General features: G+C 52.5%; 6 protein-coding genes and 1 long non-coding RNA gene across 11 annotated transcripts; 4 read left to right on the top strand and 3 right to left on the bottom strand.

The window, feature by feature from the left end:
* Nucleotides 1-48,995: 48,995 nt before the first annotated feature.
* Neurod2 (neuronal differentiation 2) lies at nucleotides 48,996-53,115 on the bottom strand. Of its 3 annotated transcripts, none has more exons than XM_075990846.1 (2): nucleotides 52,922-53,115; nucleotides 48,996-51,829 (listed from the first exon to the last, which is right to left on the bottom strand). In XM_075990846.1, the coding sequence occupies exon 2, from the start codon at nucleotides 51,822-51,824 to the stop codon at nucleotides 50,676-50,678; it is 1,149 nt and encodes a 382-aa protein (XP_075846961.1). In that variant the 5' UTR covers nucleotides 51,825-51,829; nucleotides 52,922-53,115; the 3' UTR covers nucleotides 48,996-50,675. The 3 variants fall into 3 exon arrangements, with proteins under 3 accessions (XP_075846961.1, XP_075846959.1, XP_075846960.1); XM_075990844.1 differs by lacking the exon at nucleotides 52,922-53,115 and adding an exon at nucleotides 51,963-52,888; XM_075990845.1 differs by lacking the exon at nucleotides 52,922-53,115 and adding an exon at nucleotides 52,302-52,888.
* Nucleotides 53,116-71,072: 17,957 nt separating this feature from the next.
* Ppp1r1b (protein phosphatase 1 regulatory inhibitor subunit 1B) lies at nucleotides 71,073-80,607 on the top strand. Of its 2 annotated transcripts, none has more exons than XM_075990843.1 (7): nucleotides 71,073-71,606; nucleotides 72,896-72,956; nucleotides 73,205-73,227; nucleotides 73,532-73,607; nucleotides 77,850-78,038; nucleotides 79,626-79,748; nucleotides 79,829-80,607. In XM_075990843.1, the coding sequence occupies exons 1-7, from the start codon at nucleotides 71,526-71,528 to the stop codon at nucleotides 79,876-79,878; spliced, it is 603 nt and encodes a 200-aa protein (XP_075846958.1). In that variant the 5' UTR covers nucleotides 71,073-71,525; the 3' UTR covers nucleotides 79,879-80,607. The 2 variants fall into 2 exon arrangements, with proteins under 2 accessions (XP_075846958.1, XP_075846956.1); XM_075990841.1 differs by having other exon boundaries at nucleotides 71,075-71,606; nucleotides 77,850-78,053.
* LOC142860091 (uncharacterized) lies at nucleotides 74,452-74,936 on the bottom strand. The gene is made up of 2 exons (XR_012912290.1): nucleotides 74,849-74,936; nucleotides 74,452-74,643 (listed from the first exon to the last, which is right to left on the bottom strand). It is a non-coding gene; the product is annotated as an uncharacterized LOC142860091 (long non-coding RNA).
* A 572-nt stretch (nucleotides 80,608-81,179) lies between the features above and the next one.
* Nucleotides 81,180-104,098, top strand: Stard3 (StAR related lipid transfer domain containing 3). Of its 2 annotated transcripts, none has more exons than XM_075990839.1 (15): nucleotides 81,180-81,315; nucleotides 95,118-95,390; nucleotides 97,917-97,994; nucleotides 98,294-98,371; nucleotides 98,493-98,546; nucleotides 99,424-99,541; nucleotides 99,722-99,820; nucleotides 100,019-100,074; nucleotides 100,443-100,535; nucleotides 101,277-101,339; nucleotides 101,449-101,544; nucleotides 101,846-101,925; nucleotides 102,007-102,111; nucleotides 102,973-103,066; nucleotides 103,473-104,098. In XM_075990839.1, the coding sequence occupies exons 2-15, from the start codon at nucleotides 95,169-95,171 to the stop codon at nucleotides 103,575-103,577; spliced, it is 1,341 nt and encodes a 446-aa protein (XP_075846954.1). In that variant the 5' UTR covers nucleotides 81,180-81,315; nucleotides 95,118-95,168; the 3' UTR covers nucleotides 103,578-104,098. The 2 variants fall into 2 exon arrangements, with proteins under 2 accessions (XP_075846954.1, XP_075846955.1); XM_075990840.1 differs by having other exon boundaries at nucleotides 81,261-81,350.
* Nucleotides 104,099-106,125: 2,027 nt separating this feature from the next.
* Tcap (titin-cap) lies at nucleotides 106,126-107,295 on the top strand. The gene is made up of 2 exons (XM_075990838.1): nucleotides 106,126-106,275; nucleotides 106,469-107,295. Exons 1-2 carry the CDS (start codon nucleotides 106,166-106,168, stop codon nucleotides 106,860-106,862), a joined length of 504 nt encoding a protein of 167 aa, XP_075846953.1. The 5' UTR covers nucleotides 106,126-106,165; the 3' UTR covers nucleotides 106,863-107,295.
* A 1,472-nt stretch (nucleotides 107,296-108,767) lies between these two features.
* Pnmt (phenylethanolamine N-methyltransferase) lies at nucleotides 108,768-110,495 on the top strand. Its single transcript, XM_075941789.1, has 3 exons — nucleotides 108,768-109,153; nucleotides 109,751-109,958; nucleotides 110,051-110,495. The coding sequence occupies exons 1-3, from the start codon at nucleotides 108,949-108,951 to the stop codon at nucleotides 110,493-110,495; spliced, it is 858 nt and encodes a 285-aa protein (XP_075797904.1). The 5' UTR covers nucleotides 108,768-108,948.
* A 726-nt stretch (nucleotides 110,496-111,221) lies between these two features.
* Nucleotides 111,222-122,454, bottom strand: Pgap3 (post-GPI attachment to proteins phospholipase 3). The gene is made up of 8 exons (XM_075990837.1): nucleotides 122,197-122,454; nucleotides 120,829-120,926; nucleotides 119,801-119,953; nucleotides 114,262-114,324; nucleotides 113,672-113,733; nucleotides 113,253-113,389; nucleotides 112,867-113,071; nucleotides 111,222-112,702 (listed from the first exon to the last, which is right to left on the bottom strand). Exons 1-8 carry the CDS (start codon nucleotides 122,375-122,377, stop codon nucleotides 112,639-112,641), a joined length of 963 nt encoding a protein of 320 aa, XP_075846952.1. The 5' UTR covers nucleotides 122,378-122,454; the 3' UTR covers nucleotides 111,222-112,638.
* Nucleotides 122,455-125,325: the final 2,871 nt, after the last annotated feature.

The following is a 125,325-nucleotide window of genomic DNA, read 5'->3' as shown; positions in this document are numbered from 1 at the left end:
TCTTCTCCCTGCAACATGTATGTATGTACACTAAGTGTGTGCCAGATCCCCCTAGACACCAGAAGAGGTCGTTGGACCTCCTAGAACTGGAGTATTACAGGTGATTGTAAGCAGCCACTTGGATTCTGGAAACTGAACCTAGGTCTTTTTTAAGAGCAGTAAGTGTTGTTAGCTGCTAAACAGTCTCTCCAACCCACATGGTCTTTTTTTTTTTCATTAGCTGTAGATCAAAGCAGGACCTTGCAAAGCATAGCTCTCTTCTACTGAGTTACATGCCTAGCACTATGCAAGTTTTGAGAGTATCTCGTGTAGTTCTGACTGGCCTTGAACTCTGTAGCTGAAGGTGACCTTGAACTTTTTTGGGTGTCGGGTTGGGACATGCACATGCTTGGTACATGTGGAGATTAGAAGACAACTTGAGAGGCTAGGTTCTCTTCTTCCACCATGTGGGTTTTGGACTGAACCAGGGTCTTGGGCTTGGCAACAAGCACCTTTACTGGATGAATCATCTTTTAGTATCTCCCTCCCCTTTTTTGACACAGGGTTTCAAGCATCCTGGGCTGGCTTCAAAACTCATTGTAGCCCATGAAGACCCTAAACTGGTGATCCTCCTGCTTCTGCTTGCTGACTGTTGTTGGGCTTACAGGTGTGAGCATTTTTTTATTTATATGCTTGCACATGTACACACCACTGAATGCATATGGAGATTTGGGGGGAATTCTCTCTTTCTGGGAATTGAACTCAGGTTATCAGGCTTTGGAGGTGCTTTTACTCACTGATCATCTCACCAACTCACCTTATATGTTTTTAGATTTTTTTGTGTTTGAGAGAGAGTTGGCCCAGACCCAGAAGAAAGAATTAGATCCGCAAGAGCTAGAATTACAGGTAGTTAGCCGGGCAGTGGTGATGCACACCTTTAATCTCAGCACTTGGGAGACGAAAGCTAGTGGATCTCTGTGAGTTCAAGGCCAGTCTGGTCTAAAAGAGCTAGTTCCAGGGCTGGAGAGATGGCTCAGAGATTAAGAGCATTGCCTCTCTTCCTAGAGGTCCTGAGTTCAATTCCCAGCAACCACATGGTGGCTCACAACCATCTGTAATGGGGTCTGGTGCCCTCTTCTGGCCTGCAGGCATACACACAGACAGACTATTGTATATATAATAAATAAATAAATAAATATTAAAAAAAATAGCTACATCCAGCACAAGCTCCAAAGCTACAGAGAAACCCTGTCTCAGCAAACAAACAAAAACAAAACCAAAAAATTACAGGTAGTTGGAGATACCCAACGTGGATGTCATCAGCTGAACTCAGATTCTCTAGAAGAGCAGCAAACAAACCACTGAGCTATCTTTCAACTCTTTATTATTTTCTTTTATTATTTTATGTATACTGGTGGTTTGCTTGAATGTATATATGTGCACTATTTGTGTGCTTGGTGCCTCTGAAGGCCAGTACAGGGCAATGGATTTCCTGGACCTGGAATTACAGATAATTGTGATTTGCCAAGTGGGTTCTGGGAATCCAACCCTGGTCCTCTGGAAAAGCAACAAGTTCTCTCAACCATTGAGCCATTTCTACAGTCCCCTGTTTATTTTTATAATTATGTGTATACATCTCTGTCTGATTGTAAGTATATGTGCACATAAGTACAATTGCCTTGAGAGGTCCAAAGAGAGCACTGAATACCCTGAAGCTGGGTACCTGGCATGGGTGCTAGGAACCAAACTCAGATCTGCAGCAAGAACAAGTGCTCTTAACCGTTGCACCATCTTGTCAGCTCCACCCTGTGCATTTTTAATAGTAGAGTTACTGGGCCAATGGATACAAATATCTACTCCCCAATGGTTATAACTATTTTACTGATGTACTTTAATGAGAATAATACTTATTACTAATCTTCCTTTTTTTCTATTGAGAATATTTTGTACTCTTTGTATCTGTGTGTATGTGTATGTTATGAGACAAGGTCTGTGTGTGAGTCCTTGTTGCCCTGGAACTTTGTATATAGGCTGGCCTTAAGCTCACAGAGTTCCTCCTGCCTCTGCTTCCCAAGTGTTGGAATTAAAAATGTGCACCACTATGCCTGGTCTTAATCTTCCTCTTTTGAATTCTACAACGGAGGCATGTAGTGATATGAAGATAGGCCGCTTGTTGGTTCCCGGCCACTTAGCCCTGAAATAACCACACACAGAAACTATATTATTTAAAACACTGCTTGGCCAATTACTTAAGTGTATTGCTAGCTAGCTCTTACATCTAGAATTAACCCATCTCCATTATTATATATTTTACCACAATGCTCGTGGCCTACCAGCAAGGTTCCTGCATATGTCTCCAGCAGGGCTACATGGCTTCTCTTCCCACCTTCCTTCTCCTAGCATTCAGTTTAGTTTTCCCTGCCTACCTAACTTCTGCCCTATCAACAGGCCAAGTCCCTAAATTCTGCCCTATCCAGTTTCTTTATTCATTAACAGTAATCACAACATACAGAGGGAAATCTCACATTAGAGACACAAGAGTGAGTCACTATATATATATATATATATATATATATATATATATATATATATATATGATAGTTTGCTTGCATCTTTCCTTTTTTTAAATATATGTGTTTTTTTTTCTGAGATGGGGTTTGTAGTAGTCCTGTGTAGTTCTGGCTGTCCTGTAAACTGTAGTAAATGGGGCACCGGGGCTGCCTCCCCAACACCCCAGCCGCCTGCTAGCTTATGCCCGAAATAACAACACACAAACTGTATTCATTTAAACACTGCTTGGCCCATTTCTATCTAGCCTCTTCTAGGCTAACTCTTGCACCTGGACTAGCCCATTTCTAATATTCTATGTAGCACAGCTAGGCGCGCTTACCGGGAAGATTCTAGCCTACGTCCATCCTGGGTCGGAGCTTCATCGCATGTGTCTGCCCAGGAGCCGGGAGCATGGCATCTCTCTGAGGTGTCTGCTCCCGAGAGGAGAGCTGTCGAGTCTGAGCTCATTTCCTCTTCCTCCCAGCATTCTGTTCTGTTTACTCCTCCCACCTATGTTTTAACCTATGAGGGCCAGCCAAGCAGTTTCTTTATTGCTTAACCAATGAAATCAACAGATTGATATATGACACTCCCACATCAGTAGACCAGGTTGGCCTTGAACTCAGAGATCCACCTGACTCTGCTTCCCAAGTTTTTTTTTTGTTTGTTTGTTGAGACAGGTTCTCCTGTAGCCCTGGCTACCTCAAACTTGTTGTGTAGTTGAAGATGACATTAACTTCTGATCCTCCTGCCTCTGCCTCCCAAGTACTGAAGTTAGAGGTGTGTTTCACCACATTTTGTATTTATAGATTTTTTTAAATGAAATAATTTTAGATAGACATCCAGTTTAAGGAATAATACCAAGTTGGGCAGTGGTAGCACATTCCTTTAATCCCAGCACTTGGGAGGCAGAGGCAAGTGGATTTCTGTGAGTTCAAGGTCAGCCTGGACTACAGTGGTAGTTCCAGGACAGGCTCCAAAGATACAGCTATATTCCGCCTCAAAATCCAAAAAAAAAAAAAAGAATAAGAAGAAGAAGAAGAGGAGGAGGAGGAGGAGGAGGAGAAGAAGAAGAGAAAAAAGAAGAAGAAGAAGAAGAAGAAGAAGAAGAAGAAGAAGAAGAAGAAGAAGAAGAAGAAGAAGAAGAAGAAGAAGAAGAAGAAGAAAAGAAATAATACCCAAATCTGAGTATAGTGGTTGGTACCTGTAATCCCAGCACTCAAGAGGCTGAAGCAGGAGAATAGCTTAAATTTGAAACCAACTTGGCCTACAGAATGAATTTCAGATCAGCCAAGGTTAAAGTGAGACTGTGCCATTATGAGAAACAAAACGGACTAGGTTTGATGGTCTACCCCTTTAATCACAGCGCTCAGGAGGATTTTGTGAGTTTGAGGTCAGTCTGATGTGCATAGTTCTAGGTTAGTCATAACCACATACTAAGACTCTGTCCAGAGGGGAAAAAAGTTGGGAAGATGGTTCATTGAGTAAATATGTCTGCCACATAAGCATGAGGGCCTGAGTTCAGATCCCCCACAAACACATTTGTAACCCAGTATTGGGGTAGGGTGGAAACAGGTGGGTCTTCAGAGTTTACTGACCAGCCATCCTGACCAGTTGGTGACTCTGGTTCAGTGAGAGATCCTGCGTCCAAAAAATAAGGTGAAGAGTGATAGAGGAAGATGCCTCAACCTCTAGGATCTGCATGCATAATCTCGCATGTACCCACACATAAATATATTACACATATACACACAAAAACAGGAGGCTCCTGAATGGTATCACTTCGCAAAACTAATAAAATGTATCGATAATATTGGCACAGTCCATTAATCTTGTAAAGATTTTGTGTTTTCAATTATCTGTGTGTGTCTTGGGGGTGGCGTATGCATCATGCATATGGAGGTCAGAGAACTACCTATGGAAGTTGATTTTTCTTCTACCATGTGGGTCCTGGTGATGGAACTCAGGTTGTCAGACTTGGTGACAAGGAGACTTGACTTGCTGATCTATCTCACTGGCCCCAAGATAGTTGTAGTTTTACTAAGCATATGCATGTGAGTGAATAAGTGCTATACAGTTTTATATGTTCCATTTATATATCCACCTCTACAGTGAAACTGCTGAGCAGAGGAGCTGGAGTGTAGCTTGGTGGTAGAGGCCCTTCCCCAGCTTGCCTAGATTTCCCAAGGCTCTGAGTTCAGTCTCCAGTACCCACAGAAAAGAAGGGAAAGAAAGAGTGAGAAAGAATGATTTGTAGTTACATCACAGAATCCCATGTGTTTAAGATCACACCCATTCCCACCCCCATTGTGTGTACATAATATGGAGTCAATTCTCTCATTTCCAGGGTTCGACCCTAGATTGTAAATTTACATAGTCAGCAAGAACCTTTATCTACTGAATCATCAGGCCAGCCATCTACCCATGTCTTAATTCTTGGTGCCGTTAACCTTCCCTCTTCTAAAACTTTACCACTTCAAAGGTGCAATCAATCTGTAACATTTAGGATTGGCTTTTTTCATGCAGTATAATTCCTGGAGATCCATCCAAATTTTTGTATATAACAGTGCTTTATTCTTTTTTTTTTTTTAGTCCATGGTATAGATAGATCACCACCACTTTATTATGTTCTAGCCTAACCTATTCTGTTTTTGAGACAGGGTCTTATATATCCCATACTGGCCTTGAACTTCCTATATAGCCAGGGATGATGCTGGACTTCTTAGTTCTGGGATTACAAGTGTGCACCTCCACACATAGTTTATACCATTAATTTAGCCATTCATCTGTTGATGGACAACTGAGCTAATTCTACTTTTTGGGCTACAAATAAGTTCCTTGAACATTGTCTCCAGGTTTTTCTGTGAACATAATTATTTTTAGGATATGTTTATTGCTTTATTATGACACATTTATCTATTTTATTTTTTAATTTTATTGATTTTTATTAAGCTCTACATTTTCTCTACTCCCCTCCCTGTCTCTTCCATCCCCTTCAACCCTCTTCCAAGGTCCCCATGCTCCCAGTTTACTCAGGAGATCTTGTCTTTTTCCCATGTAGATTAGATCTATGTATGTCTCAGGGGCCTCATTGTTGTCTAGGTTCTCTGGGATTGTGATTTGTAAGCTGGTTTTCTTTGCTTTATGTTTTAAAACCATTTGTGAGTGAGTACATGTGATAATTGTCTTTCTAGGTGTGGGTTACTCACTCAAAATAATGTTTTCTAGCTCCATCCATTTGTCTTTAAAATTCAAGATGTTATTTTTCTCTGCTGTGTAGTACTCCATTGTGTAAATTTACCACATTTTCCTTATCCATTCTTCAGTCAAGGGGCATTTAGGTTGTTTCCATGTTCTGGCTATGACAAACAATACTGCTATGAACATAGTTGAGCACATGTCCTTGTGGCACGATTGAGCATCCTTTGTATATATACCCAAAAGTGGTATTACTGGGTCTTGAGGAAGGTTGTTTCTTTCTTTTTTTTTTTTTTTGGTTTTTTTTTTTTTTTTTTTTGGTTTTTCGAGACAGGGTTTCTCTGTGGTTTTGGAGCCTGTCTTGGAACTAGCTCTTGTAGACCAGGCTGGTCTCGAACTCACAGAGATCTGCCTGCCTCTGCCTCCCGAGTGCTGGGATTAAAGTCATGCGCCACTACCGCCCGGCGGAAGGTTGTTTCCTAAATTTCTGAGAAATCGACACACTGGCATCCAAAGGGGCTGTACCAGCTTGCGCTCCTACCAGCAATGCAGGAGTGTTCCCTTTATTCCACAACCTCTCCAGCATAAGTTGTCATCAGTGTTTTTGATCTTGTTCATTCTTACAGGTGTAAGATGGAATCTCAGAGTTGTTTGGATTTGCATTTTTCTGTTGACTAAGGATGTTGAGCATTTCCTAAAGTATATCTCAGCCATTTTAAATTTCTCTGTTGAACGTTGTCTGTTTAGGTCTGTACTCCATTTTTTTTATTGGATTATTTGTTCTTTTGGTGTCCAAGTTTTTGAGTTCTTTGTATATTTTGGAGATCAGCCCTCTGTCTAATGTGGGGTTGGTGAAGATCTTTTCCCATTCTGTAGGCTGTTGTTTTGTCTTGTTGACTGTGTCCTTTGCTTTACAGAAGCTTTTCAGTTTCAGATGGTCCCATTTATTAATTGTTTCTCTCAGTGTCTCTGCTGCTGGGGTTCTATTTAGGAAGTGGTCTCCTATGCAAATGTGTTCAAGTGTACTTCCCACTTTCTCTTCTATGAGGTTCAGTGTGGCTGGCTTTTTGTTGAGGTCTTTGATCCATTTGGACTTGAGTTTTGTGCATGGTGATAAATATGGATCTAGAACATAATTATTTTTTTTCTTTTGAGACAGGGTCTCACTCACTGTGTTGATTTGGCTGGCCTGGAACTTGCTATGTAGAACAGGCTGGCTCATGGCTGCCACTGCTTCCCTATTACTGGAATCAAAGGTATACACCACTGTGCTCAGTAAACATAAACATTTTTAACATTACAAAGTTTTGCTGATCAATAAAGTTTTCTCATTTTGTATTCACTAGCAATGAGTGAAATAGCCCATTTCTCTTGGTTAAATGTTTTATAGTCACAATTATTAAACTTCTTGACCCTTTGGGCATGGCATTATTATCTCCATTTTGTAAATGAGGATATTTGAAGCTCATAGTAAGTCATTTTCCCAAGATCACATGCTGTTAAGTGGCAAAGAAGAACTTGGATTCCAAGATAACTGAGCCCTTTCTACCACATCAGACATTGTCAGACTGGAGGCCTCTACATTTAGCTAAGGTTTCTGGGAAGAGTATAGGCAGTACTGGCAGAGAGAGATGCTGGAGGCGAGGATATTTTTGGAGTAACCTGGGTCTAATTGGGACAACATTGGTTCATAGACTCAGAACAGCTGTACTGAAAAGTGAAGATGCTATGGTGTATACCCCTGATGTGATTTCCTCTTTAGCAGAGGCTGATATGAATGTAGCCCTTGAGCAATGTCCTTACTGACCTGACACCTGAAATGGGAAAGGAGGATCTGGCTTTTGAATGCATATCAAAGATCCTCCTTGGAAATGGAGTTGAATGTATCTCAGGTCAGAGGAGCTGGAGGTCCATAGCGAGTGAGCTCTATTCCAGAGGGGTAAAGCACGTCGTTGGTGCTTTTTTTGTTGTGTTGTTTTGTTTTGCGAGATAGGGTTTCTCAGTGTAGCCTTGGCTGTCCTGGAACTCGCTCTGTAGACCAGGCTACCCTCGAACTCACTGAGATTCTCCTGGCTCTGCCTCCCGAGTGCTGACATTAAAGGCGTGTGCCACTACTGCCCCACTTGTTGCTTTTAATGACAAGGGGACTACAGTTCCTTTAGACACACACACACATACTCTTTCCGTGAGTACCGTGGAGAGAGACTGCCAGTCCATTTCATAGTCTTAACTTTACCCCTGTGCTTTTTTCCCAATATCACGGATATCTAGGTCCAGAGAAACAGGAAAAATCATCTGTCCCTCAGCCGTAGACACAGGTTGAAGATAAGTGGAAATCTGTGATAGACAGTAAAGATGCCAACTTGCAACCTAGCAGGGGTAGCGCATTTCTTTAGTCCCAGCGCTTAGGAGGCAGAAGCAGGCAGTTAGAGGCCAGTTTGGTCTACAGAGCAAGATTCAGGACAGCCAGGGCTACACCAACAAACCCTAAAAACCAAACAAAAAGATGCCAGCTTACAAGAGAGGAAGTTTTGCTCCTCAGAGCCTCCATCTACTTCAAGGCTACCACCTTCCACTTCCTGCTGGTGTTGTTGGCTCTTGTGTGAATGATTTTGCCATTGTTCCCTTGACCTTTTCCAGTAGCTGTGAACCCATAACATCCCCACCCCACCCCCAATTACTTACAGTTTCAGAACCAAAGTGATATTCTCTCTCTCCTCTCCCCTCTCTTCTTTCGCTTATCTGGAATAGCATATTTCCCAGTGACACCCTATGCCCACCCAATATTTCGGGCATGAAAGACAAACATTGAAGTCAAAACCAGGGATTCTAAGGGGTATGCAGGGCCCACATAAACCAGGGAGCATAAGGGATATGTAGGACCCTTGTTGCATTGTTGGAATGACTAGAGCTATCCATCCTAAGATTTTTGTCTTGTGATTAGAAGTTCTTAACAAAAAGCAGATTAGCTCCCACACCCTTACTGAGGTTTCCTGACTCAGACATCCTGAATGACGCTGAGAAGTCTTCCATGGAGTCTGGATGTTGCCTGACTGGGCTATCTCAAAATCCTGCTTGTTCCCTCTCTTTGGATCCTCTAGTCCAGGTCCCTCCTCTCCTTGGCACCTCTCCCTTCCCATTCCTCCTTTCTCCTCTCTCTCTCAGCAAGTTTTTTATGTGATTACAGGCACTGCATGGTAATTAGTGCTAAACTCATTTGCACAACTACAGTTAATTGGCTACAACAATTAATTAATGTGTTGGAAATTTGGCACTGGAAAAAAAAAGTTTGTCATCAAAAAAAAAAAAGGACAAAAAATTGTAGAGTGAGATACCCATAAAAATCGAGGGCAGGCTTCAAAAGCCCAGCTGGGCCTTCAACTTCAGGCCAGCTTAGATGCCTTCCCTCTCAACTTCAACGAATTTTCCTCTTTCATTTTGATCTCCTTTTTCCTTTTTCTTTTCTTTTCTTTTCTCTCTTTTTCCTTTTTTTTTTCTTTACAACTTAAGCAAACTCATTTCCCTGATAAAATATAGCATGACTAATGGCTAGAGCATGTAAAAATCATTGGGAAAATGTCCTTGGAAGACGAATGCATTTTCAGCAGAATAATTAACTTAATTAACAAATTCACATGCATATTCATCAGGCTATTAATGTCTTCTCGGCTCAGCTTGATGAACATTGCGGTAATAACCATCTCATTTACATACTGCATTCTACTGCGATCCAAAACAGATACAACATACAGGCATACACACACACACACACACAGGAATACACACAACATGCCTAGGCTGCTCTTCTAGGTTGACTAGGAGCGTGTGTGTGTGTGTGTGTGTGTGTGTGTGTGTGTGTGTGTGTGTGTGTACTCCAACTGGTCTGTGTGTTCTACTGAGGGTCATGACTCAGGTGACTAGGCTTACACACATGTGGATGTCTGAGAGAAGTTCATATTCTCTCTGCCTCTTTTTTTCTTGTTTCCTTTTCTCTGTGTCATTTTCTCTCTTCTCTCAACCCCCCCCCCCCACACACACACCTCTCTAGGGAAAAACTTGGTATCCGTGCCAACTTTTCCCCCTCCTCTCCTCCCTCTCTTCTCCTTTCCCTCTCCCAACTGCTGCCAGCCGGCATCAGCGCCGAATTGCCATCTCCTTGAGCTCTCTGTGGAGCAATCTCAGAGAGCAGTAAGGTGTGACGCGGGGCTCTGCCGGCTCCGCAGCACCGCCTGCGGAAAGAGCGCAGGATGGCGGAGGAAGATTAAGAGAAATCGCGAGCAGGGCTCGGCTGCCATTGGTGTGTGCAAACGCTGAGGAGGAAGGGAGAGGGAGAGTGAGGGGGGGGAGAGAAAGGGGGAAAAACCAGCAGCTGTCGGCCTAATTCTTCTAACACTCTGCTTGTGGTCATATTAGAAAAACAGATTATGCCCCTCGGTGCCACTCACTTATACTTGACATACGTTAATGTTCTATATCTCCATTCTCCGGTCTTCACAATGATGGACTTGGGTCTAGGAGGATGGGCCAGTGTGGCCAAGAGGCACAAAAGAGCCTGTCCTCTCATTCTTTCCTGACCTCCAACCCCAGTCTCATCTGACCCTTTAGAAACAAGCGTAGGCCAGGCATGATGGCGCAGCCTTTATTCCCAGCGCTATGGAGGCAGAGACAGGTGGATCTCTGTGAGTTTGAGGCCAGCCTGGTCTATGGGGAGAGGGGAGAAGAAAAGCTCAGTTTGCAGCTAACATACCATTTAGCCCTGCTTATTACAGCCATTTAGAAGGTGCAGAGATCAGGATACCCAGAAGTCCTTTCCCCTAAGGGTCTCAGTCAGGGGTGCTCCCTCTCTCCTCTCCTGTCCTCTCCTGTCCTCTCCTGTCCTGTCCTCTCCTCTCCTCTCCTCTCTTCTCTCTCTCTCTCTCCTCTTCCTCTACACACACACACCCTTTAGAGTCTTTTTTTTTTTATTGTTGTTTTTCAAAACACAGTTTCTCTGTGTAGCTTTGGCAGTCCTGGAACTCACTCTGTAGACCAGGCTGGCCTCCAATTCACAGAGATCCGCCTGCCTCTGCCTCCTGAGCACAAGGTTTAAAGGCAGGACTGTCGCCACCACGCAGTTCCTTTAGTGTTTTTTTTTTTTTTTTTTTTTTGGTTTTTCGAGACAGGGTTTCTCTGTGGCTTTGGAGCCTCCTTTAGTGTTTTAATAAAGATCTCTTTAAGGCCAAGAGAGACTGTGTGGCAGTTTCTCCTCTAACCTTTGTGTGAGGCTGCCCCCACAATCAGAAGTTGGGGGAGGGCAGAGAAAGGGTGCTTTAAGAGGGCCTTTACTGAGAAACCATAAGTAAAAACAAAAACAAAACAAAAAAAGAGGCCAGAATTGTTTCTAAGTTGCTATAGAAACCAGGTTTCCTCTTCCTGGTAGGAAGGGAGGAGTGCCTGAGTCCTCTATCCTTCCACCAATCATGAAGGTTGTACAGGCGGAGCTTGCCAAGGCCTGAGGAAGGGCTCATCTTGGAGGACAAGTCAACCATTCCCCTCAACTGGCCCACCAATTCAGAGTCCTTTGACCCCCCACTTTCCCTACCTTCCCACCCCAATATTCAGTCAAAAGCTTTTTTTTCCTCTGGTGCCTTGTCCTCTGTGGGGACCTGTTGCTTAGCAACCACTACTGCCTTCTTCCTAATAACTCACAGGGACTGAGATATATAATATCTGTCTCTATATTCAGTTCCTCTCCCCTGTCTATTTATATTTAATAAGTGAAGCACTGTCTTGGGTTCCCTTGGCACCTGTTTTAGAGGGCTTTTAGAAGGATCAGGCCTGTGGAAGGTTACACCTGAGGAAGAACAGGGAAGAGTAGGAAAAAGAAGGAAGCTGTGGGCCGCGTTCTCCTACAGTATGGTTGGAGAGAGGTAAAGAGTTAGCCAGTGCTGTGGGAAGGACGCATCTGATCTTAGGGTCGCTGCTAAGACCTACAGCGCATCCTGGCAGGCAGCGCCCCGAGGCTGGCGCCTTCTCACTTTCCACCCTGACCCTCACTGTTGGCTCCTGACCATTTCCAGTCCGTGTCTCTCACATTTCTTCCTTTGTTGTTTTTGTTTTCAAGACAGGGTTTCTCTGTGCAGCCCTGACCGTCCTGGAACGCGCTCCATAGACCAGGCTGGCCTTGAACTCAGAGATTCACCTGCTTCTGTCAACCACGTGCAGGGATTAAAGGCCCGTGCCGCTCACCCAGCGGTGTCTCTAAATCTGAGAGACTCTAGTGTCTGGATGTTGGTGTGTCGGAGGTATCATACTGCAGGAAATCCTTCGAGGGCTCTGGGTATCACCCAAAGGTTTCTGTTTCCCAGGAAAGAGTTCTGAGCTCTTTACCAGAAACCCCCAACTGTTGTGTCAGTGGAAGCTATACAGTATCACCGAAAATGAGGCTCAAGGTAGGCTTACATTAGAAATCAGACCTGGGCATGCTGGTGCACACCCCTAATCCTAGCACTCAAGAGGCTGAGGCAGGTAGGCCGCTGTGAGGGCTAGGCTATCTGGACGGTGAAATGAATACCAAGCCAGTCAGACTTACATAGCAAAACCCTGTCTCCAAAAGGAGTTAAGAGGCCAAGGTTTGAGTTCACCTATTCTTACTTTCCTATGTTCTGGGTTATTCTACTTAACCGTTTAAGCCTATTATTGCTAAATCTGTACACCACTTACGGTCACAGAATTTCCCTTGTTAGACCTTAGCAGAACCAGTTAAAGCAATACGTGAAAGGGAACACCCTGAAAGGGAACAAATTTAACTTAAGTATTATTATTTTTTTATTGAAAAAATTTCTGCCTCCTCCCCGCCTCCCATTTCCCCCCCTCCCACCATTACTCTCCCTCCCTCCATTCCTCTCCCCCTCCCCCCATTCCTTTCCCCCTCCCTCTCCAGTCCAAAGAGCAGTCAGGGTGTCAGGGTTCCCTGCCCTGTGGGAAGTCCAAGGTCCTCCCCCCTCCATCCAGGTCTAGGAAGGTGAACATCCAAACAGGCTAGGTTCCCACAAAGCCAGTTCATGCAGTAGGATCAAAACCCAGTGCCATTGTCTTTGGCTTCTCATCAGCCCTCGTTGTCTGCCATGTTCAGAGAGTCCGGTTTTATCCCATGCTTTTTCAGTCCCAGTCCAGCTGGCCCAACTTAAGTATTACTTTAAGGTAGGAAAAGTATCTGATTTCTGGGAAGAGGGTGGTATGTTGAATTGATCCCAGATCTGGGCTTAGGAAAAGCCCTTTCCACAGCTTTCCAAACTGCCCATCTTCCATTCTTTTGTTGACAGTAAGGGTACAACTCTGCCTTCTGATCAGTGGCAGTGGGAATAATAAATCCAAATCAAACACAGGGGTCTTGAGAGAATCATGTGGTATCCTTTTTATCTTCCTCACCTCCCAGTCCTAACCTCGGATCTCTAGTTCAAGGTTTTGCCTAAGTGACCATTCGTAGTGGTACCCCCCCCCCCCACATTCGGCCCTCTACTCCTTTCCCTGGCCAGCACATTCCTTGCCATCATACTAGCTCACAGACATACAATTCTGCCCACCATACCCCCCTTCACCAAACCTCTTCCAACCGGAGCCTTCTGTGGGAGACAGATGGGGTGTCTGCAATGGAAAAGGCTCTGGGCTCCACGCCGCCTTGGGTGGGCAGCCCCTCATCTCCCCACCTAAGACACTCAGATTCACCCTGGAAAGCCCTGGTTGTTGCTGAGGATTCCTTCTCAGGTCCAGTCTCAGCTAAGACAGCATTTTCCTCTGGAGACCTCACCCCCGTGCAAGTACAGTGCAAAGGAGGAAGCCAGCCTCCGTGTGGTGGGGCTACGGCCTTTCATTGAGAACTAGATGGCTAGGGTTTAGGACCTGCGTTGACAGAGGCAGCTAAGACTGTACAGCATCTTTGTTCTAGAAACCTGGAGTCCCTGGAGGGAAGCTCAGCTTGGGGAAGGGAAGGAGAACGAACATTACAGAGCACCAACTGTGAGCCAGGCACAGTGCCAGAGCATTTCCATACCTGCACTGAACCAGGAAGGGAGGAGTCAGAGTATTTGTCTCGGGAGCCCTCAGCATCATGGCCCAGTTGACCACCTACCCTTTGATTCTGTGATAGCACCATCAGTTTTCTGTCCCCTAGGCTGGTCCTTTCTTCTGTCTCCTCTGTAGGTTTGCTTTACTCCTTGGTCTCCACCAGGTCACGCCCCGCCCCCATCATGCTTTTCCATGCTGCTATTTGTCCCGTTTTCTGAAGTCTTCGCATAGTTTCACACTTGCTTATGTGGCCATTTGGAATTTTTTAAAAAATATGTGTATGTGTGTGGGTTTGTGCACATGAGTGCAGGTACCCACAGAAGCCAGAAGAAGGCATCAGGTCCCCCGGGAACTGGAGTTAACTGATCAGCTGTGAGCCACCTGATGTGGGTGCTGAGAACGGAATTCAAGTCCACTGCATAGGCAGTGTGCCATTCAGCCACTGAGCCACCTCCCCAGTCCTTTGTGCGGGCGTTTGAATGACAGCCTTTGTTCGCTTTAGTGCTAAGTTCCAGACGAGCAGTTCGTGCTCACCCTTGTGCTCCCAGTCCCCAGCACAGTGCCTAGCGTAAAACGATTGTATGGCAATGATTTGTTGAACGAGTGATAAAGAGATACATCTCTGGCCCAAACTTAGCTTGTTAGCGATTCACCCCGGAGCTGAGGCATCCGAGTGTGTGAACCAAGAAGTGGGGTGCCTGGGGAGACGGACCACCTCGTTCATCCTAGAAATACCATCAGGACAAGACTAACGTCAGTCCCTTCCTGTCATCCAGAGCACAGCCACACCTTCCTGCTCTCTGCCTTCTCAGTGCCAAGACAGCCCAAAGGCCTGATCATTTATTTCCCCCCATGGAGAGACCTGGAATCAGGTCATGTGAGCTTGGGGGGAAGGTTCATCAGGATAGGGTGTCCTAAGAAAATTCCCCTTTCCTACCTCAGCCAAGACTACAGAGACCATCTGGTGCCACCCCTCTGTTTGCTTCTGTCCTCTTTCTCTGGCTTCGGGGGAAACGCTTAAGCTAAGTAGGAAGAACAGACAATTTAGTAGAAAAGGGAGCTGTTTGCTCCTTGAAATGCCTGGGAGCTGAGTGCAGAGCCTCATCCTGGTGATTGGAGCATGGGAAGAGCAGGTCCTATGCTGCTGCTCTTTCCAGACCTCAGGAAGCAGGCAGACCTCTAGGCGGTATCCTGCCCCCAGCCGCAGGCTTATCTGAAGCTGTTGCTGCCTCTCACCTCAGACTTCATCCCCCTGTCTGTGGGAAGTTAGAGTCAGCTAAGCCTCGGAGTTCCTTGCTCTGCCTAGCCATTCCATATTCCCAGCCTTGTACAAGCACACAGTTAGCAATCATCCAGGCTCTAGCACTCTGAGCCAGCCGAGTTCCAATACCCAGCCCTCAGAGCAGCTTCTCAGCCAGGTTCCCGATGGCACCCCCTCAGTGCCCAGGGTATCTGGGGTCACGATTCTGGAAGTCGTTTTGGGAAGTGTTGCTCTTCCTGACCCTACTTGTTCTCTGGGTCTCTAATAAAACAGGACAACTCAGGCTGCAGGCCAAGTCCTTGTGTCCTCATCAAAGGCAGCATCTGTCCCCCTCCAAAAAGATAACCCTGCGGGGAGGAGGTGGGACAGGCTCATGGGAGAACCCCCCCCCCATCTTGCCTGGGTTCTTACGCCAGATTCCATAGCAGGCACTGATTGTGAGTGAGGACGCAGACAGACACAGAGGCCTCCACAAGCCCTCCCAGGGCTGCATGCCTCTGAGCCCCTGCACACGAAAGCCCCTCCTGGGCTTACCCAACTACCTGGGCTGCTGCTGTTGCCAGGCGGCCTTCTTTTATTCATGCGTTGTTTTATTGCTGGCAAATGCTGCTGCTTGCTGCTGTTGGAGGCATTCCTGCCAAATCCATCCCAACATCTTGGCCTGGCGTCAGGGCGGCATGCTAATGTGGAAATTTAAAGAGCCGCTCGGCTTTAAAGCGGAATTTTAAATGAACAGCAGTGCTCCAAGGGGACCTCGGCAGAATCGAACAGTATCTGATCTACCCCTTCTCCTCCCATCCCCACAGCATCACCTCAAGTTCCTCCTTCCTTTGATATGGACACTGGAAGAGGCAGTGCCATGAGACACATGCCAGGGGAAGAGGGAGGAACTGGGCACCCCCCACTTAGAACCAAGGAGGCATTCACTGCTTAGTCCTGTGGGCAAATGGAGGCAGGCACTCTTTTCTCAAAGATCAGGCTTGGAGTTGGTGAAACTGCTCTACGGGGAGGAGAGAAACGGGAGTGGATCCCGTGAAGGTGGGAACACGCACTAGTGCACCCTAAGATGTGTGCGCATTGCTGCGTGTGCAAGTTAGTTAGGGTGCTTGCTGAGGCCAACACAGCAAAAATCCACACATTCACCATCCCCCGTGTGTGGAGGGGAACCACCCATACTTAGAGTACCAATCTTTCTTCACACGCCTGTCACCATCCTAATGCAGAGCCCCAGGTTCTTCCCTACATCCCACTTTCCCAGCCCCTGGCAGCTGCCTCAAGTCAGCCATGCTGATGGAGCCCCGTAGCTTCTCTGCCAGGAGGGGATGGGAGGCATCAAAGGTCATCCTGTGTACCTGTCTGAGCCACAGAACGGTGCATTCTCTGATGACTGCCAGAGATGACAGGTTCAGGTATATCATGTGGGAAGGGTGTTGGCTCCATCTTTAGGAGAGATCACATCTATGGAGATGACATTGGCAGAACCTATGGCTCTCTGATTTCCTCTTCTTACAGGTATCCCTTGGTTACCAGGAAACGTTGAGTAGATGGCCTCAAGACACCATGCTATGGTAGCAGAAGGCTTCATGGCTTCCGAGGTCACTAGGTCCTCAGGAATCTGATATGTTCCATCCACCAGACGTTCTGTCGTAACTCACTTGGTGGCCTCAATCTGGCCCTAGGCCGCCAAGCTAAGAGATGCTCCCAGACCTCCTCCAAGATTCCTCTTCCCTGGAAGAGAATCCGGTTCCTCCAAGAGTTAGTGTGGCTGCCAGCCAAGGTGCTTGGGGCAGGCCTGGGGCATGCAGCTGGCACCTGCCCATCAGATCCCTGAGGAACACCCTCCTCCACTCTCATGGTCCCACTTAGATGGCTCCTGGGCTGTAAGGAAACAGGAGAAAACTTTGAACTGGAAAGCCTCTCATCTTCCATTCTATTGGAAGTTACTCCATCAAGCCTAGACACACTAAAGACCACCAGGCAACCTAATGTAGCAGGAGTTGAGCTGGGGTGACATAAGGGAACTTGGGAAGTGAGACTGGGGCTGGAGTTATTAAGGTCAAGAAATGTATGAAGAACAACTCCACGTTGAGTTGGGATGTGAATGGGGGAGCTGAATGAATCCACCCCTCTCATCTAATTAGCAACATGCAAATAATATGCAAATAGCACACTCTTTGTTTCGAGGCTACCTGGCCTGTGCTTTTTGAAATGGTTTGTAAAGGAACCTCCAGGCAGTACCTGAAAATCCCAAGACATGGGAACATTCAGATACAGTATGACTATGCAGGTCTAACTTATCTAGTTCTTTTTTAAAATATTTATTTATTTACTTATTATGTATACAATATTCTGTTTGTGTGTATGCCTGCAGGCCAGAAGAGAGCACCAGACCTCATTACAGATGGTTGTGAGCCACCATGTGGTTGCTGGGAATTGAACTCAGGACCCTTGGAAGAGCAGGCAATGCTCTTAGCCACTGAGCCATCTCTCCAGCCCTAACTTATCTGGTTCTATGTGGGCTCAATCTCCTCTCTGTGGACCTCAGTTTCCCTGTGTGTGAGATGGCAAGATTATACTGGATGGTGTCTGAGGCTTCTCTCTAGGGCTGACCGCCCGGGGTTCCCTGATCTGGGGCATGGTGCCAGTGAAAGGTGGAAATGCTGATGCCATGATGGGGTGGAAGCCAGGGCTCTTGGCTTTCTTTTCCCTGCCCCCACCTCAGTTCTATCATGCCATCCCCACTCCTGCCATCCCCAAGTGGACACGTTGTTTCTGATGATGGTTTGGGGTCCCACCTGGTGCCTTTATCCACACAGTTTCCTTTACCTGGAATGTTCTCTCTGTTTCAGTCTTCCACATGACCACACTCCAGCTCCAAAGCTTTGCTTTTCCTCTCCTCTCCAAGGTTATGGGAAGATGCTCTGCTTCCGGCTGCCTCTAAGCACTGTCTAAGCTGCTGTCCTTTCCCAGTCTTGGAGAGACGACTTGGTGACTAAGAGAGCACACTGCTTTTGCAGGGACCTGGGTTTGGTTCCCAGCATCTATATCAGGCAACTCACAACTGCTCATAACTCCAGCATCAGGAGAACCCAACACCTCTGTTTTCCATGAGCACCCACACACAGATGCATCCACATGATTAAAAATAATTTTTTAAAATTTATTTACTTAACGTGCATTGGTGTTTTGCCTGCATGCATGTGTGAGGATGTCAGATTTCCTGGCACTGGAGTCACAGACAGTTGTGAACTGCCATGTGGGTGCTGGGAATTGAACCCGGATCTTCTGGAAGAGAAGTCGGTGCTCTTAACCTGAGTCATCTCTCCAGTGCCAGAGATAAATATTTTAATAAGCATTGTGTTAATGTTTTAACAAAAACGAGACTGACTCCTGTCTAAGTGTATGAGCTCCTCGGAGCCACTCTGACAAAGCAGCAGCTCTGGAGGCTTACAGCAACAAAAATTTATTTTCTCACATTTCTGGCACCAGGAGGATCAACATCAGTTCCCTGGGCCAAAATCAAGGTGCCACCAGCATCAAGCTCTCTCTGGAGGCTGTAGAAAGTAATCTTCTTCCAGCTTCCAGTCTAGATGCTCCCTCCATCCCTCCATCTCATCCCCTTCCCCACACATGACCTGACTCCAGTCCTGGGACTGGACCCAGGCTCAGGATCTCCTGCAAGGGCTAGACACTGAACTCCATCCCCCCCAGGCTCAGGATCTCCTGCAGGGCTAGACACTGAACTACATCCCCAGTCTTTTAAATTTTTTTATTTTGAGACAGGGTCTCTCTGAGTTGCCCAGGTTGGTCACACATTTGAGATAATCTAGCCTTGGCCTCTCTAGTAACAGTACTTACAGGCACGTCTTTCTCTTATAAAGACACGTGTGGTGCCGTCTGAAGCCCACCCACCCACGTGACCCAGAATAGCCCCCTGCCTTAAGATTTCTAATGCAATCACATCTATGAAGACTTTTTTTTTTCCAGATAAGGTAATATTCACGGGTTCTCGGGATTAAAACACGGGCATATCTTTAGGAGTATAATTGGTCTAGTTCTCACCCTAGTTAAGCCCTGCAATAACCCTGAAACATAGGAGGTACTGAGGCTTGGGAAGACTGAGCCACCTACCAAAGGTCAGCATGGATGTTAGATGGCAGAGCTAGAAGCCAGATGAACTTGATTCCAGAGCCAGCCTGCTTCTAGTGTCACCGGTAGCCTCTGCTTGTACCCCAGGTCCTGGCCCAGATTCTTACTGGCATGGATATGCAGAAAGAGAAAGATGGGTGGGCAGGGGAAGGACAGGTGAGTCCCACCCAGCCTTGCCATCCTGGAAGCACTGTCTTGATTTGCCAAGTCACCTCACTGCCTCTCTAACCCTCCGCCGCCAACCCTGACCTTTTTTCACATGTCTGGAATCCCCCCAGTTGCAGCCCCCTGCCAGCAACTCCTGCCCAGAATAGTGGCACAGTGCCTAGACTTCAGGCAGGAAATATCAAATCACAGAACCAGAGGGACATCTGGAGGTCACCTCATCCAGCCTTGTGCCCACAGCCATTCCAGCTCACAAAGACAGAGACAGACAGGACCAGGCTGCGAGGTAGCAGAAAGGTGGGACACCCTCCTCTCTCCTCAGCTCTCCTCTTCTTCCTCACCGGGTGTCCTTAGTTGTAACCTTCCGGACCAGCATAATAGAATCCTCCTATCTATCGAAGTCTCCAAAAGGCAAGGCAGGGTTTCTGGCTAACGTCCTTTCTGGACCTCTCTAAGTGGTCTGTCTACATAGCCCTGGCTGGCTGTCCTGAAACTCACTTTGTAGACAAGCTTGGCCTTGAACTCACAGAAATCCACCCGCCTCTGTCTCCCAAGTGCTGAGATTAAAGGTGTTCACCACTATATCCGGCTTAAATTCGTCATCTTTAAAATGGACTGGATAATGGGGACGACGGGAATGCCCATCTCACAGGACTATGACAGAGATAATAACGCAGCCCAAGGAAAAGAAAATCTAATCACTATCTGGAGCAGGACAGGTACTGCGGAAGTATTTTGTCAAACCTCTTCAGGCCTCCAGCCAAAACCCATTCCTCCTGGTTAACCCGGACTCCTGCTCACCTCAGCCAGTCTGGTCTGCCTTGTGCGCTAGACTGTGAACTCCTCTAGGCAGAATGTTGTTCATTTTTCAATCTCCTGCCGTTCCCTCCCCAGTGTCTAAGACTGTACTTGGGCATGCAGGCTCCATACATTTGATAAATAAGCAAGTGAGTGTATGAGTCACACCCCCAGGTCCTGACATCCACCACCAATCCGCCTCGGTAGGACTCTTTCGGCGGACTCCAGGCTGCCAACGCAGCGGCTGGGAAAGCGACGCTGCAGCTTTAAGATTCTCCCGGGCGTCCTGGGTTGCCAAGGCGCGGTTGCCAGGGGCCTGCGCGGAGCGGCGTCCGGCCTTTAACGCGCGGGCGCTGGGTTTCCGCCGCAGCCGCTGCCGCCGCCGCCGGGCCGCGTCGGGCTCGGCTCCTCCGAACCGTCTGGCGGACTTGGCACCGGCCCCCGCTCCTCAGTGCCCCCGCGGTGCGTGGCAGGCTGTGGCTTCATTATCCTGATTGATTCCTCCTGCTCCCCGACACCGTGGGGGCCCCGGCCAAGGAAGGGGGAGGGAAGCGGCATCATCTGCAGGGCCCATTCCCGGTTCTTGACCCAGCCGCTCCTCGGGCTGCCCGGCTACCGGGCCTCGGTGCCCTGCGGCCGGTCATGGGCGGGGTGGGATCATACCAGGGAAGAACAGAGCCTCCCTCACCTGGCTCAGTGCTGCCGCCCTAGGAACAGAAAGAGGTCTGGGTGGGGAAGGAGATTGTGCTGGACTGAGAACTCAGATGAAGAGCAAAATGGGAAGGTGACATCGGTCTCCTGGCCAAGGCAGAGGAACACGTATTTAACACCGCCCTCCTTGGTCTCCCAAGTATGCTTCTGTGGTGAAGAAGCCTTGGTAAGGTCTGCCCGGACAACTGCAGGACTCCTGGGCAAGAAGACCCCTCCTCAGAATCGGGTACCTACACCCCAACCAAGGACTGAAACCTTGGTGGAAAGAAAGCACCTGGGGGCCAGGCCTGAAGGTGGAGTGTCTTCGTTCTGCCACTTGGCCAGTGACCTGGGCAAGTAACTTCCTTTCTCAGCCATGATAAATATCTCCCAAGATCAGTGGTTACATAATTTGCAACGTGTTGGTGCCAGCAGCCTACCTAAGTTCACCAGAAAGAAGGAAGAATGCTGGGGAGGGGGCTGGCCTCCATCCCTGTGTTATTTGGGGTAGATCACTTGAGGGAGGTGAGTGTCCTCCACGGTTTAACTCCCTTAACTGAGATGACCTTGAACCTTCCAGCCAACCTTGCCCGCCCCCCCCCCTGCACCCCATTGTCAGAGCAGAAAGACAGAACCTGCCCCCTCACCTCTGTGTACATGTGTGTCTTTGGCGTGGAACTGTATGACAGAGATTGAACATCTCCGTTCACTTCAGGCTCTCTCACCATGCCCATCCCTGAGGCCTGGCCACCAGCCCTGACAGTCTCCCCCTAGTGTCTCAGCTCTGTCCTCTCCAAGGGCCTGGTGAATCTCTGCAGGACTCTTGTGAGTACCTCATTACCACACCCGAGGCTCTGGGAAAGAGAGAGCTGGTGGAGCATTTAAGGCCATTTGCTCCGGAGCTGTGACAGTTTTCATGGGCGAACACAATTGAGGTCATCCCACAACTTGGTGCCTAAGTCTAGGCCTGTCTTTTCTGTGAATTCATTCATTTATTCCTCCAATTCACATTTCCCGGGTGACCACACCGGGCCAGCAGCCGAGAGTGTGAGAACAGGCACCCACCCATAGGGTAGGGTAGCAAACGTGCCATTCTGAATCTCTGGCCTGCTACAGGCCAGCCAAATGCACAACCCTCCCTCTAGTACAGGGGCATCAGCCGTAGCAGGACCTCCCAGATTCTGGAACAATCTACTTGGTCATGATGCCTTTCCCTCCCTCCTGAACATGCTCTTGACCTGGATTTACTGGGGACCAGGGGCAAGATCATAAAATTTGAGTCTGGGGCTCTTGTTCTCTCTGTTTTTATTGGGATTACCAGTTTTTGCAATAATCATGTATTTTCAAGAGAAAAATGCGATAAAAACATGACCATTTTTGTGGGGAGGGACCAAGGAGGGGTTCCCTCACATATACCCTGGTATCTAGCTAGCCTGCCAACCTGCACTGGAACCTTGATCAGTGTGGCCCCATAAGCAGCTGCCTCGGTCTCCTCTACTGGCCGGGCTGGTCTGCTCCGTTCTTAGTGCCTCCGGACGTCTGCACTACTTCCTATTAATACAAACTCAATGTGGAGTCTCCAGGCAGAAGAGGAAGCCACAGCCGCCTAGTGGCTGCCAGGGAGACTGGCAGGAAGGGGCTTCACCAACCATCTCCTGGGAAACAGTGAGCTCTCCACAGAAGGGCCATTTGGAAATAAAATCGCTGCCTTAGTGTGTGTGTGTGTGTGTGTGTGTGTGTGTGTGTGTGTGTGTGTGTGTGTCGGTGTTGAGGGAGACGGGGAGTGAAGCTCCCCCAGTGCCCTCTGCTCTTCTCTCTCCACAGGGAAAGTCTCTCATTGGCTCTTTCACTGCCTCCCCAAATCCAATTCCTCTTGCATGCTCTTCTGGGACTTGAAAGTACCTAGAAAAATGTCTCTAGATCCCTGAGGCAAGCAGAGGAGAAGAGCCCTGGGGTGAGGGTCAGAAACCCAGGTTCTCGTCCTTTCTGCCTTGCCTGTGGCCCTGACCTGTTTTAGCCACTTGCCAAGTCTTGGTTTCCAACTTTTTGAAAAGGGAGCCAGAGAAGATTTCCCATCCTTATGAGTCCCTGCCTTGTGGCTCCTTCCAAGGCACTCGAATAGCAGCTGGGTTTTCTAAGCCATCTTCTCTGCCCTTGGGACAGATAGCCATAGGTGCAACCAGTTGCTTAACGCAGCCTGGTCCTGGGTCTGCATATGCATTCCTGTGGGCAATAGATACTTTTTGGGAGTGACGTGTACACCGAGAAGGTCCAGAGGTAACTGAATTCCTGTCAGAGAGGCACCAGGCACCACCTCACCTGCTTCCCCTTTACCCCCCCCCCCCTGCACCTTTCTCTGTTGGGGTGAAATCTAGGCTCTTGCAGGGCTATTCAAGCACTCCCCAGACCTTGCCTTTGCTCTTGAGGGATCCAATCCATTCCTGCTAGACTGGGGACAGCAACCTTGGAATCCACAGATCAAAAGTGCCTAAGTAAAAGCAAGTGGCTCTGTTACAAACAGAGAGTCCCTTCCTGCTGGGCTCACCTTCCTTGTGACCTCACATCCTCTTCTCAGCTCAGTAGGAGGTGCTGAGGGAGCCCCTCATGCTGGAGAAACCCCAAGGGAGCAGCTCTGGGAAAGAAGAGGACCTGGGTCCCAGCCTCCTTTAGATAACACAACTTAGGAGGAGCAACCGGCCAGCCCTCCTGGCCGGCCTGCCTGACCTCATAGCTCCTGACCTTGATCTGCCCTTGGCAGTGGCAGAGAGATGGAGGAGCTATGTGTTGGAGCTGAGAGGGTTGAGCAGACAATCAGGAATAAAGAAGAACAGGGGAGCTGTAGAAGCAGGGGAGGGGCAGAGATCTGGCTCCTCCCTTGTCACCTATAAGTCACCTACTGTCCACCAGGTGAGGGGCACTGTCCCCCAGTCCCATCCCAGCCTGGTGCTCAGGTGTTGCCATTCTCCAGTCTGCCCTGACAGAGAAGGAAACCGAGACTCAGAGCCTTATATAATCCACCCAAGGTCACACAGCTTGTCAGAAGAGCAGCCAGGTTCCCAGCCCAGGCCTGGCGGGCCCCAGTGGCTTCCCCTTGCTGCCAGAAAGTCCTCCTCCTGGAAAAACAGGTCTGGGGTTGGGGCTTTCAGTCGGAGCTCACCAGGATCCCCAGAGGTAATTCTATTGTCATCTGCCCTATCCTCCTTACCCATCTGCCAGGCAAGTCGCAGGTGAGCCCCCTGCCATGGCCCTTGCCCCAGCCGCAGGTGCAAGTTCATCTTTGCCTGGCTCCCCACCACTCCCTGGTGAACCCAAGGTGGCTCTGAGGTCAACCCTATCCCTGTGCCTTTAATTCTGCGTTTCTGCATCTCAGAGTACCTGGGGGAAAGCAGGGCCAGCGAGGAGGTTACTTGAAGGTTGAAATTGGGGCCCTTTAGGGGCAAAGGATTTGGGGGGGGCTGGTTATCTCCCTCAATTCGAAGGAACCCTCCCCCAGCCTCCACCCCTCACCCTAGAGACAGCCGGAGCTTTGCTTAGTTAATGAAATACAAAAGAAGGAATCAGAGGTGGGGGTGGCTCCCGAGCCCTGGAAAGCAGGGAGAGGAGAAGTTGGGTCTCTTCCAAAGAGTTAATGTTCCACACTATGATCGATTAGGTGTCAGATGTAATTTCAAACCAATACAAGATGAATGGCATAATTTTCCCTCTCTCATTTTAGACAGAATTAAGAATCCATTAGCTAACACAAATTTTTGGCAAGTTTAATAGGAGCTCAAATCTACATTCGGAGGAAACGCTCCCCAAAGCCTGTTTCAAGCTTTTACTTCTCAGGCCCCCTGCCTCCAGCTCCTTCCAACTCTCACCAGCCGGCTGCTGTGTGCCCCCCCACAAGCAGCCCCCCACTCCTTCCCTAGCCCCCAAATGCCCCTCCCCAACCCAGCCCAAGATTAACTGGCCTGACCCCTCTCACAAAGGCCCGGCCAGCCCACCATTGTCTTGCAGTGGGTGGTTGGAGGAAGGGGTGGAGGGGCTGGCAGTGGGCCCAGGAAAAGGGAAGGTTTTCTAAATTGGCCCCAGGCTTTAGAAGAACCCTAGGGAGAGAGGTGAATTGGGACCCTGGCCCTTGGAATCTCAACCCCTCAAACTGCACTCCCAAGAAATATCTATCTGAAACAAAACCTTATTCCCCTCCCAAGGGGGGGACACAAACCCCCATTCTTTTCCTGGCAGTCACGTTACTCCATGGAGTGATTGTCATCCCATTTCCCACGTGAAGCAACTGAGCCTGAAAGGTTGACGGAAGCCAGCTGCACACAGGGTGGACCCCGGCTCTGCTACTCATCGCTTACAAGGGCCCTTAGACAGCTCAGAGCCTCAGTTTCCCCCTGCGGAAAATGAAGAAGACAGCCTGAAATGGTGGCTCCCATCAGGGCTTAGCACAGAGCCTAGTGCTCTGAGACTTTCATGGCAGGGAGCATGTCTGGCTGTGCAGGCTAGAGCCAAGAGAGCTAGCTCAGCCCTGGCCCAGGAAGCTCACAGCCTGTGCGGACAGAGCAGAATGAGGCCTTTCCCTCTGTCAAATGTCAGAACAAATTCTTCACACATAACAGCTCATTTATTCCTCACAACCCATTTTCCAGGTCCAGAAACTGAGGCTTAGGTGAAATAACTTCATGGTGGTCATTCAACTAGGAAGTGGGAGAGCTGGATTCCCATTCAGAATGCCTGTCACCAGCAGACGGAGTGCAAAGAGGCTGGAATTAGGTCTTTCACCCTCCTTAATTTGCTTCATGTAGCCTAGGTGGACCTCAACCTTGCTATATACCTGGTGACTTGGAGCCCCAGGGATGGCCGGCATGGTATGAAACACACCCTTCAAACACAAGCCCTCTCCTCCCTCTCTTGAGACAGGATGTCACACTGTAACCCAGACTGGCCTTAAACTTACAGCTATCCCTCTGCCTCATCTCTCAAGTGCTATAACCCCACCCCTGTCCTGGATTAGGTGTGAGTGAGTAGGAGCTGTCAGGAGGGGAAGGAGCAAGAGAAAGTTCTAGGCAGAGCAAGGACTAGAATCTGTGTAAACAGCAGACAACAGGGGCCTGTCCAATAAACTGGCCCTGTATTCATTCCTACAGCTTTGCTGTAAAAGTTGGGCAGACCTTCCTATTGTCCGACCCCCATAGACAACTCCACTCCCCACGCCTGCTTAGCAACTCCGACTTTGCCCTGTGGTCTAAGAATAATCTAGCTTGTATCCCCACATGCCAAAGGCTTTCTTTAACTGCCTTTTATACATTACAGTAACCACAGGATGCAGGTCCTGTTGTCCCATTGTTTGAACGAGTCACCCGAGGTTCCATAAAATTAAGCAATTTGGCCCAAGAGACAAGTTTCAAAAGCGAACCTGACCCCGGAACCCAAGCCCTGAGCTCTTAGCCAGCATGCTTGTTGCATCCTGGGAAGGGATGGTGAGCTGTGGAGAACTTTTCAGCAGTGGAGTGAGTTTTAGAGGTGAAAAGTTCTGGCAGGGCAGAGGATGCTCTCCTGTGATCTCAGTATTGGGGAGATGGAGACAGGAAAGTCAGAAGTTGAAGACCAGCCTCGGCTATGTAGCAAATCGGGGGTCAACCTGGGATACTCAAGACCCTGTCTCAAGAAAAAAAATTGTGGCAGGGATTAGGGTTTGGGTTCAAGCAGGGTGAGATGGGCAGGTCCAGCCAGAAGGGATGGTGAGGAACTTCCTACCAGCCATCCCTACCCTGCACCATGCAGCAGATCAGTTATCAATAGACCCACTTAACAGACGAGGAGACTGAGGTTCAGAGATGTCAGTAACCTCTCTGGACTACTCAGCTCTTCTAGGGCAGAGCCAGGACTGCTGGAGCCCCAACCTCTCCTTCCTGCCCACCCCACAAGGGAAGACCAACCAGCTTTTGTCTCCTGCGTCACCCCCACCAGTGTCTGAGAGACGCGTTGAGTTGGAGGAGACAGGGAGGATTGAAGGGTGGGTGGAAGGGGGCGGTGTCCAGAGCTCTGGGAACCTTTTGCTGACTGTCCTGGGAGATATGCTGAAAGGGGCCTGGTATCAATGAAAGGCTCCTTATTAAGTTTTGTGAAGAGCTGGGGTTAGGAAAGCTGAAACAGACAAAATAACTTTTTAGGGGAAGAAACCCAGCTTTGGCCTGTTAGCATCGAAGAGGAACAAGCTGCCTGAGCAGGTTCTTTCCAAGCCTGTGCATGGCGGGTAAGTGTTCCCCGTTGAGTCTGATCTAGTGACATGGTAGTGACATGGTTATTCTCGGGCATGCTCTCATGTGTACTGTTTGAGGCTTGAGACACTACAGAGAGCCTTGCCTTCAGGGAGTTTTATTCTGGCTGGGGAGACAGATATAAGGCATTAGATCATTTGCCTCCCTAAGGTCATGGAGGTCAGAAGTGGTCTAGGACTGGAAGGTGGCTTTGGAGCGCCAGTGTCCGGCTATGGAGCTGTGCAGATGTGGAGAAGGACGAGTGGACTGGACAGCAGCGGGCATGGGGGCAGCAGCCTTGAGGATGGGTGGGTGGAGGCAGACTTCCAGGACGAGGAATGGAGGGCTCGGGCCAGATTCTGAGCACAGGAGCCATGCCAAAATGACTTTGCAAAAGATCACCACAGCTCCTGCAGGGAGACTAACCAGGGGAGAGGGAAGCAGGCAGGGGACAGGCAAGGAGGAATTTTCTATCAACTATAAAAAATATGTAGGATTCAAGGGACCCACGGGATCAGTAAAAGAGTTTGCCACACCAACCCGAAGACTTGAGTTCGATCCCAGCAATAAAGGTGGAAGGAGAGACCTGAGTGCACAGGTTGTTCTCTGCCTCCGTGTTCTTGGTGTGGAAAGCATGTACCCACTCACACACACCTTACACACACCATACACCATACACCATACACACATGCACCACACACACACTGCACACACCACACACACCATACACACACATACACCACACGCACACTGCATACAACACAAACATACACACACACACACACCACACACCCAAAACACACACACATAATTAAAAAAAAAAAAACAGAAATTTAGAGGGATTCAGTCAAGGGCCCAAGGTATATCCTTGCTTTCAACAGAAGATTCAATGAAGCTTGTGAGTTTTTTTTAATATTTATTTATTTGTTATGTATACAATATTCTGTCTGTGTGTATGCCTGCAGGCCAGAAGAGGGCACCAGACCCCATTACAGATGGTTGTGAGCCACCATGTGGTTGTTGGGAATTGAACTCAGGACCTTTGAAAGAGCAGGCAATGCTCTTAACCTCTGAGCCATTTCTCCAGCCCCTTTTTTTAAAATTTCTTTATTACGTATACAGTGTTCTGGGCACCAGATCTCATTATAGATGGGTGGGAGTCATCATGTGGTTGGTAGGAATTGAACTCAGGACCTCTGGAACAGCAGTCCGTTCTCTTAACCTCTGAGCCATCTCTCCAGCTTGTGAGGTTTTTTTAAAGACGAGTTCTCCTATAGGCCAGGATGACCTTCAAATGTAGCTGAGAATGACCTTGAATTCCATCCACTTTCCAAGTGCTGAAGTTATAGGCCTGTGCTACTATACACCTGGCTCAAAAGTGTTACTACATTGAGAGATGACTTGCTAAGCTAAGAGTACTTGCTATTCTTGTGGATGGCCCATGTTGGGCAGCTCGTTACTGCCTGAAACGTTGGCTTCAGGGCACCTGATGCTTCTGGCGCTGAGAGCACACACACAAGGCAGGCTCTCAGATGTGAACGTACAGAAAAAGTGGTCTTTTTTCTTTTCCTTTTTGCTTTTTAGTATGTAAGGGGGCTAAAGAGATGGCTCAACAGTGGTTAAGAGCACATACTGCTCTTACAGAGGACTCAAGTTTGATTCCCACCACACATTATGTATAACTCCAGCTTCAGGGGGATTTGACACATACACTCACACACACCACAACACACACACTACGCCTCCCCCTACACACACATACACACCACACACATACACCACACACTACACCTCCTCTACACACACATACACACCACACCACACACACCACACACCACACCTCCCCCGCCACACCACACCACACCACACACACATACACACACACAAAATTAAAAAATGTTTTTAAAGTGAGTGAAGGTGTGGTGCTCATTTTTTTAATTCCAGCACTCAGGGGATGAAGGCAGGTAGATTTCTGTGATTTCAAGACCAACAGTTAGTTCCAGGTCAGCCAGTACTGCACAGTGAGACCCCGTCTCAACTCCCAATTCCCCTCAAAAGTAAATGAGCCAGGCACAGTGCTACACTCATGCAATCCCAGCATTTAAGAGGTAGACGAAGAGCCTGGTGGTGGTGTCGCACGCCTTTAATCCCAGCACTCTGGAGGCAGAGGAGGCGGATCTCTGTGAGTCGAAGGCCAGCCTGGTCTACAAAGCGTGTAGGACAGCCAGGGCTACACAGAGCACACTGTCCCGAGAAACCAGAGAGAGACACACACAGACAGAAGTGGTGGCACACTTCTACAATCCCAGAACTCAGGAGGTGGAGGATGGAGAGTTCAAGGTCATTCTCTACACTGAGCTGGAGGCCAGCCTGGGCTGCAAAAGACCTTGTCTCAAAAACAAATGAAAAAAAAAATTAGCCCTGGTTGCCTAGTACTGGGGTTGTTCAGCAAACAATGGATTTGGATTTGAGGGGACAATGTTTAAAGTGTTTAAAAGAGATTTTTAGAAACAGCTTTTAATTCTTTGTTTTTATTATTTTTAATTATTTATGTTTGTATGTGGGGTGTGTGTGTGTGTGTGTGTGAGTGCAGGCTCTCATCGGGACCAGAAGCCTCAGAGTGCCTGAAGCTGGCGTTCCAGCTGGTTGTGACCAAAGTGCTGAGACCTGGACTTGGGTCCTCTCGGAAACCAGCAAGTGCTACTGAGTCCCTTAAAATTGTAATTTTATTTGTGTTTATTTGTTGTGTGCGTATATGTATGCATGGACCATAAAGTACATGTGTTGAGGCCAGAAGACACCCTTTGGGAGTTGGTCTCTCCTCATGTGGTTCCCAGGGATTGAACTTGGGTCAGCAGGCTTGATGTCAAACACTGTCACCCACTGGTCCTCCTGGTCCCAAAAGTAATTATGAAGATTTCATAGGAATCTATGACTATACTAAAAGTCATTGTTTTTAAACTTTATATGAATGCATATCTGAATAAAGCTACATTTTATTTATTTATTTGGTTTTTCTAAAAAGGGGTTTATCTGTATAGCCCTGACTATCCTGGAACTTGCTCTGTAGATCAGGCTGGCCTTGAACTCAGCGATCTTCCTGCCTCTGCTTCCCGAATGCTGGGATTAAAGGTATGCGCCAATACACCTGTATTGTTGTTGTTATTAATTGTCCTGGTTGAAGCATCAAAAATGGATAGAGTCACCCCCAACCAAGAACAGTAGCAGAGACTGTTCGGAAGAGAGAGATGACGAGCTGGCCTGCCCCGGGAGGGGGCAATGCAGTGGGGCCAGACATATCAGACATATTCACTGACTGATGAATCGGGTCTGGGATATGAAAGAAAGAACCTGACTAGGGTAACCCAGAGGTCAGGCCTGAGAGACCAGGGAGCTGAGGAACTAGACAGGACCTGAGGGTACTGACTACTACAGGCTACCCTGGGAACTTAGGTTCTTAAGACCCTGAGAATTTGGTGGAGTTCGTTGTTTGTTTTTGTTTTGTTTTGGGACTGGTCTTTACAGTGTAGCTCCCCTCATGCCTCAGCCTTCCCGGTGGTCCTGGAATTACAGGCTCATGCCACCAAGTCCTGCTGCTGCCCCTTGCTTTTCAATGAGTTCTACCCCAGCCTTCGGAGCCTCTTAGTATTCAGACAGCTGCACGGCTTGCTGGAGCAGGCCTGGCTCATGTCAGGTGCCTGCAGTGCATATGCCCCCTTCCTCTCCCTTCTTTCTGACCTTCCAGCTGAGACTGCTCCCAGCCAAGAGTCCTGGAGAGGATGAAATAGACCCTAGATCCTAGAGGGAGCGCTGGGCTGGGGGCAGGGTGCTGTTCTGGCTGTTTCATTCTGCGGCCAGGGAAGGAGGAAAGAAAGGAGCCTGAGTGTGTGGCTCCTTCGTAGGCGCCCTTTCTCAGGGATGCGGGGCTGGCCTACACATTCGAGGCTGGTGGCAAATGATCCGGGAGTCAGGCCTTCTTCAGACTAGTGAGAGATTCTCGGGAGCTAATTACCACTTTCAAGCGGATGCTAGGTTAATGCGATGATTCGGAAGGTGTATTATTCAATTACATTTAACAAAAAGATTTATAGTCAAGTAAAATATAATTAGGAGGCTGCCAGGAGACAGGCCTCCTGAGAGGAAGGGAGAGAGGGGAGGCTAGTCCCTAATGAAGCAGGTTTAAGCCATGGCGGCAGGACTGACTCAGGCTTCCACATCCCTCTTCAAGGCCCATGAAGCATTAATGAAGTCTGCCTTTCAACACACTTCACAAGAGCTGTGTATGGAGAAAAATAGAACAGATATGGGGGTCCCGGTCCTCAAGGAGCCTCCATCTCTCCAGTTCTTCTTCTACATTTAATTACATGTATGTTTGTGGGTATGTGGGCATGAATGCAGCTGTCTGCAGAAGTCAAAGGTTATTCTTCTGGGACTGGAGTTACAGGAGGTGGTGAACCACCCGATGTGGGTACTAGGAATCAAACTTGGGTTCTCTGCAAGGGAAGTATTCATCCTGACCACTGAACCACCTCCCTAGCACCCCAGTTTGTGTTTGTGTTTTTATTTATTTGATTATTTTTGCTTTTCAAGACAGAGTTTCCTTGTCTTGTGTAGCCCTGGCTGTCCTAGAACTCCCTCTGTAGACGGGGCTGGCCCTGAACTCACAGAGATCCACCTGCCTCTTCCTCCCAAGTGCTGGGAGTAAAGGCGTGGGCCACCACACCCAGACTCAGTTTGGGTTTTTAAAAGGATTACCCTAAACCGGGCAGTGGTGGTGCAGGCCTTTAATCCCAGCACTGGGGAGGCAGAGGCAGGTGGATCTCTGTGAGTTCGAGACCAGCCTGGTCTACGGAGCTAGTTCCAGGACAGGAACCAAAGCCACAGAGAAACCCTGTCTCGAAAAACCAAAAAAAAAAAAAAAAGGATTACTCTAGGTCAGGCATGGTGGCTCATGCCTGTAATCCCAGCCCTTGGGAGGCTGAGGCAGGTGGATTCCCATGACCTCATGTCAGCCTGGCCTACAGCTTGAGACTTTGTCTTTCAACAAAGGTGGGGAGGCATGGAGCCATGAAAAGGAGATGGCTCAGCAAGGGGAACCCCCAGTCACCCAAGCCTAGGGACCCAGGGATTGAACCTGGAGTTCAATCCCTGGAGCTCAGAGAAAATGCTAGACATTGTGGCCCAAATCTGTAATCCTAAAGCAAGATGGGAGGTAAAGACCTGAGAATCATCCGAAAGCTGGGAGACCAGCTAGCCTGGAGTAGGTGGCACAGCAGAAACATCAAGAGAGACTCTGTCTCAGCAAGGTACAAGATGGATCCACAAAGTGGTGCTCTGATCTCCACACCCACCCTGGCATTTGTACACACACACACGCACACGCACGCACACACACACACACACACACCAGCTAGTTAAATGGGACAAGACTAGAGCAGAGGCCAAAGGGAGAAGTAGCTTTTATTCTGCTATATAAGAAAGTGCCGAGGGAAGAGGGAAGAACCTGGAATTGGGGTACATTTTGAAATAAACAACAGTGCCCCTGTAAGAATCCATGTAGAGAGTAGGGTTAAGGAGAACTCAAGGATGACTCCCAGATTCTGCCTTATGCAACCAATTGGGTGGGTAAGTGTTGCCATTATTGAAGTGAGGAAGTCAAGAGAAGAACTAGAAACAGACTTGAGGAAAGAGCTCAGATCTGGGGTGAGAGATCCTTGCAAGGCTTTCCAGCCCTGGGTGATGAGGTGCAGAAGGCCCAGCCCAAGGGCGTCTCCTCCCACCTCTGGACTCAGTTGCTGCCCAGCTAGCCCTTTGCTCCGCATAGCTCTCATTTTCTCCTGCTGCACTGGGGAGCCTGTGCCTCTAGCTGGAAGAGAGCATCGCCATCCTTGTCCCTTCCAATTTCTGACATTGCCGAGGTTCCCATGCTCGATTCACACTGGTTTGGATTCACTGAGGACTCGTCATTGTTCACACTCTGAAGCAGAGTCTTTGACCATACAGTCAGTCAATCTCGCCAACCTCTCTTTCCACAGTACTAATAATAAAATAATTGGGCCTGGTCTTAGATGACTAAGTGGCCAAGAGCACTTGTTGCTCTTGTGAAAGCCCAGGGTTTGGTTCCCAGAACCCACGCGGTGGTTCACAACCATCCACAACACCAGGCACACATTGTGACATACATACCCACATGTAGGCAAAACACTCATACACAGAAAATAAGTCTTTACATCTTTTTATTTTTTTCGTTTTTCAAGCCAGGGTTTCTCTGTAGCTTTGGAGCTTGTCCTGGCTGACCTCAAATTCACAGAGATCCGCCTGCCTCTGCCTCCTGAATGCTAGGATTAAAGGCATGCACCACTACTGCCTGACCAAGTCTTTAAATTTTAAAAATAAAAACATATAAAAAAATTTTCTTTTAAAATTTGTTCTAGAGGGGCTGGAGAGATGGCTCAGAGATTAAGAGCACTGACTGTTCTTCCAGAGGACCTGGGTTTAATTCCCAGCACCCACATGGCAGCTCGCAACTGTCTGTAACTTTAGTTCCAGGGGATCTGACGCCCTCACACCAATGCACATAAGATAAAGTTTTAAAAAGAAATTGTGCTGGAGCTGTGGCATCGGCTCTGTGGTCAAGAGCACTGCTGCTCCCGCAGAGGACCTGGGTTCGATCCCAGCACTGACAAAGTGATTCACAACCCTCTGATCCAGGGGATCTGATGCTCTCTTCTGACCTCCATGGTACCAGGCACACATGTGGTGCACATTCATACATGTAGGCAAAACACTCATACATGTAAAATAAAATAAGTCTATAATTTTTTTAAAAAATTTGTGCTAGCTAATTTTGATGTCAACTTGACACAGTGTTGTCTGTGGAGGAGCCTGCGTTGAGGAAATGTCTCTGTGGGCGTGTCCTGTAGGCAGCTCTATGGGGCATTTTCTTCACTGGCGATTGATATGGTAGGGTACAGTTCACAGTAGGTGCTACAACCCCTGGACTGGTGGTCCTGGTCGCTATAGAAAGCAGGCCAAGACTGGGCAGTGGTGGCGCATGCCTTCAATCCTAGCACTAAGGAAGCAGAGGCAGGTGGATTTCTGTAAGTTGGAGGCCATCCAGGTCTATAGAGTAAGTTCCAAGATAGCCAGAACTACATAATAGAGAGAACTGGTCTCAAAAAACGAAGGAAAGAAAGAATGAAAGAAGAAAAGAAAACAGGATGCACAAGCCACGATGAGCAAGCCAGGAAGCAGTATTCTTCCTTGGCCTCTGCACCAGCTCCTGCCTCAAGGTTCCTGCCCTCACTTCCCTCAGTGATGACTGTTACCTGGAACAAACCCTTTCTTCCTCAGGTTTCTTTCCATTGTGGTGTTTTATCACAGCAACAGAGACCCTAACCAAGACAAAAGCAATACAGCGAGGAGGAAACAAATTCAGCGATGACCTAAGGACACCTGGCTTGAGCCACACCCTCTAGTCGAATGTTCTTCCCTCCCTCCCTCCTCCTTCTCTCCCCAAAAGTTGATTATAATGTACCAAAGAGTCCGAGAAATCCAGGTGTTTAAGTAGGGAAGGCATCAGGGACAACCATCTTAGCCACAAGAAACAGCTGGTTTAGTCTGGCTCTTTTAGTCTTTCCTGTGATCAAACGCCCTTCCTACAGCTTTCGCTTTGGGCCCCTCGAGTTTCTCTCTCTCCTTATTGTGTCTTAATCTTTTCACCATCCCCTTGGACTGTTTCGGGGGCTTCTTTTTGTCACCCCCAGGATCTGACCTGGTGCCCTTTCCCCAGACTCCCATCCTAAGCTAAAAGCCTTGAAAGGTCATTTTTATTTTAAATTTTTCCATTTATTTACTGTGTGTTTGTTTGTCTGTGTGCCTGTGTGCGTCATACATGGAAAGGTCAGAAGACAACTGGCTGGGTCTGTTTTCTTCTTCCCCCTTGTGAGCCCTAGAATTTGAATTCAGGATGTCAGCCTTGGCAGCAAGGACCTTTACCACTGATCCCTCTCGCCAGCCCTCACTTTTTACTTGAGTGTGTGTGTGTGCGTGCGTGCATGTTGTTACACGTGTATGCAATTGCACATGCGAATGTGAGCACACGGATATGGAGGCCGAAGGTTGGTGTGGACTCTGAGGAGTTAGATACCTCTTTTTGCCTTTATGTGAATTATGGAGATTGAGCTTCAGGCTTATATGGCAAGTGTCTTCACAGCTGAGCCAGTTCACCAACCCTCCACTCTATTTCCTTGAGATTGGGTCTCTCTCCCTGAACCTGGAGCTTGTTAACTCCAATGGAAAGGTTAACCAGCAAGCTCCAGGGATCTTCCTGTCTCCACCTCCCCAGCGCTGGGATTGAGGTGCATACCATCACGCCTGGTTTGTTTTCTGAGTCCTGGGGAGTCCGAACTCGCATTGCTCATGCTTGTGCAGAAGGCTCTTTATCAGTTTACCCGTCTCCCATCACTTGGGTGATCAGTTTAAAATTTCACAGTGGCTGGGGTGTGGTAGGGCACGGCACACATTTAGTCTCAACACTGGGGGAAGTAGAGGCAAGGGGATCTTCCATAGTTTCAGGACAGCCAGAGCTATACAGTAAGACCCTGTTTCTTTTTCTTCTTCTTCTTTTTCCTTTTTCCTTTTTCCTTTTTTTTTTTCAAGACAGGGTTTCACTGTGTAACAGCCCTAGCTGTCCTGGAAGTAGCTGTGTAGACCAGGTTGGCCTGGAACTCACAGAGTTCTGCTTGCCTCTGCCTCCAGAGTGCTGGAATTAAAGGCGTGCACCACCATTGCCCGGCTTGACCCTGCTTCTAGTAATAATATTAACAACAACAAAAGAATAAAACCTCTCTGTGAAACAATGTGTGTGAGGGTCTATAGCCGCTTTGAACAGAGCTAAGAAAGTATAACATTGTTGCTAGTACACCAGTCTGTGGGCAGAGAGGAGGAGCCATTTTTGTGACCCCCTTCCCCCATTCTTCCTCAAGAGAAGCACCTGGGTAGTTCTCCTGCACTGGCCCGAATGGAGGACAGACACCTGTGACCCTCCTGACATAGAGAGGGTCTGCACTGTGCTGGGGAACTATGTTCCTTTCTTGGAGAGGACACATCTCTCCTTGAAACTACCAGATCTGTAGTGTGGTTCTTTGGGTTCACAGTAGGAGGAGCCCACACTTTTGAGGTGCAAGATCTTACTCTATGATACAAGAGAGGGCTCCTGTATCTTCCACCCTCTGAGGGCTTGTGGATGCCTGCATATTCATTCAGGCTCTGATGTGGAAGGGTCGGGTAATCTGCACACACTTACTGAAAGCCAGAAGAGCCCAGTCTCCTGTGTCCCCCAGTATATTTGTGTGGAAGACTGATTATCAGCTTGTGAGGGTCCTTACGAAGGTGGGAGGTGACCTGGACTCTTCACACTTGTTCCTGTGGTCCAGTCTTAGGAATAAAGACAGCTCAGCTCCCCTCTTCCTGCTCCCTGCCTCCTCTATCTACCTCCTCTCAAGTTGGGCAGACTGCCCTTAGCCTGTGCCTGCTGGCACACATGACACATGGTGCTTGGCGTACGTCTGGGCAAGGATGACGCCCCCAGGACCGGCTGGGATACCAAGCCACTCGCTGCCTCCCCCACCTTCAGAACGGAGCGTCCCCATCTTGTCCCCTTTCCCAGCCAGAGACACGGGGAGCAGGCGGGGACACAGCTCAGACAGATACAAACACGCAGATGCACCCAGAGACGCCCACGGGCGTGTGCCCCAGAGTGGCACAGACACAGGCGTTCACACAGACTCGGGTACGCACTCACCCGCACCCCCCACCCCCGCCCCAAGGAAACGCGAAAGAAGTCTGCACTTGCGCAGAACTGAGTAGAAGTCTCAGGCCTTTGGGGTCTCTGTCCGTGGTGCTGAAACTAGAACGGTTAACCACTTCTTTACAGAAGGATGAGACAGAAAAACCTGGACAGAAAGAGAGCTGGAAATGGGGGAAGGGTAAGAAAAAACAGAGAAGTGAGAGATAAACTGGTGGATAAAGGAAAAACGGGTCTAAGAAGATATCAGGGCAACTAAGAGACACCTGACCTGAGTCAGGGGGAAGGGGGGTGAGCAGCAAGGTGACCTCAGCCTCCAGACCCTGCTAAGGACAGTTTCAGGCTCATGGATCTGTCCCTCTCTACCTTCAGGACTCTGCGGGGGAGATACATGGATTGGGGGGGGGGGTTGTGACCTTCTGTTGTCCCTTTCATGTGCCACCTATAGTACCCCTGAGATAGTCCTCTACTAGCCCTGAGATAGTCCTATAGTAGCCCTGAGATAGTCCTATACTAGCCCTGAGATAGTCCTATACTGGCCATGAGATAGTCCTATACTAGCCCTGAGATAGTCCTGTACTAGTCCTGAGATAGTCCTCTACTAGCCCTGAGATAGTCCTATACTAGCCCTGAGATAGTCCTATACTGGCCCTGAGATAGTCCTATACTAGCCCTGAGATAGTCCTGTACTAGTCCTGAGATAGTCCCGTACTAGTCCTGAGATAGTCCTGTACTAGCCCTGAGATAGTCCTATAGTAGCCCTGAGATAGTCCTATACTAGCCCTGAGATAGTCCTATACTAGCCCTGAGATAGTCCTATACTAGCCCTGAGATAGTCCTATACTAGCCCTGAGATAGTCCTATACTAGCCCTGAGATAGTCCTGTACTGGCCCTGAGATAGTCCTGTACTGGCCCTGAGATAGTCCTGTACTAGTCCTGAGATAGTCCTGTACTAGTCCTGAGATAGTCCTGTACTAGCCCTGAGATAGTCCTATACTAGCCCTGAGATAGTCCTATACTGGCCCTGAGATAGTCCTATACTAGTCCTGAGATAGTCCTATACTAGCCCTGAGATAGTCCTGTACTAGCCCTGAGATAGTCCTATACTAGCCCTGAGATAGTCCTATACTAGCCCTGAGATAGTCCTATACTAGCCCTGAGATAGTCCTATACTAGCCCTGAGATAGTCCTGTACTAGTCCTGAGATAGTCCTGCACTAGCCCTGAGATAGTCCTATACTAGCCCTGAGATAGTCCTATACTAGCCCTGAGATAGTCCTATACTAGCCCTGAGATAGTCCTATACTAGCCCTGAGATAGTCCTGTACTAGCCCTGAAATAGTCCTGTACTAGCCCTGAGATAGTCCTGTACTAGCCCTGAGATAGTCCTGTACTAGCCCTGAGATAGTCCTGTACTAGCCCTGAGATAGTCCTGTACTAGCCCTGAGACAGTCCTATACTAGCCCTGAGATAGTCCTGTACTAGCCCTGAGATAGTCCTGTACTAGCCCTGAGATAATCTTCCCCTCACTTGTTTATTTTTTTATTTTATTTACTCAATGTACTGTTAACGATTGAAACTAGGGTCTCACACATGCTCAGCAAGCTGAGCTACATCATCTGTTTTCATTTTTATTAAGCATTACATAACAAACCCTTGCTATATAATATACTTGGTAGCCTTCTATCAGGAGTAGATGACTATGGCTGAGTTCTTTTCCTTTTTGGTTGCCCCCCCCCCCATCAGTCAGGAAAGTGCTCCCTTAATCAATGTTATCCAAAACCCTGGACACATAGTAGCCATTGACCTCAGAACCATGCCTATATCAATCCATCAAAGCCCATGATAAGGAAGTTAGATCATTCATTTTTCCCGTGAGCCTGAGAAATACACAGTGGCCACTTCAGAGATGACCGAGCCCCTGCCTATGCCATCAAGGCCAGGGAGAATCTCAGACCACTTCTCCTCATAGGTTAAATAAACTCCAAACCCCATTCATCTTCTCAGGTGGCCTGGCTTCACCCCTCTTCCCAGGGAGCCCCCTACTTAGCCTTTTTTCTAAAACTTTTTTCTTTTGAGACAAAGTCTTGTTAAGTCGAATAGGCTGACCCTGAACTTGCTCTGTAGCCCAGGCAAGATCTTTCTCCCCCAACTTCCCCAGTAACAAGGAGTACAGCCTGCTCCCAGGACCACCTTGTTGATATTTTTCCTTGTTTCTTATGTTTTAGATAGGGTCTCCTGCAGCCTAGCCTTACCGAGACTCGCTGTGTAGCTGAGGCTGGCTTTGACCTCTGTGGATTCCTTACCTTCTGCATGCAGACCTCCCAAATGCAGGGATTCCAGATGTGCACCATCTCATCAGAACCACCTCACTTCTTAACCCCAAACAGACAACAGTGTTGGTCTGGATTTGCTGTGAGGGTGGCAAAGATTTAGTGGCTGCTTAATGCTTATTCCTCAGATTGGATTATAGGTTCCTTTCTTCCTCTCCAGTGAAACTGCGTGCTGGGGAGACTTCTCCCACCAGCAACCCTTTAATTGTGGAGCTTATGGAACATAAAACTGCCCGTTATCCAATAGAGAGATATTCTAGAGGCTGCAGACTTACCATAAAAGGATCGTATAAAGTAAGAAATGGTGAGAGGACACAAAAGAGAGAGAGAAGAGGGAAGGAGAACAATGTGTGAAAGTGTATAAAAATTAGCTGTGAAAAGTGGCTGGAGAGATAGCTTAGCAGTTAGGAACACTGGCTGCTTTTCCAGAGGGCTCAGGTTCAATTCCCAGCACCCACATGGCAGCTCACAACTGTCTGTGACTCCAGCTCCAGGTGATCCAACACCTTCACACAAACACACATGTATGAAAAACATCAATGCACATAAAATAAATAAATATTAAAAGAGAATGTTAAAACATATGAAAAAAATGAAGGATCCATGAAAGACACTGTGAAACAAAAGAGGGGGTGGAGATACAAATGGCAGGACCAGAAGAAGCCATGAGAGACCCAGACACATCCTGTGTCTGGAGAGAAGATGTGTGTCAGGTGGAGCTCCCTCCTCAACCTTTCCAGGGCTCAAGGGAGGCAAGGACCTTTGTAGCCAAGCACATGTGTATGGCATCCTCACAAGGGGGCCTGGGAGTGCAGGTGCCTTCCTGAGAGTGTTTCTTCTCAAATATGGGCAGTGGCAGGAGACAGAAACCACATGTGTGGGCATTCAGTGGAGATTGGTACTGTGATGATTAAGGACGGAAAACTGGCAAGGGAGGAGGTAAGGGAAAAGATGCTGGGTTGCCTTTGGAAGAGTTTCGGATCTCCTGGTCTTCCCTTTTCTTCCTACAAAGGAGAGCCAGGCTTCTGTGCCTCAGCACTCAGCACCCTGTGTGTCCTGTGGGTAGACCCGGCCTTACAGGCTTGTTGAAATGAATGGTGCTCATGTGTGGTGCTTGAGCAAGCTGTGTGCACATAACAACTGTAAAAGCTTCTGCTTCAGCGCTGCTTACTTTCTATGACTCGGTGGGGGAAATCCTCCCTTGTGCTCAGCTGGACTTCCTTGCGTCTTTCTTATGTCCAACTCTCAGGTCTTGCTTTGGACACCAATAAAGACTGGGTTTTCCCAGGTGTCTTCCAAAGTACTCCTGGAGGAGAGAGAGAGAGAGAGAGAGAGAGAGAGAGAGAGAGAGAGAGAGAGGACATTTACTAGGCTCCAGAGGGGGGAAATGACATGAAAAGAAGAGTAACAAGATCCTTGGGCAAAGGGCAGAGTTCTTTTCACCTGAGGTTCTCAAAGACATTTTCCTGTGGTCCAAAAGAAACCAGACTTTGCACCTGCGTTAGTGATGCCCAACTTGGACCTTCATCTGTGTTCTAGTTGGTTTCCCTGGCCCCTACCTCATCCAAGGTTATGTGGGCAGGGTTTGTTTTTTCTCCCAGTAGTCTCTTTCAACCCCCCCCCCACGCTCCTTTTCTGCACACCTCCTTTCTCTTCCCTTCCTTTCCTCTCGGGGAATCTATTTGGAGGGAAAGGAATTCCCTCACTGCTTAGAGGGGTGGGATTCCCCCAGCCTGCCGCAGCACAATGAATGGTCTCACTCTGGAGGTCAAGGAAGCATGTGGGGGTTGGCACGGGAGAGGGGTAAGGGGTGGCAGGGCAGCCCCCCATTCCCCCTAGCTCCGCTCTCGTCACTGTCACCGTTCAATCATGGCAGATGGGCTGCAGCTGTGAGCGCCAGCCCGGCACACAGGCTGGTCCGTGCCACTTGGGAGAGAAGGAAAAGAAAGGGAGGGAGGGAGGGACGGAGGGAGGAAAGGGGGAGGGAGGGAAAGAGGGAAGGGAGGAAGAGGAGGAGGAAAAGGAAGATAGTAGGAGAAAGAGGTTTGGGGAGAAGGAGGACTCCAGGCTTTGTGCCTCTCTCTTCCCAACAGGAGAGCAGAGGCCAGGGCTGGGCTCACAAGCTGGGCAGTGCCAGGCGAGATGGGCATATGCCCTTGATTACTACCAGGACCGCAGGCCAAGCCTCCGCAGCCGCAGCGGCCTCATAAATCAGTTTTTAAGTAGCAACCACATGGACATTTCCCAGCTGAGAGGCTTGGCCTCTGTCGGCCCAACTAGGGCAGCCCTGGCAGAGGGCAGGTGCCAAGCCAGGGCACTGAAGACAGGGGTGGTCATTGAGACTTAGTGGCAAGTGGTATTGGAGCCTGTTCAGGCACAGCTTGGGGACACAGTGGCTCCTGCCAATAGGGAGCAGGTAAGAATGTGGCTGGCTGTGGGGCCAGGACTCCCTGCTGGGACCCCCAGACAGAAAGAACATTCCCTCTGGCTCCCAGAAAGAAGACTGTGTCTGGTCTGAGTTAGTGCTGGGCAGTCGCCCTGTCCCAAGGGTTCTCACGAATGGGCAGCTCGGGGCAGGAAGGTGTCCCTGTGATTTCCAGTCCAGGCCCAGGATAGACCAAGCACTCAATAAAGCTGTTTGAGCAGATACATCATTGAGTGTGTGAGAAGCCAGTTATGTAGACTTGTGTGTTCACGGAAGTGAGAAGCTTAATGTCTAAGTAGAGTTGTGTGTGTGTATGTGTGTGTGTGCGCGCGCGCGAAGGGTCTGTGGGTACCAGAGGCCAGAGGGCCTCTTCCAGCCACTTCACTCTCTTCAAATCCCCCCTTTCAGGATTTCTGCCCTGTACAGCAACCCCCACAGCCCTATTCAGCACCACCCCCATCTCAAACTTGGCACCCAGCCCCCTCATTCTCTGCAGGTCTGCTTTGGTGGACTGGGATGGGTTGGAGTGAGGGTTCCTCCCTGGCACAAATGGCTACAGAGCGGGTGAGGCAAGGGTGCCCTGTCTTCTTGAGCGCGGTGTCTCCTCCTTGGTTGAACAGATGTCTTGGAATTTTAGATGTACTCTCCGCCCCTCCTCGCAATACCCCACCCCCAGCTGGCACCGGCTGTGACAGTGGCGCTCTTCTCTCCCCTTCCCCCACCCCACAGCAGAACCAGTGGATGGACTCAGAGCGCAGCCTGCTCAGCAGAGTGGCCGGCAAGGTGGTGGCTCGCGCAGAGAGAATCAGCTAGCCTCACCTCGCTTCTAGCCTCCTCCCCTCGTCCTCTTTTTCTTCTGTCTCTCCTTAGCTCCACCTCTCCACCGTTTCTCTGCCCCTCTGCAGCTCTGCCCCGCTCCACAGGCCAGCCAAACAGCCCCGTCTACTGCGCAAACCCTCTGCCCAGACCCTCACACTCTGTGAGAGAAACTCCTCCTGGCAACTTTAGCGGAATTCTTCCCTCTAGAGACCCCTTTTCCTGCATTCCATGAGCCCCTTCCCCAACAACTGGCCGCCTGCCCTTAGTAGAAACCCAGAGTTAATCTAGGAAGTGGGGGAGGGCAAGATGGGAGAGGTGATGGGGGGGGTTCTAGAAGCAGAGGAGAAGGGGTCACCAGGCTGAGAGACACCCACATTTTCTAATTACTGCTAATTAATAAATAATCCAATTTCATGGACCCCCAACTCAGGGAAGGGGGCGAGACCCGCAGCGGGTAGGAGGGGGTCTTGGCAGAGCTTGGCAGCGGGGTGGTGCCAGGCGCCCTCCTCCCTTTCCCCCCACCCGCCAGCATTCCGAGGTAACAGGCATTTGTTACCCAGCTCGTGCCAGGAGCGATTGGCAGGTTCGAGTAGGCACAGTCATTCGGCACACAGATGTCCCTGCCTTCGCTCTTCTGATAGGAATTCTGTCAGCTCCGAATCTGAGAGAGACAAGCAGACAGCTCCGCAGACAGAGTCACAGACAGACAGAGACACACAGAGAGCGATTGTCTAGAGGACACAGAACTCTGCACATATTTACTTTTCTGCCCTGAAAATAATTTTTAAGGAAAGAAAGAAAAATGAGAATGGCTCCCAGTACTTTAGGGGACACTTTCAGAACCCTTCTGAGTGGCCCCACCTCTCCTCCTGGTGTGGTCTGCACCTGTCCAGCCTTCTCCAGGAGCCCCATGGGCCCCAAAATATCATGCCACAGCTTCAAAGTCAGAATACAGAACTCCTGAAGTTTAGACCACCTTCCCCTGGCACAGGGCTCTTTTGGAATTCTAGAGATTTGATAACCATGCAAATTCTATAACATCCCACCCAGGTGCAGGGTCCAGCATCCTAGAGTCTGTGAAATTTGAAATTCCGGAACTTCCACAAGTTGAATATCGCCCAGGATGCCCTGTTCTTGCTTTAGACTCTCCACTGGCAATGGGGAAATGGGTGCTGCCCCCCCCCCGGTGTCCCTGAGCAGACGGCTCCATATACCTGGTCTTCCTCTAGATCTTTGGCTTGGTGACCAGCCAGACGTATGACAGCACAAGGAAAAGTCAAGCTGCGCTCCAGACCAGACACAACTCCTGTCCCCATGCTGAACCCTTGGAGTCTGAACTGACTGCCCGGCCCCTGGGAGAGCAAGGGCTTGGTCCCTGGCTGGGTATCTGTGTTTAGCTGGCCGTGGAGAGCAGCAGAGGCTGGAGTCTCTCAGGCCCACCAGAAGAAAAGATGGGTAAAGCCAACAGGCAAAGGACGGGGACACAGAGAGGTCTGAGGTGTGGTCTGTTAGGTTGTGTTTTTAATCTTTCTTTTTTTAAAAAAAGAAAAAGCCCCCATCCTGTGTCATCATTTTTATGGGATCTGCAATTCTGGCAAAAATCTGTCTTTAATTTAGCTGTCCATATAAAAATCCTCACTGTATAATAATGAACAGATGCCATGGAATTTAAGCTGGAGCCTCGGCTCCTCCCCGCCTTCCCCCCGCGCCTGGCACCGGGCACCGGGCACCGGCTGAGTGGCACGGACTGGCACAAACATGCAAGCGAAGGGTGGGCAAGGGGCGACCTGGGCTCAGCGCCAGGGCTCTGGGGTGGTGGAGGTGCATCGGGCTCAGGGCTTGGGCAGGCGGGAGCTTTTTTGCGGTGACACCAGAGGGAAAGCGTCTGAGGAATTTTTCTGTCATTTTCTACAAAATGATCAGTAGTTAAGGATTTGGGTTTGGTTAGTTTAGGGGCTTTTGTGGTTCTTCTTGTCTCTCTCTCTCTCTCTCTCTCTCTCTCTCTCTCTCTCTCTCTCTCTCTCTCTCTCTCTCTCTCTCAGTACCGCCCAGTCTTCCATATAAAGGCAAATATTTCAGATATTTTAATTGAGTTGTTTTTAGCCTTCCCTCTGTGCGGAGTCCCAGCCTCGGCCTGGGAACCCAGTTCGCAGCAAGCGGGTTCAGCTCGGCGTCGGGCCGGCAGCAGCCTCCGCTGAATTGCCGGCATCAGCGCCTTCAGGGGCTCCCCAGCGGCCAGAGAGAGGCTGAAGTGTCTTACCGCCCTGCCTGAGGGAAGCCCCTTGTGACATCTGAGGGGGAAGTGGGTGAGACTAAGGAAAGAGAGAATGCCCCACCAGACCTCACCCCAAATTTCGCTCTGTTCCCAAGAGAGAAGAAAAACAAGCCCAAATGCGTCCCGGGTCCTCTCCTGCCTCTGGTTGTGGTGGAGAAGGCCGGCATGCACAGACCTGGGTTTTGAGGGGTTGTTTCTGAGCCCCCTACCCCCACTACTCGCTTTTAATGCGACTCTGGCTAGAACAGATGTCCCAAGCCGGGCGGACTGCCCAGACCCCGCCCAGCTGTGCCCTTGGCAAAGTCTTGGCTGAGGATAGGAACCGGCATGCGGGTCCCCAAAGGGTTTGTGAACTCTTGAGACCCCAGTGGGACCTGACCTCTCAGTCTTGGCCTCCTGGTCAGCTCAACCTGAGGCAGGAGGCGGGGAAACCCCAGAAAGACCAGTTCCTAATTCAATTAATTCCAAAAAGAGGAACAAGGACAGAGATACAAACAGGGCTTGAGAGGCGAAGAGACTGAGGAACGTTGGAATCATGAAACACCAGACACATACTCTGGGTGTGGAAGTGAAGTGTGCACCCCCAGTTTGCCTCGGAGAAGCTGGGCTCCCGCGTGGGAGCGAACAGAACTGGTAGCACCAGAGACATATCCAGGGGCACAGCTGGAAGATGTGCCCCATCTCTCTTGGCACTGCTAGTGCTTAAAAGTGGAACCTCATCCTCTTCCTCCAGCGCTCCCTAGTTTCCCCTCTCCGTTTGGGACTAGGAAAGAGCAACACTGACCCCTCCCTGCACGTATTCTGTACCCTCCCCCAGGTGAGCCCTACCCAGTGATGGCCCTTCTCCACTCTGTGCGAGGCCTGCCACCCTGAACCCTGGGTTTCAGGATAAAGTTCCAACAGCAAGATAGTCTTCCTGAGGCAGGAGCACCCTGCTCACCTCGGGAAACTTTGTGGAAAAATTTTGAAGGCTTAGGTGCAGATAAATAAATAAATATCAAGATGCAGAACCAGGGCAGAGCAGGGTTTCCAGGTCTCTCAGAGGCCAGGTGTCACCTTCACTCTAGGCCAGTGGCCAATACCTAGTTACCCAATCTCAGAAAAAAAAAAAAAGAAAACAGCTAGCATCTTGGACTGGACAGTCCCCACAGTCCCCACAGTCCCCACAGTGCAGGCTTGGTCTCCACTCAGTTTTCCCCTTTGAACTGTTTGAACTGTCCATATTGGTCAGAATGGAGCCTTGGGCTGCTCTGGCCCTCTGTTGTCCTGTGGTCCATGCTTGGGAGTGGAGGTTAAGACTGAGGCTGTCTTTCACCCCTTCTACCTGGAAAACTAATCTGTGTGATCTAGAGTCATGTCTAGTACTGCAGTCCATGGAAAATCCATGGAAGCTTCTGGAACAAGTGACTTCCTGTTAAAGGTTCCAGGAAGAGGAGGAGATCAAGGTTGGGCAAAAGAGAACGAAATCTCTGACCTCTGTCCCCAGATTCTGAATCTGGTGGCTCTGAATTTATGGAGGGAAGACAAGCTGGTACACTGTTGAGGAGTGAGCTGGAGTGGAGGGCTTCCCAGTACTGGTCCAGGTAGGACTCAGCTTTCTTGCCTTCCCCAGTGGTTTATCCTGTTATTACCCTAGGTGATAAAATCAGAGCTGGAGTTTCACTGGTGGACAGTGACTCACCATCCAGATGGTGGTTAGGGTGGAATTAAATGGTGAGGGGAGAAGTAGCTACACATTCCTTTGCTATCACAACCAGATAAGTATCTCTGCTTCTCTGCCATTTTCAAATGCTAGGCATGGGATGGGGGCTGGAAAATGCAAAGAGAAATCAGCCTGCAGATTGGATCTGGCTACAGCTACGGGGTTGGGCAGTCCAGGGGTGGTTGTGAGCAGGGTGTGGACTGCTAGGAGAGCCTGCTGCTTAGGCTAGGGAAAGAAAAGAATCCTCTCTACACTTTCTGCTCCTGCCCACCACCCTGCCCCAAGCCATGGCAGCGCCCTTTCACCTCCCCCCTCCTTCTGTTCCTGGAGCTTCTCTGGATGTGTGTGCAGGCAAGCCAAGCGAGAGAAAGAGATCTGTGAGGGGGCGTCTGGGGCCGAGTGTCCATGCACATCTTCTTCTCCTGCTCATCTTCCCTTCTCACCAGGGCAGCTAAGTGTTGTGTTGGGGAGGAGGGTGGTGGTGGGAGGCAGGAGTCAGCCAGAGTGCAGGGAGCATGGGGGAAGGTCAGGAATTGGAGTTGGCTGCTGGAGGCATTCACTAGAAGCAGGGGATCCAGTGTTCCTGCCCCCCAAAGAGTCCTTGCATCCCCACATGGCCTGACCCAAAGATGCAAGGGCCCCAGAGTCAACATCATCTTTCAAAGGAGGCTGGAATCTGGCTTCGGAATAGAATAAAGCAGTGTGAGGTAGCTGGAAGATCTATGTAGAGGAGTCTGTATTCTAAGCCAGAGGAGCCACATGGAGGGGTCCTTTACATCCGGCCCCAAGCCACCTGGATGCTGCCCAGCTTGGAGTTCAGAGCAAGTTCTGGGAAACCAGCTGAGTGGGAGAGAAGCCCAATTAACCTTGTTCCCAGGGCAAGACAAGGATCACACCCTGGTATGAAACTGAATTCCTTTTCTTCCAAATGCCCCTGCCAAGCCTTGCCTGAAGGAGCACAGACCAGCTCCTTCAGGTTAGGGTTAGAATGTGCATCTTGCAAGCTCTCATTCTCCACCAAAGTGGAGGACAGAGAAGATGGACCAAAATCTTTTTCTAAAGAATAAAAGTGATTCAGAGATCTGTTAGATCTCATTAGCCACCCACAGGGAAGAATCCCGTGACAAAGGGCTCACTCTCACTCTAGAGAGGTGGTCCTGAGAGATACCCAGAGAATGTGGTGAACGTTTTAAAAGAATTAACAATGAAAGTCTCCTAGGAAGTCTCCCTGCAGGAGAATTCCAATGGGCTCTGCTCTGCTGTTTCGGGCTCTGGCCTCCTGAGGCAGCAAGAAGGGAAAAATGTTAGAGACCAGTCAGCACCGTGGAGTGGACAGCTCCGGAATTGGAATTGTCCCTCTGCGTAGAGGCAAAGGGGGAGGGGGCATTGCTTTTATTCAGAAGACTAAAGATTAAGTGTGGGCATTTAGTGGCATCACTGAGCACACTTAGAGCTTCCTCTGAGCCCCTTGGCATCTAGATTTCCTCCTCTCTCTTCCTCCTTCTTCTCTCCCTCGGAGCCCTTAGCTTAGTGTGTCTGACCTCAACCCTGAACAATACTGCATTCAACCTCACTTCAATCCTAAAATGAGTGATGGTGTTTTGAGGGGCGGGGAAAGCACCAAGGGTGGCTTCTTTAGGGAATTCCTAACTAAGTCTCCTTGGGTTTTAGGATTTGAGTTTTAAAATATTTGAATTTCAAATATTTCATAAGGAGAAGGCATCTTTTGGGGGGAAAGTCTACTCCGAGCTAGCTGCCTCTGCGTCCAGGGCCTAGAGGGGGAGAAAGAGGGGTCTGAGCAAAAGAGGGTCTTCCTACGCATTTTCCACTGAGCCTCTTTTCTCTTCTCCTGAAGCAGGGAAGGAGGATGCGCAGGCATTAATTGGTGCTGTTTCCTTTTGCTCATGGTTAGGTCTTGTCCTTAACCAGGGTCCCTCTCCAGATTCAGCCACCTCATAGACTTATCCATAATAAAAAAATCAATATCCCTGACACCAGAAAAATTCGTTCCTTTAAGCCCACTGAAACACAAATTTAAGGTAGAAAGGAGATTTCTCCATTGATATTTTATCCTCATGATCTTATTTTTTTAATTCAAGAAAATCCATGTCTGCCTCCTCAGCGTCCTCATTATTTGCACTTACTTGTCTTTGTGTGTGTGTGTGTGTGTGTGTGTGACAGTAAGCCAGGGGTTGTGAGATGGTGGATGGTCCCATTTTGATAATTTTTTTTCATTGTTGAAAAATGTTTTGTTTTCAAAGAAGATCCTTGAGTGTGTTTGGGAGCTGAATGAAAGCAAGCAGACCACAGGGTTGCTTCGTGCTGGGTACAATGTAAATCTGGGTGGGGCCTAGAAGGGGCAGCAAGTGTGATTGTTTATCAGCCCATTGGGTGTGTGCGAAGGCCTTGCAGTTTGGAAGCCCCACCCAGGAATGTCCACAGTCATTCTCTCAGGCTTCTGAACAGTCGCTTGACATAGCCTCCATCACTTCAGTCCCAGATCAATCCCTGTCCCCACCCGTAAAAGGAGGCCACTGTGAGAAACCGGGTCTGCTTTGCATCTCATTTACATAAATATTTATTAATCGTCATTAAACTCAACAGAAACACGCAATGCACTTCGGGTGTCCGACGGGAGTTTCATCTTCGCTACAAGAGGAAGGTAAAATTGCGTGTGTGTGGGGTGTGTCGCCTGTGGGTTTGCGTTTTTTGCATCGAGTGTTTGGGTGCCTGATTCCCTGCCTCTGGAGCGGAGAGGTTCACCTGTTGCCTCTTTTGCCGGAAATCTCCAAAAGGGGCCCTCAGTTCTCCCAGCTCACTGGATGACAAAAGTCAGGAGGAGCCTAGAACCAAAACACAAAACAAAACAAAAAACAAAAGCAACAACAACAACAAAAATTCCCCCCAACAACGACAATTACAAAACAAAACAAAACAAAAAAACACCTCTCCAGCCACCAGAAGTCACCAGGAGCTTGGCGCCCACAGAGGCACAGTCTGGGCAGGGGTAGGGCTGCCCCCAGGTCTGGGCTCCTCCACCTTCACCTAAGAGGGACCGGAGTGCCTGTAGAGAAGAGGAGCCAGGAGACTCACTTCCATCTGTCCCCGGACGCCCGTGTCGGGCCTGCGTGTGCGTGCGGTGTGGTGTGCGTGTGTGTCTCTCATGCAAACCCTCCCTCCCCAAGCCGAACCCCCAACAGTTTGCCATTCCATACAAATTTGGAAACGGTTTTTTAGAAAACAGTATGACGCACAACGGGACAGGGTGGGGGAGGGCAGTGGCACTGGGGCTCCAAATCTCCGAGTCATTGATTGTAAGAACCTGGGGGGAGGGGCGGCGCAGGCCCCCACTTCACCAAAGTGCACTGATCCGCGCTTGGGCGGTGCAGCCAGCGGACCCAAGGGGCATCCCGGGCCGGGCTGCTAGGCTCAGTCAGAACCTTCTTGCATAGATATTTGTGTCTCTTTAAAAATTATTATTGGTAGTATTTATTATTAATATTATTATTATTTTGCCTTTTATTGCTTCTAAAAGTTCTTACTGCGTTTTCTCTCCGATCCGGACTCTGAGTTCGGCCTCTGTCGCCTCTTAGCTTTTTTTTTTCTTTTGTATATTTGTTTTTTTTAAAAAGGGAAAAGGAAACATGATTCTAGTTACAAATTGGCTTGGCCTCTCTCTTTTCTCTCAATCCACATCCCCTCCCACCAAAATAAAAATTAAAAAAACGCGGAGATTCGGGTTGGGGTGAAGGCGTTTGAACGCCCTGGCTTTTGCCCTCTTCGAGAAGGAAGAGATACCAACTCCTTTCGGCCTGGGCAGCTCAGTGTCTTTTTTAAAAGTTTCCTAAGCGGAGACACTATCCCGAAACTCAGCTGCCCCTTACCAAAGCCTTATGGCCTACTGGGAGGTGGGGAGAGAAAACCCAAGTTTGGGAATGCGGAAGGAGTCTCCAGGGAGAGCCAGGAGGGAGGTCCCCAGAGAAGCACTCCACTGGAGAAGGGAAGAGGAAGCCCGTTGGGAGAGAGAAGGCGAGTCCCCAGGGAGAAGCGAGGCCCCTGGGACGGGCCACCCACAGGTAAGAGACCGCGCCAGCCCTAGAGAGCCGCAGAACCGGCGGCCCACGCCCCGCGCGCCTGGCGCTGGAGTCGGTGGGAGCCCCCGAGCTCGCGGGGCTGGGATTAGGGGCCGGGCAAAGGCAAAGAAAAAGAAAGAGGGTCGGCGCGAGGTCTCAGTTATGGAAAAACGCGTTGAGCTCCTCGTACATGGGGCCCCGGTCGTGGTGAAGGTGCATATCGTAAGACAAGAGATTCTCGGAGTGGACGCCCCCGCGCACGGCCGACGAGCCAAAGACCAGCCCGTGGCCCGCGGGCCGCGAGCCGGGCAGCGCCGAGTAGTGCATAGAGTAGTGGTAGCTCTTCTCGTGATCGGGAGACGAGTCCTGCTTGAGGGAGAAGTTGCCGTTGAGACAGAGCGGGGGACTGAGCGGACCCTCGTACTCGGAGCTGTTGTAGTCCGGGCTGGCACCGCCGCCACCCGCCGCCGCGTACAGCGTCTCGTAGGCGGCGCAGTAGCCGTGGGTCCGCAGGGCGTGCGCTGCGCCTCCGCCCAGGCCGCCGGCCGCCTGGCACTGTGCTCCTGCCAGGCGAGAGCACGGGTACGGGTACGGGTGCATGGCGAACGGACCACCCGAGCCGTGAAAGCGGCCGGCGCCATCCGCGCCCTGCTCTGTAAGGAAGTTACGAGAGTTGAGCTGCAGGCAGCCAGCCACCAGATTTGTGGTGGGTTGCGACAGCCCCTTGCACAGAGTCTGCACATAGGACACCAGATCCGGTCGCTTTCCGGAGCGCAAGATCTCCGAGAGAGCCCAGATGTAGTTCTTGGCCAGGCGCAGCGTCTCGATCTTGGACAGCTTCTGCGTCTTGGAGTAGCAGGGCACCACCTTGCGCAGGTTGTCCAGCGCTGCGTTCAAGTCGTGCATGCGGTTGCGCTCCCGCGCGTTGGCCTTCTGTCGCCGCAGCTTGGAGCGCTCCAGACGCGCCTTGGTCATTTTGCGTTTCTTAGGCCCGCGCTTCTTGGGCCGCTCACCTTCAGCCTCGTCCAGCCCTTCCTCTTCCTCCTCTTCCTCCTCCTCCTCACCACCTAGCTCGCCTTCCTCCTTGACCTCGGCCAACGTGGCTTCGGGGACGTCTTCTCCACGAAGGGACACTGGCTTGGCGGCCCGGGCGGGTCCTGGAGCCCCCGACCCGGGAGCAGGCGGAGGCTGCGGTGGCGCGTCGCCCTTGTCGCTTCTCGGCTCGTCGTCGTCGCCGTCGCCCCAGCTGGCGAACTTGGGCACGTCCGAGAGGAGGCCGGGCTCGCTGAACAGGCGGGTCAGCATGGTGCCTGAGGGCGCCCCGGGGGCGGGGAGACAGACAACACAGAGTGAGGGGCGCGCCAGGGTCACCACGGCCCCCCAACCCGCCACCACCACCGAGTCTCAGCGCGCGCTCCAGCCCAAGGGGCCCCCGATGCCCACCACGTCCCGCTGCCCCGCCCAGAGCCAGCCCAGCCCTGCCCGGCTGCCGGCGGGGTTCCGCGGCCCAGGCCCTCGCCCCAGAGCCGGGCCCCGGCTCCGCCCCTGGCCGCAAAGGAGGCCGCTCCAGGCCGGTGTCGGGGTCCCAGAGAGCGTGGACCGGGTGGGGTGCTAAAGGGCCAGGTTCCTCTGCCCGAGGAGGCGGTGCTCTCGCCCGAAAGACTGCTCTCTCCGGGTGATGGAGAGAAGCTGGGCGGCCGCCGTGGAGACAGCTGCCCGGTTCCTTGGCTCCGCGGCCCGGGCCCCTAGGCCCAGCTCCCCCTGCCCTCCGGTGCCTCTCACCCCCACGCTCCCTAATCCAATTTGCAAGTTGGCCGCGCGCCGCCCCCGGCCCGGCCCCCACCCCCGCAGCCCCAATTCCAGACGCCCGGAGCACCGTCTCCTCTAGCTGCTGCGCCTGGGTCTCCCGGAGCCGGCTCCGGGTGGCGAGGACTGAAGAAGCCGGGCGTGGGGAGGAGACCCAGAAGCGAACCCTGTTCGTCTCCCCTACGGTCAGGGACCCCCTTCCCCCCTTCGAACTGCCTCCCTCCCACACGTCTCTACAGATCTCGTTGTATTTTGGGATCCATGGGGGAAAATCCAAATTTGTTTGTTTGCTTATCTTTTTCGGTGACAGGGAAAGGTTGCAGGTTCCTCCTTTGGGACAGTCATGGGGCGGGGGTCCCCATCTTCGCCTCTTCGTGCACCTCATGACCCTGCCCCCCAGACTACCCTAGGCATAAGGTTTCCCAACGCAGCCCCTTGAGCTGCGACCCCAATGGGAGAGAGAACCCAGGGCGCCCATGCCCACCCAGTGAGGGGGTAGAGTCCCAGGAATGGGGAATCTGGGGGACTTTCTTGTCCGAAGCAGCGCCCCCCTCCCAATGGGCAGGTCAGATCTAGCTCCCTCTCGGACAACTTACCTCAGAGAGGAGTCAAGGGGAGAGGGGAGGGGAGGGGGGAGGGGGCAAGAGAGAGAGGGGGGAGAAGAGGAATCTTCTCGCTTATTTCATTGTTCCCCCATCTTCAGGGAGCGGGGGCAGCGGTTCCTCAAGGCGGCGGGCGCCGGCGTCTTCAGAGCGCCATGCGAGCCGCGGAGCGAGTGTGGCATCTCTACCAGGCGGGGTACCAGCCTCTATGCCAGGCCATATGGGCTTGGCACGTCACGGGCAGCAGCTATCACATGAGAGACGGTGATTGGCATGCGTCTGCATTGGGGGAGAGCCGGCTCCCCCGGGACCCGCCGCCATCTGTCACTCTCTACTCCAAAAAAAAAAAAATTAAATAAATAAAGGAAATAAATAAATATCTCTGCCGCCCTCCCCTCCCCGCCAAACGCAAGGAAAGCAGGGATTGAGAGGGAGGTGGGAGGATTTGCCCCCCTCAGATATAGAGCCCCCCATATGGGAACAATGGGGTAGCAAGTCTGGGAATTGGAGGTTTGTGGTGGCGGCCAATTCTAGACTCTCTCCGGGGTCTTGATCTGTCCATTTCCCTGTTTCCTGGTCCCTAAGGTGGGTCAGAACCAGACTCTGGAGTATGGAGAAGGGACCTCAGTGCTTACTCCCACTCCCCAAGAGAGTCCCCTCCACCACAAAGGGACAGCTGAGGCCTCCTTCCAGGGTGGGTGTGGGGGGCATCCCTGACCCAAGCCCCATAGGTAGATGCTGGCATTATGCCATTCCTCATCCCTGTCTGCCCCTCCCCCACCCACCCTCATGCACACACAACATATGTGGCTGAACGAAATTCAAACCAAGGGAAAGACAGAGAAAGGGAAAAAGATTTGCCTGCCTGGGTGTCTCTCTCTCTGCATGGGCATGTGTGTGTCTGTGGGGACATGTGTGTCTATCTGCGGAGTCATTACATAGGAGATGCTTCCTTGGATGTCAAGGGCATATGTATGCTGGGATGGGGAGGAACTTGGAGATGAACCATGTGTCCCCCATCTGGGACTAGGCACAGATCTGAATTCCTAACCCACAAACCTTCCTCTTCCTCTTCCTTATGTCCTTACTATCCCTAATCCTTGCCAGGTAATGGCTTGCTCTTGGTTAGCTGAAGGGAGGATATGGCTGATTGGGGACAGCCTAGAGTTCCTAGATGGGACCCAAACATTCTTGCCCTACAGAAAACACAAAAAGCAGAGGCCAGGGGTGAGCCAGGCAGGTGTCTTGCTAAGGGAGATAGGAAATGGATGCTTTATTTTACTTCACAGTTCCCCTCTCAACTCTCTTAGCATGCCAGACACAGATGTAAATGGTACAGGTTGAAGGTAAGAACCCATACCTGCCCACCCCTGCTCCTCACTGTGTGGTGCAGAAACTGGAAACACCCCTGTTCAAAGAGACAATGTGTGAGAGCAAGTACTCACGGCCAGGGATAGAGACTCTGGCCACTCTAGATTCAGAGAGACAGCGTGTGTGTGTGTGTGTGTGTGTGTGTGTGTGTGTGTGTGTGTGTGTGTGTGTGTGTGCAAGTACTCACGGCCAGGGATAGAGACTCTGGCCACTCTGGATTCAGGCCCAAATTTCTGGTCTGTCCCCTGGTCTACTTCAGCACACTCTGAATGGCTCAAAGCAAAGAGAAAGAAAGGAGGGTTCCCCTCCAATCCCTCAATCCAGGTGGATGTCCTCTAGTCTCGCCCAGATTAACTTCCTCAAGGGGATCTCGGCCTGGTAAGACTGGACCTGATGTTGCAGATTGAGCAGGGTGTTGCATAGAGACACACTGCCTTGGAAGGTCTCTAGAAATAGCGTTTGGAGCTGTCCAGGCCAGGCGCTGAAAGGTCAGAGGCAACACACTTGCTCTTCCTTCCAGAAAGGCCAATGCAGGGAAATGGATGTAACTAGGAATAGACAGGGAGAGCAAAATCAGACTAACCCCGCGACTACCTTGGTGTTCTCCAAGGAAAAGAAGCTCTTTGCAGGCTCTGAATTAGGAAGTTGAGCCTCTCTTGAGTCAGACAGCCGAACTGAGGTTGGGAAGCAGGATCGTGGCAGAGGCAGAAGTAAGATGATGGACTTCGCAGGAGGCTTGGCAAGGCCCCTCCAGGTTTGGGTTGCCTACATGATAGGAGCTTCTGGTTTTCAGTCAACTCTGTTCACCAACTTTCATTTCGTTGTTTTGCTTTTAAGATTTATTTATTTATTATGTATACAGTTTTCTGCCTGCATACCAGAAGAGGGCACCAGATCTCATTACTGATGGCTGTGAGCCACCATGTGGTTGCTGGGAATTGATCTCAAGACCCCTAGAAGAACAGTCATTGCTCTTAACCTCTGAGCCATCTCTCCAGCCCCTCGTTCTGTTTTTTTTAAATATTTATTTACTTATTTATTTAGTATACAATATTCTGTCTGTGTGCATGTCTGCAGGCCAGAAGAGGGTACCAGACCTCTTTACAGATGGTTGTGAGCCACCATGTGGTTGCCGGGAATTGAACTCAGGACCTTTGGAAGAGCAGGCAATGCTCTTAACCACTGAGCCATCTCTCCAGCCCCCCCCTCATTCTGTTTTTGAGATGGGTTCTCACTATGTACTCTTAGCTATCCTGGAATTCACTATGTAGACCAGGCTAGCCCTGAACTCACCTCTGCTTCCAGAGGGCTGGGATTAAAGGGCTGCACCATCACTTTGTAAAAGAAAATGCTGGGTCAGGTGGTGGTAGTGCACGCCTTTAATCCCAGCACTTGGGAGGCAGAAGCAGATGGATCTCTGTGAGTTTGAGGCCAGCCTGGTCTACAGAGCAAGTTTCAGGACAGCCAAAGCTACACAAACCCTGTCTCAAAAAAACAAAACAAAAAAGCCAACTGAATTCTGGGGTGGGGATTTTGCCCAGGGCTGGTCCTTGCCTGGAGAGCCCAAGGCCCTGGGTTTGAATCCATAACAAGCAAACTCCTTCTCAGTCTTGATTTCCCTGTCCATGAAATGGAGGTTATCCTCCTGCCCCTTTATAGGGCTGTTTCTAACACTGAATGCTGTGATGGGCCAGCACAGGGCCAGCAATAAAAGAATCTTCCAATAAATGGCAGCCTTTATCTTTATTAAGACACTTTGCAAATTGTAGCTTGCTTTATATTATTAATTTATTGCATAGATCCCATTCCCAATTAAAATGTTTTGTCTACAAAGAATCCAAAGTTTTGTTAAATTAATGGGTGAAGGTATGAATGAATAAATGGATGAATGCTTCCTTGGCAGGGAAAACATCAAGAATTGGGTTAAGCCCACTGGGGTCTGATAGGGCCCTCCGGGTGAGGGCAGACCTTGTTCAGGGAACAAAGCTCTGTAAGGCTGCCTAGCACTCTCTGTTTTCAAGATCCAAAAGGACTCCTTAAGGGACTCCTGCAGGCAGAGGCCTGAGGTAGGGGGTGGGGTGGTCAGGCCTGGGGTACAGAGAACTTCACCCTGCTGGGCCTGCTCCTGACCCCTCTTTTCTTCAGGAAAATGGAGCAAGTTTTTCTCACTCGACACATTCCAACTTTCGCTTTTTTAGAAGATACAATAAAAACCGGGGGGAAAATGGAACAGGGGGAGGTGTAGGCTGGGCCTGCCTCAGACATGAGCTCCAAAGAGGTACAACACGTGTGTCCACATACACACGAGCAGGCATTAGCACGCCGGGACATGCACGCTCCTCTCTGTGCTCAGAGATCCAGTGACGGAAAGACAGAAAGAGCCAGAAATGGAAGGAAGGAGACGAAAGGAGAAGGACACCCAGAGATGCCATCTGTTCCTCCCCGTGGCATTGGGGGAAGGGAGTTGGTGAGGGGCCTGGTCCCCTCCAGGTCTCTGAGAGGAAAAGGAGAGTGGCGGGCACTTCAGGCCTGGAAGACTTCCATTTTTGCTGCCCACACCTCAGGGTGGGAGCGGGGAGCTGGGGGCCTGAGGTTCCCATGGAGACATAGCCCCATCCCAAGGGACTCCACTGTCTGGGCACCTAAAATGGCTGCCTCAGAGGGGCAGCGGCCATTTTGTTCTGGCTGGGGCCTGAGGGGCAGGGGTGAGGGGGTTGAGGTAGGCATGGAGGAGGAGAGAGGGCAGAGGGTGGCAGAGGCCAGAGAGACAGGTCATTCCTGAGCAGACTAGGGGAATCTTGCTCAGGGGACAAGAAGAATGCGCTGGAAAACTGCTCTTTGTACAACCCTTGCTCTCCCCCAATAAATCATTACTTAGTGAATCTGTAAATGCGCCCCTCTATTCTGACCCTCCGAAGGACAGCTAGCCAGCCACCTGGTGTCCCCAAAGAAGACAGGTAGGTGGCCTGTGTGAACAAGGAAGCGGGCCTAGGGAGCAGGTGGGTCAGACCCAGGCGTCCACCCCCTGGCTGCAGCCAGACATGGGTCTCCTGGGGCCTCCCTGGCTGGGTGGACAGGTAAGGGGAGCCCGGTCTCCTCCTGCGGTGTGGGGAAGGGCAGGGGGAGACCCTCCTGGCCCTGAGCTCCTGGCAGGCGCTGTGCTGGGGGAGGAGGCAGGAGGCGCCGACTGGCACTGCCCAGGGGGGCGCCTCCTCCGGCCCTTCGGATGCTCGAGCTCCTCCCGGGGCCGGAGAGCACCTGCCACCCCCTTCCCCAGCCCCCTGCCCCACCTCGAGCGCCAAGGCCGCTGGGGGAAGGGGACCTGCCGCTTCCTCCTGGCTCCAGGGTGGGCACCTGCCCCGCTGCCCCCTCCCCCGCCCGCCGCAGTGTGCCGGGGAGCGACGGGCACGCCAGATGGCGTGGCTGAGAATGCGGCGACGTTGCCGGGAGGTGAGGGCTGGCACGGGTGATATGCGGCTGCGTGCCTCGTGGTGCCACTGGGGAGGGGGAGGGGAGGCCGGCGAGGTGTAGCCCCCTCCTCCAATGGACCTCCTGGCCTGACCAGGGTTCTCCTGCGCTCCCAGGCCTGGGCCTCTGTCCCACCCAGAACCGGGAGGGCCTAGCGGGAGCTGAGAGTCCTCGGACCACTGCTGCCATCCGCTCCTCAAGACAGATGACAGGTGGAAGAGGGGTTAAGTCCTCCAGCCAAGCCGGCCGCCTCAGGCTGTACCCTGTCTCCAAATGTGTGGTGACCTTTGACCCTATAACCTTTGACCTCTGCACCTTGCTTTTGTGAGAAGAGCTCTTTCCCGGGATTCAGATTCATCTTCCTCGCCCAGAAGTTTCCCAGATGCCTCCTGGGAGCCCTCCAGGCCTCCCTCAGGGCAGCACTCCTGTTGGAAGGTTCCCCCTCTCCCTCTCATCTCCTGCTATTTGTGATGTTTTTAGTCTGGGGCTCTCAGGTCACCCCCGCCGCTTGGCTGGAGAGAGAGATGAGGCGAGGTGCAATGGAGCCATTTGGAGTCTCCTGGGGGCAAAACCAGGGTCTCTGCCCTGCCCAGGGGATCTCCTGGCACAGACGGAATCCTGGAAGACTGATGTGTTGTAGCTCGGTTGGTAGAAAGCTTGTCAAGTTCGGAGGCCTGACCGGCAGCCCTGAAGAAGCAGCGTGGCGCATTCCTGTGAGCCCAGAAGTTCAAGGTCATTCTCCTCCAAATATAACTGCGGGCCAGCCTGGGGTCTGGAAAACAAAGCAAAACAAACAAAAAACCCCACACAGGTCATACCCAGAAATAGGCTCGGAGGGGGCGTGGCCTCCGCTCGGCGCTCTCTGTGCCCTTCCTAGGCAACAGGCTCTGTTTTACTGTCACCAGGCCTCATGGCACGCGGTCTCACTGGACCGGTGCCTGTCCTGTGGTGGACTCCCTGCTCGGTTCCCAAGTCTTTCAGTTCAGTGGCTCCCCCCACCCCATCCGCGTCCCCCCAGCCTGGATCCACGAATGTGACTCTTGAGAAAATGGAGTCAGAACTGCTGAGCCCTGCCCTGTGCACCTTCTCTCTCACGGGGTCTGCCCCCTCCTCTACCCCCCTTGAAGGGCCCAGGCTGCCCACACTGCTCGCCTGTCTGAGGTGCAAACCTGGCTGTGGCATTCGCCCACTCCAGCAGTTTCTCCCCTCAGCAGGGCTCTCCGGCTGCTTCTTCATTGCCTCGTTCCCAGTCTCAGATTTTCTGTCCCTGCTGTCCCACGGCAGAGCACACCTCTGCCCCTTTCTGCCTAAATGTCACCACCCCCAGAAAGTCCACCCAGGAGGCTGGGTAACGGGCTCCATGCTCTACTATGCTTGAAGGCTGGAACACAGAATAGCCTCGGAATGCAGTTGGGGTACCCCAACTGTTCCCCTACTGTTGGAGTAGGAGCAGCCAGAGCAAGACACCGGCCCTACCACAGATCCACCTCTGTATAACTCTTTCTCTTTGCTCATCCTTGCACTAAGCCCAACACGGCCTAACCTCAGCCTTCCCTCCTGTAAAATGGGCATGATGAATTGCTGAGGCCTGCCTTGGGGGGCAGCAGAGAGCCGTGTCTGAGGTAACAGGTGTGAGTGCTTCTGGCCATCCCTGACGTGGCCGATTTTGCCTCCAGCCCTGGCTCAGCTTTAGTTATCAAATGTTTTTGTTCCTGGGGCTCTCTTTGCCATGGTCTTTGTTCTGCTTCACTGTCAGGCTTCTGCAGAGGCAATTGGTGGTCCTGTCCCTGGCCCCCTCCCAAGCCCCATCCTCACAGGAAGGTCAGACTGATATGGGGGTCAGTGTGGCAGCAGACCCCTGACCCTGGCATCATCTTCACCTTGGCCAAATCATTTGACCTTCTTTCTCCTTGGCTATAAGAGGGATTAGTGCCTCCTTCCCGCTGGATCTCAGAGCTGTCGGGGTGGCCAGGAGGATGGCGGGGTACAGAGTGCACTCTGAGGAGGCCCGAGCCTGGTGGATGGACATGACCCAGGTTGGGCAGAACAGGGGCTCTGCAGTGATTTCTGCTGGAAGCTGACCGTAAACAGTAGGTGCTGGTACTTACAGGGGACAGTCTCAAAGGGCTACACTGTACGGTGTATGTGGTGGGCACAGCCAGGGTGGGAAGTCATCCTTTAACCTGGGGAAACCGGTGCCACTGCTGCCCAAGAGGCAGGGTGGGTCCGGGAAGGACAGCCTGCTCTCAAAGATAGAGCTAGTTTTGACTTCCTTCTCCTCCCTCCTTCTCCCCTTCCTGCTCTCTGCATCCTCTCCCTCCTCCTCCTGTACTTCTTCCAATGCCTTCTCCTCCTCCTCCCACTTCTGGTGCTGAAGATGGAACCCAGGACCTCTCCTAAGTCAGACAAGTACCCGACCATTGGGCTACACTTCCCATCCCATCCCGGCAAGCTTCTTCAGTGTGCTCCCCTGGGAAGGAAGGAACAGCCTAGGGGTGAAGCAAACTCCTCTTTTCCAGAGAGGAAACCCCAGCAGAGGTGGGGTACAGAGGTACAACTCATCTGATGTCCCACAGTAAGTGAGTGGCAGAAACCAGGGTGCTAGCTGAGCGTGGTGACACCCCCCCCATAATCCCAGCCTTTGGGAGGGAGACTGAGGCAGGAGATCACCAGTTGGAAGCCAGCTTGGGCTATGGAGTGAGACTCCAAAACAAAACACCTTGGGGGCGCTCCTGTTCTGAAACTTCAGGACATTCAACAGCAATTTAGCAACAGAGGTCATTTTAGTGTGTGTGTGTGTGTGTGTGTGTGTGTGTGTGTGTGTGTGTGTGTGTGTGGTTTAGGGAGACTGTAGAAGAAGTCAGAACACGGCTTGGGGGAGTCAGTTCCCTTCCTCCATCATGCGGGTCCTGGGGACCAAACTGAGATCTCCAGACTTGACAGCAAGCACCTTTACCAGCTGAGCCATCTCACTGGCCCAGCGGTGGGCACTGAGCCTGCATCTGGACCAAGTTGGTGAGGTGCACTGTTGGGCTTATTCGTGATCATAAACGGTGACCCTCTCTCTAAAGTCTGGGGGATCATGCTGTTAGGAACAGGGGGCCTTGCCATGGAGAAGTAGAGGAAGAGCCCTTGGCAAAGTCTGTGCCCAGAGCTTGCCCTGTGTCCAGATCACTGTGAGTGGTTCCAGCTTCCAGGGCCATCCTTAGCCATCCGGCTGCGCTTTCCCTCATCTCTGAGAGGGCGATTTGCTTGCCTCTGAAGGCCATGGGCAGAGCTTCCTCCGCCAGGAAGCCCTCCCTGGTTACTGCCCAGGAAACATTGCTTCCTCTGGTCGTGATTTGTCCCATCTTTCCTTCTTGTGCCATTGTAAGCCGGGACAGAGGAGCCAGGCCTCGTGGAATCCCCCAAGGAAATCCTTGGCACCCAGCAGACCCCCTGCCACTCGCTCCTTCTTTCTCCTCCTCGTCCTTCGTCTGCCGAGCTCCGGGTTCTCGCCTCACCGACCCCCGTCCGCGCCTGGCACTGCGCCCGGTGCGCCCCAGCCGCCCGATCGCGCTCGCAGCCCTGACTTCGTGCCTGCCGGGCTCCGTGGCACGTGCCCCGCGCGCTCTTGCCCCGTGCTGCACCCCTCCGGACGGCCTCCGGGTCCACCCTGACCTCTAGAGGTCACCTGGGGACGTCGGTGGTCCGGGCTTCGAGGTGGGGGCGGCGGCGACCGCGGCAGGGAGAGGACGCTGCGCCTTTAAGGTGCCACCGCCGCGTGGCAGGGAGACAGCTTGTGCCAGCCCCATTCCGCCCGGCTCCGCTCGCGACGAGAAACACAATGCATAACAATCAGGCGCGCGCTTGGAGCTGTGCCACGCGGCGGGGGCGGGGCGGGCGCGGCCGGGCGGGCGGGGTGCCGGGGTCGCGACCCCTGCCCCGAGTCGGAGGCCGCGGGGGGCCCCCCGCACTCCCCACGCCCAAGCTCCGCACCCCGCAGCCAGTGCAGCGCCCCGCCCCGGCCGCGCTCCCGCCCCGCGCTCCCTGCAAAGTTCATTCCCACTAACTCTTTTCCAGGCCACTTCCCCCTCACATCTGACAATCCGGGGCCCTCATTCTCCCAGTAATCACTCCACTGCACTAATTGCACATGCAAATATGCAAATGCGTATTAATTAATTACTATACTAATTAGTTCTGTGGTATTTGCGAGTAATAAATCATTGGATGGGAGCGAGGAAGCTGGAGACCTGGCCCATTTTCATTCTGCATAAAATTTTAATGGTCTCTCTGGCTGATCCGGGACGGCAGCGCGCGGAGAGGCTCTTAAAGGGCCAGAGGAGGCGGGAAGGGGCAGGGGCGGGGAGCTCCGGGTCATCCCGGCAGGGACTGGCAACCTAGGCGGGCTTGAGATGCTTCACCATTCCCTGCGGGGCTGTCTAGAGCTACCGGTCTCCACCTCTGGTCACGGGTCCCCAGAGTGGCTTCTAAGGAGAGAATCTGGGCGGGTAGGAGGCTGAGCCTCGTTTCCTTAAGAAAGAAAAGAGGGCACGGAGCTGTGAGGGCCAATGCCAAGGCTTTTGGAGCCCCAGAGAAACTGGGATACGGGAATGAAGACTCCGTTCTTGGGTGTCTGGGTAAACTGAGGCACAGGACAAGGTGATTTTTAAATCTCACCTTCCGTTCCTAGAAGATGTCCTCAGTGCCCTCCAGTCCTTTCTTGTCTCTGGTGGTGACCATAAAGGTTAGGGGTGCTTCTAGCTTTCCCTTTCCACATGATAAAACCTCAGCCCCGCCCTCGTGGGCACCAGCTGGCACCCTGGCAGAGCAGTCTTCGGCTTGAGTGGGCCCCAGGGACCCTGCTTTATTTCCAGGACATAGTCTGGACCCCAGGCACAGGCAGGGGGCTGGCTGCTGACTAGGGGAGGCTGAGGGATCAGAGTGGTCCGAAGTCAAGGTCTAGGGGGAGGCCAGAAGTGGGCAAAATGGGCAGGTGGGGACCAGGGTCTTGTCCTGAACCACAACGCCCCTCCTCCATGCCAGGGCCTCCAGTTCATTTGTAGTGACTTTCTAAGCTCCTGCCTCCGCATGCCCAGCAGTTACATGGGGGCAAAGCCTCAAGGTTACACCTCAGCAAACATTCATGCTGCCGGGGAACAGTCCAAGAGCCCTGACGTCTCTGTGACAGACTCCATACTGTCCCCATTTTATGGATGGAAGATAAGGGCATAGGAAGGTTAAGCGGCTGCCCCAAGGTGGCTTACCTGAAATTAGTGTCATGGGCTTTGGCATCTGCGCCCCCCCACACACACACTCTGCCCTTTCTTCCAGCACACCCACAGCTTCTGCGCCAGGTCCTGGGAAGGGCTTCATGGGCAGCACCCATTCCATCCGCATCCACCCAGGAGACAGGCTCTGGAAACACCCCCAGTTTAAGGCAGACAAGTCCAAGCTCACTCTAAGTCTTCCGGGGAAGGGTGGAAAGGGGGCCGAGCCATGGCAACCGGTGATTATCAGAGCAACCGGAAAGGCTTTCAGTTAGACTGTGGGAGAACTTTCCGGCAGAAGCAGAGGCTGCAGGAGCTCACACGGGGAGGAGCCTTTTCATCCCTGCTCTAGCCTCAGGCTGGGAAGGCCGCTGGAGCAGGGGCTGGGGAAAGAACTGAAGAGGTGATGGAGAAAACTCACACTATAGCCCAGGGACCCTGCCTGGGTTTTCCCCCCTAGTTTTGTTGGCAGTGTTATCTGACCTTCATTTTCCCTACAACTTTTTGGGTTTGTATTTGTATTATTTGTTTGTTTTGTTCGAGACAGGGTTTTTATGTGTAGCCCTGACTGTTCTGGAACTCATTCTGTAGTCCAGGTTGGCCTCGAACTCACAGAGATCCACTGGCCTCTACCTCCGGAGTACTGGGATAAAAGGCATGAGCCACCACCTCTGGGCTATCTTTTGTGTGGCTTTTGTTTGTTTGTGTTTGGTTTTGGTTTTTTGTTTTGTTTTGTTTTTGAGACAAAAGTTTTACTCAGTAGCCTTGGCTGGCCTCAGACTCAAAGACCTGCTTGCCTCGCCTCGCAGGTGCTGGGATTAAAGGTGTGCTTCAGTGTACTTGACGACCACGCCCTAGGAACTTTCACACCCAAGACTTGATTGCTGCTTAGGCCCCGCCCCCAGGAGCTGCCACCTGCTGTGTGCAGAGGAGGAAGGGGAAGGTGGTTCCAAATTCCCAAGGAGCCTTTCCTTTACTGTGAGCTTATGTGTATGAATTTGTTGACTTTTCACAACAATTTTATTTTATCCACGGGGCAGAGAAGAAAGAAAAGGGGTGGACTTGCCTTAGCCCATGGCTAGTAAGTGGTAGAAGCAGAATCTGAACTGGCTGCCGTGTTGAGCCTGTCTGTCTGCTCCAGGACACAAGGTTTGTGTTATGACTAGATTGCTGATGTCCCTATCCCAAGCAGCGTCTCGGATTCTAGCAGCAACTGACCTCCTCCCTGGGACGTTAGGACCTTGGAGACACGATGAGAGAGCCTATTTCTTCTGTGCCCCTCCTCTGTAGAGGATATGAGCTACTTTCTCCACGCTGGAAAATAACTGGGCAGAGAAGCCTTTCAGGAGGCCCAGGTCTTACCTCTGCTCCTGAGATGGGGAGATCTTCCTGGAGGGGTGCTAGCCCTGCACCTCCTGCTTCCCCTCAGCCCACCCTTGAGAAGAGAGAAAAGCAGGGCTAGGGCTTCCCTTAGCATCTGTCAGGGGATTAGCCTGACAGGAAAACTGAGATTCCAGCACTCTCAGGCATGAGCCCTGGGCAAGACCAGGGTCCCTGGTCTCCCAATGGCCCAAGGGGACATCAGCAGGGAAGTTATTCATTTTTATCCCTCAGACCTGCAGAGCCAGGGAAACTTCCCTGCCACCTTCTGGGCCTGGGAGTTTAGGGAGGGGCTTTAGGGTATTGGGAAAGAAACCCCATTCTCATCTTAGCCTCCTGCTCAAGACCAGGGAAGCTGGGTTCGCCCGGATTTTCCTCTTTTTTTTGTTGTTGGGGGGGGGAGGCTGGGGGCAAATTGGGAGCTGGTGGGCAAAGGAGGCAGGAGAGGTAGGCTGGCAGGCCCTAAGCTTCTCCATGCAGCCCCCGGGGCCGGGTGCCTGGGCAGGAGGAGGGGGCAGAGCAGCTGCTGGCGATTTATTAAGCAGTCACGGAAAAATTGGTTTATAAATTAACAGCTGTTTTAACTTTAGGGCCTCTTCTTCAGGGAATGGAAGCAGCCGACTGGACCGGGATTGGAGTGTGTGTGAGGCTGGTGGAGGGAGTGGGAGGCGGCGAGCTCCGGCAGCTGGCATTCTTCGGGGGCAGCCTCAGCTGGCACCTCGGGGGGCACCAGGCAGTGGCCAGAGCAGGGGGTCTCCAGGTGCCGGCGGCTGAGGCTGCCCCCCTCCCCCGCTTGGGTTGCAGCTTGCTTTCTTCTCGCCGACATCTCAGCTTCCACTTGGGGGCGCCAGAGGGCATAGATGCTACTGGACTCGTTTCTGCCACCAGAGGGCAGCCTCGGCACACCGATTTCTGCTTCTCCAGAGAAGACACCAAGCTGGGCAGGAGAGAAACCAGGTCCAAAATCGAACCAGAAGGAAGTCCACTCCAGTGCATGCTAGGTATCTTCTACTCGTTGGTTCTGAACGTGTTAAAGACAGAGGTAAAACCGGAAATATTTAAATCCAGCACTGAGTTCGAAGTCAGCCTGGTCCTGACAAGGATGTATTATGAGACCCTGTGTCCAAAAAAAGGACTCCAGAGCTGGGGATGCAGCTCAGTACCAATCTATCATGGACAAGACCCTGGGATGGAGCTCTCTAAGACCACACCCCCATGGCAAAAAAGGGGGTGCTTTGTGACTGTCTGTGGGTGTTTTTGCTTCTTTACAAACCAGGTTATTTTACAACTTGTAATCCTCCTGCTTCAACCTCCTGAAGGCTGAGGCTAAGACTGTCTTTCATTTGAACTAGGCTCTGGGCAAAAGCTGCTGAAGCTCCCTCAGACTCAGTTGTCCTATCTATAAAATGGGGCTGGCCTAGAGGATAAAATGAAATACTACAGCCGGGCGGTGGTGGCGCACGCCTTTAATCCCAGCACTCGGGAGGCAGAGGCAGGCAGATCTCTGTCAGTTCGGGGCCAGCCTGGTCTACAAAGGGAGTTCCAGGACAGGCTCCAAAGCTACAGAGAAACCCTGTCTCGAAAAACGAAAACAAAATGAGATACTGCATATACAGGGCTTAGCTCAGCGTCCAGGACAGTGAAGGCTCCAAATAGGAGCAAAACAGAAACAGCAAGAAAAACACAAACACTCATGTTAGTGTCTACAACTCATTTATTACTTAATCTGTCTTCCCTACAGTACCTTGATGCAGAGGACACATCTTAAAATTGTGTGTTAAAACTTTGATTTATGGGTTCAGGGATTAAGGCTGTTCCCTCAGAGGTCCAAAGTTCAATTCCCAGAACTCACATGGTGGCTCACAACTGTCTGTAACTTGAGTTCAAGGGGATTCAGCGCCTTCTTCTGGCCCATGCTGGAACTGCATGCACATGATGTATATAGACTTTCACATGGTTAAGAATGTCCACAGTTGTAAAGGACCAGGGTTTGGTTCCCAACGCTCAAATTTCAGCTTACAACTGTCAGTAATGCCAAGGGTTCCCTTGCCCTCTTCGAGCACTGCATGCAGGTGGTATACAAGCAGGCAAAACACACATAAAATAAAAATAATAAACCTAAGGGGGGGAAAGGCTGGAAAGATGACTCTGCTCTTCCAGAGGTCCCAGGTTCAATTCCCAGCACCCATATGACAGCTCACAGCTGTCTGTGACTTCAGTTCCAGGGGACCTAATATCCTCACACAGATATACATGAGGGCAAAACACCAATGCACATAAAATAAACAATAAATGACACTTACACAATACACACACACACATATACACACACACACACGTTTTGATTCACATAGAACCAGGACAGGAGGCAATTGAGCCAGGTAGGGCGGGAGAACTTTAGGGGGGGGGCGTGGGATGTATATCTGTGTTACGGTTACGGTTGTAGTCACATGCTATATAGAATTTTCGGCTGAACACTGTAGCTCATGACAAAACCCAGCATTCAGGAGGCAGTGAGCAAGAGCATCTCTGTGAGTTCAAGGCTAGTCTGGTCTACATGGTGAGTTCCAGGCCAACCAGGGGTATATAGTGAGACTCTGTCTCAAAATAAGGACAAAGAAATGGCTCAGAAGTTAAAAACATTTCCCATTCATGGGCTGGGCATGGTGGTGCTCACCTTTAATCCCAGCACTCAGAAGGCAGAGGCAGGTAGATTTCTGAGTTTGAGACCAGCCTGGTCTACAGAGTGAGTTCTAGGACTTCCAGGGCTTTGAAGCCTATCCTGGAACTAGCTCTTGTAGACCAGGCTGGCCTGGAACTCACAGAGGTCCGCTTGCCTCTGCCTCCCGAGTGCTGGGATTAAAGGCAAGCGCCACCATGCCCGGCCCATGTGCTGTTCTCACAGAGACTAGGATCTGGTTCTCAGCACCCAGATGCCAGTTTACAGCTGTAACTCCAGGGGTTCAGCCTCCCTCTTGTGATTCTGCGGTGCAAAGCAAGGGAAGCACACATAAATAAAACAAACGCTCCTTAAATAGAATTCAAAAACTCCATTGCAATGAATGCTCACAACTGTTACAGTCTGTTGTTTGTAAAAAAAAAACTTTTTTGGGGGGGACAGGGTTTCTCTGTATAACAGCTCTGGCTGTCCTGGCGTCAGCTCTGTAGACCAGACTAGCTTAGAACTCAGCGACCTGCCTGCCTCTGCCTCCCTAGTGAGTGCTGGGATTAAAGGTGTGCGCCACCCTGCCCAGCTTGTAAAGTTTTTTTAAAGCATGTAAGTACGGATACGAACATATTAAATGGTGAAAAGATAGATTCTGGACAAATAGGTGACTGAATGTAGCTGACTGTCCACCATCTTCTTAGCTAAAAATACTCCTCTCCTCTTTTTGACTTTGAATTGTTCTCTCTTCTCCCTTCCCCAATCTTTCCTTTCTCTTAGCGCAGGGAAAGAAGGCCCTGTGCACCCAGCTAGCTTCCCCAGGCCTCTCTAAAGCTGCGTCCCAGGACTTCCTGGGGCCTCCTCCCTTTCAGCTGCCACAGGCCACTCTTTCCAGTTCCAGCTCTGCTCCTTGGTGCCAAGGTCACCTGCTGGATGCCTAACTACAGACCCACGTTGCCAGCGGTGCAGCGGCCCGAACCCTGGCCGATTCCGCCACCTGCTGGCCATTGACAGAACTTCATCTCAAAACAGCGTGGAAGCCGACCAAACCTTGGAAGACTGCGCTGAGGCTAAAATTTGTATCCTGCTGAATCGCCACAGCCACTGTGCAAGGTGGGCTTTGAAATTTACAGAGTCAGGGAGACAGAAAGAAACTTGTCAGCGTTCACACAACAGCCTTCGGACCTGAGATTCCGGGGCTACACAACTCTTTTTTTTTTTTGATCATGTGAATTTATGTGCTTGGATTGAGGAGGGGGAGGGAGATGGGAGGGAGGTGATTGTCCTTTTTCACGTCCTCAAAGGAGAGCAAAGGCCTCACAGTACCTTCCCAAAGTCGTCTTCCAGAAAAGGAGGGTGCAAGGGCTCTTGCCTGGCAGCGACTGGGTCAAGGAGAGAAAGCAGATATCAGAGAGAACACTGCCTCCAAACAGTGTGCTCAGACCCGAGATGAGGTAACAAACAACACCAACACCACTAACAACCTTGTCAGTCCGAGCAAGCAGGAATTAAGTCAAACGAGGACTTGAAATTGTTCTTTGGACCTAACTGCCTGTGCTTCCAACTCAAGAATAATAACCCAGAAGTGACATATTATTTTTACATCTCATTTGCATATGGTTAATTCCAAGCCGAAGTGAATGGAAACCCGGCTGGCTTCTCAGCCCTCCCACCTGTTTGTCCAGTCCCCTCCTCTAACTCTTGGGGGGCTCTGCCACCCCCACCGTTCTTTACCCACTCCTTGCCCCCTCCCGTCCCTTCCTCCCCAGTTCCCTGTTCCCTTCCTCTCTGTCACCCACGCAGCTCCTCCGCCACCTGGCCGCCCACCGGAAAAACTTTTCCCCAAGTTCCTGAGAAGTCGCGTAGGATCCAGGAGAGAAAAATCAAAGTAATAAAACCTCATTTAATTCCTAACGGAGGGCAGAGCTGCGGGCTGCAATTATCTTAATGTGAAGCTATTTTTACTCTCTCTCTCTCCATCGCTGTCTCCTGCCTTTCTGTCGTGAGGCTTTCTCCTCTCCACTTCTCTGTCTCTTCATCTCTCACATGGTCCCTCTCTTCTTTCCACTCTTTCCACAACCCTTCCCCGCTCCTCCTAGTTCTGTGTCCCTCCCCTTCCGCTTGTTCTCTGGACATATATCTCCATACCTTTCATGACTCCAGGGAATTACATCCAAAGATGGGCAAAGAGGTGACGACCACCTGCTGTCCCCAAGGGCCCATCTTCTGGAAAGAAATTGTGTCCTTATCTCCATACCCAGGCACCATAACAGGGAGGGATCCTTCCTAACTGTTTAGGTCAAACCAGTGTGTTTTCAGAAGTTTCCAACAGGCTCTGAGGTATATGGGGGGGCACAGCCTCATCTCTGTCCTGGATCCCCTTTATCCCCCCACATACCCTTCTTCAAGTACTCTAGCAGGGTATCCAACTTTGGCCTAAAGGCTGCCCAGGTTGCTGTCTGGCCATGTACCTCTTTATCCCCCCAACATACCAACAACTGGCCTTTGTCATTCCCCACCACACCTCATCTGGAAGAGGGGTCCTGGGCCAAGCCAGGGACTGGCAGAGATACCCATGTCCCAGGCCAGCAGCCTGGCATGGGCTCTTTCCCAAAAAATATATCAACAAGCTGTAGCCAGGCGTGGGCTGGAGGATGTGGGGCCTGGCCACCAGGACATCCTATTCCCAAGAGAAAAGCTTGGTCCCTGGCACCTTGTCTCTCTTTCTCATCCCCCAGAGGGCACTGAGCCTGGGGCAGAACAGCTTGCCCCGACCTCGTTTCCATATGGCTCCACCGGCCTTTCACTCCTTCACTCCGCCACGGGGCTGGGACTGGGAGCGGGAAGGTCGCTGGTGGAGTTAGGGCTGTGGTGAGGAGGGGCCCTGCTGTTCCTGGCCTGAGAGAGACCAGGAGAGAGGACAGCCAACATAAACAGAACCCCAGGAGGGCACACACAGGCACAGGTCCACACACGTCCCTTCTGGGCTCTACAGAGAGGCATTCAGTCTTTCTAGCCAGCCCCGCAGAGGGCAGAGCCAGCTCCTGCAGAGACTCAAGGGTTTGGTCAGATAAACAGGGGCATTTAACCCACAAAGAAGCCCCTCTCCTCCATAACACACACACACTTCTGTAGAAGAGGCAGACACCTCAGAATGATCACACACACCTCTCTCGCCCAGCTCTGTTCCTCAGCGCACCAAGCCCACACACGTGATAGCACGTGTACTGCTAAGGCAGCCCCCAACCCTGCCCCCTGGTTGGTTCTGTCCCCTCCCCCAGGAGATGGGGAGAAAAGGCAGGAGACACGTGAAGGCTGGGTGCATTGTGGCAGGGACTCATCTCCCCCAGCCCCCCCCCCCCGCTTCCCTGAGGAATTTGCTCTCACACTCTCAGCAGCCTCAAGCCCCTCTTCTGCAAGCCCCCCCCCCGCAAGCTGGCACCCGCCTGCCCATCACCTTGACAGCCTCTGACATCCTCCTCCACACCCACACCCTCCCCCGCACACACGCAGTCCTCCCACACGCTGCCACTCACACCCGCATCTTTGACACTCTGACACACTTACATAGACTCACACACTCACACCACGCCGACCCCCACCCTCCCCAGCTATAGCACTCCAGGCCTCTGACACTCCCTTGCACATACTCCCTACCACGATGACTGACAGGTGTCCTCCCCCGCACACCTCTCTCACACTCGCTTTCTAGGACACCCCCATTCACAGCGTGACATGCTGGCACTCTCTTCTCGACCTCACAGACCTCCCTTGAAACTCCACTTCGGGGCCCCGAAGTGGTTAAGGCCAGAGTCCTGGCTCCAGCTGCCCGTGCTCCTCCCCTTAGCCTCACGGCGGGACTCCATTAATAATGCAAGGCCGGGTTCTGGGGAGACGGTAGGGGGCCCCCTGGCCGCTCCCCGGGCCCTGGCTCACACTCCACACCCTCCTCCCATCCCCGGGAGAACACGCTTCTCGATGCTCATTGGCCGCTTTCCCCTAAGCCCTCCCTCCGAGCGCCTGGGCGCCAGTCCCTGGCGGAGGGGACGGGCTGGGACCCCAGGGTTGGGACCTGTGGGTGCAGCCAGCAGAGGCAGAGGTGCGGAGAGGAAGAAGGTAGAAGGAGGGTAGACAGAAGCTGGTGGAGCGAGGCTGAGGGCAGCTCACCGAGACCCGCGGAGAGCGCAGGCCAGGAGCAGGAGTCCCGCGCCCCAGCCGGGTAGCGGGCAGCGGAGGCGCGGGCACCGCGATCCCCCGGGTAGGGGACGCCAACGCCGAGCCGGGCGCTGCAGGCGAGCCCCGCGGTCCAGCACTCCCGATCGTAGTGCGCTCCCCTCGCGGGTCGCGGGATTTTCCTAGGTGCGGGGACAGCGCTCCTCCTCCTCCGCGCAGCACGCGCCACCCGCAGCTCCGGACAGCGGAGCAGGGATCAGCCCAACACCCCAGGTGCGCACAGCCGGCCATGGACCCCAAGGACCGCAAGAAGATCCAATTCTCGGTGCCCGCGCCCCCCAGTCAGCTCGACCCCCGCCAGGTGGAGATGGTAAGGGGGCCGCGCCCATCCGCGTAGCGCCCTCAGCACACATCCCCCGCGCAACCCAGCTGTTCTCTTGCTGGACTCCGCCTGGGTTGCCGACCGGCGCCCCACAGGGCGGGAAGTTCTCTGGAGACTCCTAGCAACTTTTCCCTGGACCTCTGAGCCGATCTTGGGCGGGAGAATTCAGGAAGTGGGCATCCGGAGACAGTCCGCTCGTGGGACTGCCCTTTTGGTCCTTACATAGCCCCGCTAGGCTCGTCCTTTTCCCACGACGACCAAGTCACTGAGGTGGCACCCCCAGAGACGCACATAGCTCAGGCGTCCGAGGCTGTCATTTCAACTTCACGGCCTAGATGACCACAGTGTCACCCTCTAGGCCTGGTCTGGGCTCCCCAGAACCTTGTTTTGACTACTGTCTGCTATCAGGACCTAGGGCCGCAAGCCCAGGGAGTTTGGGAGACCTACAAAGCCAGGGGGAGGTGGTGGAGGCAGAGGTCTGTACTCCACGACCTAGCAAGGACACTTGTTGCTGAGATGCCACGGGCTCGGAAGAGGGTAGTGAGCATTGGGCAAAACCCTTCTTGGGGTATTTGGGTGGGGTGGGCAGAAACCTGGGCCTAAGTAGCTTTTGACAGCAACTGCTTCGGCTTCAATTACCTAGTCCTCGGCGCATTTCCCTGGAGCTCAGAGGGGACCTAATTAACAGACAGTTGCTCTGATTGCCAAGCCAGAGGTGGGCAAGGAGAACAGTTTTACATCTTTTTCATGAGAACCGGGTGAAGAATCCCACAGCTTGAGAAAGACTGCTAGGGGCCCAGACTCCACCCTCCAGAGACTCCTGCAGACCCTGGGTGTCTGGGGCTCAGGTGAGGATGGAGGTGACTGCAGTTCTGAGCTCAGACCTCACAGCCAGTCCAGCTGCTTTGGTGGGTAGGGTCATAGGTACCTCCTACTGTGTTCAAGCTGCTGGTAGGAGCTATAACCAGCTTTGACTTCTAGAGAAGGTTCTGGAGTAGCTGTGGAGTGGGGCCGTCTGGGCTGGGAGGCAAGGGATGGTTTTTCTAGTTTTTTGGGACCCGGTGTGTTGTGTGACCTTGAACACGCTGCCCAACCTCTCCACGCCTGGGACTTTTCATCCCTGTAAAATAAAGGGACCGAGTGAGTTGAGTGAGCTCTAGCTGCCTTTGATTCTCAGGCTCCCTGAGGACTCCAAAGCCTTGCTTCCAGCTGGTGCTGGGTGATGGTAAGGGGCCCAATATAGTGTTCTCCTGTCCTTGCTTCCTCCATCCCCCTAGATCCGGCGCCGGAGACCGACCCCTGCCATGCTGTTCCGGGTCTCAGAGCACTCTTCTCCAGGTAGGGTCCATCCCCTGCCCTCTACCCCAACTCTGGTGCCTTTATGGGGTTCCTCCAGGAGGACACACTGGAGACTGGAGACCTGGAAGGCCCACTCTGCTGGGTCGGTTTACTGTATTGGCACCTGTTGGCACCAGGAGGAAGGGCACACTTCTGCTGTCCCAAAGACAGGCTTTCGGGAAAGTAACACGATTCTTTTTCTCTTCCCCCTCCGTCCCGGTTGGTGTACACCTGGTGACCTCGCTCAGAGGAGGAGGCCTCCCCACACCAGGTGAGTTTCCTGGGGCTCAGGGAAGGACACTTAGCCGGGCCCTCGGGGTGGGGCAGACTGATGCCCGCAGAGCCAGGCCATTAGCATATCAATTGCAATTCCCTGGAAAGTCCTTGCTCTGAGTGCCACCTTTTCTCTGAGCAGGGTGGGGTGGTGTGTCCAGGGTCTTGCTCTGAGTCAGGCCTCTGCTCAAGGGGACAGGGCTTGGCCCAGGTGTCCCTTGCTCAGCCAGCTGTGGGGGTTATGCCACTGGAGGGAGGGCAAAGGGAAGGGGTAGCCTGTTTTAATTGCCTCTTCCCCGCAGAGGACCTCGGGAGAAGGGCACCACCCGAAGTCGAAGAGACCCAACCCCTGTGCTTACACACCCCCCTCGCTGAAAGGTACTAATCCCAGCCCTCCGTCTTTCTTGTGGTCTGCAGCCCTGAAGCTGGGCTGATGTAGTGGAGGAAGAGGACCTGTAAGCTGGTGTCACCAAATCTCTGCCAATGCGGGAGACTTTCTTAGGGTCCCAGAGGCAGGGAAAGGGCAGCGGTTGTCTTACAGTAGGTTGAGGGTGTGGAAGGGAGAGCAGGCTAGCCCCACAGGACCACAAGTGAGAGCCTCCAGAGGTGCCTCTCCAAAGGGGCCCGTGCTCACCCCCTGCTTTTCCCTCTGGCTCTACTCCCTCTTCTGTACAGGTCTGCATCCTGGACTCTCCCTTGACTGCTTTGCTGTGCAGATTAAAAAGTGTCATGCCAGGCCTCATTGGTGGCACTGGGAAAAGTAAGATGAGGAAGCTTGGAGGCTCATAGTGTAGCTCAGTGGTAGAGCACTTGATTGACATGCAGAAGACAGTATTAGGTCACTGGCAAGATGGCTCAGGGATTAAGAGCACTGACTGTTCTTCCATAGGACTGAGATTCTATTCCCAGCATCCACATGGCAGTTCACAACTGTCTGTAATTTCTGTTCCGGGGGATCCAATGCTCTCACACAGACATACATGCAGGCAAAACACCAATGTACAGAAAATACAAATAAATTATTTAGCAGGGCGGTGGTGGTGCACATCTTTAATCCCAGCACTTAGGACAGGAGGCAGAGGCAGGCGGATCTCTGTGAGTTCGAGGCCAGCCTGGTCTACAAGAGCTAGTGAGTTCCAGGATAGGTTCCAAAACTACAGAGAAACCCTGTCATGAAAAACAAAAAACAAAAGGACAACATTAGGTTACAGCCATAATACTGTTGTTTTGTTTTGAACAAGTCAGTCTGGTGGCACAGAGGTCTGTAACCTCAGCATTTTGGAGACAGAGAGGCAAGCAAGTTTCTGTGAGTTCAAGGCAAACCCAGTCTATAGAGACAGCGTCAGACCAGCCAGAGACCCCGAGTGTAAAAAAACACTCAGAAACAAAAACAAAGCTACTTGGTGGCTCATACCTGTAATTCTTTTTTTTTAATATTTATTTATTTATTATGTATACAATATTCTGTCTGCGTGTATGCCTGCAGGCCAGAAGAGAGCACCAGACCTCATTACAGATGGTTGTGAGCCACCATGTGGTTGCTGGGAATTGAACTCAGGACCTTTGGAAGAGCAGGCAAAGCTCTTAACCTCTGAGCCATCTCTCCAGCCCCCTCATACCTGTAATTCTTGCACTTGGGAAGCAGAGGCAGGAAAATTGCTATGAACGCAAGGTCAGCCTGGACCGCACTGAAAATGCCAGGCCAGCTAGGACAACACAGCGAGACTGTGTCTCATAAGGAAATGAAAAATGAGTGATTTGCTTTCTGGACCCTTGTCTCTAAGGATCAGGAAGAGTCTATCGAAGGGACAAGGCTAAGGTTCCTGGAACCAACGGCCAGAAGACGCAGGCAGAGGAAGGAGATGTGCAAAGGCCTGGGAAGAGTGAACCAGGCTTTCAGGGACAGCTGGAGACTTGGTTTCTGGCCAGGGAGCTGTGGGAGATGCACCTTACAGGCTGGCAGGTGCAAAGAAGCATGCCAAGGGCCTCTTCCTAACTAGGTGCCCTGCCTGCCACCCGCTCCGGAGGCCTTCTGGCCTGGTGGTCTCTTCTCCTCAGAGGGGGTGGGGGGATGGTGTGCCAAGACCCCCCTGGGTGGGTGGGTTTAATATGGTTTGCCAGAAGCTGTCAAGGGCAACACCTAGCAGCCCTCCTGCCAGTACTGGGGACAGAGGAGAGAAGCTGGAGGAAGGTGCAGGTGCTTGGCTTCTCCTGGGACAAGAAAATGAAGGCAGCAAGTGGCTTCCTGTAGGGAATTCTAGAAGCATTTAAAGCAGGCACAAAGACAAGTGGCTCCCTTCCAAGACAGAGGATGGGAACTTGGCCTTGAGACTGGGGAGCAGGGTGCTTGCAAAGAGCGCACAAGGCCCTGGGTTTGATAGTCCATCCCTCAGAAGCCAAGGGTGGGGACACACACACCTGTAAGCCCTGAGTGCTCAGAAGTTCAAGGTCATGCTCAGTGAGTTGGAGGCTAACTTGGGACACCCGAAAAGACTGTCTGAAGATTATCTGCCTGGTCTCCACTCTAGGCTGGGTGAATGTGAGGAGGAGGGCAGCCCCTGCCCCGGTGTCTCCTGGGGAATTGCGCTGCAGATGCAAGCCAGGGTCTGACACACTAAGCACACACAGTGCTGAGCTGTACCTCCAGTTCAGTCCTCCCTGGCTTTGGTTCTGCACTCCGGGAGTGTGCGGAGGTAGGAGTTTATGGTCAGGAAGTTTCTGAAGTTTGGTCTAAAAGATGACCAAAGATGTACCTACCCAGCTTCTGGAAGGGGCTAAGTCTAAAGGGTCCAGGTAGGGAGAGGCAGGATGTAGAGTCAGGAGAGGGCTGTACTGGGTGGGGTTCTTGATTCTTGGAAAGGAAGACAGGGTAGGATCCCAGACATGGAGAGGTAAGAGGAGAGATGGTGTGGTAAGGAAAGAGGAGATTCTGGACGGCCCAGCAAGGCATGAGAGACTGAGTAAGGCATACAGGATCTCACGGGGCACCCTGCACACATCTATCATCACGGTGGATCACGAATCAACTCTCCTCCCCCAACTGCCTGCCTGCCACCTCCTCTCCCCCAGTCCAGAGGCCTTTCTGTACCAAGATGGTTCTGTTTGGCAAGCTTAGCCCTTTCTGGGCAAGGGCAAGTGTCTGGCAGGGTTTGCATTTTGTAGGGCAGGATTCAAGAGCCCTCCAGTAAGGGTGAACAGCATTAACCCTCAGGGGAGCAGGGGTGGGGGGTATAAAGGGTGCTCCTAGGTCAGGACTCTCTCAGTTGGCTCAAGGTGAAACCGGGTCCCCAAGGCCAGGGTAGGGCAATTTATTGCGATTTTATTGCCTGGGTAGCTTGCCCACAGCCAGAGGGAAGAGGTAAGTTTGGAGCTGGGGCAAGGCGGGGCATTGGGCACACACAATGCACCCTCTGTGCCTGTCCCTGAGTTGGCAGGAGTGCAGGGCCCTGCTAGCTGCACCGGAGGTTTCCAGCCTACCCCCTGGGCTGCTAAGGGGAGGGGCCACTGTTGGATTAAGTAGCCAGGAAGCGCTGACCACTGAAGAGTCTAGGCTGGGGCTATGACTGGACCTAATGCCTCACCTGCTCTAGAATCCAGATAGCCCCGGTCTCTTGCTGACTCTGCTTTAGTCTTTTGTGTTGTTTTGTTTGAGAGGGTTGTTTATGTACCCCAGACTAGATTAGACCTCACTATGTAGCTGAGTCTGCATTTGAACTCCCGATCCTTCAGCCTCTACCTTATGGGTGCTGCAATTACAGGCCTCTACTAGGAACAAAACCCAGGGCTCTGTAGATGCTAGGTAGGTAGGTAGGTAGGTAGGTAGTCTACCAAGTGATCTACATCCCAGTCCCTCCATCTTAGCCTTAACCTGACAATGTTTCTTCAAACCTTGTTACTCCCCAGAACCCCCAGCCCATCCCTTCCTCCCTCTTCCCCCACTTTCCATCTTTGGGAAACCGCCCACACTGTTCCTTTCCTAGGTTGCATCTGAGCAGGTCTTCGTGTGATGGTGGGGTGTTGCTACTTTCTGGGTCACCGCAGAGGGAGCTGGGAGATTAGGGATATGGGTCAAGACTGAGGGCTGCATCTGACTGGTCCATTTGTCCAGCAAGGATTTTACTGGCTGCAGAGTGCTGTGACCTCAGGCTCAGGACAGTTCCTGTTTAGGGAGCCTGGGGGAAAGGTGCAGTGTGGTATCTGATGCTGGGCAGTACTGGGCAGGGAGGCACAGCAAGGTGGATCCCTGTGAGCCATGTCAGGGAAAATGGCCGTGGCCCATGGGCCTGGTACCTTCTGCCTGGCGTTAGCATTGGTAGACACTGTCCAGGCCTGAGCACCTGACTGTAAGCTCCCTGGCCAGAGAATGTTAAGCTGTTGCTGTGCCAGCCTGGTCTTGCCCAGCCAGGTGCCCTGTGGTGTAGGGGAGTTTTCTTGTGCCAGTCTTGGGGGGGAGACAGCATCTTTGGAACGGCTTAAGAACCAATCAGATCAAATGTACTCCCTGTTGCTCCCACCTTGGTTTGACCTCCCAGTGGAGTGAATTGGGGCCCCAGTTGCAAGCCTGGGCTGCTCCAGCAGTCTGGCTGACCTTGACCCCGGGGGGGGGGTCCCCTCTACCAGCTGTGCAGCGCATTGCTGAGTCCCACCTGCAGACCATCAGCAACTTGAGTGAGAACCAGGCCTCGGAGGAGGAGGATGAGTTAGGGGAACTTCGAGAGCTGGGGTTCCCAAGAGAGGATGAAGAAGAGGATGAGGACGAGGATGAAGAGGAGGATGAAGAGGAAGACAGCCAGGCAGAAGTCCTGAAAGGTAGCAGGGGAACCGGTAAGCGGAAGAGGCCGGGGTCTGTGGCTTTCGCTATCGTGGGTCAGACACAGTTCGTCCACACCTATGCTGTGACGTCCTTCTATGGCCAGCTTCAGAGACTGGGCACCAAAGCCTTGGCTAGTCCTTCACCTGATTAGGCGTCCCCCACTGTTCATCACTAAAAATTAAGGCAAGGCACGGGTCAATTGAAGCTAGACCCCATGGAAACAAATTGTGAGGAGGTTCAGGGATACAGGGAGAGCCGGCATTCCCTTCCCCTCATTTCTGAATCCTGCTGTGTCAGGAGGCTGGCTGACCTGCCCTCTCCAGGACCCTTGAGACTTTGTCCTTCCTAGGATGGGGTGGGAGAGTGCCCTCTAGTGTCCAGATGTAGAATCAAGGATTTAAGAACCAGTCTGGTCTGCACCCTTTAACCTCAGCAGACTGGAGATAAGGCACTTAATGCCCAACAGAAGGCTGCAGCCTGAAAACCCACAGAAGCTACCGACACCCAGACATTTGGTCAAAGACCTCACCCCCCCCCACACACACACATGGTTATAGCTTCCATACCTGCTATTCTATGTCTGTCTCACCTGGTGCAAACATTAAAGTTTTTGCACTGTGTTTTTTTGGACCTTTCTTTTCTTCTTCTTTTTCTTTCCTCCTCCTCCTTCTCCTCCTCCTCCTCCTCCTCCTCCTCCTCCTCCTCCTCCTCCTCCTCCTCCTCCTCCTTCTTCATTTTTTTCAGACAAGGTTTCTCTGTGCAACAGCTCTGGCTGTCCTGGAACTTACTCTGTAGACCAGGCTAGCCTTGAACTCACAGAGATCTCCTGCCTCTGCCTCCCCAGTGCTGGGATTAAAGGTGTATGCTACCACCGCCCAGATTGGATCCATTGTTTATGGGAATGACGAGCAGTCTCCCACTTAGTGTTCACTCCTTGGGGCCAGACAAGACAACTTGAGTCTCTTCTCTGCATCTTTGGCTGTGAGGGTGTGAGAGGGCCCAAGGGCTGAGAGCAAGCTCCCTTGGAGACTCTCCCCACAGGTGGAAAATTGATGAGAGATGATGCTCTCTTAGGAAGGGGAAGAAGTCCCTGGGTCACATTACTGGACCACCAAGGAACAACATCTATTTTCAGCACTCCTGAGTGATTCAGGGTACCAGTTCTGGGCCTCTTGAGAGGCTCTTTTTTTTTTTCCTTTTTGTTTGTTTGAGGTAGGGTCTCACTATGCAATCCAGGTTGGCCTGAATCTTAACTATGTATCTCAGGCTGACCTTGAACTCAAAGCAATCCTCCTGCATTAGTCCCCTGACTGCCGGCATTACTGGCATTAGCCTCCACACCGAGTTTCCCAGTAGGTATAATTTTATCTAAGGTAATCTACACCTCTCTTCCTATATATTTCGTTCGAAAAAGTGCCCATGAGCTAAGTCACATGGCCAGTCAGAGGGAGTGTTGTCCAGTCCAGTGTTCGGCCCATTACGCGATGATGTCTCAGAAGCTTGGCCACAAGCCACCAGACGTCACTTGTGCTGCAGGGTGCCAGATGGGCGCTTAGCCTGTGTTTGTATGCCCTCTTTTCCAGTGGGGCAGAAGCTAACTTGTGGCCAGGGTCTGGAGGGGCCCTGGGAGCGCCCGCCTCCTCTGGATGAGCCCCAGAGAGATGGAAACTCTGAGGACCAAGTGGAAGACAGAGCAGCACTAAGTGGTGAGCGTTTGGACTGTGAGGTGGGGAGGTGGATGGAAACCACGGAGCCAGTCCTTGAGTCCTCTCTACTTGTCTTTTAGAGCCCGGGGAGGAGCCTCAGCACCCTACCCACCCTGAGCCTGGCACCTAAGCTCAGAGGCCTGCATCTCCAGGAGGAAGTGCTCCCCAGAAACCCACTCTGTCCCCACCCTACTTTGTACCTTTCTTCCACCTGCTAGGGCTGCGGCTTCTGACTTATAGAAGACTAAGGCTGATCTGTGTTTGCTTTGGCTGAAGCCCAGAGTCCCCGATGCCTCTCCCTGCCAGTCATTCTTATGTTTACCCGGTGGGAGGGGGGAGGTGAGAGAGCCCACACTGGAAAACTCAGAAGGCCAGAAACAAATATTCACCCTTCACAATTCTCTCCAGATCCACTCCCCTGGGCACAGGAGACACACAGGGCAGGACCCTAAGATCTGGGGAAAGGAGGTACCAAGAACCTGCAAGTGCCCTGAAATCTCCTCCTCCTCCATCCCTGTCTCCTCTTCCTATGGGGGTGGGCTTTGAGTCTCCACCCCTCTCACAGATTTCTACCAGGGTCCAGGTCTCAGGCATTCTTTCCACAGCCTCAACATTTTGGATGTCGTCCCCTATTGTCCTGTTTCTGCTGGGTGCCTGCAAGTCGGACTGGCAGAGGCTGCTCATTGCGTTTTGTTTGTGCTTTGGTGCCAGGAATGCCACTTAGTATATGTCCTTAGAGAGGCCATGCAGAGTGGGGAGCTTGGTTTTCCTTGTCCTCCACCTGCCTGGCCCTCTCCCCTTCTTCCCTGACTCCAGGCTTGAGCTCCTCCTATGCTGTAATAAATCTTTGTAAATAATTGTCCTAAGACTCCTCTTTCAGGGGAGGGAGGAGAGACTGGGAAGTAATGGCATGCCCTGACAGGGAAAATGGTGATTATTCAAGGGTCAGGATCTTGACTCTGGTGTCCAGTCCTGCCCAAGAGTCTTTCCTTAAATGCATTAAGCATGTTTCTCATGCGTAATGCCTTTTTAAATGCACAGGCGTTAAGCACGAGAGACTTACTAGCTTCTGAGGGAGATGGCTAAAAGCCGAGGGAAAACAGAAGTCCTTTAAAAGTGTGATGGATGTGGTGTCGCGTCTGTAATCCCAGCACTTGGGAGGCTTTCTGAATTTGAGGCCAATCTGAAATTCTGTCTCAAAAAATCAAAAATGTATTTCTCCCAAGGGATCTGTGCTCACAGACCGCCCCTCGTGCCTTCCCCTTTACTCCACAGTGCCAGGCCTGTATGGTCCAATAACCACGACACCTTAGAGTTCTTTGCCGTTCTTGCACCCTCTAACAGCCTAACTTTGCTTCCGGCTCTGTCCCGGAGGCGCCGGGTGGAGAGAGGCGGGACTGGGGCGGAGCTGCAGAGCCACAAGGATCCCGGGTTGCTTTGGGGGGCGGGCTCAGCGGCGCAACTTCCGCCGCTGGGAGCTCTTCTTCCGCTCTGAGGAGTTCCTTGGGCCGTGGAGCAGGACTGCAGCTGAGGCAGGAAGAGTTGGGGCCGTGGTGACATGAAGCAGGTGGGTCCTGCAGCGGTCGCTGGGACCGGGTGATGGTACGAGAGCTGCCCCTAGCCGACGGAATCCGCTTCCCTGTCCGGTGTCCGTCTTTGGTTCGGTCCGACCCTTCCCACGCCCCTCGCGCTCCGGGTTCCGCCCCCTTCCTCTCTGCCGGCTGCTGCTTTGCGTGCGGGGCTGGTGAGCGGGTGTTTTGGTCTTTACCCCGCCAGAGGGCCTGGGAGGCGTCTGTGGTCGCTTTCCTAAGCATTCTTCTTGATAACGAAAGGAAAGACGAGGGGTCGGTATCTGAGTATTTGTGGGGCAACGGTTGGGTGTGGGAAGGGGTCAGAATCAGAAGGAGAAAAACATACTTTCCAATAGTCTGCATCTCTGCCCGCCACTGTTTTCTCTAACTTCGGTTGGAAACATCCACGAGTAACTTCCTAATGATATCAGAAAGGTCTTTTAAACTTTTCTTTATTCCTCAGAAGTGCCTATTACTATTGGTTCTCATTCGTGACATGCTCCCACCCTTTGATTCTCTTATATTTCCTGATTTTTTTTTTATTCCTGCCTCTCTGACAAGAGGTTAGAAGTACCGCTTCACATTCTCTCTGGCCCAGCCCTCCTCTCTGTGCACTGATCTTGGATGGCCTCATCCACTATTGTAGCTTCAGGTCTGCTGACTATATCCAGATTGACGACACACATCCCTTTTCAGGGTCTCTTAAATTGTCAAGCTGTCTCTGCCTCCTCCTTCTCCTTCACTTCAGATGGAGTGTGCGTGTTTCAAAACTGAGCTGATCTTTTTTTTTATTTTTTATTTTTATTTTTTGGTTTTTCGAGACAGGGTTTCTTTGTAGCTTTTGGAGCCTGTCCTGGAACTAGCTCTTGTAGACCAGGCTGGCCTTGAACTCAGAGATCCGCCTGCCTCTGCCTCCCGAGTGCTGGGATTAAGGGTGTGCACCACCACCGCCCGGCTCCTAGCTGATCTTTTATCTGTAAATTCATCCCTCCACTTTTGTCTTATCCCAAAGAGGAACTCCAGAGTCGCCTTACACCCTTGACCCTCAGTGTGCCCAGAGGTGTCAGGAGAGCTAACTCCTGAGCCTTCTCTGCTACCACCCTTGTTACCAGCTTTTCACCAGACCCAGCTTGAGTTCCTAACTGCTTGCGGCCCAGTCTCCAGACTCCAGCTGTTGCAGACTTTGAGGTCACAAGTCTGATGGTGTCATTTCCTTCCTTATGGTCCTTTGCTTGCTTCCCATTGCCTTTGGAGAAAGGCTGAACCCCTAACAAGATTTAGGGGAGTGCACTTTGGCTGTGTTCTTTGCTGTAAATCTCAACAACATGGTCCTGAAGGACGTGCCTTGCTCACAGAAGGTTCTTGTTTCCTTGTGTCTTTGTACATATCAGCTCCTCTTTCCTCTCTGGTCAGTTGGGCTTCCATCTAACTTGTCTCTAGTGTCCTGCTTAGACGGCACAATCTCCACACCACCTCCCTCCACCCCCAAAGGTTGGATGCCTCTTTTTCTTAACACCCTTAGCAGCATGGCTGAGAATACAAACCTCTGCACCAGACCATTTGGATTCTGATAGTGTCTCGAACTTGGATGATCAAGTCAGTACCTCACTTCCTCATCTGGAAAAATGAAGATAGTAATGTGTTTCCCTTGTAGAGTTGTGAGGACAAATGAAAAAGCTCATGCATAAAAGACAAAATTATCAGGTCATCAAGCTAGTGGTGTTGCACGCCTTTAATCCCAGCAATTAGGAGGCAGAGGTAGGTACATCTCTGTGAGTTCCATGCCAGCCCGGTCTACAGAGTGAGTTCCAGGACAGACAGAGCTATACAGAGAGACCCTGTCTGGAAAAAAGAAGCAAGCAAACAAAAAAACTCCCAGGCCTCTGAGTGCCCAATAGGCGCACATTAGTTAACATGACTTACAGAAGAACATGCTAGTTCTTCTTTATGACTTTTCATGATGAATGTGGCTTACTTATCATTCTGTCCCTGGGTCCTAAATGAAACCTTGCACTGGAAGGTACTGGGAACAGGAGCTGTACTTACTGACTAAAGATTCAGGGTTGAAAAGAACCCAGGCGTAGAGACCATGGTGGACTCAGAGAAAGGAGAGCTGGTCCTTCTCTGTGGAGTGACTCCTTTCCATGATTGCTATGAGGAAATACCCCTAAACTTAGGAGTAGAAAGGGATGATACCGTGGGGATGCCCTAAAATGTTGGTGTTTGGGGTCATTTTTGATGTCTAGGCCTTTGTTGCTGCCTTTTTTTTTTTTTTTAAGAATTTTTTGGTTTGGTTTGGTTTGTTTCTTTTGAAAAAAGTTTTTCTGTGTAGCTTTAGCTGTCCTGGAACTTGCTCTGTAGACCATGCAGGCCTTGAACTCAGAGATCCACCTGCCTCCCGAGTGCTGGAATGAAAGGCGTGTACAGCCATGCCCAGCTTTTTTTCTCCCTTTTAAAAGATTTTGAAATTTGCCAGGCCGTGGTGGCACACGCCTTTAATCTCAGTACTCTGAAGGCAGAGGCAGGAGGATCTTTGTGAGTTCAAGGCCAACCTGGTCTATAGAGAGAGTGCCAGGACAGGCTACAAAGCTATATAGAGAAACCCTGTCTCAAAAAAAATGAAATTTTTTATGTACATGAGTGTTTTATTTGCACATACGTCTGTACACTGTGTATGCCACGTGCCCTTGGCGGTCAGAAGAGAGTATTGAGTTAATGGACGCGTGTGTTTGCTGAGAATCACACCAGTGAGCATTCTTCCATCCTCTGTTGCTCCTTTGCCTCCAGGGTTGTGCATCTCCCCCCTTCCCCCCACTTTCCCCATGAGGCTGATTCTTCTAGGCCTCAGGTAGCTCCTCCTCCCTGTGATCTCTTCTCATTGCTGCCCAGGGCAGAGGCTTCCTTCTTTGGGAGGTGTGGGGGAATGCTTGTTGCCTCCATTCTACAGATGAGGAAGCTGAGCCTTTGGGGGAGGTTGGTTCAAAGTCACTTGGTAGAGATTTAAAGCCTTTTCCTTAATTTCAAATGCATAGCCATGACCCAGGCTCTGCTTCTGTCTCAGTGGTGTCCACGAGAGCAGCTAGCATATCAATGGGACAGAGGACAGCGGAGAGCATACCCTTTTGTCAGTTGTGTGCCCCTCTGAAAGTTTCCTGGCTGGAGTGAGGCAAATGTGGGCTTTTGTCTGGTCAGAGCTGGGCCTGGGAGGAGCCTGTGAGACACTGGCCCTTTCCAGACTGACTCTGGGAACTCGACTTCCTCAGTTTTTACCCAGTATCACTAAAGAATGGAGTAGAGTCTGAGCCGCCAACCCTAGCAGGTCAGAAGCCGCAGAGTCACTGAACTAGGGGCATTCTGGCGGGGCAGGATGGGGTGGAGGGTGTTGGGCAAACCTGACACGTGGCTGTGCTTTCCTGAAACCACGGCTAGGAAGGAGTGGCTCTCCCCGTGCTAGCCTGACTCTTCTTCCCATTTCCGCCGGAGGAAAGGGGAAATGGAATCACTGTGGGTTTGCAGCCATGCATCTCTCTGCTGCTGTATGCCCTGGTCTCCTTAAACTTCCACTTCCCCAGGGCCAGGGAATGTCCCTAGCCCTCTGTGGGTGTATGGTTAGGGAGCAATAGGTCACTTGTTCCTAGGCTGAGGGCAGGAGTCACCAGACAGAAGAACCATCCTTGATAAACTTCCTGATAAGCTTCCTGAGACAGAGTCCTCCTGTCCAGTAGCCAAGTGGGTACAGTGCCCTGCTGTATGTGCCTGGCCCAGGGCCTTGCGTTGCGTGGCAGGGACACCATGTAGATGGAATTTCTCAGTCCTTCAAGTCCTATTAAGTAGATACTCTCTGAGCCAGGCGGTGGTGGCACACATCTTTAATCCCAGCCCTCAGGAAGCAGAGACAGGTAGATCTGTGTGAGTTCCAGGCCAGACTGGTCTACAGAGAGAGTTCCAGGACAGCCAGGGCTACACAGAAAAACCCTGTCGAGAAGGGGGGGGAAAAGTAGGTACTATTTGATGTCCATTTTACAGGGAAGGGACCTGTGGATGAGACTTGGTGACTTGGTCAAGGACACACAGCCCCACAAGAAATAATCTTGGGCTTTTATTTAGGTCTGGCGCTGACCTCAGAGCTGCTCCCTCTCTGCAATCCCATAGAATAGCCTGAGACTAGCCGCTGTGACCTGGACAGCCAAAGCTCAGGTCTAGCTATGAGATGGGTGTGGTGCTGACCTGGAGTTCTGAGGTCAGAGGAACCTCCATGGTAGAGGAAATCTTTGCCTAGACAGTGACATTTGAACTCTGAAGGGCAGGAGTTCTCTGGTAGTGGAGGAGGTTGTTCTGGAATGAGGAAGTGGGGAGCCTGCTGTGCTGTGTTTGGGAGTCGCCCTCAGTGGAGTGGGATAGGATATTAAACCCCACGTCTAGAGAAAAGTGTGAGGTTCCTTCCTCTTAATGTTCCTTATCCAAGAGATTTAACTCAGTCAGGGCCTTCTCTGCATTGCCATAGGGCAGCCGCCCTGCCCTGGTGCGGCCACTCTGCCCACTGGTGCCTGGGAAATGAGTTCCCTTGTTGGTTTTGGAGGAGCCTGGGCTCTGAGCAGGGCAGGATGCCAGACAGGCAGGATTCAATTTCAGGAAGATTGCTTTGAGGGCCGGACATGAGTGACCCTGCACATCCCTGTCCCTGTCTGAGAGAGAAGCCCATGAGGAAGGAGCCACCGCACGCTTCCTGGTGTGCTTCCCTGGGCCTGCGGCAGTGGGCCCGACGAGGGACTCCCCAGTGCTGTCGTGGAGTTTAACTTCCGCTGTGAGAAGATGGCAGAAAACATAGAAAGCAACAGTGTAAGAACAGACAGTGCTGTGACCAAGAGGAAAACAGAAGAGGAGGGAGCTTAAATCTGGGGCTGAGGAAAGTTCTCTCTACAGCGAGGTTTCCATAGAAACCAGGATGGAGTAAGGGGACAGCTGTGCAAGAGTCCCCAACCTGGAGTTGGAAGAAGGTTGATGTGTCCAGGGACAGCGAGGAAGCAATGTGGCTGGCGTGGAGAGTTCAGAGGGGAAGGGACCAAGGGGTGTGCTGTGACGTGGAGTGGGAGCCTTGGCCTTTGTTCTACTTGAGCCGGAAGCCACTGAGGATAGGACCTTTGGGAGATGTCTGACCTAGCGTTAGGACTCTGGTCAAGTGCAAGGTGGAAGGAAGGAGATGGATCTGCAGAGATGCCTCAGGCCGGCTGACATGGAGGGAACTGATAGTCGAGCCTGATTTTGTCCGATGTGGTGAGGAGGCCCTGGCTCCCCAGGTGAAGGCTGAATGGCTGCTGATCTTGATGAGGGCTTGCAGGGCCTCCCATGTATTAGGTCTCAGCTCAGTGGAGAGACCCCTGGAGTGGGGCAGCTGGGCCCGGCTATAAGGTAGCAGTGGGCAGGTTTGGGAACTCAACCTCCTCCTTCCTAGGGGGTTATCCTTCTCCTGGTAGGGTGTGTGTGTGTGTGTGTGTGTGTGTGTGTGTGTGTGTGTGTGTGTGATGAAGGAGGCAGTGTGCACAGGGAGGCACGAGGCCCCTACCAGCCGGGCTCACCTCTGTGCTTGTAGGCGGCCCCAGGCCAGCCCTGTCTTTCCGACCCAAAGCCTGGCTCTAGCCCGGCTGCTTACTCACTTTTGACATGGGCATCCTGACCCAGTCCTGACCCAAAGACTCATGGATTCTTTCCCTGCAGAAGAGGCAGACAGAGGTAGATGTGTCAGGAATGTTGTAAGCCATCGGAGCAAATGGGTCCCTCCCTCTTTCTGACAGCCCTGTGGTGCCCAGGAGGTACTGATGTTTGTCCCAGTCTACAGAAGAGGGAGAGAGAAGTGCTCCTCCTCCCAGTGAGTGCTCCTCCTCCCAGCCTGGAGCCCCTTTCTCATCTGACTCCTCTGACTCTCCTGTAGTAAGTTAGAGTCCCCCACATCAAACCAGAGGCTTATATTTCTTGGGGAGCGTGGCGCCTCCTGGAATGGACTGCCTGTCTGTCCTCAGGAAGTATTTGGAATTCCTGTAGAATCCACTTTTCCAGGCACTTCTGTCTCCTTGTACTGCCGGACAGTCCAGGCCAACACTATGCTGCCAGTGAGCGGGTACAGCAGGTATAGAAACCAAGGCTTTAACAAATAAGTCACATGGCACACACTTGCCTTGGGCCGGAAGTGCCCACTGTGAGCTGTAGTCCACTGAATTGGGAGCTGCAGGCAGGTGGCTGCAGCCTCTGGCCGGCCTGGGGAAGAGAGCTATAAGAACCTTGTCTGTGATCCTGCCACCGAAGGGCCCAATTTTGACAGTTGGGGGTCTTCCTACTGCTTCCCTTATCTGCATGGAAAGGTAACAGGAAGGGTCAGTGCATCCTGGCATACTTCCTAAGACCCTCTACAGGGAGCCAGGGCAGACCCCAGCCTCTGCCCCCACCCTAGCCTGGGAATCTACCTTTGCCTGGAGTTGGATTTGGCCTTCTGTATCCCCCAGAATGAGGAGCTGGGGAGCTTGTTCTGTGGCACCCAGCAGGTTGATTGTAGAGTACAGCTTGGAACCCAAGCCTTTTGGAGTGTCTCTTAATCTGTCCTGTGGTGAGCATAGTCTCCACACACCACGACAAAGCTCTCTGTTGCCCTTTTATTGGCTACCTATGCACCTCAGCCACTAATCAAGCCCTCCCTCCCCTCTGACACTTATACAAATAGCATCCCTGTGAGGTTAGAATTTTAGTGCCTCTAGTGTTTGTAGAAGGTAGGCTTGTAAAACTTGGGGGTGGTGAGGAACCAATGGGCAGGAGAGCAAGGAATCGGTATGCGTGATAAAACAGGTAACAGAGTTTGCCAGTGTTAACACTTTTAAGTGTGTAGTCCAGGTGTGCTAAGTGTATTGTGTATTTATAGCTTATGAGCTGTAGAGAGATGGCTCAGCGGTGAAGAACTCTTGCTGCTCTTTCAGAGGCCTGGAGTTCATTCAGTTCCCAGCTAAAAGCTGCCTGTAACTCCAGCTCTGGGAATACAACACCCTCTTCTGGCCTTGAAGAATACCCACGTGCGAGTGCATACATCCACAAATGCATACACATAAAATAAATAATAAAGTAAATGCTTTTTAAAAAATGCAACTTAGGAGGTGTTGGAGACCGGTTAAAAGCATGGACTGCCCTTCCAGACGACCCAAGTTCAAGTCCCAGCACCTGCATGGAAGATTACGACCCTTAGTAACTCCAGTTCCAGGGGATCCAGTGCCCTCTTCTCACCTCTGAGAGCACCAGACACATGTGGTGCACAGACATGCATGCAGGCCAAACACTCACACACATAAAGTACATCAAATTGGGGCTGGAGAGATGGCTCAGAGGTTAAGAGCATTGCCTGCTCTACCAAAGGTCCTGAGTTCAATTCCCAGCAACCACATGGTGGCTCACAACCATCTGTAATGAGATCTGGTGCCCTCTTCTGGCCAGCAGGCGTACACACAGACAGAATATTGTATACATAATAAATAAAAAAAATACATCAAATTAAGAACAAAACAGAACAGCTTGGGGCTGGAGATGCAGCTCAGCTCAGGAGTTGTAGAGTGCTCGCGGTGCATTCAGTCCCCAGCGCTGCAGAGGCTCTTACCTGTCATCCCCGCACTCGGGAGTTAAAACAGGAGGATCAGAGTTCATTGTCATCCACACAGCCTGAGATACACGAGACCGCGTCTCAGAAAAGAAACTAAACATACACTTGGAAGCTGTGGTTATCATTCCCGGTTCACTGTGTAAGACTCGGGGCTCCACCTGCCGTGCTGACAACAGTGAAAATGGGGAGACTGAGTCTCAGCAAGGTTCTGCTTTGCCCCGGGTTGCAGGGCCCGGGAGGGGACAAGCCAGACTTTGAACTCTATCCATTCTACTTATTTATTTGCTTTGGCTGTAGTGCTGGGGCTGTGCGTGCTGGGCAGCTGGGCTTGACCACAATGCCGCATCCTGCATCCGTTCCTTGTATTTGTTTCCTCCGCAGTCTGCCGCCCAGCTCAACAGCCCGCTGCAAGTTGGGCTTCTACCACGTGTCCTGGGAGTCAGTTAGAGAAAGAAGGCTTGGGTAGCAAGTGAGGTTGCGGTGACCCCTCCCTCCTTGCCTCTGAAGGAAGTGGAAGCCCAGAGCTTGACCGCCCTGGGCTTACACACCTGCTTTGACCCCCCCCCCCCCCGCACTCCTTCCTCTTCCACCCTAGGGTGGGTGACAGAACTTCTGGCCCCTCCTACCCTGCTCTCCCAAGCCTTCACAGCTCAGCTTCCACAGGCACACAGGTGTCAAGTCCGCAGCCATCCCAGGCGGGCTGCTGCTTCATGCCACGTGTGAGCTCCTCTCCCGACACCTCTGGAGGCGCCTGGGAGGGGCCGGTGACAGCAGGCAGGGGGCTTGGGGGCGGGGTGCTGCTCTCGGGGCTTCATTTCTGTCTCCAGCTGGCTATTCTTCTGATGGCTGCCAGCGTCTGTCCTCTTGGCTGAACAAGTGCGTAGGGGACTCCTAAGGGCAGGTTGGATGAACCAGGCTTCATGCTGAGTCCCAGGAGGTCTCCAGGGTGACGCTGGGACCAGAGAAAAGCTGATGTGTGGGTCTCTCACAGCCACTACCCACAATAGACTGGATTTTGGTTCTTGTAAGTTAAGGATAGGACCCTGTGCATGCTAAGTTTGCCTTAGCCACACCTGGGTACCAGGAATCTTTGATTTTTGTCTTTTTTTATCTACCAAAGATTCAGATAAAGTTTCATTTATTTATTTATTTTTTAGTTTCTCTTGTTTAGAAGCAGAAGTTTATAAATAAGGCCTTGCCATAGTGGCTCAGAGTTGCCTGTGGTCTCCTCTGGGGACTGGCACTTCAGCTCTCTGGGGATTTGGAGGTGGTTTTGTGAGGAGGGTGGCTCTTGGCCAGCCTCTTGTCAGCCATCCTGTAAGCCCCCGTGCGTGGCTCCCACATGCTGGCATCTTCGGCTCCCCCAGGCCCCCAGCACCTCTGCTCTCAGCTCGGCTCTGAGTCTCTCGCCTCCACAAGGATGTCTGGGTGTGAGTTTCAGGGCGGTTGTGCTCCAAGTGTGTCTCACACCCAAGCTGCTGCCACCGAAGTCCTGTGCCCAGGGAGGGACGGGACGCCAGTAAGAGGAGAGGACCATGTGAGAAGCCACAGCACTGAGAATTGAGCTAGGCAAAGTGGGGGAGGGCGGAGAATAAAAGATGAGAGAGGAAGGGAGAGGCACAGGGATGCTGGGGTGCAGAGAGAGGCTCCCGAGTGGGGGAGAAATGGAGATGAAGGCCCAGACAGACATGGGTGACAGTATTTCCCGTGGGCTGTGGGCAAACAGGCGTTCTCATACATTACGCCAGGAATGCCAACTGCCAAGGGAATTTGGCAGTGCCTAACAAAACCACGCATGCAGGATGACCCAGCAATGCTGCTTCTAGGGAATTCTTATCTGGAGATAGACTCCCGGCAGCGTGAAAATGTACACATACCACGTAACACAATGTAGTGTTTCTGCTCATTACAAATATAAATGTTTGTCCATAGGCCATGGATTCGGTAAGATGTATTTCATCTGTCAGCTGCAGTTGCGAGGGCTGGGGATACAGTCCAGCGGCACAGCGCTTGCCAGACACGCACCGCACACAGCCTTGTTCGATCCCCAGTACAGGGTGGGGAAAGGGTATTTATAGAGTACTAAGGCTCGTGTGGTGGTTTGACTGTGAATTCCAGCTCTCAGGAGGCAAGAGTGGATTTTGAGTTTGAGGTCAGCCTGGCCTAGGTAGGGAGAGCTAGTCTTAAAAAAGTAACAGTCAGTTTTATAAGCAAATGAAGAAGGCTGCTCTGTTGGGCAGTAACTCAGCTGTTAGAGTGTTGGCTAATCTTGCAGGGGAAGGCAAGAGGGTCAGAAATTCAAAGGCATCCCTGGCTGCATGTAGCATTTGAGGCAAACCCTGGATGCATGAACCCCAATCTCAAAACAACAAAATAAGGCCCCGGGCGGTGGTGGCATACGCCTTTCATCCCAGCACTCGGGAGGCAGTGCCAATGTGTAAGGGTGTTCTGCCTGTATGTATGTCTGTGTATCACATGTATGTCTGGTGACCATGAAGGTCAGAAGAGGATGTGAAATCCCCTAGAACTAAGGTTCTGAGCTGCCACATGGGTTCTGGGAATTGAACCCTGGTCCTCTCTTTCTGTCTGTCTGTCTATCTATCTATCTATCTATCTATCTATCTATCTATCTATCTATCTATCTACTTACCTACTTATCTATTCATTTATTCATGTTTGTTTTTGAGATAGTATCTCACTGTGTAGCTCTAGCTGTCCTGGAATTCATTGTGTTGGTCAAGCTGGCCTTGAACTCACAGAGATCCTTTAAAGGCAAGCACCATTATGGACAGCATGAACCCAGGTCCTCTAAAAAGGAAACAATGTTTTTAACCTCTGAGCCATCTCTCCAGCCCTGTTATTTTGGATGTGCATGCATGCATGGGGGGAGGGGCACATAGCCACAGCATATAGAGGTCAGAGGGTATCTAGTGGAAGCCGGTGCTCCCCTTCTACCATACCAAGTGAGGGCCCAGGAATTGAACTCAGGTCACCAGGCTTGGCAGCAAGCACCTTTTCATTTTTGTTTTGTTTCTTGATTTTTTGAGACAAGGTTTCTCTGTGTAGCTTTGGAGCTTATCCTGGAACTCTCTCTGTAGACCAGGCCGGCCTCAAATGCAGCAATCCGCCTGACTCTGCCTCCTGAGTGCTAGGATTAAAGGCCACCACCCCGGCCTGGAATAATAATTTTAAAAATAGGGTATAGTTATGGATTGTATTGTGTCTCTGGAAAGGCATGTGTCCTATACCCCTGTACTACATGATGTGACCTTATCTGGAAATGGGGCCGTCACAGATGAGATGCAGTCACCCTGGAGCGAGTGGCCCCTAACCCAGGAAGTGGTTCTGTGTGACTAGTGAGGCGCAGGAGAGTGCTGTGCAGGACTGTGGAGTAGAGCCCTCAAGCCAGGGAGTACCAGATTGCCTGGCGCCACACTGCCAGAAGCAGGGGAGCCGAACACTTCAGACAGCTCTGAATTTAGACTTCTGGATTCCGGAAGCTGGGGAGGGCATGATACTTCTATGTTTTAAATTTTGTTTTTTTGTTTTCTTCCTGTTTTTTTTTTTTTACTTCTTTGTTATGCTGAGGGTTGAACTGTGGGTTTCTTGCACGTGCCAGTCAGGGGTTCTATTTCTGGGCTATGTCACCACCCCAAATTCCTGTGGATGGAGAGTTTGCTTTGAGTTTGGGTTTTTGTGCGTCAGGTGAGGGGGAGTTTGAATCTCACTCTGTATCCCAGGCCGGTCTTGAATCTGTCTTCTTTTCTCAGTTGGCTTATAGGCCCGCATCACTCCGCACAGCCCACATTTCTCTTTTATGCAAGCTGGGCTGAGAGTGTAGCTCAGCTGGCAGGGTGTCTGGGCACCATGCACTAGCACCCAGGTTCACTCTCCAGCATGAACCAGCGTAGTGGTGCATGCCTTATTCCTAGCACTCAGGAGGTGGCAGCAGAAGAATCAGAGGCTCAAGGCTGTCCTTGGCTCCACAGGCCTGGGCTACAGGAGACCCTGTCCTTCAAATCTCTGGGAGAAAGATGAAAAGAAAGAGAGAAAACAGCTGGGCTGTGATGGCGCATGTCTTTAATCTCAGCACTCGGGAGGCAGAGGCAGGCGGATCTCTGAGTTCGAGGCCAGCCTGGTCTACAGAGCGAGTTCCAGGACAGCCAGGGCTACACAGAGAAACCCTGTCTGGAAAAAAACAAAAGTGGGTTCTAAGCTGCTCTGGACTGCAGAGGTTCCTGTCAGCATGGCGGATTTGCTGGTAGAAGGTGACTTTGTGAAAGACAGGAGGAGATGAAGCCAGAGAGGCAGGGGGAGTGGGAGAGCACACGAGGAAATGTCACTAGCCCTGGAGCTGCGTCACAGGGAGGGATGTGCTGAGTCTCCAGTCTGGTATCGAGCCCATGATGGATGCTGGCGAGTCCCTTTGGCCCTGGCCTGTCACATCCCCTCTACTGATGGCTTCTTCTGGAGCTGAGCTGAACTCCCCCAGCACTCTCTAGGTGACCACGTACTGGGGTGTCCTAGGTTCTTTCAGGTGACTTTGGGGTCTCTGCTGAAAGCAGTCTGTCTGCCTCTGTTTGTGGGGTTTGCTCAGGCAGAGGGTGAACCCTCTGTTGGCCACAAACTCTGGGTCCCCTTTAGGACTTGGTAGGTTAAGGACCCGGAAGTGTCAGAGGGAAAAGAAGTTTAAAAGCGACAACACCAGCAGAGGGTGGTGGCTCCGTCCACCTTTGTGAATGTGGACAGATGTCCAGGACGCCCCCTCCACTAGCCCCCCCCCACAGCTGCTGCTCTGATTCGTGCTGGAGTTAGCTGCTCTCTGCCCCCACCCAGGGAGCTCAGCACATCAGTGCCTCCTGGAACCTCTTCATGGGGTCTCTGTGGCACCAGAGGACTGAGACTCACTTTGTCTTTGAGTTCATCAGAGTTTCTGCGGTTGCATAGGAGGCTCAGGCCTAGATACGTCCACTTGTCCCAGAGCCTTGACTGTCTCACCGATATGAAGATCTATCCTGTCCTGCTTGGGCACAAAGGTGGCCATGGCCATGCGGACTGTGGGCAACAACCCTGGATTAGATTTGCTGTGCATCATGGAGCTGAGGGCCAGGAGACTTCTGCAGTGTTCATGTATCCAACAGTCAGTTAGGAAGGACCTGTTGTCTGGCACACATGGTGCCAGCTCCTGAGAGACAGCAGTGACCAAGTCAACCGAAGCCCCGTGCCTGCCCTTGGACGTCACTGTCCAGTGGGAGAAAGGCTAAAGCGTGAAGATGAGATTTCAGATAGCCGCGAGCTCACTGAAGGAAGGGAAACGGTGGGCGGTGCCTGACTGAGAGTGGAGGCTGGGAAGGGCCACTGTGTGGGCAGAGCCTTAGGGCTGGGGAAGAACATTCCAGACAACAGGAAGGCCAGACTCAAGGGCTGGAGACAAACCAGGCTACCACATGGAGGGACGCAACCAAAGGCCCAAGTGGCTGTGATAAGTCAGGGGTCAGGGTGTTGCCCAGTTCACAGAGCTGGGCACAGTGCCCACCCTACCTCACCCACCCTCCTGCCAGGATTTGGGGAGCTGAGGGAGGGTGGGAGGTGGAGGGAGGGAGGTTTCTGCTTCTGAACAACTCCTCCAGCTGCCTTGTGAGGAAGGGTTGTCGAAGGTGAAGAGCTAGCAGCAGTCGGGCCTGGCATGGGTGTTTGAGCTACCGAGCAGGGACCAAGGTGTGCTAGGTCCAGACCCACTGAGACAAGGCTCCAGAATCCCTCCCAGTTGCCATGGATTAGGGGTGGAAGGGCCGGCCTGCCGCTGGGAGGGAATGTGGCTTTGTCCTGTGAGAACAAAGAACAGAGCCTGGGGCCCTCTTCTCCTGGGGGTGGGGGCTGGCCAGAGGCTGTTGACAGGACTTGGGGCTGAGCTTCAGCGTGTGCTGGAACAGACTATAGCCCCAAGATTCAGAGTAAGTGCCCCCGCTAGGGCATCCCAGAACCTTCAGGCAGCAGGACTGAGCAAGGGGGGGGATGCTCAAATCTTGCTGCCTCATAATGCCTTATTCATAAGAGGATTTGAGCAGAGCTATGGGCCTTGGTGTAGGACAGGGGAGTAGGGTACCTGGGAGGTGGTATTCCTGGACCTCCAGGGCCCTGACAGCCACTTCCCTCTTCCCCTAGCCCTGCGGCTGAGGCCTCCTTGTCCCCACTTCAACGTGGGGGCCCACCAGGATGAGCAAGCTGCCTAGCGAGCTGGCCTGTGACTTGGAGCGCAGTCTGCCAGCCCTGGCCTCCCTGGGCAGTTCCCTGTCCCGCAGCCAGAGCCTGACATCACACCTCATCCCACCACCCCCGGACAGACGCAGGGCCATCTCCGACGTCCGCCGCACCTTCTGTCTCTTTGTCACCTTCGACCTGCTCTTCATCTCCCTCCTATGGATCATCGAGCTAAATGTGAGTTGGGGGTCACGTGGGGGAGGCCTTCACCTGCTTCCTAGTCCACCTGCTTGCAGCATGCGAGGGTCGTTGGGCCTCACTCATGGAGTTGATCTGAGTTAAGTGGAGAACGGAAAATAAGAATAGCTGTAGTTATTTTCCACGTAAAGAGAGGGAACGGTACCTGGGGGGCGAGGGGATCAGAGGGGTTGTCCTAGGCTCCCCAGCAAGAATGCGAACAGATCTCTAGCTCCAGAGCTGTGTGCTAGGCTTCTGCATCATACTGCCCCCTAGTGGTGACTCTGCGAACAGGAGGAGAAATGCCTCCAGCCAGCCGAGCAGAGGATATTTTTTTTCTTTCTTTCTGCCTTACTTTGCTCTCTGGCTCAAGTTCATCCATCTATTAATCAAACGTGCTCGGAGACCCTGCGGTGCCCCAGGTGCTGTGCTAAAGGCAGAGAATACAGTGGGGTGAAAGAAAACTCCCAGTTCCTGGTTAGTGGCCCTGGTTTGGGGGGATCTGCCTGGTGGCCTGGAGATGGAACTGTCTCAGAGTGCAATGTCCACACCCCAATAATGCTTCTGACTGAACCTCAGCATACACAAAGTCAGAGGCCCTGAAACGGGGTGTTCCCGGCCTGGCCCCGCTCAGTTTTTTCTCTGTTAATGTGTGGTCTCAGTCCCCAGGGCCCCGTGTTAGCGTGGGTTCATAGTCAGAGTTAGAGTTGGCAAACATCCTTTTTCCAGGTCTCAAAGTTGGCTTTCTTGGTGTAAGTGGAGAGTTTGGGAAGGGGTTAGTTAGCAGCAAGATGGTAAGAAGTCCATTTGCCTCTGATCACGTTGAACTGGAAGGGTAAGGCAGAGCCCTGAGGGTGGGTCAGATGAATTGGTACCCTGGGGGTGATGCAGGAACCACTGAAGAGGGCACTGGGTTATCTTACTGATACAGGGCTGAGCTTCTGGGGTCCCGGGCATCTTCTTTTGAAGGTCCCAGCTAGCATCCAAGCAGCCCTACAGCTCACCCACACCCCTAATTCAATGCATATTTTATAACCTGAGAAGAGCTGGGAGAATGTTGATAATTTTGCTTTTGAAATTCTTCCGCTGACAGCTGTGATTGCTCAGCAGTCATCAGGCAGCCTTGAGCGTTCCCGCGATGCGAGAGAGCCTATCCCGCAAACACACTGCTGTAACACAGATGTAACGAAAAGGTTCAGGATACCGGATTGAACTCTTAGTGGAGTCAGTGTGACATTTTGCTGGGCAGACAAAGGGGAGAAAAGGTGTCTTTTTGAGATGGGGTGCATGCGTAACCCAGGCTGGCTTTGAACTCAGTCATGCACTCACCTCAGCCTTTTGAGCACGGATGTTACAGGCGTGTCCCCTGTGCCTGCCTGAAGATGTTATTGGTGTTCAGTTTGTTCGTTTCGTTTTATGTTAGGGGAAAGGGAGAGTGAGTTGGGGGGCGCATGCCTGTGGAGTCAGTTATCTTCTCCCATCTTCCCGTGCACTGGGGTCAAATCTAGACACTCAGGTCCTCATTACCAGGTAGCAAGCACCTTTACTAACCGATCTGTCTTATTGGCCTCACTTAGGAGATTTCTAAAGGTCCCTAATGTTGGCTCACCCCAAGATCCAGGCTCAGTGGCCTGATCTTTTAACAGGTGTCCCCAAACTGGTTGTAACACACACGTGTAATCGTAGCACTTGGGAAACAGAGGCAAGGATTTTAAAGACATCCTTATCTACGTGGTGAGCTGGAAGCCAGCCTGGATCAAACAAACTCCCCCAGGAAAGCACTCCAATGTGTAGATGACCTGCCAGAATGGGGGACCTCCAGTCTAGCAGATCGTTAAGGGTCCTCTGGGGCTCCGTTACCAAAATCCTCCCTTCTCAGGGGTGCATGTCTATCTATCCCCTCTGAGGAGTTGGGATACAGTCTGGCTGTTGGAATCTGTCCAGAGTCCCTAGTCTCCCAGATCCCTGGACATTGGCATCTGTGCCATGGTGTTAAGGCTTTGGGTGAAGATCCATGGTGGACTGGGCAGGGACAGGAGCAAGCCCAGGGGCTGACTTTCCTTGCTGGCTTCTCAAGGCACAGCAGTAGCATTGTGATGGATCTCACCCATTAAACACAAACCTAATTCATTGATTTGCCACCTGGGGCTCTGTCTAACACCACTGCTCAGCCCAGCCCCCCTCGTGGATGGTGGCTGGCAAGATGGAGAACCACGGTGCTAGGAAGGAAATGAGATTACAGAAGAGGCGTCTCCAGGACACATCTGCTAGCTTTGTGTGGGTCTACCACCTCCCCTGCACAGCCCACCGGCCTCCAGGCCTCCTTTATAGGCAGTACACTTGAACCCAGCTTAGCCTGTGTGGCCTGCCTGAGGTCTTGGGCTGGTGGCTCAACTCTCTTGTAGCCTCACCCACCTGGATGGTGGCTTATCATTTCTAACTTTCCTCTGGAACCCCTTGGCTTGGGCTCCTCACCATCCTTTGAGGTGGGGCAGGACCTCAGAACCCCTCTGTCTTCCTCCCTAGACCAACACCGGCATCCGGAGAAACCTGGAGCAGGAGATCATCCACTACAGCTTCCAGAGCTCTTTCTTTGACATCTTTGTGAGTGACCCCGGGTTCCAAGACGGTGCACTTTGGCTGGGTTCTCCTTCTGCATGCCACACACAGTCAGAAGGGGAGGGGCAGCTCTATCTCCTGGTGGTCCTCAGACCTCACAAAGCTCCTAAGCAGGGCCCCACCTTCTGAGAGCCCAAGGTCAGGGCAGAGAGAGGACTTCTGAGTAGGAAGTTTACATGTCACTGTCCTCACCTGAGGTGAGGGTGCCCAGGTGGGGGTGCACTGCAGCAGAGCTGTGGAGGCCAGCCGGCACCTGATGTTACACCGCCGCCCCTCTCCACCAGGTTCTGGCTTTCTTCCGCTTCTCTGGGCTGCTGCTGGGCTATGCTGTGCTGCGGCTCCGGCACTGGTGGGTGATTGCGGTAAGATGCCCGCTGTGGCAACTCTGAGGCCTCCCCTGGTAGGGACTGGTGTGAGGGCTGCATGGGAAGGACTCACTCCCCAGCCTCCGCCTTCCCCCTCGCCCTGCTGTCTGCCCTGCAGGTCACCACCCTGGTGTCCAGTGCGTTCCTCATCGTCAAGGTCATCCTCTCTGAGGTCAGTGGCTCAGGCTGGCTCAGGCGCTAGCTGGTCTGATGGGCATCTACCCCGAGGGTGGACTTCTCTTCTGCAGGGTTGGGGTGTCTGTTTCTGCTATGGCGGAGAGGAGGAAGTCTTCTTCCTCATTATTTGCAAGGAGTCGTCCTTATTGGCTTCCCCGACTTACACTGCTGCCACCCTGAGGTTTAGTAATTTTTTCTCTACACGCACGCACACAACCTTGTTTGTTTGGTTTTCAAGGCAGGGTTGCTCTCTGTAGCTTTGGAGCCTGTCCTGGGACTTGCTGTGTACACCAGACTGGCGTCAAACTCACAGAGGTGCTCTTGCTTCTGCTTCCTGAGTACTAGGATTAAAGGCGCATGCCACCACTACCAGCCCTGTTTAATTGCTTGTTTTTGAGACAGGGACTTGTTATATGTAGCCCTTGGCTGGCTTAGAACTCACTATGAAGACCAGACTGGCTTCCAACTCAGAACTCTTCCTGCCTCTGCCTCCCTAGTGCACCACCACCCCTGACATTTTTCATTAAAGCAGGATTTCACATGGCGGTAACCATGAACTTATCCTCCTGCCTCTACTGCCCTAGCCTGGGATTACAAGCGGGTGCCACCTCGCTGATCTCTAAAGTTCTGGGGCTGGAACCCAGAGGCCTGTACACATTAGGCAAGCGTTCTACTACCTGAGACACACCTAGCCAGAATCAGTTTTTCCTGCCACACATATAATTCATCTTAGAGACATATGCTATAGCCAGTCCCTAAATAGCTGCTACCAAACGTAGGGTATATACTAGTCCGGCTATTCTAAGCTGGTGGCCTCAGAAGGGGGCTCTAGGTTTGGGGTAACCTCCTGCCATGTTCTTTTCCTGTCTCAGCTGCTCAGCAAAGGGGCATTCGGCTACCTACTTCCCATTGTCTCTTTTGTCCTGGCTTGGTTGGAGACCTGGTTCCTTGATTTCAAAGTCCTACCCCAGGAGGCTGAAGAGGAGAGATGTGAGTGCTGGGGGTTAGGCTTGGCCGGACTGGGTTTGAGAAGGTCTTCTCGGCTCTGAGCAGGGGAGTAGCATGCCTTAGTCGGTCTGAGCCCCTTTGCCACCTTATCAGCCTCTCTAAGCGCGAGGATGAGTCTGAAGCTTGTCCGGGGATAATGGCTGCCCGTGTCTCCTTCTGCAGGGTATCTTGCTGCCCAGGCTGCTGTTGCCCGTGGACCTCTGCTGTTCTCCGGTGCTCTGTCTGAGGGCCAGTTCTATTCTCCCCCAGAATCCTTTGCAGGTGAGAGCTGCTGGGTGGGGAGCCAGGTAGGCTGGGTCTGTTCTTTCTGTTCCTTCTCTCTGGCTCCCTGGGGAAAGCCAGCAACCCTCTCCTACACACTTTTAGCCCCCACGCTCTTGCACTCATCTCTGAACCCCTCCACCTCCTCCTCTCGCTCCCCACCCCCTGCCTTTGTCATCTGCTCTTGTTTCCCTGCAGGGTCTGACAGCGAATCTGATGAGGAAGTCCCTGGGAAGAAAAGTTTCTCTGCCCAGGTATCTTGCTGCCCACCTCCACCCCTGCCTGGGAACAGGTCAGTGCTGTGCTCTGCCAGGCTGGACAGATTTCCCTGCAGAGGAAAGACCTCTGAGTGCCAGTTAGTGCCTGTCTATTGTAGTATCTGCCCGACCACGGGCTGGTCAGGCCCATTGGCCCGTCCTGTGCCCGAGGACACAGGAACAGCCAGTCCTGCAGACCACAGAAAGCATGTAGGGTTAGGGGCACCAGCCTGAACCCCACATCCAGCTGGACAGGTTTCTGGAAGGAAGGGTTGTGGAATGTGTGGAGAAAGAACAGACTTGAGCCGGGAGGGCACAGACCCCCCCCCCCCCTGCTGACCCCTCTCTGTTCCTTTCCCTTCCAGGAGCGGGAGTACATCCGCCAGGGGAGGGAAGCCATGGCAGTGGTGGATCAGATCCTGGCCCAGGAGGAGAACTGGAAGTTCGAGAGGAGCAATGTAAGGACCCCCTGCCCACCTGACCCCTGCCCACCTGACCCCTGCCCACTTGACCCCTGCCTACCTGACCCCTGCCCACCTGACCCCTGCGTGTGGCGGGAGCCCCTGCCCACCTGACCCCTGCGTGTGGCGGGAGAGTCTTCACCCTTTTTTCTGAGCCCTGAGAAGTGAACCTGAGGGTTGAATAAACGGAAACCCGCCCCAGGGAGGTGGTGGATACAGAGTTGAAGCTAGCCGCAGCCTGGGGTCCAGCCATTCAGTCGGAGGCCACGCTGGGCTGGACTCTATCTCCGCGTCTTCCACCACCCAGGCCTCGTCTCCCTGATGTTTGGTTTCCTGGGATTCAGGCTTTGAGGGGAAGCCAACCTGCGTCCCGTGTGTGGTGTTCTGTTTCATGATCAAAAGAGCATTATCTAAAAAGATTGCAGCGAGCTGGGGAAACAGGGAAGCATGCCCGGGTCTTTGCTGGCCAGTTCCCCTGGCAGCCCTTGGCAGCCTGGAGCTGTGGTTCTGGTTTGTCACGGTTCCAGTCACAGCTGAGCTGACTTTCAATGTGAGCACAGAGCTGACCTCTGCACGTGGTCCTGCTCACTAGAGCCGCCACCGTGTTCTGAAGGCTGCCCAGATGTCCCCAGAGTCCTGGGGTTTTCACCTGGCCTGTCACCTGTTTTCATGCCACAAGTTCCCGTCCCCAGCAGTGCCCTCCACCCTCCTCCCTGTCACCCTCTGTCCTTGCCGCAGGAGTATGGGGACACTGTGTACACCATTGAGGTTCCCTTCCATGGCAAGACCTTCATCTTGAAGGTGAGTAGAGAAGGGGGTTCCTGTGCTCTGCTGGGGTCCTGCCGCCAAATCTCCCCGCTAGAGGGGGGTCTCTTCTCTGGCACCACCCAGCCCTGACCCCCTCCTGCAGACCTTCCTGCCCTGTCCCGCTGAGCTGGTGTACCAGGAAGTGATCCTGCAGCCCGAGAGGATGGTGTTGTGGAATAAGACAGTGACCGCCTGTCAGGTGAGCCACCCGGGTCCTGCTTGCCACCTCTTATGACATGGATCAGTCACAGTCACACCTAACCGTTCCCTCCAGGGGATCTAGCTTCTCTGTATATAGTGGGTGCTGCTCTGCTTCCTTTGGAGAAGGCCATGAGGCAAGAAGGCTCAGTGTGCTTACCTTATACCCAGCCCTGGGCCCATAGGTGACAGCGGCTCATAGCATAGCGTCCCTGACAGGGAGAGGCTGGTTTGGAATGCTGAGGTGCCCGGGCAATGTCGGGGCTTCCCCTGTACCTCAGATCTCCCTGGTTGGCCCTTAGATCCTGCAGCGGGTAGAGGACAGCACCCTCATCTCCTATGATGTGTCATCTGGGGCTGCAGGTGGCGTCGTGTCCCCCAGGTGAGCACCTAGGTCCTCTCTTAGCCAAGCCTCCCACGCTCGGGACCTCTGTTCTAACCTGCCTCTACCTCCCACCTCCAGGGACTTTGTGAATGTCCGGCGCATTGAGCGGCGCAGAGACCGGTACCTGTCATCTGGCATTGCTACCACACACTGTGCCAAGCCCCCCACGCACAAATATGTCAGGTGAGTCTGGCCTCCCTCGAGCTGTGACCCACTCAGAATACAGTGTGCACACCTGGAACAACCCTTCCCCTCCTTGTCTGAGGCCAAAGCCCTGTTCTGTTCCCGGCCCACCAGCCTTGCCCATCTCAGCCGTAATCCTGCTAATCCTGCTGCCTGGAACCATGCCGCCGTCACCAAGGCGGAGGGGGTGTATGTGTGGTGGGCACCTGGCTGAGCTAGTCCCAGGAATGGGCCGAGGAGCTGGGCGGGGGCGCTGGGTTCTGGGTTATACCTTTCTGCCTTGACTAACTGTCCTCACTGACTGTCCGGGTGCTGCCAGAGCGGGGAGGGCTGCCCTACTCCCTCCACGGCTGATCAGACTCCTGGGGTGACCCCAAGAGGTGGCTCCAGCAGAGCTGTCTTCACGAACTTCAGATTAGGGCTCTGTGGTGCTGCCGTGGCCTTGCTAGGAGATGGGAGGCTTGTGTCCTCTGCGTCACCTCCTTATCTGTGGCAGTAGCTTAAGTGTGCTCTGCAAAAAGGCCATGGGAGGTGAAGAGCAGCCTGCGGGCCAGCGGCCTCCTGGGAAGGCTCCCTCTTCTGGAGGCCACGCCACCCTAGGCCACTGTCACAGTTACTTCATGAGTCTGTACACAGCGGATAAGGACCGGGAAGGTGGTGGGCTCCCTGCCACTGTGGGATGGGTGTGGGTGGAGGGCAGGTCCTGCTGCCCCTGGCACTGGCTCTGAGCCACACTGAGGCAGGGATTGTCATCCGTGCCCCTCTTTCCACCACAGTCCAGCTGGACCGAGACTGGGGTGAGGGTGGTTTGGGGGACCTGCTGTGTGCAGCAGCCGCCCCCTGTGGTGCTTCCCTCCTCAGGGGAGAGAATGGTCCTGGAGGCTTCATTGTGCTCAAGTCAGCCAGCAACCCCCGGGTCTGCACCTTCATCTGGATTCTTAACACGGATCTCAAGGTGAGGTCATGGCAGCGGGCAGGCCCTGTGGAATGGAGTCTTGGTTGCTATGTGACCTTAACCCCTCTCTGCCCTACTCAGGGACCTCCCACTTTCAGTCTCCTTTACTGGATTGGTGGCAAGGTCCAGGTGGCCTTCTAGCCCTGAGTTGTGGGAATTATGTGACGCCCTTTCTTATTCCCGATCCCTGGGTCCCCAGCAAGGATGGCGGGCTGCCAGCCCACCCCAACCTGGCTGTGTTTGTGTGGTCACAGCATGTTCCTCCCTCTGTGAGTAAGAGGACGGGGGCCCAAGCAAATTCCAGAGATACATCGGCCCTCTGGCCCAGGATGCCCCTGCTAGTGCGAGCTGCTGATGGGAGACCCTGTTGAAGGCTAGCATGGTGTGACTTCTTCCTGCCCTGTAGGGTCGCCTGCCTCGGTACCTTATCCACCAGAGCCTCGCAGCCACCATGTTTGAATTCGCCTTTCACCTGCGGCAGCGCATTGGAGAGCTGGGGGCCCGAGCTTGACAGTGTTCCCTCGCCACCCTGCAGGCCAGGGTATTGCTGCCATAGCCTTCAGAGTTGGAAAGACAAGACTCTGGGCTTCCTGCTGTTCACGAAGGACTGTACCGAGCAGCGGGTAGCACCTCATTCCCTGGGCCATACCCTCCCACTGACGGGTACTGCCCAGGAACGTGGACTCTGGGGTGCCCCAGGCTGGAGGAACCAGGGCAGTCCCTGCCTTCTGAAGGAGGAGACTCCCGCCATGCTTCCCTAGGGATCTCAGCTTGGTCACAGGGACAGGGCTTGCCCGTTGCTGATGCGAAGGTGAAGACTCTCTCCATTCCGACTGCTAGGATGGTTTGTACTGTTAGCGAAAGGATCTGTGACCCTTTTGCGTACACATTGCGGGATGTCAGGGCAGGTGGGGCGATGGGATGGTCCCGCATCTCTGCCTCTCCATGTCCTTCCCCTCTCCCAAGGCCTCCTTGGGGACCTTTGTAATAATTTGAGCCATTTGAAAACATGAAATAAAAAAATAAAATGCCGGTTGTGGTGGTGCATGCTTTTAATCCCAGCACTTACGAGGCAAAGGCAAGTATCTCCTGAATTAGAGACCAGTTTGGTCTATATAGCAAATTCCAGGATAGCTAGGGCTACACAGATAGACCTTTTCCCCACAAAAATTAAGTATTTTTTTTTAAAAAAAAGTTTTACCTGGGGCTGGAGAGATGGCTCAGCAGTTAAGAGCACTGACTGTTCTTCCAGAGGACCTGAGTTCAATTCCCAGCAACCACATGGTAGGTCACAATCATCTGTAATGAGATCTGGTGCCCTCTGGCCTGCAGGCATCCATGGAGGCAGAATGTTGTATACATAATAAATAAATAAAATAAAATAAAAAGTTACTTGCTATGGAACCTGGGCCTCACTGCAGAGCTGAGCCTGGAAGCCCTTGAGAGAAACACCACCTAGCCCCTCCCTCACCAGCACCCAGGCTGAGCAGTTTCTAGGTTCCCTTCCCTCAAAGATTCTCCCGAGAGGGTCCCCCCAGTCAGTGCTGGAGGTTGGGGAGATGCCCACAGAGTCACAGCAGACCTAGAGGTAGTACCTGGCTTCAGGGTTCCTGAGGTACCTGTGGCACCCCAGACACAGACCCTGGGTCTGCAAGGCTCAACTTGTCCACGTGTCCCCATTGCTCTAACTCCAGGGGCAGCTTAGAGTCTGGCTTCTAGGTCCAGCTCTCTCCCCCTCCACTCCCCCCACCCTTTATGGATTTTACAGGAGTATTAGCTTGGAGCCAGGTGGATTTGTCTTGGTCCTGGCTGGGTACAAGGTAAAACAGGGCAAACCTTTCCTGAGCCTCCATTTCCTTTGTCCAAGGGAAGGGACCAGTGCCGTAGGGCTGTGAGGGAAATGGTTTGTGGCGTGGCAGAGGTCTCAGCCATGAGTCATGTCCAGTTCTGCGTCCCCAGGAGTCCTCCACTTCTGTCACTTCTTCTGGTGGCCTTTGCTTACTCCCTCAGCAATGCCCTCTTTCCTCTCCCCCGCTCCTCACCCCCAAGCCCACCTTCTTGTTCACCAGCTTGTACCATGAATTGCTCCCTGGGTGCTTGGGTGTTCTCATGACACCTTTGTCCTCTGCTTTATGTGAGAGAGCTAGTAGCTAGTCCCCAGGTAAAACCACGGAGCTGCCAGGTCCCAGAGTTCTCCGGGTCACTCCGCTGTGGCCAGGAAAACATAGAAAGTGAGACTCAGAAGAGGGTAGGGACTGTCCCCTGGTTACATAAAACATCCAGCTAGAGGCTGGTGCTGGGTCTCCTGACTGCTGAATACACACACACACACACACACCCCGTTTCTAGCTCACCCCATTTTCCCCACATAGGCCGCTGGGAGTGAGTGGCACCTCCCACACCTGCCTCCTACACCCTGACCTATGACCCTTAGCAGACAACTTCTCTAACGGCTGATCCTAGGGAATGAACTCACACAGAGATTCTTACCCAGGGGTCTCAGGTGTGGCAATCGTGCCCCCTCCCCTGCTGGTATGTTGCTGGTTAGGAACCAGGTTTTGTGTAGACGCCTGAGGACATGGTTACATGATCTTTCTAGTGAAGGGGCCTCACTAAGGTACGCGTGCCCTTGAGCCCAGGAAGGGGAGACGGCAGCCATGGGACAGAGTGAGGGGGGCATCAATTCCTACTTCTCCTGTTCTGTTTACAGACAAGCTGCTGTCCTTCCTGGGCAAGGGGGAGCAGGCAGGGCAGAGGACCGTGCCAAGGTGGCACGAGGCTGGGCATGTGCCTGGGCTGAGATGGTATTTACAGAATGAGACATACCTGGAGGTGCCACTCTGAGGACCCCAGACCCCACCGGAGCATCTTCCTTTCTTTAGAAGCTGACCTCTGACCCGGGAGCAGCCAGCATCTAGGTACCCCAACCCCCGCCCTGGACTCAGAGCCCCCCCTCCACTAGTGAGTCTTGGCTCTGCTTATAGCATCTGACGCCAGAGGGGCTGAAAATAGTCCCTGGAAGAGGGGGAGCGGTGGGAGAAGGGGGCTATTTAAAGGGCTCCGGAGGAGCCAGGCGTAGCAGAGGGAGCAGAAGGGATCATGGCCACTTCAGAGCTGAGCTGCCAAGTGTCTGAGGAGAACCAGGAACGCCGGGAAGCCTTCTGGGCTGAGTGGAAAGATCTGACTCTGTCAACCAGGCCGGAAGAGGGGTGAGTGTGACGGATCACCTGGAAAGTCTGCCTTTGCTTCCCTAGAGCCCCCTGTCCACACCAGAGTCTCAAGCCCTTCAGTTTCTGATGGCCCTCCCCTACCCCAGAAACCTGGCCATCCAGGGAGACGCCACTTAGCCTGAGACCCGAACAGCCGTCCTCAGGAGTTCACTACCCTTCTCTCTACTTTCAGATGCTCCCTGCATGAGGAAGATACTCAGAGACATGAAACCTACCACAGACAGGGACAGTGTCAGGCCGTGGTGCAACGCTCACCCTGGCTGGTGATGCGCCTGGGCATCCTAGGCCGTGGGCTGCAGGAATACCAGCTGCCGTACCAGCGGGTGCTGCCGCTGCCCATCTTCACCCCCACCAAGGTGGGAGCTGCCAAGGAGGAGCGCGAGGAGACCCCCATCCAGCTGCGGGAACTGCTGGCACTGGAGACAGCCCTGGGCGGCCAGTGCGTGGAGCGCCAGGACGTGGCTGAGATCACCAAGCAGCTTCCCCCCGTGGTACCTGTCAGCAAACCCGGGGCCCTGCGGCGTACCCTGTCTAGATCCATGTCTCAGGAAGCTCAGAGAGGCTGAGACGGACTCCGGCTCCACCGTGTCTGCCTGGGGCTGGGCCCTTCCTGGCTAGGACCATGGAGGAGAGCTGCTTGCTGGCCATGGCCGCTTTGTAGTTTGCCCAGAGGTGGGGGCTATGGGAGGAGAGAGCCAGAGGCCAGGATGCGTAGGTGTCCTGAGTTCCCAAAGGAAGGGGAGCAAAGATGGTGGACCCTAGATGTGGAGAGCTGAGTACCCTTAGCCCCAGAAGAAGGGACAAGAGATACTGACGAGGCGGGCGAGAGGCCCCTGGAAACAGACCTGTTCAGTTACAGAAACGGAGTAGGACAAAAAAGGGATCTGGAATGTTCTGGGAAGGAATCTTGAAGACTAGAGGGAGGGGGATGTGAAGAGGGCAGGAGCAGGGCAGGCCCCCAGCACCCTCTGTTAGCACTGCAATAAATGCTCAACCATGTTCCAGGCTTCTCTCTTTCTTTGTGGTTGGGGATGAGCATTGGCGTCTCCCAGGCACTTCTGGGAACAGCCATGCATTTGAGCTAAATACGGCACAGCCAGAGGATATACTCCATGCTTAGGGGTGGGGTGCAGGGGAAGAGCTATAAACAGGGTAACTGGCCCCCCTTCCTGTGTCACTGCCCGGTCCTGGCTTTCGTGTCCACTCCCTGGCACTGGAGAGTACCTAGCAGGCCAGCTGGCATCAGGGTTTGTTTAAATGATATCTGTGGAGGATATGGAAGGGGCTGGCACAGAGGCTGCCCTTGGCTGTGCCTTGGGGTGTGGATGGGGTCAGTGACCCACAGGCCTGTCAGTTGTAGATCCAGACAGATTCAGTCCTTGGCTGGCAGCGGGTGCCCCACCCTCCCCGGCCTGGGTGGGAGGACAGGATCAGGTTCCTGTCTATGACCCCTGCAGCTGTTATGCTGATGCGTGTCCCATCCTGGGTGTCAAGCCAGCAAGGAGACCGTCCCTTTGGAATAAGGAAGGAGCGCAGAGGAGGACTGGATAGGAAGACCAGGGCTATCTTAGCAGAGACCAGTATCCTACCCACCCTGGAAGGGTGCAGGGCTCATCCAGAGAGTTCCTCTTTGGGGAGACGGAAGATGCTGTTGGCAGGGTGGTGTGCCCTTCTGAGCAGACGAGTAGGAAGAGTGGAGGCTTGTGTGCCAGGTCCCTGGAGCACCAAGCAAAACCTGCGAGCCAGGCCCTGCCAGCTCCTTGGTAGGGACAGGAGTGCTGACTGGGGAGAAGTGTCAGGGACCAGTATCCTTGGAATGCCAAAAGTGCGCCATGTGCCCCTCTAGTGGCCGTGGCAGTACCAAGAATGCGCTCAGTACTCTTTGTTCTTACCTGAGTCCGGTGTCCCTGGTGTGGCAGGAACATCCTGAACCGGCTGTGCTTAGGCCCCAGATAAGCAACGGACAGCCCCAGAGGCCCGCAGGGGATGCCCCGCTGTTCTGCCTGCTAAGAGCATTAGCCCGCTCACCTCTTATCTCCACTGCCATCGGATCCTCAAGGCAGAGAGACCTGTTCAGGGGCTCCCCCGGGCCACCAAGACAGAGGCCAGAACAGAGTGTCCTTTCTGGAAGACAGAGTTGGGATCCAGGCTTGGAGAAAGGGATGGCATTATTAAGAAGGGGGATTTGTAAGGGATGCCCCAAGAGAGGGGGGGTTTGGAGGAGGACACTGGGACTGGAAACATGGGCTATCCAAACCTTGGGAAAGAAAAGGGATGGAATTCTGAGCAAAAGTGTCTATGGGAGGCTGGAGAGGAGCTGGGATGCCTGGCAGGGGTTCCGGAATTGAGGTTGGGGTGCAGGGCAGCACTGGAAGGGGTGAGCAGGGGAAGAAGGTATGGGTGGAGGGCTGATAAGTGTTAGGTGCAGAGCGAGGGTGGAGCGGAGAGGGAGCTATCTATGTTCCAGAAGGTGCCCCTACACCCCCGCGTGTCTGTTTCTCCGGACACTAACAGAGATGGATGGGGTGACAGAGACGTAGTGGCCCCGAGCGCCTCATCCCTCTTCCGCCGCCTCTGCAACAGAGGGGTGGGGGGCCGTGGTAGATAAAGGGATGGCGAGGCAAGCAGGGGATAGGCGGCCCTAACAGAAGCATGAGCCGTGGCACAGATCCGAACCACGCTGCAGAGATGGCCTCTGATTCGGACCCTGGCCGGGCAGCTGTTGCCTGGGCTTACCAGCGCTTCGAGCCCCGCGCCTACCTCCGCAACAACTACGCTCCTCCTCGTGGAGACCTGAGTAGCCCTGATGGCGTCGGGCCTTGGAAGCTGCGCTGCATGGCGCAAACCTTTGCCACGGGTGAGCGCCGGAAACTGAGGCATGAGAGAGCAGAAGTCATGAGGGAAGAAAAGGGGGGGGGGAGAGGGAAACAAGAATGCACGAATGCACACTAGATGGGGACCAAGAAGCAAACTTACAAGGTTTGTGCAATCAAAAGCGAGCAAGCAAGTCAGCCAGGCTCCATGGTGGTGACTGCCTACAGTCCCAGCTACCAGGAAAGCTGAGGCTGGAGGACGGCTTGAGCCACGGAATCGGATGGCTTGACTAGGCAATTTAGACTCCTTTTCTTTCGAGGGGAAGGCGCTTAGGATTGAGAGACAGGCAGGGTGGGGTGCAGGAGAGACACTGACATGGAGTCTGAGGCAGAGGTTGGAGACTGTGGAGAGAAAGGTTGGGTGTCTCAGAATCTTCCGACTTGATCCTCACTAAACCTAGCTTTAGAGTGGTGGTTCCGGAGATAGAGGAGCCACGCTGGCCCCAGGAGAACCTGATTTCTGTGTCCGTCCATACTTGTTCCCGGCACTCACACTACCCAGAAGGGCTAGGAGAGCATGGGAGGGGAAATATGGCTGAGGCAGGGACAACCTGGAACCCCCTTCTCTCTGCTTCACCCAGGTGAGGTGTCTGGACAGGCCCTCATCGACATTGGGTCAGGCCCCACCATATACCAGCTACTCAGTGCCTGCGCCTACTTTGAGGACATCACCATGACAGACTTCTTGGAGGTCAACCGGCAGGAGCTGGGACTCTGGCTTCGGGAGGAACCCGGAGCCTTCGACTGGAGTGTGTACAGCCAGCATGCTTGCCTCATCGAGGGCAAGGGGTGAGAGCTGGGCTAGAAGCTTCCTGTGGTGTGGTGGGTTGGGGGTGGAGGGCAGCAGAGGGGCTGAGCCCTGCCTTATTTACCCTGTACAGCGAATCCTGGCAGGAGAAGGAACGCCAGCTCCGAACGAGGGTGAAGCGAGTCCTGCCCATTGATGTACACCAGCCCCAGCCCCTGGGTCCTTCAAGCCTGGCACCCCTGCCTGCGGATGCCCTGGTCTCCGCCTTCTGCCTAGAGGCTGTGAGCCCAGATCTTGCCAGCTTCCAGCGGGCTCTGCAGCACATCACCACACTGCTGAAGCCAGGGGGTCATCTCCTCCTCATCGGAGCCCTAGAGGAGTCGTGGTACCTTGCTGGTGAGGCCAGGCTGTCTGTAGTGCCAGTGTCAGAGGAGGAGGTGAGGGAGGCCCTGGTCCTTGGTGGTTATGAGGTACGAGACCTTCGTACCTACATCATGCCTGCCCATCTCCGCACGGGTGTGGATGACGTCAAGGGTGTCTTCTTTGCCTGGGCTCAGAAGACGGGGGTGCAGGAGTGAGGGCCCTACATGCCGGGTGTCTTGTGCCTCCCAAATTCTGTATTACCTGAAGTGGTACCTAAAAAAGCAATGGTCCCCAAATTCTGTATTACCTGAACTGGTACCTAATAAAGCAATGGTTCCCTGCTTGCCAGTGCTGTTTGTGGAGCTCCTAGAAGCCAAGAGTAGGCAGAGACCTCTGAGACTTAGGAGGATCCAATCCTAGCTTTTCTTTTTTTCCCTGGAAGCCTCCCTGAAGGCTTCTTTTTGTACCACCCATTCTCCCCACCCCAGGAAGGCCAAGTTCAGGAGGGCACAAGCAGCCCCTGCTGCATGCCAGGCACTTGTGTGTTTCTAGTGGCCAGTCACTCTGCCTCATCAGTAGCCGGTCCTGCCAGCTTGTCCCTAGAGTGAACTAGAGAGCCTGAGTAAGAAGAGCCACAGCCGGGGAGTCAGGAGATCCGGATGACGTGGTTAGCAGGGGGGCAGTAAAGTCCAGACACAAATACAGGTCGAGAAACAAGAAGTCAAGAGCTAGAGGTGCTAGCTCCCCACCACCACCACCAGCACGCACACACACACGTACACACACACACGTACACACACACACGTACACACACACGCACACATGCACACGCACACACAGTGGCCCAGGGCTCTGCTGGGCCCCATGCCACCCTCACTCCCATATACCCAGGTAGAGATATTCTCTCCGCCCACTTTATACACAGAGGAGCAGAACCAGGGTGAGGCCAGAAATTGGTTTATTACACACGTCCTTTATTGTCTCTGGCCTTAAAATTGTTCTTAGTATCAAAAAATCCTGATAAGACTGTCCGAGTACCTGAGCTGGAGCCCTGGCTCAGCGACCCTCCCCACAATGAGAGGGCAGGGGATAGAGGCAGAGCCCAGTCACAGACTGCCTTCCTGATGGGCTGGTTCAGGATGCAGGCTGTATGGGCCCTGCTTGCCCTGGGCTTACCCTGGGAGAGCAAGCTCCCCTATGGAGGGTGGAGACCCCATACAGACACAAGCTCCACACCCTCTTTCCCCTTTGCCTGATGCCCCCAAAGTCCAGGCTGTGACCAGGGGCTCCAGCAGGGAACTGGAGTGGGAGGCACACCATGCCAAGGGAGAGAAGAGCCAAGGGGGGACACTTTGTCCCTTCCTCGCTCTGCCCTCCAGGGGCTAGTTCTGCAGGGTGCTCTCAGGACATGCAGCGGGGGGTGGGAGCTGTGATTTGGAGTGGAAGTGGAGGCCAAAGGGGTCCTGGGTGGCATCCACACGCACTGCACCCAACAGGTCATGTGCACATACTAGCAGCTGGCAGGACTTGGGGTCTTGGGGAGACTTGGACTCAAATGGCTGCTGGTGATGGCTTGGTTCCCCCATTCCACTCCCGCCTCCTACGAGTGTAGCACATTCATGTTCATCTCAGACATACCTTCCCAAGCCACCCTCGCCCACCTGCCTCCTGAGCACACAGCCACTCTCTGCACAGGCCCACGATGCCCCAGTGCTGCCAAACTCAGCTCCTTGACTATCTCTGCGCCTAGCTTGGTCCACATCCCTCTATGTGTGAATGTGCCCACTCCCAACCAGAACGGAAGCCAGAGTTCTAATCCTGAGTCCCCGGGGGTCTTGGCTCTGAAGGAAAGGGTGGCTGGTTCAAGAGACAGGGTGAAAGCCCCTCCTTGGTACCAGCGCCCCGCAGCTCAGTTCCTCAGACGCACGAAGAAACCTGGGCAGCCGAAGAGCAGGCCTCTAGTGCCACCTAGTGGCTCCCTGACAAAAAGAGACCCCAATGTACCCCAAAAGCCTGTAGGTGTGGCACTTAGGGGTAAGTGGCCCTACGTGGGGTGGTACTATCAGGGTGTGCGATGTGGAGAAGGGAGTGGGCTGAAGAGACAGAAGCAGCACTTCTCTCTGGAGACCTCAACACCTGTTCCCAGTTCAGCCCCAGGCACAGCTGGGCTGCCTACTTCCTGTCCCAGAAGCGAGGAGGCCCTGGCTGTGAAAGCTAGCAAGGGGCGGGTGGCTCTATGATTCCAAGCCCATACCCCACATGTTCAAGTTCAAGAAGCTAAAAGGAGAAAACAGTCATCTCAAGGGGGAGAAGGGAAGAGAAGCAGGAGCGAGGCCGGTGTGTCCCTTTCGAGCATCTTTAGTCTAGCTTGAACTTGGCTTCATATTCCTTCAGCAGGTACAGGCTGTCATCTTCCAGAAACCTGTGGGTGTGGAGATGACCCCACTGAGGCAGTCACCCAGCTCTGAGAACCCCCCCAGACAGTGGAGTGACAGCAGGCAAGTGGGAAGGCCGAGTGGGCACAGGGAGCCCCAGTCTGCCCTAGGGTGCAGAGGAGGAAACCCCGAGGCAGGGGGTGGCACTCACCTGAAAAAGAGGATGTGGAGAGGGATCGTGCTGATGTGCCAGATGGCGTGGGCGTCCAGGACCCAGAAGAGGGGCGGGAAGTCGAGCAGCTCCAGCAGGGACAGCGCCTGCAGCAGCAGCACCACCACCACACACCTGCGCGTGTGCGGCAGGCGCCGGCGGTTCCATAGGCACCAGGCCAGCCACCAGGCCAGGTTCACCAGGCCTGGGGGCCAGGGACACAAGAGGTCCACTCACTGGCCGTCCTCTTTGACTCTAGCTGCCTCGCCCCGACTCCACCCACCACCAGCCTCCCATCTCAACTCCTCCCTGCCCTCAAGAGTCTCTCTAGAGCATCCCCCAGGGAGCCACCTCCTGCCCACCCACAGCTCTGCAAGGGGCCTCACCTATGGCCACGTTGGCCATCATGTTGTAGCCATAGTCGAAGCGGACGAGGCTCAGGTAAGAGATGTGCGCTGACAGGAGCAGCAGCAGCAGGGCGCCGAAGGCACTGGCCACGGACGGGTGCTGCAGTCCCACGGTCCTGTCCACCACCCAGAGCAGCTCAGACAGTGGCTGGCTGGCTATCCCCAGAGCCATGTTCCTGCAACTACCCCCTCGCCCAAAGGGGTGAGGGCTTGCTGAAGCCACTGTCCTTCCCTGCCCCCGCTGAACCAATGGTTTCCCAGAAACCAAGGGCCACAAGGAGAAGCCAGATCCCTTCTGTCCCTGGCACCCCCACCCAAGACAGCCCTGCAGAAACGTGAGAAGGCTAAGGAAGACGCTCTGGACAGTTCCCTCTCTGCCCACAGCCCCCAGGGCTCACCTGACACAGCACAGGTAAACAGAGTACAGGATGACAGCCGAGGCGCAGAAGTAGTCCATCTTCTGCGGGTAGGGAGAGCCAGGAGGGCCAGGTGAGGGAGCGGAACACAGCACAGGGCAGGCCCACAGAAGAGCCCCAGGGATGAGGCAGTGAGGGACAGGGTCTAGGCTTGCAATCTGCAGGAGCCCCGTCTTGCATCCCCTCTGCCTATGGCTGCTTCTCTGTGTCCACATTAGAAAACGTTCTACATGGCCCAGCAGTGAGACATTCATGGCTTTGAGAAGGGCCTCACTATGAAGGCACACTATGGAATTCAAAATGCCATTTGGGGTGTGATAGACATGAACTCCAGTCCTGATCACATTCGCTGGGTGACCCAGGGAAAACGACTTCATCTCTCCCAGGCTCAGTGGCCTTAGAGATCAGGAAATCAATGACAAAACTCTCCTGGCATGATCCAGGTAAGACTCCACGGGCTGCCCTGGGCTAGCAGACTCTGCAGATGGAGCTGTCTTCACTCTAAGGAGCCTGCTCTGCCCTCTCCTGGGCTCCCCTGGGACTGTACCATGCAGGGGCTGGGAGGAGCTCACCTCTGTGAGGTCAGTGTCCCTGGTATGGAAGACTGTGGACCAGAACCAAGCATTGAGGGACACCTGAGGAAGGAGAGGTCAGTCAGCATGCTGCCCAAGGTGAAGGAGACCTGTGGAGCTCTGCTGGGGGAAAGAGTACATCCTGTGCCTCAAGCCCTCTGAACAAACCCAGGCCTCACTCACGCCCAGCCGGTCCCCACAGGATTTCCCAGAAACTGTAAACTGCCACCCAAATCCCTCAGGCCAAAGGAGCTACAGTCCACAGGTTCTAGCCTGGCTCAGCAACCAGTCCTGGCAGAGTCGAGTTCCCAAATTACCCAATCTCTAAGACAACAGCCCCCAGGGCCCTGCCTCCTCCCCCACAGCCAGGTGATGACAACCCCACCCCAGCCCAGGGGAGACTGTGACCTCAGCTTCTGGGGGCGGGAATGAGGTGGGTGGGTGGGTGGGTAGGTGGGGGGCTTGAGCTAGTTTGGGGTGTGTCTGGAGCAGCAGCAATCCCGGGAGGGAGAGGAAGCAGATCCCACTGGAGCCAGCCTCTGAGGAAGACTGTGGCCAACTTAGCCCAGCTTCCTCCTGGCTGGGCCAGCCTAACCCGCTGGGCCAGTCCCTGCTCCGGAGGGTTGGGAGGAGAAGGGGCAGGGCTGAGGAGGCTGCAGTGGAATGGCCCAGGGGAATGCTGGGGGCCCTCTTCCTGGAACAGCAGAGCCTGGGACTTGCACACACACCATCCTGTGGGAGTCGCGGCTGGCACTTTCTTCGAGGCCTAAGTCCATAGCAGAGGCCCAGGTTACTGAGAGAAGGGCGGGCTAGGGAGGAGACAGAAATCTGTGGCCCCTAGTCACAAAGGGAAAAGCAGGGCCTGGGCTGCCATACCCGGGAAGGTGGACAGAGATGCCTGCCGGACAGGCCTGGAGGAGCTGCCCACTTGGGGACCATAACAAATGGTCAGTCAGGGGCCACAGGAGCAGGTCAGGAAGCCAGCCTGTAGGGTCCTGCAAGGAGGGGCACATGCTACTAGGAATTGAGGGCAGGGTGGAGTCAGGCAGGCAAGGTACTCCTGATGCTGGGCTCTGGCCTGGGGGCCCTCTGCCCCCCCCCCGCGCGCCCACTGTGAAGCCTGGCTCTCTCTCCAGCCAGTCCTTCTACATACGAAGGGCTACCTGAGGAATGACAAGGCTCTGAGGTGTGCCTCATGGTGGGTAGGCCTCCTCTGCTGGCCCTTTCCTCAGACTTGGGAGGCGCTTTACCATGGGCGCCTGGCTGTACCTCAGCCTGCTATGGAACCCGAGAGGGAAGGTCACAACCCATGTCCCAAACCAGGTTCGGTCACTCATCCTTAATAAATGGACTTACCAACGTGGTCACACTGAAAAGATCTCCTTTTTCTGTTTTCCACTACTCATCTGGCTTTTGAGGTTGGCTTATGAAGGATGAGTGGCCAAACCTGACTTGGGACACAGGCTGTGACCCTCAAAGTTCAGAGCACATATAAGGGCCCCCTCCTCAAGTGGGGAATGGTCTGAATGGCCCTCATGTCCTCCATCACAAGGCCTGTGGTGAGCTGGGTCAGTGTGGGGAGAGGAGGGACCCCGGGCTGGAGACAGGACCTAGGCCCAAGGCCCAGCATGCCAGGTGCAGGGACATCTTAGGGAGGAGGGGAAGGCAACAGGCGCTGGCAGCCAGCCAGGCCTTCTTGTCACCCACAGCAGGAAAGGGGAGGTGACAAGAGGGTTGATCTAAGTGGCAGTTGGAACACTGGAAGAAGAGGGTGGAGGTGTACTGGGCTAGGCCTTAGCCCCACACACAGGTGGGGGCGGCTGGGTTCTTCATCCCTTGCCTCCCAGGGGCCAACAACTTACTGAGTCCTATTTGAAGCCTGGACTCTGCACCCTGGGGACGTCCCTCTCTTAAGGAGTGTCCCATGAAGGGTGGGGTCTTTCGGATCCTTTCTTTAGACTCAAGACTCAAGGCAGTGTCATTAAGAACACAGGAGGCAAACAGAGAGGCTTTAAGCTCTGGTCTCAGGCAGCATTCCCTGTGTGTCCCTGTGCAAACTGTCTCTGTTTCCCACTACACATAGTTTTTACGGCCACTGCTTGGTACACAGGTGTTCTATGAACCTTAATTTCCCTCATCAGGTCCCCCAGGCTCACCCCACCACTTCCCTTCATTTGACCTCCAACTTGTCTTTCCTCGAGAGCCATCAAGATCAAGGTCAAATGGAGCTATGGGAAAAGTCCCTCTTCGCGTTCCCAAGCCACCATCCCATGAGTGCGGTCCCACTGTCCCATGAGTGCGGTCCCAGCAGGTGCTGTTTCTCTTCAGAGCTTGTAGTCAGACAGGAGTAGGGGACAGATGGGCAGGGAGGGGAGGGGCAGGCCCCGTGCACAACTGCTCTGCACTCCTTGGTTGCAGTGTGGTGGGCGGGACCAGCAGGGTAGGTGAGAATGGGAGGGCCAGGGTGGCAGTAGTGGCAGGAATGAAGGGACAGGAAGGCTGCTGGAGGGGGACAGGAGGCTGTTTCAAGTCTGCTGGCAAATAAAAAAACAGACAAAAATATCAGCCATGACACTGGTTGGATGCCAGAGAGCCAGATCTGTCAGGAATTTGACCCCAGTGTTAAGCCCCAGTGCTCGGAGCTGTCATTGACACCATCACGGTGGGGACAAGTGGATCTTTAAATAGCTTGGTGTCTCAGAAGTGGGGGAGGCAGAATGTTAAATATGATGTCTGCTGCCACCCTGTCCCCTCCCTGGGGCCACAGTCCAGAAGGACAAGACTGCCTTGGGTTCACTCTGAGGGGAGGCGGGGCTCTTTCCCATCATCAAAGAAGGATTCCTGGGCTGGCGAGATGGTTTAGATGAAGGCACCTGTGCCAAGCTTGATGACCCGAGTTCAAATCCCAGGACCTACACAGTAGGAGCGTATCAGTTCTCCTGAGTTACTGTCTGACCTCCACATCAAGCCGTAGCGCGTGCATTGCATGCACACAAACAAATAAATATTTACATTTTTTTTTTCATTTCTGAATGTTGTCTGCTTCAAGGCCTTTGTCACAGCTGGGAAGTCCTTCCTGAGCTCTGGCCACCCTCCTGTACAGCTCCAGCCTATCTCCTGAAGCTTTCTCAACAGAGATGTCAAAATCAGTCCCTGCCATTTCATCTCCCTCTGCATGTGAGGATCTTTCTGCTGGACAAAGGTGTGGGGAATTGGTTCAGTCTCCTAGCTTTGGCAGAGCGCCAGGCCCCGTACTCCAGGAAGTCAAAGGGCTACAGCATACACAACTCAGGCAGGTTCCCCAGCCCTTCCAGGTACCTGCCCAGGCTGCACCTGGGTCGAAATAGCAAGGCAGGGGATGCCTTCCCGTGCTGAAGTTTCAGGGACTCCACTGAGGGCCAGGGTTATCGGAGAATAGACACCCCTGGCCCATCACAGGACTGGAGCTGGCAAAGGGCCCTGCCATCCACACCCCAGCACAAATGAGGGCCACACTTGTTCCAGAAGCCCCGGCCCAGGACAAAGTCCGCCGCCACGCCCTCTGGGGAGAAACACAAGGCGCAGTGGCAAGTGTGAAATCCAGACCAGAATAAGTGCAACGGTGCCTGCCTACCACAGCAACGCCCAGCCGCTCACAGGGAGGGCGAACCACTGACAGCCATCCTGGGCTATACAGTGAGACCATGTCTCAGCAAAGCAAAATCTAAACCATCTCACCAGAGCAGACCCTGTGTCCCTGGAGACCCCATAAAGGCAAGAAGGGGTTCCCACAACTTGGCATCTGTCCCCTACTGGAGGACGTGTGTTTATTCCAGCGAGCACTCAGACCCTGCTGCCCAGCAGTGCAGTGCCAGAAGCTAGCCCTGTCTTCTCTACTTGCTGACTTCTTAGCTGCTATCTGAGGCCAAGCCCTGTGTGCTTGAGTCTTACTCAAGCACAGGTATATGACAAGGATCCCATGAGGAAACGCTGGTCAAACGCTAGGGACAAGCCCAGCACCACAAGCACATGGCTTTCCTCCATAGCGCTCGCTGTCCCAGAGCTGACTATGTAGCCCAGGCTAGCCTTGGACTCATGCTGCATCCAGGTGTAACTTCAGTTTCCAAATTTTAAAAAAGCTGCTTTGTTTTGTTTTTGATTTTTCAAGACAGGGTTTCTCTATGTAGCCCTGGCTGTCCTGGAACTCACTCTGTAGACCAGGCTGTCCTCAAACTCAGAGATTCACCTGCCTCTGCCTCCTGAGTGCTAGGACTAAAGACCACTATGTCTTTCAAGAAAACAAAAATAAGATAGGGTCTCAAATATGCAGCCTATGGCGACATTGAACTCAAAGTCCTTCTGCTTCTGGGATTACAGGCACGGTCACTCTGCTCAACTGTCCCAAACTCTTTCTTCCGTCCCTTCTCTCCCTTTCTTTCGCTGTTGTTCCATAGCCCTTAGTAGTTATAATTACCGTGGATCTACTGCCTCCTTCCTTGTCCATCCCCTCCTGTGTCCAACTCAGCCTGTGCCTCTCAGCACACCTGTGCTATCAGCTGTGGTCAGAGTCTTCCAGCCACCAGATCCAGGAGCTACCTTCTCTCCTTGTCCTGCCCTGGGACTCCTGGCTTTTCTAGCCTGCAGCTGCCCCTGACCCTTTGCTGTCTTTACTCTTTCTGTCCTCTGTCTAGAAGACTCCCCTGCTCTCCTCATGTTTATGCAGACACCTCCAATCCTCGCATCTGTCTCATATCCTGGGAAGCCTTCCCTTGTTGCCCTGTGGGGGCCCAGCCCCACCACACGCCCTAAAGCTCCTCCCCTCTTCTGTGTTTCTTCGAGGCTGTACTTTGACATCGATCGTGTGATGTGAGACCAGTACAAGAGGGCAAGGACCTGTGTGTGTTTACATGTTTGGGGCCTCCAGCACCCAGTAAGTGCTTAGCATGCAACAGGTGTCCAGAGGGCACAAATGGAGGCTCCTACGGCAGGAAGGTGGGTAGGTGAGGATTTCTTTCCCCTCAGGTCCGTCAGAGAAGCTCTGCCCCCAAGATACCCATTGCAGCTTCTTACTGTCACCCAGTGCTCCTCTGTACCCATGTCCACATTTCTCCAGTGATCCCAGGCCCTGGATTCTAGTTCCTCAGACCAGCCACACTGATGAGGCTGAGAATTTTTTCCTATTCAGGTGGACCCACCTGGGTTCTCCAAGGAGAAACCAGGATCAGGCTGAGTACTGATAAGACGTCTGGGCCAGAATAAAAGACACATCAATCTTCCAGAGCGGTCTTGAAAAGACCAGAAGTTCTAGCATGATCCGTATGATTCACTTCCCATCTGTGTTAGCAAACCGCTCAATTGAATCTTTTTGTAGTTTCCTCACTTAGGGCAACAATGTGTGACTTCCCTCCTTCCCAAGAAGACCAGCCTGGTAACAATGAAGGTGTAGCACCTTCCATTAGCCCTGTAAAAGAGAGACGCTGGTCTCTAGAAGCCCATCAGTGGGGATGGAAGGGATCCTCAGCTCAGAACAGGGTGTGCAGAGTCCTGCCAGGCTACCTACCCAAGCGAAGGCCATGCAGGTATGGTACATGGGGGAGGAGGCTGGCACAGAGGCGCGGTAGCGGCACAGCATCACCAGGCTGGCTAGGCCATTGAGCAGTGAGGCCACAGCGGAAGCTGGCTCTTGGATGAACAGGAACCGGGAGAAGGGCCACTGCAAAAGGAGCATAGGGAGGAGGCCTGAGGGGAGGGGAGGCAGCCTCTCGCTGGCCTGGCCAGCCTTTCCCTGACAGCTCATCACCAGCTAGCTCTCCAGCTGGTTCCAAAGCCTTACATTCTCTCCAGTCAAGGAGAATCTCTCCAGAAGTCCCTGGCTAAGACTGGACTCTTATCCTGGCCAGCAGGCACTGCACTGGGAGCCTGATTCTGGGGACAGCAGACAGGCCAGGAGAAACCATACAGATCTAGGTCCCATCCCTCCTCGGCTACTTTGCATTGTCCCCCAAGTGCCTGATTGCTTTGTGCTAAACTGTGATGAGTAATTCCGGCCCACGGGCCAAAATGAGATAACACTGGGTCAAAAGGCACCGAGAAGCTGGCCAATCTAAGGGGTATTTCTGATGATCTCGACTCCTACTGGAGACGCTATGGGAAAAACACCTAAGTCGGGGTCAGGAGCTATCCCAGTCAGCCACGAGAAGCTCAGCACTACTGTGAAGGGACAGAGATCTTCTCGTTTGTGTTTGTTGTTTTGAAGAGAGGATCTAACTATGACCCTATATGTAGCCTTGGCAGTCTGCATAGACCAGGCGGGCCTCAAACTCTAGAGATCCATCTGCCTCTGCCTACCAAGTTCTGGTATTAAAGGTGTGAGCCATCACACTTGACTTGAGACACTGGCATTATGACTCCAAATTCAGGAGCAGGGCACACTGGCAGGCACCACTGGGAAAAGCAAGAGCCTTCTGGGCACGAGTACCTGTCTATCCCTCCCTCCCTGTGACTCCCCACCTCAGACTGCTGAGACAGCAGGGGCCACTTGGGGGCTGAAGGCCATCGCTACGTACCTTTCCTGCCTCTCTAACTCACCTTGCCATGGAACTGGGGCACTCTGTGGCCCTCCTGAAGGTAGAGGCCCACAGTGAACCACATACACTCATACTTGCAGTCATCTCGACACGTCCAGCCTGAAACAGACAGAAAGAGCTAGCGCTGTCGTAGCTTAGGGAGGCATAGGCAGCCTGGTGCAGCCCACACATGGATGGAGGCCAAGAGGACCTGAAGGCTGGAGAGAGCCAGAGGAAATCCCCAAAATCTTACTTCCCATTTGGACAGAGAAGAAAGGGCAGTGTAGACACAAGGAGAAGGAGGGGGCGGAGAATTTTAGCAGTGGTAGCAAAGCAAATAGTTTCTTCCCCCTTTACCCAAGATGGAGCTCTTGGAATTGGACAGACCCCTCTATGGGGACCTAGGTTTATACTTCTTCATTCTGAATCCAGGGAGGAGCCCTTGGTGCCTTCCCACCTCCTGTGAAAATACAGCTCAGACCCTTCACCCTGGACTCCTTGGGTTCCAAGCTGCCTTGACTCCCCTATTGCCACTACTCTGTACACCGGGCTCCCCGTTCTCTGCGTAAAGCAAGCTGCCTTGTGTACCCAGATCTGCTCAGAGCCTCCAAGCTCTCTGTTTCCTCTTTCTGGAATGGAAAGGGTAGCAGTGAAGATGAGCTGTTGGTCAAACAGGTCAGAACTGGAAATTCTGCTTTACCACTTTATAGACGGTGTGACCCTGGGCAAGGGACTTAATCTGTCTGAGTGTTCCCACCTGTAAAATAGATCGGGGCACTATCTGAATGAGTTCTGGCGAAAGTCAACTGACCTGCCGGGAAGCCTGTCAAGTGTGGGTGCCCAATATGTTGGTTCACATCCATTCTCTCCTCTTTAAATTGTTTCACGGTGATCCCTGCCTCCACCCCTTGAAGCGGACTCCATTCCTTCCTGTTCCAATTGCATATAGTGCCTAATGTACGGGTCTATTAGGGTTCAAACCACTGTGTCTTTGTGAAGGATCCTATTCACCGCCTTCGGGGAAGGAGAGGCTATAAACCCGGAAGGGCAGGCTCCTGGTCTGCAGCCTGTGTTATTTCAGGTCTTGCAAGCCATGTTTAACAAGTAGTGGTTTGAATAAATATAAAGAAGCCTCTGGGAGGCTCGGACAGAGTGATGAGACTCCCCCCTACACACACACACACACACACGCACACACACACACACACACACACACACACACACACACACACACACACACACACACACACACACACACTCAGGAGGTTCCACACCTTAATATTCGTGAGAGAACCCATGGGGAAACTGAGGTTCTGAGATTTCAGAGTAGGGCACAATAGGCGGGGCTAAAGTCAATGGGCGGGGCTTACCCATGGAGGGTGGGGCTTACCAGCTAGGCTCATGTAGATTGGCTGGAGGGAGCGGAAGTGCTTCAGTGCGTCCCCCGAACAGTTCCGTTCCTCGCACTGGAGCACGCAGTCGCGGTATACCGGCTCGCGATCGCCCTGGGAGCCCCACGCAAGCCCCACTGCCGCAGTTAGCAGCAGCAGCCGCGCCGTTTGCTCAGCCATCCTGTCACTCTGCCGGGCCACCGAGGGAGGAGCTTGGGAGTGTGCGAAGCCCCACTTCCGTAACAACCGGAAGTACCTTCTTCACCGTTGCACCCTTCGTTGACGACCGCCCACTTTAAATGAAAATTCCCGGATTTCAGTGGGCGGAGATCCCCGCCTCTAACCTGCTGTCTACTCTTAACGCAGCATTCGAGGGGGAAGGGATGGTGTGTATTTGGGAGCAAATTAGTTATTTTTCTCACTTCTGTCTCCACGGTCTCTTTGTTTCAAGCGGGTCCCTTCTGTCACCAGCCCTCTTAGATTCCAGTTTTCAAATGTTCTGGGGTCTCCACCTCCATTTCTTGTGCCATCATCTTGATTAAAGAAACTACCGTTAAAGTAGCTGCAGAACTTCTTTAATAGGCGTCCCTGACCCTACTTTGGTCCCCTTCAGTAGGCATTCCTATTACTGTGATAAAGACCATGACTAAAAGCAACTTGGGAAGGAAAGGGCTTGTCCTACAGAACCCCGTCACAGCCCATCATTAAGGGAAGCCAGGGCGGGAACCGGGAGGTAAGAACTGAAGTGGAGGCCACGGAGGAGTGCTGCTTTCTGGTTTGCTTATAGCACCCGGTACCACTTGACCAAGGTTGGCACCGCCCACAGTGGCATGGCCTCTTCCATATCAGCTAATGATCAAGAGAGTGTCCCTCATGGGCTTACCTGCAGGCCAAAATCTGATGAAGGCATTTATTTTCTCAACTGAGATTCCTTTTTCCCAGATGACCCTAACGTATGTCAAGCTGACAAAAACAAAACAAAACCCTCAAAAAAAAAAAAACTAATCACAGCTCCATTTTCTAAAATTCAAAATTGACCCATCACTTTCTTTTTTAAAACTCCTTGCTAACTCCTCAACCCTTGCATGACCTGGCCTGCTGGTCTCCACTCCATTGCTCCAGCTCCACTTCAAAGGTCCACATCTCTGGTGCCTCCTTCCCTTTTCTGCTTTATATCATGTCATTGGTCCTTTTGCTTCTGCTTGTTTTCCTGTTATCAATTGAAGGCCACCTGCTGGGAGTGATCATTAATATGGACAGGGCTAATACGCAGTGGCATGTCTTTCCTGTAAGCCATGGATCCCTTTCCTGCCCTGTTCACCTTTGGCACTAAAGTAGGACTTTGGCTTCATGTGAGACACCTGGAGAACCTTTTCCTATTTTTTTTAGTGAATGAACAACTTAAAAGTGTCTAGATGAGCCAGTCAAGTGGCTGGCTCAGTGAAAGTATCTGAGTCACAATCTTGGTAACCTGGGTGGGATCCTCAGAACTCGCCTAACAGTGGGAGCAGAGAGCCAGCTCCACAAAGTTGTCCTCTGACGTCCACAAGTGTGCTGTAGTGCGCACGCCTGAGCGCACATACATTATGCACACACATATGCACAACAACAACAATAAATGATGGCTCAGAAGTTAACAATGAGGACCGCTCTCGCAGAGGACGGGAGCTCAGGTCCCAGCATCCACAGGTGCCAGCTCACACCATTTGTAACTCCAGCTCCAGGGGATCTGATGACTTTTCTGGTCCCTGAGGGCACTGCACTTGTGTGCACATACCCTGATACAAACACTTGGGAATTGGATGCTTGCTTCCATGACCCCCATCACTGCCCAACCAGCAGCACCCGAATCTCACTGAAGTTTTGAAGTCATGTAACCAAATGCTGCCGCCGCCTCCCATTCTTTTCCTTCATGGTCTTTCCCTTACACCCTGGAAAGGGAACTGAGGTTGGAGGGTAGGATTTAAAGTTGATGAAGATGAGGCGTGGAATTCACAAGAAGTATCATGGGATTACTTTCATTCATCCAGCAAACAGCTCAGGGATGCGTCATTCATCCTGTATGTTCTGTGAATGACACTGCTTCCATTTAAATATCACATAAATAATGTCCTTGAAGTTGACCATCCAGTTGATAGGGATGGGGAGATTACTACTTTCGGTGGGACATAAAGTATCAATGCATAGCCCAGGGTGGCTTCCAAATTGGAATCCTCCTGCCTCTGACTCCTAAATGCTGGGAGTATAGGCATGTGCCACCTCAGTTCACTCCGGGAAATTGAAATGAGGAAACAAGCCAGATGTAGTCACACACGCCTTAAATTCCAGCACTCAAAGGGCAGAGGCAGGTGGATCTCTATGAGTTCCAGGCTAGCCAGGTTTACTTAGAGAGAAAACAAATAAAAAAAACCACAAAGACAAACACGCATGCACACATTCTCTAAAACGCAACAAAATAAAAAAAAATCCAACAAGCAAAAACAAAATGAAAAAGCAGGCATTGTAGTCCCCAGTAGCTGATGGAGAACACAATCAAATTCTAATATGACTTTGGATCTGACAGCCAGACCTTTAACGATGTATTTTTTATGTGGTCTTTATTATTCTGGGGATGTATCTTTTACGACGTTCCCAGGTTAAGACGGGGCATTAGGATGAAAGAAGATGAAATCCTGACAAGAGAAAGAGAAAAGCTTCTTCTGTTGAGTAAACTAAACTTTTAGCTTCCAGCCAGTAGTGGTGGCTCATGCCTGGTCTGCAGAGTGAGTTCCAGGACAGCCAGGAAAAACAAAACACTTAGTTCCCCTTTATTTTTTTGTGGCTAGGTATGGTAGCACACACCTACAATTCCCAAATCGGGGGATAGGGATAGGAGGATTAGAAGTTCAAGGCCTGCCTCAAATACATAGAGAGGTCAGGGCTAGCCTGGGCTAAATGAGACCTTTTTTTTTTTTAAAAAAAAATTGAGTCTATTTAGAGTCTATTAGGCAGTCACTCTAGTACTGAACTACATTTCTTGCCTCCTGGGTTCTTATTCTATATAAGGCATCAAAATGTGGCAAATTCCACATTTAATTATAATTCAATAACATAGTTGAATTGCTCTTAATAATTGAAATATTGTTATG

This window comes from Microtus pennsylvanicus, chromosome 11 (genome assembly GCF_037038515.1).
Source record: "Microtus pennsylvanicus isolate mMicPen1 chromosome 11, mMicPen1.hap1, whole genome shotgun sequence".
NCBI classification, from domain to species: domain Eukaryota; kingdom Metazoa; phylum Chordata; class Mammalia; order Rodentia; family Cricetidae; genus Microtus; species Microtus pennsylvanicus.
This window is presented reverse-complemented; position numbering and strand designations above follow the sequence as displayed.

Coding starts and splice junctions, on each gene's coding strand:
- Neurod2 (XM_075990844.1), bottom strand. CDS start 52,710: ATGAGGTGCACGAAGAGGCGAAGATGGGGACCCCCGCCCCATGACTGT. Junction 51,830..51,962: donor GGGCGGGGCAGCGGGACGTG/GTGGGCATCGGG, acceptor GGGCGCCCTCAG/GCACCATGCTGACCCGCCTG.
- Ppp1r1b (XM_075990841.1), top strand. CDS start 71,526: ATGGACCCCAAGGACCGCAAGAAGATCCAATTCTCGGTGCCCGCGCCC. Junction 73,608..77,849: donor CACACCCCCCTCGCTGAAAG/GTACTAATCCCA, acceptor CCCCTCTACCAG/CTGTGCAGCGCATTGCTGAG. Junction 79,749..79,828: donor AGACAGAGCAGCACTAAGTG/GTGAGCGTTTGG, acceptor CTTGTCTTTTAG/AGCCCGGGGAGGAGCCTCAG.
- Stard3 (XM_075990839.1), top strand. CDS start 95,169: ATGAGCAAGCTGCCTAGCGAGCTGGCCTGTGACTTGGAGCGCAGTCTG. Junction 95,391..97,916: donor TATGGATCATCGAGCTAAAT/GTGAGTTGGGGG, acceptor CTTCCTCCCTAG/ACCAACACCGGCATCCGGAG. Junction 101,545..101,845: donor AGACAGTGACCGCCTGTCAG/GTGAGCCACCCG, acceptor GTTGGCCCTTAG/ATCCTGCAGCGGGTAGAGGA.
- Tcap (XM_075990838.1), top strand. CDS start 106,166: ATGGCCACTTCAGAGCTGAGCTGCCAAGTGTCTGAGGAGAACCAGGAA. Junction 106,276..106,468: donor TCAACCAGGCCGGAAGAGGG/GTGAGTGTGACG, acceptor CTCTACTTTCAG/ATGCTCCCTGCATGAGGAAG.
- Pnmt (XM_075941789.1), top strand. CDS start 108,949: ATGAGCCGTGGCACAGATCCGAACCACGCTGCAGAGATGGCCTCTGAT. Junction 109,154..109,750: donor GGCGCAAACCTTTGCCACGG/GTGAGCGCCGGA, acceptor TGCTTCACCCAG/GTGAGGTGTCTGGACAGGCC. Junction 109,959..110,050: donor TGCCTCATCGAGGGCAAGGG/GTGAGAGCTGGG, acceptor TACCCTGTACAG/CGAATCCTGGCAGGAGAAGG.
- Pgap3 (XM_075990837.1), bottom strand. CDS start 122,377: ATGGCTGAGCAAACGGCGCGGCTGCTGCTGCTAACTGCGGCAGTGGGG. Junction 113,734..114,261: donor GGGACACTGACCTCACAGAG/GTGAGCTCCTCC, acceptor CCCTACCCGCAG/AAGATGGACTACTTCTGCGC. Junction 113,072..113,252: donor GATGGCCAACGTGGCCATAG/GTGAGGCCCCTT, acceptor CCTGGCCCCCAG/GCCTGGTGAACCTGGCCTGG.